The 108,522-nt window shown below is 48.7% G+C and overlaps 4 protein-coding genes and 1 long non-coding RNA gene across 11 annotated transcripts; 2 read left to right on the forward strand and 3 right to left on the reverse strand.

Annotated features, from left to right (window-relative positions):
• Window positions 1-4,036: 4,036 nt before the first annotated feature.
• Window positions 4,037-33,277, forward strand: NCOA5 (nuclear receptor coactivator 5). Of its 5 annotated transcripts, none has more exons than XM_030826018.1 (8): window positions 4,043-4,182; window positions 14,484-14,550; window positions 23,382-23,708; window positions 25,283-25,419; window positions 27,041-27,167; window positions 28,995-29,194; window positions 30,570-30,913; window positions 31,361-33,277. In XM_030826018.1, exons 2-8 carry the CDS (start codon window positions 14,513-14,515, stop codon window positions 31,406-31,408), a joined length of 1,221 nt encoding a protein of 406 aa, XP_030681878.1. In that variant the 5' UTR covers window positions 4,043-4,182; window positions 14,484-14,512; the 3' UTR covers window positions 31,409-33,277. The 5 variants fall into 5 exon arrangements, with proteins under 5 accessions (XP_030681879.1, XP_012367474.2, XP_030681878.1 ...); XM_030826017.1 differs by having other exon boundaries at window positions 30,570-30,890; XM_030826019.1 differs by lacking the exon at window positions 14,484-14,550 and having other exon boundaries at window positions 4,037-4,182.
• Window positions 33,278-34,127: 850 nt separating this feature from the next.
• Window positions 34,128-72,777, reverse strand: SLC12A5 (solute carrier family 12 member 5). Of its 3 annotated transcripts, none has more exons than XM_012511916.2 (26): window positions 72,657-72,777; window positions 59,620-59,714; window positions 59,125-59,256; window positions 58,737-58,883; window positions 57,886-57,940; window positions 57,296-57,426; window positions 53,606-53,847; window positions 52,674-52,885; window positions 50,894-51,064; window positions 50,488-50,586; window positions 50,286-50,343; window positions 49,077-49,251; window positions 48,222-48,340; window positions 47,785-47,883; window positions 46,646-46,765; window positions 46,134-46,238; window positions 44,432-44,600; window positions 42,379-42,574; window positions 41,134-41,303; window positions 40,551-40,682; window positions 39,250-39,357; window positions 38,001-38,123; window positions 37,709-37,908; window positions 37,362-37,376; window positions 36,970-37,103; window positions 34,128-36,759 (listed from the first exon to the last, which is right to left on the reverse strand). In XM_012511916.2, exons 1-26 carry the CDS (start codon window positions 72,775-72,777, stop codon window positions 36,668-36,670), a joined length of 3,420 nt encoding a protein of 1,139 aa, XP_012367370.1. In that variant the 3' UTR covers window positions 34,128-36,667. The 3 variants fall into 3 exon arrangements, with proteins under 3 accessions (XP_012367370.1, XP_003253719.1, XP_030682672.1); XM_003253671.3 differs by lacking the exon at window positions 72,657-72,777 and adding an exon at window positions 65,247-65,422; XM_030826812.1 differs by lacking the exon at window positions 72,657-72,777 and adding an exon at window positions 63,551-63,673 and having other exon boundaries at window positions 34,377-36,759.
• Window positions 70,645-72,129, reverse strand: LOC115838055. Its single transcript, XM_030826815.1, has 2 exons — window positions 71,549-72,129; window positions 70,645-71,250 (listed from the first exon to the last, which is right to left on the reverse strand). The coding sequence occupies exons 1-2, from the start codon at window positions 71,791-71,793 to the stop codon at window positions 70,719-70,721; spliced, it is 777 nt and encodes a 258-aa protein (XP_030682675.1). The 5' UTR covers window positions 71,794-72,129; the 3' UTR covers window positions 70,645-70,718.
• On the forward strand, window positions 72,453-80,976 carry LOC115838056. Its single transcript, XR_004033113.1, has 3 exons — window positions 72,453-73,018; window positions 74,667-74,784; window positions 79,689-80,976. It is a non-coding gene; the product is annotated as an uncharacterized LOC115838056 (long non-coding RNA).
• Window positions 77,921-85,567, reverse strand: MMP9 (matrix metallopeptidase 9). The gene is made up of 13 exons (XM_030826814.1): window positions 85,417-85,567; window positions 84,361-84,593; window positions 83,841-83,989; window positions 83,422-83,550; window positions 83,157-83,330; window positions 82,726-82,899; window positions 82,162-82,338; window positions 81,893-82,048; window positions 80,944-81,223; window positions 80,682-80,821; window positions 80,202-80,352; window positions 80,002-80,105; window positions 77,921-78,232 (listed from the first exon to the last, which is right to left on the reverse strand). The coding sequence occupies exons 1-13, from the start codon at window positions 85,552-85,554 to the stop codon at window positions 78,114-78,116; spliced, it is 2,124 nt and encodes a 707-aa protein (XP_030682674.1). The 5' UTR covers window positions 85,555-85,567; the 3' UTR covers window positions 77,921-78,113.
• Between the last annotated feature and the right edge of the window lie 22,955 nt (window positions 85,568-108,522).

Raw genomic sequence — 108,522 nt, forward strand, 5'->3', positions numbered from 1 at the left:
TTTTTTTCTTCATTCAACAGGTATTTGCTGAGCACCAAATGCTGCCCCCTCCAGTTTGCTGTATGAGTGGAATTGCTCATTGCCCTCTCTTGGCTGTCCTGTAAGCCACAACGCCTACTCATATGTTCTAGGAAACACACAATCGTTCTTTAGTACTGGCCACACATTAAACTATACCTTTCTTCCCTTACAGTAAGGGGTAACCCACTGTACACCAAATTTTAACAGCCAGTGAGCTTAAAGATCCATCTGACAGAAATCAGACGGCCTTCATTGTAGCAGATTTTCATTTTATCTCCTGGCCAAACTTTGGTGCCCACCTCTGAAGGGTTAGAGGCTTTTACACCAATCAGGTACCCCCTGACTTGGAGGAGAACTTCTTATCCCAGAAGACAGTATCACTTGTGGTTAAAATAGCATGTTTGGGCATCAGGCCACACAGGTTCATTGAGTCTGGCCATGCCACATACTCTCTGTGGGACAAGCAAATTAACTGGCCTTAATTGTCTAATTTGCAAAATACCAATATAGTACATATACTACAGTGTGTCCGGAATTGGTGGGTTCTTGGTCTCATTGACTTCAAGAATGAAGCCGCAGACCCTCACGGTGAGTGTCATAGTTCTTAAAGGCGACGTGTCCAGCGTTTGTTCCTTCTGATGTTCAGATGTGTTCGGAGTTTCTTCCTTCTGGTGGGTTCGTGGGCTCGCTGGCTCAGGAGTGAAGCCACAAGCCTTCGAGGTGAGTGTTACAGCTCTTAAGGTGGCGTGTCTGGAGTTGTTCATTCCTCTCGGTGGGTTTGTGGTTTCAATGACTTCAAGAGTGAAGCTGCAGACCTTCGCAGTGAGTGTTACAGCTCATAAAGGCAGTGTGGACCCAAAGAGTGAGCAGCAACAAGATTTATAGCAAAGAGCGGAAGAATAAAGCTTCTACAGTCCCAAAAGTGACCCGAGCAGGTTGCCACTGCTAGCTCAGGCAGCCTGCTTTTATTCTCTTATCTGGCCCCACCCACATCATGCTGGTTGGTCTATTTTACAGAGAGCCAATTGGTCTGTTTTACAGAGAGCCAATTCGTCTGTTTTACAGAGAGCTGATTGGTCCATTTTGACAGGGTGCTGATTGGTGCGTTTACAATCCCTGAGTTAGACCCAAAAGTTCTCCACCTCCCCATTAGATTAGCTAGATACAGAGTGTTCATTGGTGTATTTACAAACCCTGAGCTAGACACAGAGTGCTGATTGGTGCATTTACAAACCTTGAGCTAGATACAGAGTGCAACTGGTGCATTCACAATCCCTTAGCTAGACATAAAGATTCTCCAAGTCCCTACCAGATTAGCTAGATACAGAGTGCCGATTGGTGCATCCACAAACCCTGAGCTAGACACAGGGTGCTGATTGGTGTGTTTACAAACCTTGAGCTAGATACAGAGTGCCGATTGGTGTATTCACAATTCCTTAGCCAGACATAAAGATTCTCCAAGTCCCCGCCAGATTAGCTAGATACAGAGTGCCGATTGGTGCATCCACAAACCCTGAGCTAGACACAGGGTGCTGATTGGTGTGTTCACAAACCTTGAGCTAGACACGGAGTGCTGATTGGTGCACTTACAATCCCTTAGCTAGACACAACGGTTCTCCAAGTCCCCACTAGACTCAGGAGCCCAGCTGGCCTCACCCAGTGGATCTCCCACCTGGGCCGCAGGTGGAGCTGCCTGCCAGTCCCGCACCTTGCGCCTGCACTCCTCAGCCCTTGGGCGGCGGATGGGACCAGATGCCTTGGAGCAGGGGGCGGTGCTCGTCAGGGAGGCTCAGGCCGCACAGGAGCCCGCGGCGGGGGGTGGGGGGCGGGGAAGGGGGGCAGGGAGACTCAGGCATAGCTGGCTGCAGGTCTCAAGCCCTGCCCCACAGGGAGGCAGCTAAGGCCCAGCAAGAAATTGAGTGCAGCGCCGGTGGGCCAGCACTGCTGGGGGACCCGGTGCATCCTCCGCAGCTGCTGGCCTGGGTGCTAAGCCCCTCACTGCCTGGGGCCAGCAGGGCCAGCCGACCGGCCACTCCGAGTGCAGGGCCCGCCAAGCCCACGCCCACCCGGAACTCTAGCTGGCCCACAAGCGCCGCGCGCAGCCCAGGTTCCCACCCGTGCCTCTCCCTCCACACCTCCCTGCAAGCCAAGGGAGCCGGCTCCGGCCTCGGCCAGCACAGAGAAGGGCTCCCACGGTGCAGCGGCAGGCTGAAGGTCTCTTCAAGCGCGGCCAGAATGGGCACAGGGGCCGAGGAGGCACCGAGAGCGAGCAAAGGCTGCAAGGGCTGCCAGCACGCTGTCACCTCTCAATAGGGTTATTGTGAGGATTAAATGAGATGATATATGTAAAGGATTCAGCACGTGGTAGGCACACAATCGATGTTACCTATTATGTAAAGCAAACATCTAAATGAGAAGTCACCAAGTCCTGAGCACCTGCCTCCATACAAGAATCTTTCTTCATAAAATTAACTTGCTCCTCTATCAAAAATACTCATTAAACATTATATATTATCATTTGTTTATTGCTCATATTCCATAATAGGTCATGAGCTCCCTAAGCACAAGGATTTGTCTACCTTACTCTCTACTCTCCATAAAATCAAGTGCATAGAAAACACTCATTAAACGCTTACTACACAAGTCACTGAATACATCTTTTGGCTAAAGTCCACTACTCACTTGAGGTACTGCCACTCACCTCTAAACCAACATTTTTCTCTAAGCTTGGTTATCTTAATCATCTAGTTAATATGATTCTTCTTAAATTTTCATAGTATTAGGATCTATATTGAAGAGAAAGGAATAAGAATGAACATTTGTTGGGTATCCATTATTTGACAGACTTTATGCCTTTATTTCTAATTTCATAGTCTTATAAAGTGGGAATTGGAATAACCCACTTTGCCTGTGAGTAAAGTAAAGTTCTAGTTACACCCATTGAGAATCCCTATTTCTTTCCATCACAGCGTTTATCTCAGTTTGCAATTACACACTCAAGTGTGATTATTCGTCTAATGCTATCTTTCACCAGACTGTAATCTCAAAGATAGCAGAGAAGGGTCTGCATTTGCTCATAACAGTGCCTAACAAGCAGGCATATAATAAGTATAGGGCTACATAGTAGGTATGTAATAAACATTCAGTGAATAAATGAGTGGAGTGAGCATAGGGGTAGAAGTCAAAGAAATCTGGCTTCTTGTAGTGTTTAAATTCCACAGGCACCATTTTTTCTTAGCAGGCAATATTCACAAGAAGAACTAGATCCCATGGAGTCTGAGGCGTTTCCAACACTAATAAAATAGTACCTGACTTATATAGCTATAGCTGTGATTAATAGAGTGCATTTACTATTGTGTGAGCAAATCCATTCTCTGTGACAAATGTATTCTATACGTGAAATGAACAGTACAACATTTTACAGGCTTCACGGTCAACAGTTACATTCCGGGAAATTTCTGACGTTGAACGAATATTCCAAGAATAAATAACTCAAGAAGAACCTGTGACTATATCTCCAGAAGCCTTTTGCCGCTTGTCAGTGAAACTAATAGAGTACAGAGCCTATTTAAATGTAAATTTAAATACAACATTTTCTCCACTTTTCTGCTCTCTTTGTTCCTTGTGATCCGGAGGTTACAGGACTATATATATTCTCCAATACACGCGTGTATAGGGATTCAGGGTTTTTGCTTTCAGTTTTATGCAAGACTAAATCAAGGTATTTGGGGATTTGAATGTTCTGTTCCCACAGTTAGGGAGGAGGGAATGTGCTCTGAACACAGAAGGAAAGTACTCTGGGGCGGGGGCTGGGGGGACCACCTTGAGGCCCATCCTCAGCCTAGGACGCTGTTGCTAGGCAACTCCTTGCGATCTCAACTCCCGCCCGGGAGCCACTTCCCCGGCCCTCATTGCCAAGGAGATCGACGCCCCAACTCAGCCCTGCCGTAAACACACGCGGTCTTGCGACACTGCCGCGCCTACCGCTACGTGCGCGCCCTCTGCCCCCATCTCTACTCTCCGCCCGGCCGCCATTGCCTCGTGCCCGCGCCGGTCGGTTGGTGGCGCCTTTGTCCTACGGCGGGCAGGTGGGCCGACGCGGAGGCGGCAGCGGCGGGCCTAAGGCGAAGGAGCGGCCGGGAGCCCGCCGCGCTGGTAGCGGTGAGTGCCGGGAAGCGCTGGCCGTCAGCCGACGCGTGGGGCTGACGGGCAGGCCGTTGTGGGGAGGCCTGGCCGGACGGGGAGGCTGAGGCGGGAAGGCCCACTGGACGCGCGGCCACGGTCTCGGCTCCTCTCCGGGTGCGCGCGGTGCTGCGCATGCCCGGTGCGGGGCGCGGCCGCCTCCGGCTCCCGTCAGGCGCAGGCCCGGCCGGCTGAGGCGGCCTGTGGTCCTCTGTGGTGGACGCAGGTCGGCGGCGTCGCTTCGCAGCCGCCTGTCTGTGCACGAACGGTCGGTCACTAGGAGTCCTCAAGGCTTCCCTGGTTGAGCCGCACACCCCGCACCCGCCTGTCGAAACGGTGGAGTCGCTCGCTCGCGGGTCCTCAGCGAGTCAGTGGCGCAGTCGGGATTCGAACCGGGCCCAAGGCGGCCCGTGGCACCGGGCGTTCTCCAGGCGTGCAGCGCCGAGCGGTGTGCGGAGCGCTGTCCCCCGCCACCGCCTCGCGGCCCCTGACCGCATTCTCGGGGTGTCTCCTTGTCGTGTGACACCCCACGCGTTTTGTAGGCGCGGACCTCGGGCCCAGAGAACGGGGAGAGGAACTGTGCCCGGGTTTACCACGTAGCTCAGCGCCAGCGTCCGATCCGGCCGGCTTTCCAGGCTCCCGGCGCGGGGCACTGTCCGCTCCCCGCCAGCGGGCGAGGGGGGCTTTTCTTAGGACGGCGTTGCCCACGTTTCAGTTTCGCGTTGCACCTTTATGTCCGTGGACCATCTGTACTGCTATTTACCAAATGTTACATTTTTAAAAAAATTCAAACTGACTCTTTTTTTCTCCTTAAATATATTTAAGGCGGCAACTTCAATCACAAACCGGGTACTGGAAAGCCAGTTATTTTTCTAATGCTTATAAAAAATAAATATCTGTTTGTTGAAATAAACAGTGTGTCCTTGTTCCTCCTGAAATTATTCTGCGTTCCACACTTTGGGAAACGCTGCCCGAGGAGTAGCTGATTAATTGTGGTTCTTCTGGCTTGCACCCTGTGCACAGAATTTTTCCCTGAGGCAAAGCAGATTCTATGAAAGCCCTGGGATCTTCACGGATAATGTAACAGCTTTCTTGTTGTAAACTGTTCTCATTGTTGACTTAAAACTGTTAGTCCCAGGGAACTGCAAGAACTGTGTCCACTCAGGTGCACCCAGTGTGCCTCAATTTTCTTACAGCGTTGTGATGTCGTAGCCCCCTGATGGCTCATAAAAAGATGTTTCTACAAATGCTGGGGAAGCTTTTGTGAGTTTTGACAACTCTTAATTTAATGTTTTCTGTATGAGTCAGTCTGGGTGTGAAAACTAACTTTGTGTCGACTTTTTGCAACCAGTAAAGCCGATGCTTTGCATTGTGGATATGAGAAATCACTTGGCTATTTGTTAACATCCATTTCTTCCTTTATTGTGATTTCTTTGCCTTTCCTTGAGCTCATCAGTCACTCTTCAGATTGCCTTTGAAACCTCTGACACTTCTCTTAACCTAAAACTTAGAAACACTGATTTTCCTTGTAGAATGTCCTAGCGAATCCATTATGCAAGGCTCATCGGAAGGAGTTTTTCTAGATTCAATTTGCTCAATGTTGCATACCTGTGAACACCACAAGTTTAAAGGAGGCATTGACAGATTAATTTATTTGTAAGTTAATGGTGTGTTCATAAGATCTGTTTATGTGAATGTAAGAGCAGATTTAATTTAAATCATTGACAGGAAAGTCGGATAAGTCAGTTCAGGCTTATTCAAGTTTTCTTCCCCTCCCCTCAAAGGCTGTGTAAAAAAATGTGTGTGTGTGTGTGTGTGTGTGTGTGTATCTCCCCCTGTTAAAAACATGTTTCTTTGGGGTTACCTTGGTATGATCACAATGTAGAATTTACGTAAGGCTAAGGTCATTTTCTTCACATTTCTGAGAATTTGATTTAAGCCCGGCGTCCGTTTCAGAACTTCAGCAAATGGAAACTTATCTACCAGTGCTTGAGAGCTAAGAAAAAACAACTTGTTATGGTTTTGTTTTTGTTTTTTTCTGAGGCGGAGCTTCACTCTTGTTGCCCAGGCTGGAGTGCAGTGGTGCGATCTTGGCCCCCGGGTTCAAGCAATTCTCCTGCCTCAGTCTCCTAAGTAGCTGGGATTACAGGCGTGCGCCACCACGCCCGGCTAATTTTGTATATTTTTAGTAGAGACGGGGTTTCTCCATGTTGGTCAGGCTGGTCTCGAACTCCCGACCTCGGGTGATCTGCCCGCCTCTGCCTCCGAAAGTGCTGGGATTACAGGCATGAGCCACCGCGTCCAACCAGAATAAACAACTTTTGGAAAGACATTAGAAGTCTGATGAGAAAAGATTTAATGGTTTGAAACTTCATGTTAAATAATCATTGCAAGCAGTCCATGTTTATGACCTGCAGATGGCAGTGCCTTTGTGTAATGTTTTACTACTGTGAGGATTAATAAAATTTAGTTGTGCTTTTAAGAACGGAAAATCTGCACAGGAAATATATTAAACTTTTTCTTCCCTTCAGTTTACGTTGTTCTCTTCTTTTTGACTCCCCACGTGAAGAATGAAACGTCTATTCCTGAAGTCACTGTTACTCTTAATGTAGTAATGATAATAACATAACAGCCAGTAGTGCATATGGTAAATACTAAATCATTTGCTCCTGCCCGTCATCTTATGAGACTGATAAACTAGTATGATCTTTTTTACATATAGGGAAATGATGACTCAAAGAGGTTAGATTTCTTGCCCCAGATCACATAATTAGTAGAACATATTCAAGACATCATTGGAAATAATTGATTTCAGGGTCAAGCAAAATTGGGAAATGTTGAGATATAGTGGTGTCCTTACTCCAGAACTTCTCAGAGGCATTTATATGCTAAATATATGCAATGTCAATATCCGAGAGAGGAAGTTATCCTGATGCCTTTCTCCTGCTATCCTCTCATGAATATTTTGAAGTAATAGTGTTCCTCAGAACTGACTACTCTTTCTACTACGCTATATTTTCTCTCTATACCTTGTGGTTTATTAATGATTACTGCGTATCTTTGAGACAGGTGTTTTAAAGCTCAATATCAGCTTTTTTTGTGCCAAAATAGTTGTCCTGTGAACAGCACATATATTTGTTTAGACCATTCTGCTTAAGCAGAGTTAAACTGTCAAAAAGTTAAAAGAGCAATGACTAACAGAATTATCCTCTATGTTACTCTCATTAATGAGAGTCATTAATGACAGGATCAGGGTAAAGCCACTGTCTCAAGCAGCAGTACATTAGAGAAATATGAAGTATATTGACAGCTAAATGTGTAATACCAGCATGAGTGCTGCTTTTTAAATGGTGGTTTTGTTACCACCAGATACGAATATTTATGGGGATGGTCATCTTCATTCTTTATCCTTTCACTTAAAAAAAAAGAGATAGTAGGTCAACTGGACCAATTTTATGTTAAGGAAATAGTTCACCTCATAAGAATCAGAACTTTTCCAGACATCCTATGTAAAGACCAGACAACTTTAGGCAAGGATCAGGGCAGCTTAAATTGCATTAGAAAACAGAATGTCTTGTCGTATACTTTTAGCTCTGTAAAGTATCTTAAGGCTGGGTACAGTGGCTCACACCTGTAATCTCAACGTTTGGGGAGGCTGAAGTGGGAAGATCCCTTTTGACAGAAGTTTGAGACCAACCTGGGCAACATGGTGAGACCCTGTCTCTACAAAAAAATTAGCCAGGGTGGTGGTGCATGCACCTGTATTCCTAGCTACTTGGGAGCCCTTTATTGAAAGTAAAATCATGACTTTTTCAATTTTTTTCTCCTTCAGTGTCAAACCAATGGTCTTTGAAGAACATTACTAAAATGGGCAATATTTTGAATGTCTTACATTTAAATACTCCCTCACCGCATTTGGGGATAATATACGTAAAGTTTCGTTAATTTGGCTTCATTGAGACTCTGTGGTAGTTCAGTTTATAGCCCCCAATAGACCCTCTTGCCACTAGATTCTTCCTTGTCCATAGCAAAGTGTTTTGCAATCTGGATCTAGTGTAACACTTGCTTCATGTTATTCCTCTCTCTTTTATTCCTCCTATCCCCGTGTTCCCAACACCAAACTTCCTGTAGTTTTTCTAATTTATTATGTCCTTCACACCATTCCTTTACCTTTCTATGTTCTGGGATGACTTTTCTCTTTCTGTTAAACTCCCACTCATTCCTCAGGACCCAGTTTAAATGTTATTTTTAAGACTTCCCTGCCTCCTCCCCATCCCATTCACCCCCACCCCCTCCATACACACATTCTTCCTGGTCTCCTCTCTGCTCTGTTCCTCTTGCCTGCCGCACACATACACAAAATTAGGACTCCATTATCTCTGCCATAATCCCACTTTAGATTATATTGTAATTATCTGTGTACTTGTGCCTCTCCTTTATTAAATAAACAGTGAACTCCAGGCCAGGCATGGTGGCTCATGCCTATAATCCCAACACTTTGGGGGGCTGAGGTGGGAGGATCACTTGAGCCCAGAAGTTCAAGACTAGCCTGGGCAACATAGGGAGATGGTATCTCAAAAAAAAAAAAAAAAAATTAGCTGCATGTGGTGGTGCATGCGTCTTGTCCCAGCTACTCAGGAGGCTGAGGCAGGAAGATCGCTTGAGTTCAGGACTTTCAGACTGCAGTGAGTTATGATCAAGCCACTGCACTCCAGCCTGGACAACAGAGCTGAGACCCTGTCTTTTTTAAAAATGAACTTCTTTAAGGCAAGGACTTTAGCCGTGTCATTTCCACATGTGTAAGGCCTGGGACATGTGTGACACATAGTAGGCATTTGACATTATGAATCAATGAAGCATTCAATATATTAATTATAAGCTATCCTTTTCAATTTCATCACTTGTTCTCCACTTGTACAGTTTAGTTGAAAATTTGCCAGTTTTAAATAAACCTGTATTTTAAATTTTTTGCAGCTCAGACTCTTTTTTTGTAGTTTAGATTAGCTCAACCTTTGCAAATCCAAAATCGTTTTTTCTCAGCTGATTTTTCTCCTTGAGTCAACATAGCTAACACAGGCAGAATATCCATTTTGTCAGAAAGGAAATACAGATTCAGAGAAATCAAATGACTGGAGTAGGTTTCCCAAAGTAAGGACCACAGCTCAGATTTGCTATCCCCAGCCAAATGCCCTTTCCTTAAAAGAATAAGAAAGGTAGGAAATTAAATGTTGATAATTTTTGTCGGAAGAGTTGTGGTGAATGTTAATAGCAAACCCTAGAAACGTTGTAGTTTGAGGTAATAGAAACTGAAGTGGTCATTGAATAAGTAGGTTCTACCCTATTGGGTGTCTCTGGGGCATTTAAGCAATGGAGTGTCTAGCAAAAACTGGACCTTTTCCAGGTTCCATCAGTATTTGATCAGGGAGTCCTAGCAAGAATATTCTAAATGGAAAGCATGTCTTTCCACTCCCTGTTGGAGGCAGCATAGCATAATGTTTAAGTACTTTGGTGTAAGAAAGACCTGGGTCTGAGTCTCAGCTCTGCCTCCTGATAATTGTGTAGCCTGTCACTTAATTTCTCTAAACTTCAAATTTTCTTATTTGCAAAGTAGAAATTATAGTAGTAGTTAACTCCAAGAGTTGTAAAAGGATTGAATGAAATAATACACATAATGTTCTTAGTACACAGGCTCAGGAACAAAATAAGCATTCTGTAAGTATAAACTATTGTTTGCCCCATTTCTGTTCCCAGGAATAATATTCTAATACAGTTAAAGGTGTAATAATTATTTTAATTGGAGAATAAAGGAGATAATCAAATATGAGGGAAGGTGTAGTATTCAAAGTGAACTTAAAGGGTTGATTTAGAAAGAGCAAGCATAGCATTCTCTTATCCCTGACTTGTTACAATATAACTCAGTACAGTATCCCTGATGTTGCAATATATCATCAAAGTTGTCTTCATAAATATAGTTTAGTGAGAAGTCCTGTCATTTCCCCTCCCAGTTTGGGGAATTTAATGTGTGATATTCGCTGTCTTGTCAGCATGGTTTTCCAAGTGCCATTATCTTTATCAGCATGTAATTCTACTTTAGTAATTCTTGATTGTTAGTTGGTTTTCAACTAAGCCTTTTAGAGAGTTTTATATGTCATTTGTAGTCAGTTATTAAAACAGTATAGGCTTCTGGGTTCTTTGAACAGCTAAGTTCATGTGGCTGTCAAAAGACAAAATTACAGCACACTTAGTTTAGAGATCTTAATTGGCTTTTATTTGCAACTCTAGAATCGGGCAACACCTCATTGTATAAAATAGAACAAGTGTCCCAATGAGCTGAGCAGAGGAGTTTGGCTTTATAAACAGAGAAGGGAACTGAGGAGAGCAGAGACAAGGAACAAAAAGCGGATTGGTCATTTTAGAGTTACTTTTCTTGTGAATGGTAAAGCAGTGCAGACTTCCTTTTCATGCTGGCTGAAACTGGCCTATTTGTGGATTTGGCCATTATGTATCTCCTGATTTCGCAGAACGTCAGAAAAAGATCTTTGTCTTGGCTTGATAGCGTGGAACTTCATCATGAGTTTGGTTTGGTCTTTGGGCGTAGTTCAGGAGCTCAGTCCAAAGCAATGGCCTCCTGGAAATTTTCTTTAACACCGCTCTGATTATTCCTAGTCCTCATTGTTTTCTGTGGCTGTAGCTTGTGAACTATAAAATCTGGTTTTAAGGTGAAAAGAGTTGTTTTATGATTGTACAATTAAAAGGTAGAACAAAGTCGTTTTTGGTACTGTGAGTGAAAGAAACATGCATTTTTATTTATAGCATTATCCAAGGACCATTTTATGAACGCTGTCTGGCATATTAGTCTAAAATAAAATTGTGGATTAGATATTGTGTATTTGGGAGTTCTTCACCTTACCCTTTTGTGGTTTATAATGGTTCTGCCATTTCCAGCATGTTTTCTAGATTATTTTCCAGTTTTTTTCCTTGTATGTAAAGCTCTTTTTCTTGTCTAAAAATTCTTAACTGAGAAGTGCTTTTAACTGTTTTCAGACCACCACTTGGACACTATAGATATTCAGGCCAAGGTAAAGCACTTCATGGTGATTATGATTATTTTGAATGGCATTCACATTGCTAGTATAATTAACAAAGTATAGAAGTACCACCCAAACTGAAGTGGAGAAGACACTGAGAGATGACTTTTGGTCTTAAGAGCAGTTGGCCAGTATAGCAGAAGGGGAAAGAAGTACCATTTCTTCCCTTTTCTATTCAGAGGAGACATTAGACCTCTCCTTGGAAGAGATTCCCAAGTTGCCACTTCCCGCTTGTTGATTGATTTTTCTCCCATCATAGTTCCCCATCTAATGTCCAGAAAGATCTCCAAATTTTCTTTCTACCTTTTTTCCCTTCTTTACATTAACACTATTTCTATTTCCTTGGTGTTGATTATATCTCTCTATAAGGATTTAGGAGAAAATAATCTGATCATTTAATACAAAATAAAACTATAGATTAGATACTGTGTCTTTGGGAATTCTTCACCCCATTCTTTTGTGGTTTAAAATGGTTCTACCATTTCCTACATGTTTTGTGGATTATTTTCTGGTTTCTTCCTTTTATGTAAAGCCCTGAGTTGGTGCTTTAGCAGTCTCAATATTTGCATTTCCAAAGAAAAACTTTTTTAAATGAACCCCCTGCTTCCAATGGACAGGTTTTCAAATTCTGTGACAAAAAAATAGGATGATGCAAGTTTTTTCTTGACTTCTTAAATCTTTGCTCTCCGTGATTAGTTCCTTAAAGTTATTTATTCTGTATTTCTGAACGCGTGGATTTCCCAAAAGTTCTATGTGCACGTGTGTTAGGATTTTTTGGGTGTATGGGGATTGGCAGTAATGTTGGTGGTTGTGTTTTTACAACTCTCACTGAAAACTCCCCAGCCCTACCCTAATCTGAGCAATTCTATTAGATAGAAAAAAAAAAAAAAATCCGGGTCTCATTTTCTCCATACGTCAGCCAAGATGGAAATTTAAGGAACTCTTAAATAGAGATGAATAAACAGATACTTGACATACTACACTGAAAGTTTACTAAACCCTAAAATGAGACAATGATCTGAGAATTCTTGTTTTTGCAGAAGAAACATCCCATGCTGTCAAATATAAATACTTTGGACTACCCAATGGAAATAGATACTAGGAGGCAAATTACAATCAAAATGGTGTAAAGATATAATCTTGAATGTTCTTTAATCTTTCAGGTAATTACAAAAAGATTTCACCAGCTTCAAAGTAAAATATTTATGTCCTTCATTCTAACTAGAACTGGTTTGTTCCAAAGCTATAGTGTACATGACCATGTGATTTCCCCAGTTCTGTATGTAGGTGCTCACAAAACTGGCTATAATTATACAGTGTAATATTCCTTTTCATATGTAAAGGGAAAATTATTGGTAATAGAAACCTACCAATTAAAGTAATACTGTATGTGTTGTACTCTTACCTGAATGTTTGCCCGGTCTAGTCAGTGTTTAGATGTGAGTTTTCTTTATTCACAAGACCATTTAATAATATATGAACTCCTGCTGAAGTCATATTATATATATTTTTTAATCTTAATACACACCCAGTGTATTCCAGAGACACCTTGAAAACTACTTGAAATACTCAAAGATATTATATTTCTCTCTGAATCATAGCCAACCTGTATAATTAGAAAGTGGTACACAGTAAGCGAACAGACTCAGTAAGTCGTAAACCTGAACTAGTATTCTTCACAATTACGTATAATAGAACTAGATATTCCCTATAAGGCCTGTCATTATATAATTTGTAATTTAGACCATTATAAACTTTAAGACTTGTAAATTGTGAAAGTACTGCATGCAGTAGCAAAGCTATGGTCAGATATTACTGGCCAAGTATTACATAGAAAATATTTTCAGGTTTTTTTAAAACCTGCTTAATTGAAAAGGTAAGAATCAATTTAAGATATACTTCACTATTTAGCTTTATATTATCTTCAGTTTTGTCAGAAGCCATTTTTCTAGACAAATTAGAGACTTCTGATTTAAAATGGAATTGAAGATTACCCTCATTTGAACAGGAACTCAAAGGCAACATAGCAGCATAAAATCTCTACCAGACCTCCAAGTTTCTTGTTATTGCTGTGGTCTTTCATGTGATAGGAATCTGGTTGGGATTTTTAAAATATATAATTATTATTTTAAAGCACTCGAATTATGTGAGTACTTAATACCGTTTGATGTCATTAGATAACACTATTAATTGTTTAATACGGAAAAGGGAACAAACTATACTGCAGCAGAAAGCAGTTTTATTTCTTAATTCATCTGAAGTATGAAATTTGTAATGTATTTATTTAGCTTTAAGTCATGAAAATTGTCAGGTATTATTTTGGGGCATAGATTTCTTAATACATGGTGTTTATTATTCACTTCAATTTTTGTAAAGCGGGTATTCTTTGTTTTTAGCAAAGCAGGCTTTAGCTATACAAATTTGCTTTTCTTTAAGCTTGTGTGATTCTACTTTTCTCCCATATCTAGTTCTGTATGCCAGCCTTCTCTAATGAAAACAACTTATGAGGAGTGTTTTATTACCTAACCCTACTATACCAAATACCAGTCCTTATTCTTGGTTATCTGTCTGTGAAGGTTGTAGGTGTTAACAGGTCATATTCTTTGTTTATTAAAAATAATAATAATTTTCTTTCCTGCATGTTATTCTGGAAGATTCTATCCAGTGGAATTCAACACAAGACACACTAACAGGAGGCCCTGCTTCATGGGATATTGGAAGTTTTAAGACAATGAAATCCAGCTATTACTTCTTAGTAACATAAAATAGAATTATTTGCCTTTGCTCTTTTGTTTTTTAAGCTCTCCTTATCTTCCCCCCCACTTTCTTCCTCACAAAAAGAATCTTACAGCTGCTTTCTAAGAGTTTAGAAAACAACCTTTTCCTCCCCTTGGAGGGAATGTGTTAGGTCTAGGTCTTGGCAGGGTGTTAAAGCATTGACGAAATTAGTTTAAGACAAATTGCGTGTTAACTAGAAAACGAAGGGACATTTCTTATCAAGCCGTGACAATGTACTACCTTAACTCAATAATAAAAATTGCCCAAGTGACAGTGTGTCTCTGCTGAATGGCTTTTCTTACACCATCTGGTTGTCATTGTAGTTTTTTGTTGTTGTTGCTTTCATTTGAAATGTGCTGATGATCTTGTTTTTATTCCGTAGCATTGAACAGATGGGTTGATTATTCTTTTCAGATATTAATAAGGCAGCGGAAAGAAGAAATATGAATACGGCTCCATCAAGACCCAGCCCCACACGAAGGTAAAGTACCCTGAAGCCGTGAGTTACCTTGGGAGAGTTGGGCTCTGGGGAGTTAAGCCCAGCTTCGTTCACCAAAGGTCTTTTCTTCCCCCCAACAAGTGAAACGCTCAAGCAAACAATAAGAACATGAACCCTGTGTGAAGGGCCTTGCTGCTTTTTTTAAACATACATCAGGAGATACAGAGGAAGCTTTGTGTTTTCGGTGGCAAATCCAGCAAGTTCAGCTTGCAACATGAGTTGCAGGCAATTGGAAGAGGATAAACCTCTGTCTGTCCCCAGCTCACGTGTCATTGGGAGCCTCCAGAGCAGAAGGAGTGCCCCAGAGTCATTGGTGTATGCCATGCTGCACTGCAGTGGGCAGCAGAGATTCGACTCTTCATTCCAAATGGCTGCCGGTCCAGATGTTAACCCAGGTTTACGGGAAGTGCTGCTTGAGAGATTGCTGCTGTGCCTGTGCTGCAGATCCCCTGTTTGCTCACATACTTGGGTTACCTGTTTGAGGGGAAATAAAAAGGGCAAAACACTCCAGCTCTCGAAGGTCTCCCTTTTTCTTAGCTTTCACGGAAATCGAGGGTGTTTTCCCAATGTATTCTTCCTTCCAGTGTATACAAAAGAGATAATCCTGGTGTGTACCCTCAATATACACATTAAATTGGTCCCTTCTCTCAAAGAAGAGCTTTATTAATGATATCATTTACACCAAAAATAAAGATACTGTATTCAATTGTTCTGGCCCCATAACAGCACACAAGTGGATGCAGTTTTGTGTAGAGGGCAGACAGATATGATATATTTCATACGAATGATATATTTCATATCTGGTGTCTCTTCAAGGCCCAAATGGATTAATGGATTTTGCCTTGCCTCTAAGTAAAAAATCCAATTTTCCCCAGAAACATAACTAAACTACGTACCACAGTAAACTGCATTTCCTACAGTGAACTGGACAGTGCTGCATACAGTGAATCCTCGTCTGTACTGGTAGCTCCACTGGTCACCTTGTGAACCCAACTAACTGAGCATTACGCATAACATAGAGCTGTCCTGCTTTTGGACAAAAACACCTGTATTTTGTTACCTACTTATATGAAAGAATGTCCGCTGTGTGTTTCATGTATATACTCGTACTTGGATGTGACGTTCTAGCTACCAGGAATAGATTACGCATGCCCACTCTGCAGAGTTTAAGCAGACCCTAAGGGCAAGGTAATGCTGCTGGTTTCATTCAGTTGGAGTCTTTGTCCACTCTGCCTGTGCAGCAGAGTTGAATCCAATACCATGGCTACAGCTATATACCACAGCTGTCATATGGATTCCCTGGCCATTCGTTGGTTTCACTGCAGAAGTGGACATGTAAATTGGTATTCTGTCTGTTCTCTCTAAGGAATGCCTGCAGCTTGCAGGTAATACTCTGTTGGTTGATTTGTGTGTATGTGTGAGTATCCTGAAGAACATAAATCCTGCAGAACTTCAGCAGTTCCGTATAATGTCTACTTTCATTAGCCTTCATCTAACCGTGCCACAGATCTTGGGCAGTCCTATCTGTATTACTCCTTATTGTCCCAGTACAGAATGGAATACAGGTGGATAAGAGTTGCATCTAATGGTCAGAAGTACAGGGTTCCCATTGGAATCTTTAGTTGCCAGGTGGCTTGAAAGGACATGTGTGTATCCAATTTCCAAAGAGCGCTAACGTATGTGTTTCCTGGTGACTTACCAGGAGTGTGGAATTTGTAACTATAAAAGACACTGACTCCACTAGTAAAATCCTCCCCTTCTCTGTTGTCTCCATGATACTTGGTGATCTCTGGATAATGTCTGTGTATTTCTGCAGGCAAAAACAACAACAACAACAAACAAGCCACGTTGCAGAATAGAGAATAGATCCTGTTTCTGTTATGGATTGAGAAGGGTATTTTATATCATCCTGTTAATGATACTTAACCAAATGCTTTTAGCATTTCCAGTTGGTTGTAGATATTCAACAAACATTGCAGTGTTGGGGAATGACCAGCTTCCCTGGTTGGAACCCAGTAATAGCCCTTGCCAGAGCATTAAATTAAAAATATTAATTCACCCCAATCTAGAAATAGTTTTATGCTTTTTTTTTAATAATAGTCCCCGCACAAACAAACATACAGACAACACTGGAGAGGGCCTTATAAAATGAGCTTCTAGCCAGGCACAGTGGCTCACACCTGTGATCCCAACACTTTGGGAGGACGAGGTGGGCGGATCACTTGAGCTCAGGAGTTCGAGACCAGCCTGGGCAACGTTTTAAAACCCCATCTCTACAAAAAAATAGCCGGGCGTGGTGGCTCTTGCCTGTACTCCCAGCTACTGGGGAGGCTTTGAAGCGGGAGAATCACTTGAGTGCAGGAGGTTGAGGCTGCAGTGAGCCGTGATCACACCACTACACTTCAGCCTGGGCAACAGAGTGAGTCCCTGTCTCAAAAAATAAAATGAGCTCCTTACCAACTATATAAATATACAAGTCACCTTTGTATGCCTTTTAAAATATCACCTTCCTCAGAAATCAATTGTAAAATGAGGTCATTTGGTGGTGTGGATAGGGCAGTGACTTACTGCTTTATTTACGATCAACAGGAGGGACAGCTAGGCTAATTCAAATTCCATTAACAATCTGTCTTCCCCTTGGTGATATTTCCCTAGCTGGGTTCCTCAGCATGTTATTTAACATGATGAAGTTCATACGGTCATGTTTATTTGCTTCAGGGAGGAATGATGGTCACAGTTAGTAAACCCATCTAAAAACCGAGCTAAGAGTCCCAGTTTTTTACCAAAAAAAAAAAAAAAAAAAAAAAAAAAAAAAGACAAATTGTATTCAGAATCCCAGTTTTTTACCTTAAAAAAAAAAAGACAAGTTTAACATTGTATTCAGAATAGCACTAACATTTTAATTATTGTCCTGATCATACTTTATCTCTTAAGATATACCAATAGGGCAGATGTAAATTGCAAAGAGTAGGCAAGACGGGCAAGTAATTAACCTGGAAGGGGCAAATCATTTAACTGAGGGTGAACACTGGGTACCTCCTCCTTTGGGTGCATGCTTCCAGTCAAAGCCTTGAGATAACTCCAAATGTATCAGTAGTTGACAACAACAAACTGCCTTTATTTGGCAGCCCTAATCATTTTGTGTGCCCCCAGCCATAAGGGATGCATCATTCACAGGGGAAAAAAAACACTACCTATGGCAAATATTTCCTTAAGTTATACCTCTACATTTTTAGCGCTTTCTACCTTTAATAAGAATATTAGTATAAGCATACTGGCAAGACCTTTATGACACCTTGTTTTGCTGGACTTAACATAGGTATCTTTGGGAGTTCTCACAGGATTATCACCTCTTCAAATGTTTCAGTAAACCACAGTTCTGCTGGCTTTGCTCTCTATTCAGTAATATGCCTCCCTAATGACTCCAGCTGTCAGTATATAATTCTGACAGTATTGGCCCAGCCAAGCACAGGACTCTGCATGAGGAATCTCTACTCTGGATCACATTTCAGCCTAAATTCTTATCATCTTAACTTTTGAGGGCCACTTCATTGAACTTCTGTGAGTACCTTGCATAGTTACCATGCAAGTTGTCAAGCATCGATACTAAGCATTAGTCCTTCTTCAAAGACAGGATCATGATTCCGGTCATGCCTTAGATGTCTCAATTACCATCTTCAGCTCAACACCTTGACAGTCCAGATCTTGTAGCATATCTTTATGCAGACGTGGCCTCTAGGTACCAGAAGTAAGACTGTACTTCTGAATGACTTAAAGAAGAACAAATAGAATTAACTTGTCTGCATCCAAAGCTCTGCAGAGGATTTTTCCCCATATATTTGTGAAAGATGTTAAACCTGGTATCTCTTTGGTGAAAGTCATTGGGTATCGGCTCATCAGAAATAACCTGGCTGTAGACAAGTTTCTTATATGACCAGAGATGCTTTCTGCTTATCCACAGAGCCTTAATGCCTTTGATTATTGCTTGCTCCTTGGGTGTGAGACAGCCCTTGTTCTAGGTGGGCCACAAAGAAATTCCAGGTTGTGATTACCTCTGCAGTAACACTTGAAGAAGTCATCAGTTCTCAGCAACTGCCACCTCTACCAATAAGAAAGTTCTGTTTGTGCTGGAGAAGGTCATCAGTGCTTCCTAAGGAAAAGCATGGACATGTGTAAAATTTGGGTCTGTGAGGTGTGGTATCTCATTGCACCCTCATATCCTACCTCTACCTAATGGCAATATTCTGGACAAGTCTGTTGTCTCCATTTCTAACAGTAGCATGAAGCCCTCCTGGTGGAGGATCAACATCATACAGCAGCCAGCCATTTAGATGATGATATTTGTGGACAGTATATCTGTGACAGAAGTTTGAAGAGCTAATGAAGGATTTTTCAGGGTCAGAAAGAGGCTGGCCCTCCCAAGGAAGACATTCCGGTGAACAGAAAGGAAGAAAGGAGTTGCTGACCTTTGCAGAAAAGAAAGAAAAAGACAGGGGTCTTCCTCCCTGACCGTCTGTAGAACCAAAGCCGAAGAAAACCATCCTGGATGTGAAGTTTCAGTCTCTTGCCAAAGAGAAATTCAAAGTCCATCACAGTTTTCCAAGATGATCGTCTATCAGTTCTTACTCTGTAGGCTGTCAAATGCCTGGTGCTCTGCACACCCCATTAGTCCTCAGGAAGAGACACATTCTACCAGAAGCTCATCACTTGCCACCAGAGCCATTGTTTTCCCCTTCACCCTTTTCGCCCTTACCTCTCAAATGTTTCCCAGAAATGTGACTATATTCCTCTCAAGGCAAAGAGTATTTGCCTTTTTCCCCCTGCTGAATAGATAAGGAATTTACAGCAGAATTTTAGTTGTGTTTGCCACCTGCCTTCAGTTTGTGGACTCCAGTGCTGAAATTTAACCACTGTTCAGTTTCTTTTTATCCTCTAGTGATGTAGTACCTGAGGGTATGCTGCATTTGGTTCCTTTAGTAAAACACCTCTGGTGCTGTGGGATGATACTGTTAACCTTATTATGCTCCAGAAACCTGATTCTATCATCTGAGGTCCATCATCTCCCACAGAAAGCTTTGTCTTCTTGCACTTTGGTTCCTGCATACTACTGCCTTTTTGTTAGCTGTAGTCTTGTTTTGAAAAATATGTTGGGGCCAGCAGCAGGAGCCCTTTTGTTCTGAGGAGTTCTTTGTTTGGGTCCTAAAGCAACCCTAAAGGGTTTTTTGTTTTGTTTTGTCTCCAGAAGAACAGCAGTCTACCATAGTGTTTATGTTTTGGAGAAAGGAAAAAAGACTTTGCCTTTCCTTTTGAGAAAATTATTATCTTATTTGTCCCTACACGATGCCTTTGGTTCTTTTTCCTTTTGTGAATATCACCTCTTCTACGTTTTTACCCTGAAGGCACTTGAGAGGGAATTAGTAGTTTTGTTGCACATGGACTTCAGATTATTTGAGGGAAAGGGAGGGGCTTGCCCTCTCAAACTGGAAGATTGAACCCAGACTTTGCAAATCTAGAGTTTTAGTCAACTTGCAGGGATGGACTCCGATAGGTAAGTAAGGTTTTTCAATGGATTCAAAAGAATGAGGACCAAACATAGCACTTACAATACTCCTAGGGTGGTAAATAGCATGTTATGACGTGCCCCACTCCCATTTCCACCAGCCCAGGGCTTTGTGTGTGGTCTGTGGTCTGTCAGAATCATGATATCTCAGCCCTGATTGCCAAGAACACTTGAAATTGGATTCCACCTCTAATGACTACTTCTTGCTCCCCAAGGCAGGTTTATCTGCTGATCATTAATCCAAAAATACTTTGCAATTGTCCTTTCTCTTTGGATCTTGAGTGTTTGCCCACATTACACGCTACATCAGATGTTGCATGTTAGGAGGATTATATGATATAATAAGGAAAGTTGAAGTAAGAATCTGGGTTATTCTTCACTTTATTCTAATTAGAATAATAATGCTTAGCTATCCTCATTTAAAGTCCCTGATCTACGATATGTTTGCTCCCACAAGTCAGGAATGCTGGTGAACCTTAAAATATATAACAAATATTTTTTATGGAAGCAAAGTTGGCATTTAAATTGTTTTTGCTGTGCCTGTGTGGCTGAGGTGAGGTTTTCCACAAGCTGATGACATCATGATGAATACCTAATGTGTGTAACCATGGTACATGACAAAAATATGAGCAAAACATGTTGCCTGCTCTTGAGAGGCTTACAATTTAGTAGAATAATTCAATTCATTAAACATTTACTGAACTCCTATGCTGTATCCTAGAGCTACAAAGCCTTCAAGAGAACTTCTTATTTGGTAGGGAAGCCACGTAAACAAATAATTACAGAACAGTGTGGTAAGTGCAGTTACGGAAGTTTGTACTGGAGCAAGATTCATTCAACATATGTATACAGCATCTGTCATATAACATACATTGTTCTACATAGGTGGGTTTGTAATGCAGAATCAAAGTGACATAGTTCTTGTCCTTGTGGCGCTTGTAGTCTGGTAGGGCAGACACATTAAATAAATATGTAATGTCAATTTGTGATAAATGACAAAAGTAAAAACAAAATGCTATGAGAGAATTTTAGGAGCAGAAGGTAAACTGATTGAATCTAACAGAATCAGGGAGTAGGGGATATTTATATGCTGAGTCCTGGAAAATGAGTATAGATCTGTTCCTGCTACTCACGTAAAGGGACCAGGAAAGACGCTGGCTAGTCATAGCTGAAAGGCCAGTGTGGCAAAGAGTGGTGAACTAGGGAGAGGGTGTGACAGGGTTAGAGAAGACAGGAGCCAAGATTATACAGGACCTTCATGGCATTGGTAGAGGTTGTAGATTGAATTCTAAATACTGTGGGAGCCTGGCAGAGTGGCACACATCTGTAGTTCCAGCTACTTGGTAGACTGAGGCAGGAGGATCACTTGAGCCCAGGAGTTCAAGGCTGTAGTGTTCCATGATCCCACCTGTGAATAGTCACTGCACTCCAGCCTGGGCAACATAGGTGAGATCTCATCCCTATAAAAATAAATAAATACATACTGTGGGAAACCAGGGAAGGGTTTTACATATGTAAAAGATCACTGTAGAGTGATCTTTTTGGAGAAAGATTTGAAAAGAGGCAAAAACAGAAATGAGACTGCTTTAGAAGGCTCTTGCTGTGGTTTGAGGGTGAGATGATTATGCGCTGGCCTTCAGTAGTGCCAAAGAAGGTAAAGGAAAGTGGGCAGAACTTGGAAAGAATGGAGAAAATTTGGAAATGCGGTTGGAAGGGAGGATGAGGCTTTAAGGGAAAGATGACATCCAGTTTCGTGGCTTAACTAAGTAGCTGGATGTGCCATTTACTGAGATGGGAAGGACTGGAGGAGGAGCATGTTTGTCGGGGAAGGTCAAGAGTTCAGGGCAGGTTTTACGGAGAAGGTAATCCTTAAAGCGGGTCAGACATAAGACATTGTTGTAAAAAGGTAAATGTCAGATCAAGATGAGTAATACAGATAGAAAGTGCCCTGAGCGGAGCAGAAGAGATCAGCAGTTAGGAAGGGTAGGGAAGGTTTCTTGGAAGACATCGGACATGAACTTGCCTGTGTGGATTGGATGGTACTTGGATTAGTGCAGGAAAAATATTGCAAGTATAGAAATCATAAAAATATTGAAATAGATTATGTCTTGTGAGTTATCTCATAAGAATTAAGTAGAACTGAGGAGGTTGAATTAGAAATGAGAGGGAGATGATAGGTGTCAGATTTATTAGGCTTTCTAACATAGAAGTTGGCATTTTAGGATAGTTAATGTATTTATGTGTTGAATGAATTGAAAGCGAGTAGATTGATTTTTAATTTTGTGTTTTGGAAACTTACTGGTGTCAGAATAGAAATAAGGGCTTGGATTGGACTTACAAATCCAATGGGAATGGAAAGAAAAAGTGAACGGGACACAAGTGACTATTGGGATGGGGGAGGAAAAAGCATAGTTAATATTCAAGAACTTAAAACTTGATAAGTAGAAAGATGATTTTGTCAGAAGTGGAAAAGTGGGGAATGGGACTGATGAGGTTGGGGTAAGAAGTTTTTAATTTTAAATATGTCGAAGAGGAGTTTCCAGTGGGTTGAAACGTCTCATGAAGAACATTGAGTCCAAGCAGACCAAGCATATCTGTGACTTCACTGTTCAGGTTGTTTTTTTGTTGTTGTTGTTTTTGTTTTTTTGTTTTTTTAAACCATCTTGAGCAAAAAGGAATCAGGTTCTACGTAAACCCTCAGATTGAGAGATACCACTACTCAATAGCCCTGACAAAACAGAGAAACATTGTTCTTGATCCTTTACTGTATGTATCTTATAGTACTTTTTTCCCCTTAATTTTATTATCCTGCCAAGATGCTTCAAGTGAATTTTCCATACTTTAAAGATAGTTCCTTTGATCACTTTTATAAGATTGTGCCATTCGCTCTTTTTTTCTTCATGAGTCTTGCCTCCTTACTCTGTCCCTCCAACTTTTTACCCTTGTAAAGTCTTTCAAGCAAGTCTGGTGGAAAGACACTTTCACTTTGAAAGCCTGATGAATACTTATCCAGTCAAAACCTTCAGTTTTTGGTCATGCATTCGTTTGATGTCCTAATCTTTTGAGATTGTGGAACCTCTAGACTATTTGCTGACCAGATGGATGACTGGCCTTAAATGTTTAGTCATGTTCTGTTTGGCTGCCCTGTTTTAGAGAAAAATGCTTGGAGGGTGGGGGCTTTCTCATATGAAGAGCTGATGGGTTGGCTACTTTCAATTTCTTTGTCTTAGCATTTTTTTGCTGCCTCCCACAGGGATCCATATGGCTTTGGAGACAGTCGAGATTCAAGGCGTGATCGATCCCCAATTCGAGGAAGTCCAAGGAGAGAGCCCAGGGATGGCAGAAATGGCCGGGATGCCCGGGACAGCAGAGACATTCGAGACCCCCGAGACTTGCGGGACCACAGACATAGTAGAGACTTGCGGGATCACAGAGACAGCAGGAGTGTGCGCGACGTTCGGGACGTGAGGGATCTTAGAGACTTTCGTGATCTAAGAGACTCTAGGGATTTTCGAGATCAGCGAGACCCCATGTACGACAGATACAGAGACATGAGAGACTCCCGAGATCCTATGTACAGGTACATATGGAGTTACTCTGCTTGTTTTTTCCTGAGTTCTTTCTATGTATGTTCTGCTAAACTAAAGCTCTGTAAGAGCAGTAATTTTATCAGCCTTTTATTTCTAGTGACTATCAAGTGGTAGATGTGCTGCTGCTCAATAAATTTTGCTGAATGTATGAATGATTTTAAACATTTTTAACAGAAAATAACAGTGTCGGAAAGGTATGGAGAAATTGAAACCCTCAGAAATTGTAGGTAGGAATGCAAATTGGTATAGCCACTATGGAAAACAGTTTTGCAGTTCCTTAAAAAGTTAAACATAGAATTACCTTATGATCTATCAGTTCTGCTCCTGAGTATACACTCAAAACAATTGAAAAGAGGGACTCAGATAGTTGTACATGAATATGCATAGCAGTACTATTCACAATAACCAAAAGGTAAAAACAATCCAGATGTCTATCAGCAGATTAATGGATTTTTTTTTTTTCTTTGAGACAAGGTCTCATTCTGTTTCCCAGGCTGGAGTCCAGTGGCATGATCACAGCTCACTGCAGCCTTGACCTCCCAGGCTTAAGTAATCCTCCCACCTCAGCCTCTCAAGTAGCTGGGACTACAGGCATATGCCGCCACACCTGGCTAATTTTTTTGTATAGACATGGAGTCTCACTATGTTGCCCAGGCTGGTCTTGAACTCCTGAGCTCAAGGTATCCTCCCGCCTTGGCTTCCCAAAGTGCTGAGATTACAGGTGTAAGCCACTGTGTGGATTTGTTTTTAAGTGGTGTATTCATATAATGTGGTATCATTCAGCCATAACATGGAATGAAATTCTGATCTGTGTTACAGCATGAAGGACGTTGAAAACATGCTAAGTGAAATAAGTCAGACACAAGACAAATATTTTATGATTTCACTTATATGAAATATCAAGAATAGGCACATTTATAGAGAAAGAAAATAGATTAAAGATTACCAGTGGCTGGGGAGAGGGGAGTTATTATTTCACGAATACAGAATTTATGTTTGAGGTGATGAAAAATTTTAGATAGATAATGGTGATGGTTGCACAACATTGTGAATATAATGCCACTGAATTGTATACTTAAAAATTGTTAGGCTGGGCGCAGTGGCTCACGCCTGTAATCCCAGCACTTTGGGAGGCCGAGGTGGGCAGATTGCCTGAGCTCAGGAGTTCAAGACCAACCTAGGCAACATGGCAAAACTCCATCTCTACTAAAAAAATAAAAATAATAAATAAAAATTGTTAAAATGGCAAATTATTGTTATATACATGTAGGTATAATTTTAAAAAGCACAAGGGAGGGACATGTAATGTTTCCTCAAAACTAATATCAATAATTCCTGCCAGTTATTTTGCATTTAATGTACGCCAAAGACTATGCTAAGTGCTTTCTGTGCATCATCTCCGTTCATCATTTTGTGAGACAGGTTAACTATCACAGCCACAGAGCTGATAATGCAGTGAGTCCCAGATATAAACCTCGTTTGTCTAATCCCAAAGAATTCTCTAGGTGATTTTTTCAGGATAGGACACAGTTTTATCTTTATGAAAATTTCCTTAACTTTTCAGGAGAGAAGGCTCTTATGACCGATACCTACGAATGGATGACTATTGCAGGAGAAAGGATGACTCTTATTTTGACCGTTACAGAGATAGCTTTGATGGACGAGGCCCTCCAGGCCCAGAAAGTCAGTCTCGTGCAAAAGGTAAAGTAGCTGAAACAGTCTATTCCTATTATTGATAGAACACTTTACAAAAGAGAGAGGAAACTAATAACCAGTACCCCATCTGAAAAAGGGCTAGTGCCTTGGCCAAGCAGCGTATAAAAAGAAGAAATATAAGTAGCTTATTAGTGGGTAAAGAGCATTTGGCTTGAAAATGATTTTTAAGATGCAAATTAGTACCATCATCTGGATTAGTCATCCAACAAGAAGAAATAAATAGGAAATTCCAGCAATAAGAAATGAACAAAATGCTGGTCACTGTGGCCACCACCTGTAAGCCTAGCACTTTGGAAGGCCAAGGCCGGCAGATCACTTGAGCCCAGGAGTACAAGACCAGCTTAAGCAACATGATAAAAACCCATCTCTACAAAAAAATACAAAAATTGTCTGGGTGCAGTGGTGCACACCTGTAGTCCCAGCTACTCGGGGGGCTGAGGCAGGAGGATCGCTGGAGCCTAGGATGTTGAGGTCTCAGCAAGCTGTGATTGTGCCACTGCACTCCAGCCTGGGTGACAGAGTGAGACCCTGTCTCAAAAAAAAAAGAGAAAAATGAACAAAAGATTGGAGCTGAAGACATTAAGTGCTTGTTTTTTGCCTACTGACCAGATAACTATGACTATCTGCATTATCTGTGCAAAATAGGTTTTTGGTTTTTTTATAACTTTTACCTAATAGCATCTCTTTTTTAAATGAAGACAAACATGTCTTTTTAAAGCCTGGTTTTTCTCAATACATCTTTAAAGATTCTTAAATTATTTCATACCTGGCCAAGTTGAAATCTTTAAGAATCTCATTTTTGGCAGGGCGCGGTGGCTCACCCCTGTAATCCCAGCACTTTGGGAGGCCAAGACGGGCGGATCACAAGGTCAGGAGATCGAGACCATCTTGGCTAACTCGGTGAAACCCCGTTTCTACTAAAAGTACAAAAAAAAAATTAGCCGGGCGTGTTGGCGGGCGCCTGTAGTCCCAGCTACTCGGGAGGCTGAGGCAGGAGAATGGCGTGAACCTGGGAGGCGGAGCTTGCAGTGAGCTAAGATCGCGCCACTGCACTCCAACCTGGGGGACACAGCTAGACTCCGTCACAAAAAAAAAAAAAAAAAAAAAAAAAAAAAGAATCTCATTTTTAATTTTAAACTTTACTACTTGATTTTGCTTTTAAAAAAAGAACTTTTAAATTTTTAATTTTAAACTTCACTACTTTTTTTTCCAAAAAAAAGCAAAAATGCAGTTTAGAATAATAATGAATACTGTTCTTATCTGTCAAGTTGGCAAGACTTAAAAAGAATGACAATACTCACTGTTGACTAAGGTCTGGAGAAATAGGCACTAGATAATCTACCTCTGTGGAGGTATAAATTAGTACCAGCCTTCCCAGGGAGCAGCTTGGCAGTAAGTATCAGATGCAGCATTAAAATGGCCGTGCCCTTTAATCCAGCATTACATTTTAGTTAATTTATAATAGTAAAAAATATTAATACTGGCTGTTTTTAGGAGATAGACCAGAGGATTGATTCAGAGTATTATGACCTTTGCCTACAAGTAGCTCAGGATTTAAAATGAGGGTCCTGTCCTTATTTCAGTTTACTCTGGTGGTGTTTTGCAGAGCGTTTGAAACGTGAGGAACGGCGTAGAGAAGAGCTTTATCGTCAGTATTTTGAGGAAATCCAGAGACGCTTTGATGCCGAAAGGCCTGTTGATTGTTCTGTGATTGTGGTCAACAAACAGACAAAGTAAGAACCCTTAGATATTTCTCCCCAGTAAGGAGAAGAGTCAGAGAAATTCAGGCTCCTGTTTAGCACCTCTATCCACTGAATTTGAGCTGTGTATTCTTGCATTGCAGTGCTCTGTTAGCCAGGGTTCTTTCAGTTATAGGTGACAGAAAACTCAATTCAAATTGAGCCCAAAAGGGACATTTTTCATTTAAGCAGAAAGTAACTGGGAAGTTGAGGCACGGCCACATCCAGGGTCAAACCATGTCATCAAAATTGGTCTCTGTGTTAGTCTCTAAGCACTGCTTTCCTCAGATTTGCCTTTGTTCTCAGGCAGGTTTTGTGCTTGAAGAGGCAGAATGGCACTGGCCCTAAACGTGTGTCTTCTTAGCTTAGCAAGCCGAGTGGAAAGAGAGCTTCTCTTTCCCAGTGTTTCCACCTGAAGTTCTGCAATTCTTCTTAGATTGACCTGACTCACTTTCCCATCCCTGAGCCTGTCACTTTGGCAGGGGTGCTGGATGTTCTGATTGGCCAGGGCTAAGTCATGTTCCCATCCCAAGAGCTAGAGGTGGGATTAGCCCTGTGGAACCATGCAGACTGAGAGTGGAAGAGGGTATAGGCGCTGGTCAAGCAGAGTAGTGTATAATCCCTTCATGGGACAACCCAAATGCCCAGTACTTTGGGAGACACGCCTCTGCATTTGTCAGCCAAGAACCAAGTCTTTGTGAAGTGCCGTGGCCTTGCAGAACTGTTACATGACCATGTTACCAAGCTAGGGCTCATAGCGTTGTTTCACTGCATCCCTGTTATACATTTTCTCCTTGAAGAGGCAGAGCAGAGAAGCAGAAAGGAGTATAGCAGCTTGCAGGCTTGGCAGTAGCTATGTTCCCTTTCCCCAGGTAGTACTAAGTAAATAACTTCATGTATTTTCTAGCAGTTTGGGGTTAAAGAGCTAATTTCAAGGCAGTGACTAGGGAAATAGGTGTTGAGACACCAAGCAGTAGGCAGAGTTCACAGGCTCTTGGCTGTCTTGTTCAATGATAGATGCTGCTTTTAACTCTAGAGAGCTTTTTTGGACACATGATAATAGCTGTTATTTTCTGAGCACCTACTTTATGTACTACCCCATACTAGGCGCCTTACATAAATTATTTTTAATCTTCACAGTAATCATATAAAGGAGCATTCAGCAAATCTTTTATATGTATGGTGGATAGCAGGTATTGGGGCTGTATAGCCTCATTCCACTGGTGGAGCTTACACCCTAATGGGGCAGGTGACAAAAGCATACAGGTGATGAGTCCTATGAGAAGAGAATGTCAGAGATCTAATTTAGATTGGAGGGAAGGTCAAAGAAATGACATATGAACTGAGCCATGTTACTCCTGTTTTATTCGTAAAGAAACTGATGTTTGTAAGAGGTAAATGGACTTGCTTAAGCTTCACAACTTTGCAAATAAATTTTAAGGGCTGGGATCCAAACCCATGTTTCTAGCATTAAAGCCCATGATTTTCCCACTGTGTTACGCAGCCTACCCAAAAAGAGATAAGTGCCATAAGTCTTAGGTAGCAGGATGGTGTTAAGGAAGGACCACGGGGCTAGAGAATCAAGAGAAGGACCTGGGTATCATACTGTGCTACTGGCAACTTCTGATGTGATCTCAAGCAAGTCACAACCGTCCTGAGCCAGGGTAGAGAGAGAGTATTGGTCTAGATCCTTGGATCCTGAATACGGTACTGGGGTAGACTAGGGTTTGAGTTCTCGGTAGGAACACATACAACTGGCTTGAGACACAACGATGCAGATTTGGAGTTGGTCGCTCACATGGATCTTACTTGTTTTTACAGAGACTATGCTGAGTCTGTGGGGCGGAAGGTGCGAGACCTGGGCATGGTAGTGGACTTGATCTTCCTTAACACAGAAGTGTCACTGTCACAAGCCTTGGAGGATGTTAGCAGGGGAGGTTCTCCTTTTGCTATTGTCATCACCCAGCAACACCAGATTCACCGCTCCTGCACAGTCAACATCATGTTTGGAACCCCGCAAGGTACGGAGGCCTAAGTGGGACAAAATACCAGAGGCAGTCACTAGTCCATTATTAGTCCTTTATGCCTTACTCAGAAGAAGGTTTTGGGCAAATGACTCTTATATCTCGGTTCCTATGTGGTAGGGCCCTTCTCTTAAGTACCATGGAAGAGTCTTGCATAGTCATTTATTTATCTGATAGTTTCTTAGTGGATCTCTGTTACACTATATTTAGCCACTAGGTATATACAGTGGTGTGCTAGCACACGTTTAACAACAAGTTCCAGTGTGGGGGGAGGGCGTTTATAGCATTTGCTGATCTCCATGGTGTAAATACTCCCACCATGTTTCAGTTCAAGCCACCAACATGAAGTCACTGAAGGGAGAGTTGGAAAGATATATACACAGTTGGCTCTTGCCACTGAGATCTGGCTCCAGCACACCTCTGCCATGTACTCCACTGAATGCGACAAAATCCTTGCTTCGCCCAGATTTCTAATGGAGGACAGAGAATATAACAGGCATTTAGGGTCCTTTTTGTAAGTGTGCTGGAGAAGTAACCAGAAGGGCTATGAGAAGTAACCAGAGGGGCTAAAAGGCCCTGACCCTGTAGAGGCCCAGGCCCAGTTCTCGAAGTCCTCCTCAGAAGTAGCTTTTCATGCATTGAGCCCAGAAGATTAAGACTCCACCAGCTGATACCATGCTCCTCACTCTTACAGCACAGACTTAACCCTTTTCCCACCATACTCAGAATCTCTCTACCTCACCCATTACCCCCATAACCATAAATTACATAAGGATCTCCAGTGGGTCATTTGTCTGAGGAATAGTCCTCAAGATGTGTGAGGACAAAAGTTCTGAGGAGTCCTCTCACTACCCAGTAAAGCATGTTGCCCATGGGTGAGGAGAGGAGGTTATTTCGGGTCACAGTTTGATCTTAATCTATGACTTCTGAACTGATGAATTAAAAAATGGTAGGCCAGCTCTGTCCTGAGGAGCACAGTGGAGAGCCCTGCTTTCCAGAGGGGCCTGTTGGCCTCCTGCTGCTGGTCTAGAGGCTGTTGGGCCTGCCTCCTGTGGCTGTTCCCCACATGGTCTGTTTGAATCTGCGGGAGGGTGTCATGTTTCTTTGGTTTTTACTACAAGTCTGTGATCTAGGAATTCCCCCCAAGAACCAGCCGTATACAAAGGTGCATGTCCCCACCAAAAGTGTTCATTCACTTCCCTTCCTGACCTTCATCTCTTCCCCCACACCACCCCACTCTCAATCTCAAGGCTTTTTGTCACCAAAATGATTTTCTTGCTGGTATGAGGTTAGGAAAGACTTGACAGAGTGTAGCAGGTGGGCACTTAAATATGTCATGGAAGAAAATAACTCATGTCATTTCCTCCTACAGAGCATCGCAACATGCCCCAAGCAGATGCCATGGTGCTGGTGGCCAGAAATTATGAGCGCTACAAGAATGAGTGCCGGGAGAAGGAACGTGAGGAGATTGCCAGACAGGCAGCCAAGATGGCCGATGAAGCCATCCTGCAGGAAAGAGAGAGAGGAGGCCCTGAGGAGGGAGTGCGCGGGGGCCACCCTCCAGCCATCCAGAGCCTCATCAACCTGCTGGCAGACAACAGGTACCTCACTGCTGAAGAAACTGACAAGATCATCAACTACCTGCGAGAGCGGAAGGAGCGGCTGATGAGGAGCAGCACCGACTCTCTGCCTGGTGAGCTACGTGGCAGGGCCGAGGTGAAGTTCTGACTCTGCATTTCTCTAATCCCCAGGCTCTGTTGGGAGGGTGTCAGGCCCAGGGCTTTTTGGAGTGGGTAAGGGAAATAAGTCCATCCCTTGGGTTCTCCCGTGGGTCATCCATGCTGATATGATGTTAATAATAACTTTATATTTGGGTACTGAATGCTGATCCCTGTAGTTAATGTGGTGGATTAACTAGTATTGCTGGCTCCGTGGTAGCCAGGATGGATGCCCTTTTGTTTTTTAGTAGTTCTCTAGGGGAACTAGCCTATTGTTTTCTGTAAACAGCACATTTCATGAAGCGGCCTCTTTGGGAAATTGATGTTATCGTCTGTGTACTGTATGATTGATGTGACTCAGTGATTGTTGTTCTTCCTTTGGCTGCTAGGCCTCCTGCCCTTGGGGGGTACTTTGAACCAGATACCTCCCTCTTCTGTCTTCCAGGCCCGATTTCCCGCCAACCACTCGGGGCGACCTCGGGTGCCTCGCTGAAGACACAGCCAAGCTCCCAACCGCTCCAGAGCGGCCAAGTGCTCCCCTCTGCTACACCCACTCCATCTGCACCCCCCACCTCCCAGCAAGAGCTTCAGGCCAAAATCCTCAGCCTCTTCAATAGTGGCACAGTGACGGCCAATAGCAGCTCTGCATCCCCCTCGGTTGCTGCCGGAAACACCCCAAACCAGAATTTTTCCACAGCAGCAAACAGCCAGCCTCAACAAAGATCACAGGCCTCTGGCAATCAGCCTCCAAGCATTTTGGGACAAGGAGGATCTGCTCAGAACATGGGCCCCAGACCTGGGGCTCCTTCCCAGGGGCTTTTTGGCCAGCCTTCCAGTCGCCTGGCACCTGCTAGCAACATGACTAGCCAGAGGCCCGTGTCTTCCACAGGTATCAACTTTGACAATCCAAGTGTACAGAAGGCTCTGGATACCCTGATCCAGAGTGGCCCTGCTCTCTCCCACCTGGTTAGCCAGACCACAGCACAGATGGGGCAGCCACAGGCCCCCATGGGATCTTACCAGAGGCATTACTGAAGCTAAATCTTTCAACTCTCCCCAGTCCCCTCATCCCCTGGCCTCCTCCCACTTACTTGTTCTAAATAGAGCTGTTTGGAGGATGTTCTCTGTGCTCCCAGGCCGGCATCGAGTGTCATCAGTTTCTACCACCTGCTCTGTCTTCTGCCCAAGGCTGTGTTGCTTATTCCTTACAAAGTTTATACTGCATTTGGGACTGTATCTTTTTTGTTTTGTTTTGTTTTTTGTTTTTTTGTAGAAAATAAATATCTCTGGGGTCACTTGGGCAGTACAGGTGTCTGGGCTTATATTTGATGGGGTTTCTCTGGTCTCTGTTTCTACTGGATTTGGAGCCAGGCCCAGCTAGCCAAGTTTGGAATGGCATTTGTCATGTCAGTAGCCACCACCTTTGTTAATTGTGAACCTACCAAGGCTTTCCAGCTTCATACACGTTGACCAGAGCTCAAGCTCCTGCCTGCAACTCCTGCCTAGAGTTGAAGAAAAGCAAACTGGCCTTGGTAGGCACAGTGTCATCATACCCTCACCCCATATGTTTGGGGTCTGCTCGAGGATTCATAAATCAGCCACTCTGGATTGTTGAGGAATGGCCATGGCAGCCACAGAAAAAAGAATTTTTCTCTCTGAGCCAAGGTTGTTTTTTGTTTTTTCTCTTTTCTTTTTTGTTTTCATTTCATTGGAAGATCTCCAATGGACTGAACAGCTCCAGTCAGCAGCAGTTACCACAAACTGTGAATCTGGGCCCCACCACTCTTCCCTGTTACTAGTTCTGTCAGCATCCCCCTCTCCAGCGGCACTTCCATGGAGTCGGTTCTGAGACTCTGGCCGTGAACGCCCGTTTCTTCAGTGATTTGTTTTGGGCTTTTGGCTCAAAACCCCAGGCTCTTGTTTTTTGTCTAGACTCTTATTCTATTTCCTGAGCAGCAGGAGGTAGGGACCACTTTGATGTCAGACTTCTGGTAGCTGGACATGTTCTCGAGATAGGTGGCTGTTCGCGACTTTTGTACCAGAGTGAAATTGTTAGAGGGAGGGCTTCTGGCTGTGGTTCTACATGGAGCTCCGGGAAGCTGCCCTCTCCCCAGGGTTTGTGCTCAGTAAAGCCCTGTGGATCACAGTCTAGAGGTCCTCTAGCAGGGGTGAGGGAGAGCAGTGACTTCAGCTGAGTCCCTGCCAGTGGTTAAGCAAACAGTGGTTTCAAAATTCAAGGTCCCCAAATGGCAGCATTTTATGTTCTGACCTGTTTGTGTTATATAGTGGTTTTTTTTTTTTCCTCTTTGGAACTCTTGTGTTGTTAATAAAATGAAATGATTACTTTTTAATTAAAATGAAAGAAGTAAAAGCTTCGTTCATCTTTCTTGGGTGTGAATATGCTCTTTGCAGGATGCTTTCCCCAAGTCAGAGGTGAGGGCTCCTGTCTTGAGGACTCTGGTTTGCCCTCTTTTGTCCTCAGCATATGATCCAGCCTCAAACCTCTTTGAACCCTGCCTTCTCTTCATAGGTAGCTCACCTAGTTAGAGGCTTTAATAACAGTTCAGAGCAAAAGCATGTTGGCTAATTATAGTGCTGTGTTCAACATCCTGCTTCTGGTAGACATTCATTGTGTCAGCAGCCTTGTCCTCTTATTCTAGGAAAGGAAAACAGGATGTGAGGAGGCCATTTGTGGTTAGTGGCCATTGGTAGGGGGGCACTTCCTGTCTTCATTTTGTCTCGGTTGCCACCCTCTGTTCTACCCATTGTGCAGGGAGTTGGCAGAATTCATAGAACCTGAAAGAGCCTTGAAGAGCATTTAATAACTTGGGGTGGGTGTGGTGAAGTGGGTGGCACAGGCCTCCAGTGAGTTAGGGACCAACGTGCCAAGAGCACTGAGCCTCACCAGTAAGTGCTCACTGCCTCCTGGGAGATCTCAGTGCAGCCTGACACCTACACTTAGAAAGTGCTCACTACCTCCTAGAAGATGCCAGTGCAGCCTGACACCTAGTAAGTGCCTGCCAGTCTCTTAGGAGATGATAGTGCTGCTCTCCAGGCCAGGGCCCCAGAGCTATCGGTAGATAAATTAGATCACCAGACCTGGGCCATTAGCCCATCTCTTCTGTCAGTGGTGGTCAGTGTTTCTGATTTAAGAGTGTGGGGTCCTCCTGGAGGGCCCCCTGGAGTGTCCAAACAGCACATCTCAGGCCATGAAGGGTATAATAAAATTATTTTTATTGCATTTTGTGCAGACGGGAGTCTAAAAAAGTAATACAGTAAAAGCCATAAAGCATTAAATGGGAGCATTCAACAATAAAGGAAAGAACCAACCCTCTCCTTTTCGTATTGGCACAAAGAACACAAGATCAATACTGAGGCAGGATGCGGAATACTGAACACTTACACTGAAAATTAAAGGCAGGCCTAATAATAATAGTAATAATAGTAATAAATACTCTTGATTTGGTTTGCAACCTCTCCTATTTACAAGGGTTTTCAACTTCATTGCATTGCCCTGCACATAGATCGTCTAAAACAAAAGCAACACTAGTTATTACTACAAGGCTATTGAAATATTGCACTCAGAATAAAAGTCACTTGAATGGACATGAAACATCTAACTACAGTGATTATAAAGATAATTTGATGAATGACTTGTGATAACATTCATAACAAATATTGCACATGTAGCACAGAAAACTTGGGTTTTTGTTGTGGGATGTCTGTTTCATCAACGGAAACTGCTCTTGCCAACCAGACAATCTGGGCCCAGATAGTGCAACTTTGGTTCCCTAATTGATGTTGATACAGCCCCCTTCTGCACAGCCCACCACATCAGCTCTGGAATATTCAGGCCCCCAGAAGGCAGGACCTGGCTGTGGTTCTCAGAGGGAGGTCTACTGAAGGATACAGGGGGCTGGTGTCTAACACCTCCAGCTTCCTGATTTGAGTACCTGAAACAATCTATCCAGTCCCGATTGAATCTCAGAGGGGACTTGGCGTAACTGGCAGACCTCCAAACCTACCCCCAGCCACACCTGACCCTGTCTGGGTGGCGCCAGCTCCAGCTCTGCCTTGGGCTCAAAGGAAAAGAGGTGGTGAGGTCAGGAGTACTCAGTGGCCCCAGCTCTGGGAGGTGGGTGAGATGTCTAGGTGCGCAGGTCAGGGCCCTGGGGCTGGAGGTACTGTACCCAGTCCCAGATGGTGCTGGAACGAGCATGCAGTGCCTGACCCCCTTAGTAATGTGCCCTAGGGGAAGGGAACCCGGCCACCGCCCCTTCTCTAAGGACAGAGCACGCCTCAGACCAGGCTGGTGGAGCGGAAGCGCCAAGGACGAGTTGGGGAAGCCAAATGCCCTGGGTCCTAGTTAGAGGAGAGCAGACAGGCGCTAAGGACAAAGCGCGTGCGACTCCAGCCCTCCCTCAGGCCCAGGTCCCCGGGAGACGGAGCTAGAGGCCGCTGCTAAGCAGCGAGGCCCGGCCCCAGAGCACGGAGAAGGCGGCTGGGTCCCCCAGGCGAGGCAGGAGCTGCCAGATGGGGACGGGGGAGGGAACATCACGGGCGGCTCTGGGGCCTCTCAATGGGTCCGGCCCCTAAACCAGAATCGGCCCCCTCCTCCCTCACTTGTCCCAGGGAGAAAACTCCGGGGAGGGGGCGCCCTCCAGCTCCACAATTTCAGTCTTTGGCGAGGAGCCATGGGATACGGGGAGCAGGCGACAAGCCGACTGAGGAGAGACGCCTGCTCCCCAGTGAAGGCACCGGGGCGGGGCTTCCTCGGTGGGGCGCGGGCCTCTCGGTTTCTTCCCCTTGAGGAGCGCCCCTCCCCTATCCTGGCCCCAACTTGCATAAGAGCCGATGAGAAGAGGTTGCGCGCGTCTCTGCAGCCGCAGTGGAAGCTCACGTCCGCTGGGAGGCGAATCCAGGAAAAGTTGGACCCTTGTCTCACCTCATCTCGGAAAAGGACTGGAAGGGAGGGTGGGAAGCCAAGGAAGCGCGGAAAGGGCGAAGAGGCGAGAGCGGGACGGAGGTGTCGAGGGAACGAGACCACGACTCCCGCCTGGGCCTAAAGCACTTTCGCTCTCAAATTCTTGGACGTCAAGGAAAATTCAGCTTCCCGAGGCCTCGCCTCTCCGCAGTGCCCCCAGCGGGAGAGCTCGACTGTGGCAAGAAGTCTGTTGCGCTTCTAGTCACATAAATATGGGGACGTTAAAAATACACGCGATGTCTCCTGTACACTATGTATAGGCTTGGCCGCCCGCGCCCCACGGCTCAGCGAGAAGGGGCGGCGGAGACGGCAAGCGCGGCCTTCCCACCCCGCGGGCCTCCGGGCCTCCGGGAGCCAGGGATCAGCGCCGGAGGAGCGCAGAGCGAGGACCGCAGCGGGCGTGGGAAGGGGAGGAATGGGCCGCATGGACTACCTGGGGGTCCCCAAGGCCCCAGCTCCTCTCCTTTCCGCGCCTTCTCCCAACCTTTATTGCAGCGTCTCCTCCGGCGAGATGAGGCCGGGCTTAGAAAAAGGGCAGCGCAGACCCACGGGCCAACCCGGCAATGAGGAGCTCTGGTCTCCGCGCGGCGGGGCGCCCTCTCCGAATCAGCCCCAACAGGCGTGGCCTCCGGGCTTCAGGCAGCGGGGTAAGGGGCCAGGACACGGGCACAGGATCTGTATGTAAACGGTGACAGCGGCGGGGGGCGCGGCGAGGGCTCCGGAGCCGCGGGCCGGGCACGCTCGGGCCCGGGTGGCAGGTCCTGGTTCTCAGGAGTAGATGGTGATGACCTCGCGGCCGCCGCCGCGGACCAGCATCACCCGGTCCAGGTGCTCTGTGAGGACCTCGAGGAACTCCATGTCTGAGAGCCGGTCAAGGAGAAAGACCCGGTCTCCTTCCCTCCCGACGAAATTGGGGTCGTGCTCGGCTGCCAGGGAACCTCTCGCGCCCGTGTCCCTGTCCGAGGTGCTGATCCGGAGGCAGGAACAGCTCAGCTCTTCCATCCCAGGGACAGGACCCAGGTTCCCTGACGTCCACCTCCCTCTTTCCCCCAATTTTAATTCCAGGATACAGTTTTCGTCACCATTGCGGTTGCGGGGAGGCCCAGGCATGTTGAGCAAAACAAGCTTGGCGTCCCGGGATTTCTTCACGATGACCTCGTTCAGCCGCACGGCCGTGTGCATGCGCCGCACGTTGGACTGGTTCCTGCGGCAGGAAGGAGGAGTGGAGACCCGCGTGAGCCGGGGCGGCAGAGAAGATTGGAGCCAGTCGCCCTTCCAGCCCGAACTGGGCTGCTGGGGACTGGTTCTGCAAGCCCAGGACCACCAATCCTAAACCTCTCCAGGCTGGGCTATTCAGAGATCCCAGAGGTCGTGGCACAAATTAGGGGTTCACAATAGAGTGAGGAGGGTAGGGACCGTGGCCATCCTAGGAGAGAGAATGAAAAAATGCTGAAGCACTTACAAGTTCTCCCACTCCCTTCAGGAAACACAAGAGATGCAAAGAGAGAAAGAAAAAGAGCAGAGTCAGAAAAAGAGGAAGACACTGGGGGCTTGGGCCATGGTCATCTGCCCTGAGTCCTGCTCTGCCAGCCCCCACACCCTTCACCTTTCCGCTGCCTGCAACTGGGAATTCTGAGCCTTAGCAATGGGGCCCAACCCCCTAAGTCCTCAGATGGGGAAACCAAGACAATGTCTGAGCTGAGTCTGCAGGCTGACAGACCAGGATGCCTTCTGCTCTCTTGCTCTGCCATGGGGAGCAAGACCCTTTAGCTCACCCCAGCCCCCAGCCCTTAGCCCCCAGGCCCGTACGGCTTCATGCTGAAGAAGTCCTTGATGCCCTCAGAGGAGACAGGACTGGGGCCCTTATTCTTCTCTGCCACCGACTTGTCCTTGGTCCAGGTGAGATGCACTTTCTCAGGATCTGTCTCTCCTTCCCCCTCAGGCTCCTCCCCTGGGGACGGGGAGCTGCTGGGGCAGCTGGGAGCACTCTGATCGTGGATCAGCTGCACCTGAGGGATGAATGAAGAGATGGTAGTTGAGTCCTTTGGAGGCCAAGGGCTCTGCTCCCACTGGTTGGGGCCAAACCACCCCAGCTGCACACCTCCTCCTCTGGCTTCTCTTCACTGTCACCAGCGGTCTCTTCTGGGACGTTCAGGCGGAGCCGCGTGTTGGCTGGATTCTTTCTCCGGATTGAGCCTCGTGACTCATCTGTGATACTCTGGATCTAGGGAGTGACATAGGTTGATGCCAGCTCTGCTGGGAGTCACCACCCATGCCCTGCAAAGAGCTATCACCAGAGATGATGTTCAGCCAGGATGCACTTTCTGGAACTGTACCAGTTGTTAAAATATTGCTACGATTTGAGACCAAATAGCTACTGCACCACTGATCTGCCTGCCCCACCTCCTCTCCAGAACCCCAGACCTCCATCTGGCAACAAAAGGGTTAACCTTGGCACAACAAGGCTCTGCCTAGCATTATGGTCCAAAGTCAGTCCTCACAGTCCACTGGTGAGTGGCCATGCCATGTTTTATCATTTTTACTACCTCCCTTGGATAACACTCCCAGCCTTGGAGGATCCATCCTTCCCATCTCAGAGTGGTACCCATCACTCATTCCCCTGAGAATCCATCAACCACATTCTGATAAATATATTACCCACCCTTGGGAGACTCAAAACCCAAGGTTCTATTACCCTCATGTGTAGGATTGCCACCCATTCCCTGGGCAACTTATCACCCACCTCCAGGAGCCCTTCTGTCCCCAGCTGGGATAACACTACTCATTTTCCCAAGGACTCCACTCCCTTGGGTGGGTCTTTCATCCATACTCTGGTGGTTCTACATCACCTACACCTAGAAGATCTTACTCCCACACCCTATGGGGGGCTCATCACCATTACCCCTGAGATCCCATCAATCACACCCTAGGGGATTTGCCCCTAACTCCCACACATCAGTTATATCCCTAAACACCCATCTGTTACCCACTCTCTAAGGGTTTCTACATGATCCCTTATCCCTCACACTGGCAGCCCACGCCCCTAAGGACTCATCATCCATACGTATTTAGCATCCACTCTTCTCTCAGGCCCCAGAAGTCACATACAGAGGAGAAGATCTGTCACCCATACCAAAGTCCCTCTGCCTCCTGGCTGGGAGGTTGGCGGTGAAGCTGAAGTGTGTACTACTGCTGTCTGGGAGATCAGTGTCAGGAGGTGTGGTTGGGGGAATCAGGGAGATGAGGGTGAAGTTGAAATGCCAGGAGTGTCAGCCCTGAGCCATCCTAAACCTGACACCCAGAACTGGCAGCAGTTTGAGGCTCTCAGGGGCCAGCCAGGGCAACCTCACCTCCCGCTCCCGCTCATTCTTGGTTAAATGCATCTGTTTGAGGATCTGGGAGCGCTGCTCCATCACCAACGTCTTCTCATAGGTGTAAGCTGAGATGTCGCTCTCATGCTGTGGGCAGACAGAGGTTGGGGTTGGGGGGTGAGGAGAGGAACACAGAGGAAAGCATGAGGTCTGAGCCTAGGTGAAAGGCCAAGGGAAGGAAGGAACGCCCCCGTCCTTCTGGCAGCCTAGGGCTTCCCTACCCAATCATTAATTTTATCAAGGGTTGTAGGAGGCAAGGACGTAGCAGAGAGGGCAATACTCTTGCAAGGCAGGCAGCTCATTCCCTCCTCAGCCCAGCACAGGACCAGGCATGTGAATGGATGAACTAATGAATGAGTGGATTAATTAATCACCTGGGTGAATGGAGAAGGGAAAGAAGAAAAGGAACAAAGCAATGAATGAATACATGCAAGAATGAATGGGAGAGTGAGTGAATGAATACTTCAATGAATACATAGGTAGATTAATGAATACACAGAGGGATGGGTGGATGGACACATGAATTGAGTGGATGGTTGGACAAGAGGCTCTACAGGATAATCACCAGGGGCACAGGCTCTAGAGCCAGCCTACCTGGGTTTGAATCCTGCCTCCACCATGTACTCTGTGTTATTGGGCAAATTACAGTCATATGCCAAATAACACCATTGTATGTACATCAATGGCAGGCTGCACATAAAATGGTGTTCCCTTAAAATTACTGTATTTTTTCTATGTTTAGATATGTTTAGACACAAAAATACTTCCCACTGTGTTGCCATTGCCTGCAGTACTCAGTAGAGTAACATGCTATATAAGTCTGTAGCGTAAGAGGAATAAGCCTTTGTGTGTACTAGGCTGTACCAGCTAGGTGTGTATAGATACACTCTATGATGTTCACACGACAAAATCGCCTCACAACACATTTCTCAGAACATATCCCTGTTGTTAAGCAATGAATGCATGACTACTTCTCTGCACTTCATGTTCCTAGTCTGTAACATGGAAATGCTGATAATTGTATCTATCTCATTGGTCGTTGTTGGAATTGATATACACATAAAGTGCATAGAACAGTGCCCGGCATATAATAAGCACTAGACATGGCTACTTTTATAGAGAAGAGAGGGATGGCTGAATATGTGAGAGGCTAAGAGGTGGATCAGGGGGAAAGGATCCAGCATTATAAGCTGATAGGTGTTAGGGTTGCCCTACTTGGTGCTGGGGCCAAGAGGAAAGAGGGCCAGGTGGAACCCCAGCGGTGTCTCCTGGGGACTCACCATCTCCACCACCTCGACCTCCGCGGTGATGCGTAAATGGTACAGAAATGTGGTCAGATCCTTCTTCATCTGGATGCTATTGTCGTCCATCTGGGCCACAGTGAAGATACGCATCTTGCACTTCCGCCAGACCTGCAGACGGTGAAGGGGATTCAGAAAAGTCCAGCCCAGATGGGATGAGGAAATCCAGGGCCAGACCCTGTCCCCTCACCCTTCCCCTCTTCCCACCTACTCCTCACACATACATGCAGACCCCAAATTCTCTGTCTTGGGGGCCACTTTCTACAAAACCTTCCCTGCTTAGGTTTCAGGGTCCCCCATTAAAGAAAGCATCACTGGCTTGGGCTAAGCATTGCTCTCTTTACAGCAGTGCACCTGCAAGAGGAGAAACCATCAGTTCCTAACATCTCAGAATGAAGTAGGTCAGCAGAACCCTTTCCCAGGAGTTTACAGGGGAGGAAGGACATGGAAGCTGACCCTGACCAGAGCCCATGAGTCTGACCTGCGGTTGTGCACATATGCACACAAATGCATACATGCATACACACACTCACACGTGCATACACTCACGCACACAACTCACCTTGTGGTGCCGCAGCAGGAAAGGCAGCAGCATGAGCATGCCTCCATCGTGCACAATCCACCAAACGTCGATGCTGCCCTCAGAGAAGCGCTCAGGGTTCCCAGGAAACATGGAAAGGTTCTTGGTGACCAGCAGGGCTAAGTGGCCAGCTGTGGTTTCCCGGACCAGCTCTGAGGGAGGCCAAGGAGAGGGCCAGAGGGGGCAACAGTGACTCTAGTTCTCCCAACACCCAGCAGCAGCCACAAGGGCTCCTGGCACCCAGCACTCCACCTGGCCTTGACCATGGGCTGAGTGGTCAGAAAACCAGCATCTACTTGGGCCCCATCATATATTTATTGTTTAGATCTGGGAAAGTCTCTCAACCTCTCCAGGCCTCAGTTTCCCCACCTGTCCAATGTCAATAACACCACCTGCCCTTTCTGATTACTAAGAACCTATCATGTATGACCTCACTGAATCCTTCCAACACCTTGTAACCATGATCTACCTATAAAGGAGACAGAATAGCTTGGAGCTAACAGTGTAGCCTCTGGGCTTGTTCAAAACCTGGCTCCCCACTTTGTGACTTGGAGAAAATTTCTTTTTCCTTTATTCTGTAGTTTGCCATGTTGCCTAGCTCAAACTCCTGAGCTCAAGCAATCCACCTGCCTTGGCTTCCCAAAGTGCTGGGATTACAGGCGTGAGCCACTGAACCCAGCTGGAGCAAACTTCTTAATCTCTCTGTGCCTCAGTTTCACACCAAAAAAGATGGAGATAACAATGCCTAGCCTTCCTAGGACTGATGAGAGAATCAGAGAAAGCCTCAACTTGCTGGCACACAGAACTCATTCTAGAAACGTTAGTTATTATATATACTATTACCTACGATTACCAAGAAATCTGATCTCAGAGGGAGTAAGTCACGTGTGCACAATCACACAGCTAGGAAGGACCAGAGCTGAGATGTGGGCCCGGCCTCTGTGACTTCAGAGCTGTAGCTCTTCCCACTGCCCTGCACTGTGTTCCTCCCAGGGCCTGTGAGCACTGCAGGAGCCAAGACTGTCTCGTTCACGGCGGAGTCCCCAGCGCCCAGCACAGTGGCTGGCATGTGGCCAGCCTTGACTGCTGTCACCTGCATATGCTGAATCCAGACTTGGCATGCAGTGCTTGGGAAACCCCTCAGGCCCAAAGGAGCAGAAATCCATTTCCACCCCTCTACAGCCCCCAGCCCCACCCCTCTTCGTCCCCAGCCCCTGACAGCATTACCAATGAAGTTCCTCCACGTCTGATGATCTTCCTTCTGGCGCCAGTTGCGGGGCCAGCCAACAAGCACAGTGTTGTGCTGCAGCCCCCCGAGGCCCCCGGACTGGATCAGATGGGACACGCCATCACGCAGGTTGGAGGAGATCACTACCTGGCAGAAGCCCTTCACCTTCTCTGCCTCCATCAGGCGCCTGATAGACTAGGGGAGGGGGAGCAGACAAAGACCAGCCTCAGGCCTCCCTGGCCCTGGCTGGGCCCATTGTAGCCTCCTTCCCTCCCATATCTCCCCTCCTTTCATCCCAATCTTCCTGAAGCTCAGCTCTGATCATGTCAGTCTCTGGCTCCAGAATGGCACATGGCTCCCCATCATCTCTGTGCCCCATTCCTTCTTGATCAATCAAGGCTCTTCATGATCTGACCACACTTTCTGCCATCCTGCCACTGCTCATACAGCCCCCCTGCCCGACATGCTCTCCACCATCACCCTGACACACACCCCTGCCAAGTTGTACGTGACACCCTGTCTGGCCCAGCTCAAATGTCGCCGTCTTCAGATACCAACCCCACCCAGACCAGAATTAAACTGGGCTTCTCTGCACAGCCAGACAATTTGTTTCAACAATCTTTCTAAGTAGCATAATAAGTATTTTAAGGGCATCCCATTTAAACTGTACTATGAGGGAAATAGTCTTATTACTCCCATTTTATAGATGAGGAAACTGAGGCTTGGAGAAACGAAGACTTTTTTAAGGACACACAGCTAATGTTACTGTGAGGATTCCAGTCAGGGAAGTCTGACTCCAACCCCCACACTCTTAACCACCACCCCTAAGTCAAACAGATAGAAGTTCAATTCCTATCTCTGCCACCTCCTGGCTGTGTGACCTTGGGTGAGTCACCTAACCACCCAAGGGGTCAGGACAGCTACCTTGTTTAGGAATAGGGAGAACCACATGTCATCATGCACATAGGGCTTAGTATCCTGCCTGAGGAATCGTAAACACTCAACACATTGTACGACTCTGATGTTATTAACTCTAACAGCATTTATCGACATCCGGTGGGTCTGAGAGCCTTCTGTGTATGCTCTGCCTTCCCCACCAGCCTGTGAGCACCTCGAGGGCAGCGACTTGGTCTTGAACATCTCCATCTCCCCTGTGCCTCACCCAATGCCTGGTGCACTGCACATTCTCAGCCACCGCATGTTGAATGGAACTGACCAGTCAAGGCCTCCAGCTCTGGGCCCTGACAGATCAGTGTGAACAGCCCAGTGAGGCAGAAGCAGCGACTGTTGCAAGCCATCGGGGTGCCCCTCCCCATCTCACCTCTGCTCCCTTGGGCCTCTTTTTCTCTCTCCACTGCTAGCCACAGCCCTGATGGGAGAAAGGCCTGACCCTCAGACAGAACCTACTTCCTCTACTACCCCTGGGATCCAATCACCTCTTTGTGTGCTTAAGGCAGACACTGGCCACCACAGCCCACATTGGTTCTGTAGGCTGCTCTGTAAGCATGGACTAGTGGGTGGAGCCAAAAGCAGGTGACACAGAGCAGGGGCCTGGGTTCAAATCCTGATGTTGCTTCCCACCAGCTTTCTGACTTTCAGCAAGCAGCTTTCCCTCTCTGGGTCTCAGTTTCTTCCTGTATCACATGTGGATACTCACCTTGTCAACCCCAGACTGTAGGGATCAAGAGTCCACAGCTGGGAAATCACCTTGAAAGATTTATACTTTGGCAGGAAGGAGTCTAGAGTAGGAGTTCAAGGACTCCTAATTTGAATCTTCATTTTCTGTCCTTAGACACATGACCTGACTTGTCTAAGCCTCAGTTTCCTTATCCATAAAATGGGCCCTTCTGCCTCTGATGGTCTTTCATTCTGTGAGTTGAATTCTAAAGAACTCACTCTCTAGGCCCTTAGGCTCTTCCTCTAAGGAAGAGAAAAGAAATGCCTGCACCTCCTTTGATCCTGAAGGTGATGAGGAAGGAAAGTACAAAAGGATAGAGACTGTCTTCCTAAGTGTCCTGACCATTTCCCAAGCCCACCAGGGCCTCTGCTCACCTCTTCTGCCCGCTGGGCCTGGGGATGATTTTCCAGAAAGGTGCCCTCAAGGACAGAGCCCACGATGGTCAGGCCCTTCCCTGCCTTCAGCTGGGAGGTCAATGAGAGCAGCTGGGGGTGCACCACATTCTGATCTTGGTCCACACGCACCAGCACCAGCAGCTGTGGCCTGAAGAGTGTGCAGAGTCACATGATCCATATACTATGTAACCAACCATCCACACACCATACACCCATCACCAGGTCATCTAACCATCTCTCCTCTATAACCATCTATCCCATCCACCTATACCCCTCACCACCCATCCATCCATCTACCCGTCAACCCATTTCTCCATTCATCTCACTCACCTATCTACCCATTCAACCACCCACCCATCTATTTTATCCTTCAGTCATCCACTCATATGCATATTTCTTTACTGATACATGCATTATTCACTCAATTATCCACACATCTACCTACCTATCATCCATTCCTACATCCATCAATTCACCCTTTTGCCCTCCCACATGTACATACACTTATCCATCCACCCATCTATCTATGCATCCCTTTCCTTAGTCATCTAGCCATCTTAGTCCTCCAACCACCTATCAACTTCATAGCATTCTCTAAGCACCTGCTCTGGGCTAGACCATGGGCTGAGCATTTGGGAATTCACAGATAAATAATACAGAGCCCCAGGCTCTGGGAGCCCAGTTTAGTAGACATCAGCAAAAACAAGTCAACAATGCCCTAACCTAAGTCAGGGTTCCAGGCTCTACTCTTGGCAAGGTGAGACACAGGGAAATGAATGAGGGGTTGGGCATGCAGCACACAGGGCTAAGAGGTGGGGTGTGAAGATTCCATCTCCAGGTCTGCCTTCTGTGACCTGTGAGATCCTCTCTGACCTCCGATTTCCCTTTTTTTTTTTTTTTGAGACAGGGTCTCACTCTGTCACCCAGGCTGGAGTGCAGTGGTACAATCTCAGCTCACTATAACCTCCGCCTCCTGGGTTCAAGCTATTCTGCCTCAGTATCCTGAGTAGCTGGGACTGCAGGTGCACGCCACCATGCCTGGCTAATTTTTGTATTTTTAGCACAGATAGGGTCTTGCCATGTTGTCCGGGCTTGTCTCAAACTCCTGGCCTCAAGTGATCCACCTGCCTCAGCCTCCCAAACTGTTGGTTACAGGCGTGAGCCACCGCGCCTGGCATCCCTGATTTTCACGTGAATAAAATGGAGGAATTGTCATTAATCTAGAGATGCCTAAAAGCCCCTATAACTCTTAAAGGGAACGATTCCACCTGTCTCAGAGCAAATGCTACATGATCTGATGTTTGTCTGTCCCCGCGTATGTCTTCTCCACAAAACTGTGAGCTTTCTACAACCCCAGAGACTAGAAGGGGACTTGCCATACATCAGGCATTCATGTTTTATGAAAAAATGATGGAAATGATGAAATGAATGAATGGATGACTCCTCAGGAGGCTAGCATGGTGGGGTATGTGGACATTTACATACCCACATAAATGTCTGGAACTCAGCTCAGCTTCAGTGTTTCAGGTGGGAAGGAATCAGACAAGGCTGGGCTTTTAGGGCACGACTCAGCAAAACAAAGCAAGCAGGATAAGTCAGGCCCTGCTCCCTTCCCCCCATCTCCTGAGCCTTGCACTCATGCACACACACTCTTATGTACACCCGTGCCCTCACCACTTACCTCCAGTTCTTGGTGTGTGGGGGCCCTTCCTCCAGGCGTAAGAGGGCATAGCGAGCCGCACTGAGAGACAGACCTCGGATCCCGTCGCCCCACTCCTTCTCTGCCCTGGGAGCCGGAAAGGGGGATCACGTGAGAGCAGAAAGCCAGAAGGGGGCAGGGAGAACCATCTACACTGCACCAGCTACCCCAGGGCAGAGCCATCTCCCAGGCTCACAAAGGACATGCGTATCACTCCTGCCAACAGACTCAACCAAGCCTTGGCTAAGTTTCCTTGGCAAATCACTTCTAAATCCATTCTCTCACCATTCCTGTCCATTTCTCAAAGCCTCTGCCGCCACCCCCCGTCTTCCAATGTCACTGCATATCACCGTCTCCCTCTACTCCAGCCCCATCCTCTCCCACTCCCTGCTTCATCTCACCCCCACCACTCCAATCCCTCATGACCCCTTCCCCCTCCTCCCACCACCCTTCAGCCTTCCCCAGCCACCCCAACCTCCACTCCCCAAACTCACCCACGGTACTCAATGTACTTGTAGATGAGTCCAGCAATGAGCATGGCTACCAGTGCATAATACCAGGAGCAGATGAACATGAGGGCCAGGCAGAGGCTCATGCCCAGGAAGGAGAGGGTCCTAGACAAGGTGGGGAGACCCAGCCTCTGAGCCCCAGCAGGGCTGTTGCTGAAGCTGGGACTTAGACAGCAAGAGGGAGATGAGGCAGGGCATGGGCAAGACCTGGGAGGTGACAGCCTGGTCTAGGGGAACTCACACCATGATCCCCATGAGGACTAGGGGGATATGGGACCTTCTGGGTGAAGGAGAAGCCACAGACAGGGCACCACCCAATGCCCTGCCCAACTCCTGACACCCCACACCACCCTGTCCCTGTTCCTCAGACCCTGCCAGACAGGCTTGGCCAGGTGCATTCTGAAGCCAGGGTCTCAGGGGAGTGGAAACAGGTCCTCCCAGGAGAAGGCCACCAGCAAAGCTGGAGCATCCAGACAAGAGTGGGCAGCCCTGGTTCTAGCCCAGTTACGCCACAGTCTTGCTGGGGGACCTTGGGCCAGTTCCTTTCCCTCTTTGGGCCTCAGTTTCCTTTTGTGGGACAAGCATGATCATTTCTGCTCTGTCTGCCCCCGAGGGCCTATTGTGAGGATGAAGAGCCATAGAGGAAAATGATGAGAGAAACTGCAGCCTCTGTGCAATGAGCATCTGCCATGTACTGTAGTCCTCACAAGAACCCACAGGCAGGTGCAGCTATCATGCCCATTTCACAGCTGAGGAAACTGAGGTTCTGAGAAGCTACATCATCAGCCCAAGGTCTCACAGCTAGGAAGTGCAGAGTCATGATTTGAACTCTGGCCAGCTGACTTCCAGCCTCCCTGCTACATTGTGAGCTATTAGGCATCACAGACAGGAGAGAGATTCCAGCTGAGACCGCTTATGATGCTGCTATGTTATTATTTATGATCGTTAGGAGACCCTCTCTGGGACCTTCCTCATGTGTGTTGGTCAACAAAAGCTGGAGAAAAAAAGGATGTCTTCTTCAGGTTTGGGGTCCTTAGACTCAGACATGATGGACTGGAGTAAGGTGAGGATTGGGGTGGAGGTGAGCAAGTGGCTCAGTGGAAGTCTGGGGACAGAGCACCCACCAGTGGTAATATCGAAAGCGTGGCCTCCAGTTGGGTGTCCTCAGCAGCGTCTGCACTGCACAGGCCAGATTCACAAACATGTAGCACATCAGGAAGAACCTGGAACACAGGAAGGCCCCAGGGGAGACAGAGATGCAAAGGGAGGCAGAAACAGAAACAGCAGCGTGGGCAGAGAAAGGGGGAAAGGGGACAAGAAGTCAGGAGGTGGCCAGATCATGCTCTGGCACTTAGGAAGGGGTTTGAAGCCAAATACCCTTACAACACACTCTAATAACACGTGTGGATGAATCTCTCTATAAAAAACGATGGGCTTCTATGACAGTGGGGAACTTCCTGGGGTTGTTAAAGTGTCTGGGTGGGTTGTCATGGGTAACGGCTGCAGGATTCAGATACAGAAACCCTGAACCAGTGGGGAGGGCAAGAAGTCAGGCACGCACATAGAGAGGATGGGGGCCACCTCGTCGAGGGATGCAATGAGGATGCCAATCTCGCAGATGCAGGCAGTCAGGAGCAGGGCCCAGGTCGGCTCTCCATTGGCCTTGCCATGGCCAAAGACCTGGGGGCAGAGTAATCATCATGGGACTGAGACCTCAAGGACTTCTCAGCCCTCTCCCCTAGGCTTGGGAACCAGTGGAGTAGAGGCAGGAATCCTATCACCAAAGAGGAGGTAGGGAGAGGATGCATTTCTCTTCTTCTAGGAGAATGCAAATGGATAACAGGCTTTTGCTGCATCTTGCCCACCCTGATATCGGCACCCTGGTGCCATGAAGTTCAAATGATCCCTAGAGGGGGAAGCAGCTGCAGAGGACCAGATGGGAGAGGAGCTGTCAGGAAGCCAGCAAGCCACCACGACCCTGTGCTCCATCCGTCTTTTTTTTTTAGCACCATGGTGAAAGCTACCCTTTTCTTGCCCTTTGACTGCCTCCCCAAGTCTCCAACAAACCACTGTGCCAAAACAGGGCCATTTATTTTTTCCCCAAGAGCAGACAATACTCCAAGGGATGCACTGACCATGGGCCAAATCCCAAGTAAGACACACTTATCCTTCCATCTGGGTGAAGGAGAAGCCACAGACAGGGCACCACCCAATGCCCTGCCCAACTCCTGAGACCCCACACCACCCTGTCCCTGTGCCTCAGACCCTGCCAGACAGGCCTGGCCAGTGCAGTACAGAGCAGAAGTGGCCCAGGAGGTAGTCTAAGGCTGGTTATGGCCCTGGGTCACTGTGTGGTCTCTCTGGGCAGGGGCCTGGCTGGTCCACTGAGGGTGGGCTGTTCTTCTCCCACACTGACCTGCAGGAAAGGCACGATGCCATCCCTCGAGATGGCCTGCAGCAGGCGTGGGGCCCCCGTGAGGCTCTGCAGCCCAGCTCCACAGGTGGAGAAGAAGGATCCGATGACAATTACCCATGGAGATGGCCATGCCAGTGTGCCCACCACCAGGTTGCCATTCACAGCTTCGCCAAACCTGGAATGATGTGGACAGGAGATGCCAGGTGAGCAGTGCCAACTGGATTTCCAGGGCAGGTCTGCATACCAACTACAGAACCAACTGTGTGCCTGCCACAGGACTAAGTTCTGTAAGGGTGACAGGGGAGGCAGAGCCCCAGATGTTCTATTGTTTTTTCCTTGATAAAATAATTCCCTAATTTCCTGATACTGAAAACCAGGCCTCTAGGCCTGGCTCCAGCATAGGTCCCAGCCCCACGTCCCCCACTGCATTCCCTTACAGGAGCCTGGCGGTACCAGTGGAAAGTGATTCTGAGAGGACCTCCTACACCACCCGGCCAGTTGTGTGTGCCCATGCCCTTCAGACATGAGTGCTCTGGGACACTGAGCACTTACAGCTGCAGGCATGCGCACACATTTCTCCCCTCCACCCTGGCTCCCCATTGCCTGGTATGCCCTTCCTCCAAGCTGCCTAATCTCTGTTCAACCTTGAAAGCAGGAAGGATAAGTGAGATAAAATGTATAAGACACTTCTAGCCTCCCCTCCTCTGAGAAGACTTCCCTGGGAAGACCCCTAAGGACTGGACTGAAGCCCCCGGGCTTTCCTGTATGGCCACCCCTACCGACTACACTTAAAGTCTGTTGGCCAGTATAGTCCCACCCAAAAGAGCTCCTTCAGTACAAAAACCATGTGTTATTTATCTGTGCTGCCTCCAGAAAAATTCGGAGGGAGCACAGATAAATACCACTCCTGTCTGTGTGACCAACACATGGACATTCAGTAAATGTTAGACACACTATTGAATTAATCCATTTTAAAGAAAAGGAAAGTATCATTATCCTAAAGGAAATGAGACACCATTCAAGCTTCTCGAACTGGAGTGACAGAAGGAAGATGAAATATAAGAAGATGACTTTGCAAGCAATCCCCATGGCCTCCCTCCCCCAGGCCCCTCACACAGGTCCCAGCACCTCCTGATGGGTCTGTTTCCCAGAACTCAGCCTTCTATACCCACCCCTCCCCCAGAATAGGATCAACCCCAATTATCTTACTTGTCCCGCAGGACGACCCCCTCAATGCAGGCCCCAAACAGAACAACGGAGCTGATGTCTGCAGCAGAGGATAAAGGAGAATCCCCACGGTTCAGTCCTCCCCCTCCCCACCCCTCCTGCACCAGCAGGTAAGGCAGCAAGTTCAGCTGCCCTCCCTCTTGCCCTCCCCCAAGGGTGGTCCCAGCACAGCCGTGCAGGATACAGACAGCAGAGGTGGTGGCGATGGCCAGGATGGTGCCAGTGGGGATTGACTTCTGGGCATCCCTCAGGTCCCCAGAGCGGTTAGAACCAGCCATGATCCCTGCAAAACAGAAGTGCAGCTAGGACTCAAGCCAGGGCCACAGGAGACCAGACAGATGAGAAAAAAGGGCACCACCCTCAGGGTCAGTGAGCCTGGGATCTAGTCCTAACATATTGGCTTGTGTGAGACCTTGGACATGTTGCTTAGCTTCTCCTGGCCTTAATTCTCTCATCTCTCCAATGGGAAGTGAAATGTTGGGGTTGCTTTCATGATGGGGTTGTTGGACTAAGAAATTCCCAACATCATCATCGACTCTCTCCTCCCCATCCACTCACAGGCAGTCTTCCCTCTCTGAGCTCCCCTTCACCTGTGACTGAGGGGAAGTAGATGCCAACCAGCAGGGTGAAGTAGGAGGTCATATCACTGAAGACATAGGGGTGGTCCATGTCAATAGGAGTGCCATCGGCCAGGCCCACCGAGGTCATCCCACTCCTCTCCACAATCACACCCTTGGTCAGGTAGGAGCTCCAGAGGTTCTCTGTAGGGAGACAGAATGCTCAGGGGGAGGCCAGCCATCAGGGGACCAGAGCTCTGGGACCAGGAGGTGGGAGGGGGCAAAAAGTCAGGGTCAAGATCAACCCCATCTCACTCTCCCCGGCCTCATCTCTATTTCATTTCCACTGACATTTCCTAAGCTCCTGATTTGGGCCAGGCTATGTACAGAGCTTTCACAGACTAATTAGACCCAGTCTTTACCGCCAAACAGTCCAATCTAGTAGAGTAAATGGGCAAATAAAGACCCATCTCAGATTGAGTCGATGTGTCCCAAATTGATCTCACCATCCACCCACCCCAAACCAGCTCCTTTCCTGCATCCCATATCTCAGTAAATGGCACCATCATCAATTCTGACACCCTGCCCTACACTGCTCCCTCTTCCCTTCCCCAACTTCAATACTCCCCCAACTTCTGTCCTTTAACCCCTCCTTAATATTTCTTAAATATGCCCCTTCTCTCCATTCCAAGGTCTCTCCACTGTGGCACTAGTGACCTATCTGGCCAGATAATTCTTTGCTGTGGAGGACTGCCCTATAGCATTGTAGGATGCTGAGCAGCATCCTGGCCTCTACCTACTAGATGCCAGGTACACCCCTCCAGTTTTGACAACCAAAAATGTCTGCAGACACAGCCAAATGTTTCCTGGGTGGCAAAACAGCCCTGGTTGAGAAGCACTGCAGTAATGCCCACAGATATCACTCCATCACTCTCACTCAGAAAACCACCATCTCTCTCTCCTGGACTCACAGCATCAGGCCTTCCTGGACCCCCTGCCTCTCTCCTCTCACCCCTTTAACCCATCCATATTAGTAGCCAGAATGAACCTTCAAAAAATGGAGATCTGACCACGTCCCTCCCTTTCCCAAAACCCCTTGGTGGCTCCTCATTTCCTTTAGAATATGGCCCCAACTCTCCAACATAGCTTCCAAGGCCTGCCATGATCTGGCTCATGCCAGCCTCTTCTACATCGCTTCTTTCTCCACCTTATTTTGCTCTTTATGCCCCAGTCATACCAAATTACTTGCGATTGGAAAGACACAATAAACTGTTCTGCCTCTGCGTGCTTTTAGGCAAGCTGTTCTTCTGGTTGCAATTTCCTTACTCCTCTCATAGAACTGGATCTTTCATTTGTCCTTCAAAACCCTCCTCAGGTAAGTCCAGGAAGCCTACTGCCATCTTATACACATGAACTCTCCCTCCCCTGGGCATTCTCTGTGCATTGAATGCACATCTACATATGGCATAATGTATTTGCTAATATATCTATTTCTGCCATTAGTCTCCTTGAGGCCAGGAACTGTGGCTTATTTATTTTGTGTTCCTAGCATTCAGCACAATGCTAGGCACTCTGTAGGTGCTCAGTGACCACTTATTACGTTGATGACTTCTTTTCCTACTAGCGGTGAGATACTTGTCTACTTTTCACCTTACTCCTCCCTGATGCCAAGGACGGAACGTAACCCAGAGTAGGTGCTCAGTTAAAGCTGATTGAATTTAGCTGAATCCCAAGGAGGGCCCCTTAATCCTGACTGCCTAACCTACAATCCCTGCAGCGTTCCCTGGATGCCAGCCCTTGTCCCCCCGCAGACCTTTGATGAGGCCACTGGCAGCACCAGGGATGCCCTGGATCTCTGTGACATTGTTTCGGGTGAAGTATTCATCACAGGTGGCGTTGAGGAAGCGAGAAGAGCAGAAAAGGCCCCACAACCGTGTGGTCACCGTCTCATTTCCTTCCCAAGCCAGCTTGGCACAGACATCAAAGCCATGGCGAGACAGCGTGCGGTTACCCAGGAGGCAGATCCTAGGGAAAGAAACAAGGGAGGAAGGTGGGGAGCCACATAACCTTGCCCTGGCTGCACAATACAGCCACCGGGAGACCTTTTAAACACACGGGCACCAGGTCCCCATATCCAGAGTTCCTCGTTTAATTTAAATGAAGCCTGACCATTGGCTTTTTTTTTTTTTTTTTTTCTTAAGCTCCCCAAGTGATTCTAATAAGCAGCCAGGGTGGAGAAGCACCGCGTTAGTGCAAGGCTGTGTTTCAGCACCGTGGACAGCGGTCTCGGGGGGCCGCCCTCCACCTCTGAGCAGTGGATGGAGTGGACTTGGATCTGAGTCCCTGGACCCTCTAGACTGCTGTGTCTTTTCCCATCCTGGAGGAGTTGTCCAACACTAGGAGACTGTCCCATTCCAGGAGGTTGTCCCCACCCAGGAAAGGTTTCCCTACCACAGACAGTATCCATTGCTTTGGAACTCATTCCCACTTAATTCTTCCTAAGTCCACCGTACCAGCAAGAAGTTGACTCTTACAAGGTAAATTGTTCTCTCCTCCAGAAAAGTTACCTCACCCTGAAGAGACTGCCCCCAAACCAAGAGAGATTTTCCCTCCCAAGGGAAGCTGTTCCCAACCCACACCACTCTGAGATTCTGAGGGGCAGGGAAGGGAAGTTGGACAGAGAATCTGAAACAGGGCCAGGGAGGTAGGAGGACGATTCCTTGGGCTCAGAGCAGCAGCACTCACGGGAAGTTGGGTGGGTCGAAGGCAGACTTGATGACCCCAGCATAGATGGCCAGGATGGAGAGGATGACACAACCCAGGAAGACAAGGGCAAACTTGTTGACATACTTGACACCCACAAACACCACAGTGGCCATGCAGGTGAGCACACAGGTGCCGTAAACACGCATGTTGTTCAGCATGGCTGCTGCCTCCCCACTGGCATCTTCTGCCTTAAAGATGGCCATGGCTGGGAAGAGGTAAGCCTGTGGTAAAGGGGCAGGAAGAACAGAGACCTAAATCAGCAGCCCTTTGCACTAGAGACAGGGCTTTAGGAAAAAAGATGCTCATCACAGCACAATCACAGTGGTACCAGACTGGGAAAGACATCCAGTAAGAGGAGAATCGCTAAAGAAGGCATGGCCTGTCCTGCAAGGACTATGATGCAGCCATTTAAAAATGACATTGCAAGGCCAGGCATGGTGGCTTACACCTGTGATACCAGTGTTTTGAGAGTTCAAGGTGGGAGGATCACTTGAAGCCAGGATTTCAATACCAGCCTGGGCAACATAACGAGACCCCGTCTCAAAAACAAATAAAAATACATTTTTTTATTATTATTATTATTATTTGAGACAGAGTCTCGCTCTGTCGCCCAGGCTGGAGTGCAGTGGTGCGATCTCAGCTCACTGCAAGCTCCGCCTCCCGGGTTCACGCCATTCTCCTGCCTCAGCCTCTCCGAGTAGCTGGGACTACAGGCGCCCGCCACTACGCCCGGCTAATTTTTTTGTATTTTTAGTAGAGACGGGGTTTCACCGTGGTCTCGATCTCCTGACCTCGTGATCCACCCACCTCGGCCTCCGAAAGTGCTGGGATTACAAGCGTGAGCCACCGCGCCCGGCCAAAAATACATTTTTAAAAAATGACATTGCAAGGATGCTGGAAGCAATTACTTCTGTTATTTTTGTTAATTATAATTCTTAATAATTTTATTTATCATTTTAATAATTTCTAATAGAAAGATGGAAATAAATGTTCATCACTAGAGGTTGGGTGAATAAATCATGATATCCCCACACAGACTATGGAGCTATTAAAAAAGATGATGTAGTTGGTTTCTGATTGGTGGTGGTGGTGGTGGTGGTGGTTTTTTTTTTTTCTTTTTGAAATAAAGTTTTGTTCTTGTTGCCCATGCTGGAGTGCAATGGCGTGATCTTGGCTCATTGCAACCTCCACCTCCTGAGTTCCAGTGATTCTCCTGCCTCAGCCTCCCGAGTAGTTGGGATTAGAGGTGCCCACCACCACCCCTGGCTAATTTTTGTATTTTTAGTAGAGATGGGGTTTCACTGTATCAGTCAGGCTGGTCTCGAACTCCTGACCTCAGGTGATCCAACTGCCTCGGCCTCCCAAAGTTCTGGGATTACGGGCATGAGCCACTGTGCCCGGACAGATGACATAGATTTATATGCACTGACTTTAAAAGCTAACCATGGTACATTAGGTGAACACAATCAGGTTTTTGAAAAAGAATATGTCTTATTATCTCATTTTTATAAACTTATACGTGAAGATATATACATATATTAGTATATGTCTGTATGTGTTTTCATAAGTACATCAAAATGTTATCAGTAGTTTTCCCTGAATCATAAAAAATGTGGATAATCTATTCTTTGTGCACATCTGTATTTTCTAAAATTCCCATGCTAAATATTAATGTTTACATTCTTCCAAGAGTTATTTTCAGTGTAAATAATATATACAAAGAGAATATGAGTTGCTTAGGTATAGGGTTATATTTTACATAGACAGAATACAATACCACATAGAAAAACAAAAACTAGAAGGTAATACACCAAAATGTTAATGGTTATTTTCTTTGGGTGACTTATTTCCTTCTTTACATTTTTTCATGACTTGGATATTCCCCCAATTTTCTGCAATGGGCAGAATTGCATTTACAACAATTTTCAAATATTTTAATTTTTAAAAGTCATGGAGATCTATTGTTCTCCCTCATCATTTGCCTCCTCAGGCCTTTCATGCCCCGTCCATCCTCCCTGTCCTGCCCTCTTCCATCCTGCCGCGACACTAATTTCTATGGCACCTTCTAGTTCTAGGTTTCCAAGGCAGTGTGGTATAGTGGACACATAAATGTATCAAGAAGTAGGTGTTTGGTGAATATCTGATTTTTTAAAGAGAATGGGAAGAATTCAGTTACAATGCTGTTTGTGACATGTAATCTCATTTTTCATGAGTCTGGACCTACCAAATGTTAACTATTGTAAGATTATAGGTGAATTTTATTTTCTTCTCTACCCTTATCATTTCCATCAATGAAGCTGCATCACTTGTGTAATGCTCTGGAAGTCAGAAAGACCAAGGTTCATATTCCTTCCATTCGTTCCTTAAACTCTGAGCCTTGCTTTCCTCATCTGTAAAATGGCCACCTTTTAGCCAGGTACAGTGGCTCACGCCTGTCATCCCAACACTTTGGGAGGCTGAGGTGGGAGGATCATTTTAAACTCAGGAGTTTGAGACCAGCCTGAGCAATATAGTGAGACACCTATCTACAAAAAAATACAAAAATTAGCTGGGCATGGTCGTGCATACCAGTTACTTGGGAGGCTGAACTGGGGGGCGGGGATCACTTGAACCTGGGAAGTCGAGGCTGCCAGTGATTGCACCACTGCCCTCCAGCCTGGGCAACAGAGTGAGACTCTGTCTCAAAAGAAATAAAAAATAAAATAAAATAAAATAAAATGGCCACCTTTAACTCATGAGAGAGTCATGACGATAAAATGAAATGATATACTTCAAGCCTTGGGGCCTGCACAGAGTAGGGGCTTGGGACATGTCAGCTCTACTTCCTATCCACCAGGGACACCTCATCAACACCCATGCCCTACAGGAAGGGGATGAAGGATGGAGACCTAAGTCACCAGTCCTGACTTCAAGCACTGCCCAGCAACCTGGTTTCTCTCCATCAGTCGCTATTCCCAACAGACTTCTTTTTTTTTTTTTTTTTTTGTTTTTGTTTTTGTTTTTTTGTTTTTTTTTGAGACGGAGTCTTGCTCTGTCCCCCAGGCTGGAGTGCAGTGGCGCAATCTCGGCTCACTGCAAGCTCTGCCTCCCGGGTTCACGCCATTCTCCTGCCTCAGCCTCCTGAGTTCCCTACTCTGGTTCTTCTCTTTTGCAATCCAATAGCCACCAGCCATCTACCATTAACATCGTAGAGTACCTAGCACAGTCTGTGGCCCGTGGGAGGCAATCACACAATGGTAGCTGCTGCATAACATTACTGTTATTATTTCTACCATATTTTAACTCATCAACCCACCTCTGCCATCTACCTGAGAGCTGAGTGACCTTGAGGAAGTTATCTCACCTCTCTGAGCTTCTCATTTGTAAAATGGGCATCATAACACTCAAACCTCATAAGGCTACAAGAGAATGGCTGGAAAGCACTTGGAAGGATGCTGAGAGCTCAGTGGGGGCCTGATAAACGACAGCTGTGTATGTTACATAATTATTGTATCTTGTCTCCCCAACTAAACTGTGAACTCTTTAGAAACAGAACCACATCTGACTTTGCCCTTACTGAACCACATCTTTGGCCTCACTGAATGGCCTGGCCTATAGGAAGTGTCCAGGGAGCACTGATTAACTGACTGACAGCCTGGGGTTCCACATCTCCTCCTCAGCCCCTCTTACCAGCAGGATTTCGATGGTTCCCAGGATGTACATGGCTCCAGCAAAGGTAGTGCCCAGGTAGAAGCAGAGGCCCACGGCGCCCCCAAACTCTGGGCCCAGAGACCTGGAAATCATGTAGTAGGAGCCACCAGCTGCAGGGAGAATCTGGTATCAGCGAGAGGGTCGGGGGCACTGGGCTGCTGTAAGGGGTGAGGGGTGTTCAGTGACAGAGGCAGAAGGGGGTTGCTCTGGGCCTTACAGGCTTATGGGCTGCAGCCCTAGAAAGGGGACTGGTGAGAGACCCAAGCAACCACTCTACATGGATTTTGCAGCACTAATTGCCATGTTGCTAATTACCCCTTTAAGGAGGTCATGGCTCAGAAAATTGGATGGTGGAGAGGAGGGTCTCAGGATGAGTGGGGGGAGGGCTGCCCTATTCAACACCGACAGCTGCCTCCTCCTCTGCCCCCAATAGGGCTGAAAACAGATACAGCCCAGCCCCCTAGTCTATAATATTACCTCTCTTGGGTCTTGATGTCCCCCAAAGCCCAGGGCACTATCCCTCCTTCCACCCAGCCATCCCCTCTCCCCACGAAGCCCCAGTCACCTACCAGGCACAACACCATTCGTTGCAATTGCACTCATGGAGATGGCCGTGAGCATCGTCTGTGAGGAAAGAGATCATCAGAGCAGTGGCTGGGGTGGGGGCCAAGCCTTATACCCCATAAACACCAGCCAAACCCACAGGTTCTCTTCCACTGAGCTGCTCCCTGGGCCTGTTCCAACTTCTACTCCTGCCAAGTCCTTCTTCTCAAGAAAACCTCTTATTCACCATGCGAACAGAAGGAGCCCAAGCAAGCCACAGCATCAGAGAGCTCTGGAAATCCCAGCCTGGTCTCGGACCAGCTGCCTGACCTGAGACAACTCACTCACTTCTCCAAGCCTCAGTTTCTCCATCTATAGAATAGGAGTAACAGCTCTGACACTGCGTACCTCACATGCAGAGCTGTCTCAACGTTATGTAGGAGGACACGTAAATGTATCAAGAAGTAGGTGTTTGGCGAATATTCGATTTTTTAGAGAGAATGGGAAGAATTTGGTTACAATGCTGTTTGTGACATGTAATCTCATTTTTGTGAGTCTGGACCTATCAAAATGTTAACTATTGTAAGATTATAGGTGAATTTTATTTTCTTCTCTACCCTTATCATTTCCATCAATGAGCTGCATCACTTGTGTAATTACACACAGAGAGATCCAGGTGAAACCTGGTTAACAGCCATCAAGGACAAACCTGTGAGATGCAGGAAGGACCAGTCAGGCCTAATTTACTCTCAAAGATCATAAGCAGTGGTTCCTATAAAAAGCTCAGGTCTCATGCTTCCATCCTCCCACCTCCCACCCCCAGGCCTCTGCCAAGCCCCAGCTGTCAGGGGGTGGTGAGGGGAGGGGTGTCACTCACACAGGAGCAGCAGATGAACACCATGCAGAAGGACTCCATGATGCCTGCAATGCCCACCACCCAGGTGAGCCGCAGGAAGAGGATGACGCCAAAGATGTTCTGCAGGCATGGCAGGTACACGCCCATGAATGTGCCCATGCGTGGGGCCTGCCAGGGAGGCCAGCATCAGTCTCTGCAGTCCTCATCATTACCAACACCCCAGGCGTGCTCCTCCTCCATGTTTCTCCAACCCCACCTTCCTCTTCTCTCTATCCCCAACCCCTCATCCCTCTTCTTTCTGATTTGTATCCCCTTTCCCTCCCTCCATTCAAATCCATTTTCCTCCCCCATCCTTCCCCACCCCCCACCCATCCCTTTTCTTCCATTTCTCATCCCCCGAGGCCCTCACCTGCACCGGCTTCTTTTTTCCACCCTCATTGTTTTCTGCCTCTTCATGCTCCCTACTTCCCTGGGGCAGGTTGGTGTAGTTGGCCAGGCCACTGAGCAAGGAGGACACCATAGGGCTGGTGTCCATCTCCTCCTATGGAGGGAGGGTGTCAGTGCTAGGAGGCTGGGGGGGAGGTGGAGTGAGCTAGGTGGTGAGGGGCAGAGGAAGAGATGGGGACAAGGAGCATGAAACCATTGAGGTTGGGATGAGATGGGAAGGGAGGAGGAACAGGCGAGGAGAACAGGGGTAAGAATGGTAGGATGAGGAGAGGAGGGCAGGGAGCAGAGGGAGTAAATCCCAGGAGGGAGAAGGAGGGATGGGGAGGCTCAAGGAAGAAGGTGGACTCAAGGGAGGGGTGGAGAGGAGGGTACTGCTCCCTAGGGAGGGAAGGAGAGAGCAGCTGATGAATCAAGATAATGAATTGTAGGTGGGGGCCCAGCAGCCCTAGCAGCCCACCTCAAACAAGGCCATGTTTTTGCCGTCATACTCCTTTCCCTTCTCTGTGTCGGTGCTGTTGATGAAGGGACTGCTTTCCTTGGGGTTGCCATCACCTGAGAAGGGAGAGGGGTCAGGGATCTGGCACCAATCAGTTGTTGTCCAACCACCTGGGCATACAGTGGTGTAGCCACGGTAGCCCTCTGAATCTCAGTTTGCGCATTGGGAAAATGGGGCTAATACCACCTTCCTTGTAGAGTTGTAGTCGACAGCGTGTATACAGAGCCTAATGCACTAGCTGGCATGCAATGCGTATTAACAGATGTGTGAGTGCTTTCTTGCTCTTGGGGGTCCTATTCCATTTACCAGGACACCCCAAGACTCTCCAGAGTTCCCTTCTTAACTATAACTGGGCTCATACCAGTGTTTGGGGTGGAGGCCTGTTCTTTCCCAGTGGAGAAGGTCTGCCTTCCAGGAGCACTACAGATCAAGGCCCCAAGGATGTGCCACTTCTTGAAGAAGTGACCCCCTCTGACATCTCCTATGCCCTTTATTCATCTTCATTCACAATGTGTTTACCAAGTGTCTACCATGTGCCAATACAGGCATGGGGGAAGCAGGGTGAGACACAGAAGACATCATCCTTGCTCTCAGGAGAGCAACCCAAGTTCAGGGAGACAAACCAGTCGCCAGGAATTTCCAATCTGGCATGGTCAATTCTAGGATAGAAGATCAAGGGACTGTGGGACATAGGAGAGGCATCCAGCCCAGCCTGGGAAGTCATGGGAGGCTTCCCAGAGGAAGTGACGTGTCCACTGAGAGCTGAAGAATGAGTAAGAGCTAGCCTAGAAGGGAGGAAGGTAGGGTGTTCCAGGCAGACAGAATAGCAGAACAGCATGTTCGATGGCCCAGAGGTGACAGCAAATAGAGTGGGTTAGAGGAATGAAGTATGATCTGGCTGGAGTCTGTGGAAGGGGCAGTGAAAAGTGAAAAGGTGAGCCTGGGAAGGGAAGCGTGGGCTGGTCCCTTAAATAATTAGCAGGCCATGTTCAAGAATGTGGACCTCATCCAGAGGGCAATGGGGAGTCATTGAAGAGTTTCAGGCAAAACAAAAATACCATGAATAAACCCATGTTTTAGAGCCATCACTCGGGCTTTTAGGTGAAGAAAACAGAGTACAGTAGTTAGAGACTTTCAGTAACCCAGGTAAGGGCTGATAATGTCCCTGACCAGAGCAATGTAGAGCAACAGACAGAATTATTGGCATATTTCCATGCCAGATGTTTGGGGAGGGGGAGAGGAAGAATCTAGGATAATGTCTGGGGTTTCTAGCATGGGTGAATGGTTGGATGATGGTGCTATTTGATAAATGGGAAGACTAGAAGAGGAGGAGTTTGGAGGTGGGGAAGATGCTGAATTTAGCTGAGGGTGAGGCACTGTAGGGCACTCAAGTGGATACATGCAGAAGCCACCTGGATATATGAATCAGGATACATGCAGCAAAGAGGCTGGGCAGGAGAAAGAGATGGGGGTAAGCTATGTAAACATGTATAGGATGCGTGTGAAGCCATGTGCCTAGATGAGATCACTCGAGGAGAAAGTATCTTGGGCACCAGGGGGGAAGGTCCCTTCAGAGAGATATAAGAGGCCACATAGGTACATTTCCTTGGCTTCAGCCATGACCCTTCCTCAATTCCAGGGCTGAATTCCAGCAGTTGACATCTCTCTGGACACTGGAGAAACTCCCCGCTGATCAAATTCCAAGTGAAATTGAGGCCCTAGGCACCTTGATTCTCCTGTCCCCTAGACGGCTGACATCCCTTTCTCCCCATCTCCATCCATCTGCCTCTTCCCCATCCTCCCCTCTACCTCCGGGAAACCTTCCTCAGTCACCCAGCCAGAGCATGGCCTGTCTCTGTTATAAAATCAATCTCTTCCTGACTAAAAATTGGGCCAGGAGGAGTGATGCCTCGCCTGCTCCAAAGAAACCCACCACCCAGTCTTCTGCCACCACCTCTACCTCATCCATCAAGGCAGAAACTCCCGGTTGTCAAGTAGGGTGCAATAGTCAGCTCTTTCTTCTCACATACGTGAGTTCCTGGGAATAACAGACCCACCTCCCAGCGCATAATAGGTGCTCAGGAAAAGTCTTTGGAGCTAAGTTCTCCGGGGCTCCCTTCTGGACCCCAGGGTCTCAGAAGAGCTCTCTGGGGCCAGAGAACAGGAGAAACAAGGAAGAGGTCCTTTTAAAATGCTGACAGTATGCCTCCTGTTCTCAGCACATCATCATGTGGACTAGAGAGACTGAGGGGACCTGAGGTGAGAGGACGTTTCCTAACGGTTAAGAAAGAGGGCTGGAGTTATGGAAACTGACATTCCAGTCCCAGCTACACTGGCTGTGTCGTCACTTTCAGCAAGTCACAAATTCTCTAAGCCTCGGTTTCCTCCTTTGCAAAGGCATACTAACCAAGCTTAACTCATAGGGCTGTTGCTAGGATTAAACTAAATCACGCATATTAGGTGTGCCCGCCACGAGTGTGGCTATTGCTATTATTACAATTGCGATTATTATTAACATACTTGGTGCCCACCCAGCTGGGGCTCCCCATCCCACACCGCATCTCCAGCCGCAAGATTTTGGGGTCCTGTCTCCTATGGAGCTGTGTCCCTTTCCCCGCAGCATCCCCTCTTAGGGCCAGGACAACCAGACAGGAGAACCCCTCCCCTCTGCCTTTCACACCCCCTCCCAAGCGCTTCCTCCTTCGCGGGGGCGGTGGCGCTCAGGGGACAGGAATGGGGGCGTCCTGGCCCGAGACCCTGCAACTAGGTGGCCCCGCGCCGGTCTCCATGGCGACCGCGCAGGCCGAGAGCGCAGCGCCGAGCCTAGCCGGCCGCGCGCCCGCAGCCGCTTATGTAACGCGGCGCGCAGCGCGGAGCCAGACTCCAGGCCGGATCCGGGCCAGGAGATGAGGGCAGGGGAGAGGGCGGCTAGGTAGGCTCGTTCTGGGTCCTGCCTTTCCACTAGCTGCCTGGGCGGGACGCCAGGCTCCCGGGACTTGTCAGCCAGGGCTGATTTCGTCCCCTCCCTGAACGCCAGGCGCACTGGTTGGGGGGGATGGGGAATGAGCTTCCGAGTTCTCAAAGGACCAGAACAGCTAAGGGGAAACTCGCCCTGATTCCCCAGAGCCAAGAGTAAGGGTGATGCGGGAGCGCCGAGCGGCGCGCGCGCGAGAGGCAGGGCCAGACTGAGGCTGAGCCCTCCCCGCCCCCGCCCCCTGGGAGCTCTCAACCCGAATCGGCTTTCAATTAAGCTGCGGCGGCCAGAGCTCCCGGGGAGGAAACAGGCGAGCGGCGCAGGCTAAGAAGCCTCCCCGGGGCCTGGGGCTGGGCCTGGGGGAATCCCTAGGCCAGCTCCGAGAGGGAGAGAGGGCGTCAGACCCCAAGGGGAAAGAAGACCGAGACACATCCCTGGGCTCTTCTTTAGGCCAGAAGTGCCCTCTTGCTCGAGCCATCCCCACCTGCCCGAGGTCAGCAACCAGTTCCTTCCCGTACATCCCCAAGAATCTAGAATCAGAAATGTCAGGGGCTCTTGGCCTGATGGTCCTCTCTCAAGCCCAGAAGGTCCTTAGCACCTCCTACCACCATCTCCAAGCACCGCTTGGGGGAGGGGGGACTTCTCTCTCTGGGACCCAGAGCACATGACCCAGGTTCTGGCCACTTGAGTTCCAGGTCCTGGACCCTATGTATAGAAAGAAGGTCTCCAGATGGGTCCGCTGCACTCAGTGTCTAGAAACTAGTGTCTAGAGGGGATAGAACTGAAGCGAGTTCCTAGTTCAACTCTTGCCTCACACACACTGATGCCTCTTTTCTAGGCCTCCTGAGCCCCCATGGAAACCCCAAGGCCTGGTGAAACCTTGGCAGAGAAAGCGGGTGCTGGGAAATGGGACCATACCTGGTGTCTGAGGGAACAGAGAGATGCTCTCCATCTGAGTCCCCCTCTCAGAGTGGAGGCATCTGAAGGGGATCCCGGATGGAAAGATCCGCGTCGGGATGCCTGGCGCTACCGCAGACTCAACTTTGCCAAACCCCCTCCCCCTCCGGCCAGAAGCCCGCGGGGGAGGGGGCGGATGCTGGATGAGGTGATCTCAGGGTCACTGGGGAGGTGGATGAGCTGGCCAGCTAGGAGTTCTGGCACCTGTATACCACTCAGCCCCCAGGAGGAATGAGGAGTTGCGGGAAGTGGCGGGGGGTGGGCGGAAGTCAGACAAAGGATCAGGGACCCTGGTGTCCCCAGCCTTTCCAAGTGGCCACTTGGCTCTGAGATCCAGGATCCGGAGGACCTCAGAGTCAAGGTTGCCAATCCCTAGAAGACCCTGCTCTTTCAGCCCTAGGCGCCAGCCCCCAGAGGGATCTGCGGGAGTCTAGGCTCATAGGGTCAAGCAGTGCCCAGGGGAACGTTTGAAGGCGCTGAGCGCAGACAGCAGGCGCGGGAGGCGCGCTAGTGCGCAGGGGACGCAGCGCCGCTGGAGAGTGGGGGGTGGGGGTGGCTGACAGCCGTGATGGATAGCTGAGACCGCTGGGGGGCGGCGGGGGGCCTGGGAGCCTGAGGGGGTGGCTGGCCCCAAGACCTCCGAGCAAGGAAGCCGCGGATGAGGGCCGGGGAGAGCGGGAGCAGCGAAAGGACTTGTCCCAAGCCCCTCGGCTCCTTGCGAGTCTCCGCACCCACCGCAGCGCGTCCGCAGTGTCCGCGCCGCGGCGCTGAGGAATCAGCCGCTGGGACCCCATTTCTGAGGCCTCACTGGGGACGCTAGCAGAGCTAACTAAAAAGACTCCCCCCCGCCCCGCCCTGGACAGCCCCAGGGAACTGAGAGGAGGGAGAAAGAGGGAAGTAAGGAGGGTGATCTTGCTTCCCGTCCTGAATAGGAACCCACGGGAAAGCGAGAGAGAGAGAGATTCTGCAAAGTAGAGCTGAAAATCTACGGAGGAGGTACGCTTCAGTCTGAGGTCGGACCTTGGGAAGCCTTGGGGGAGGGGTCCCAGATTGCACCAAGGGTTCCCTTAAGGAGACACCACAGCCCGGACGGGGGCTGTCATATGGCTCCAACCACCCCCCCCACAGACACAGACACACACACACACACACACACACACACACACACACACACACACACACACACACACACAGAGCCACCTCTTCCCCCATCTTCCAGATGGAAGTCTTAGAACAAGGGACTGCAGCAGACTGCGCCCCCCGGCACCACGGGTGCCTGCTCTGCGCCAGGACGCCGGGGTCCCCTGTCGGGGAAAGGAGCCCTCCTCCCGCCGTCGAGCTCCACATCAGCCCATTCTAGGTCTTCTATCCCCGTCCCACCGCTTCCTCGGTTTAGCTAACCCAAGTCGGCCCGAAGCCGTGGGCAGCGACAATCCCCCGGCCCGCAGCTCTGCCCCCGGGCGCGGCGCATTCCAGCACCTTGGACAGCGCCCGGAGCATTCCAATGGAGCTGAGCTCCAGGCTGCAACTGGCGCCCACCGCCCCGGTCAGTCCCAGCCTCCTCTCTGAAGGAGGTGGCCCCCGCTCCGCCTCTAACCCCAGAGCTGCCTCCTCTCCTCGCTGCCCCCTCCCCCGCCGCCCCCGGACCACAGCTTACCCGGGTTGGCTCCCCCATCGCCGTCCTCGCAGTCCGTCAGGTTGTTTAGCATGGTGGCGGCGCGGCCCCTGGTCCGGGGATGGCTGCGCCGCCTCGCCCGCGCCCCTCTACCCGCCTTCGCCGCTCTCTCGTTCGCTCTAGCTCTCTCTCGCTCTCCGCTCCACGGAGGAAGAAGCTGCAGTGCCCGCCCGCCCGGCGCACACACACTCGCACACGGACACACGCTCACACCCGCGCGCGCCCCCTCTCAGCAGCGGCGCTGCTCACCTCATCCCGTATGCAGGAGGCGTGAGCCACTGGCGGGGTTTTGGGGGGAGAGCGGGAGGGAGGGAGAAGAGAAGATGAGGGGCGGGCAGAGCGCGACTAGTGGCCCCCTTGCACGAAAACTGGGGGATTGCGTGGGTGGGATGAAGGGGGTGCTTCGGGGGACAGGGCCTCGCCTCCCTTAAGCAGACGCAGCTCCCCCCACCCACTCTCCGGGCGGGGCCCGGCACGTGGGCAGGTGCCATCCCGCGCCCTAAAAATAACGGCAGGGAACTAGGTCGCGGCCGCGGGGAGGCGGCCCCGCAGCGGCTGCCTGACTGGGGGTCTGGGGTAACCCCCAGGGGGAAGGTAAAGGGCACCGAAGTGGCCGTGGAGGTGCGCCATGGAACATGGGGCCCTTGGGAAGCCTCTCTGCAAGACTGGAGAGGCCAGCCCTGAAGTGGGGGAGGAGAACCAGACCCTCTTTTGTACCATTGCTCAAGAGATTGGAGCTGGAGGCATGTAGAGCCCAGGGCCCATAACTAAAGCAATGTGCTACCCCCCAGGGGCGTTCAGGTCACTGGGCTGATTGACCCAACCTGTCTTAAAATGGGTGGGGTAGCGCCTGAGGAGTTCCAAGGAACTCTCTCATTGTGCTTAGACTGACAAGAGTCCCAGCATCCCACCCCCAAGACAAGTCCCTGGAGCCCACAGCCAGGGACCTTCTGACTGCGGACTGATCTAGAGATGAGACCAGGTGAGGAAGAGGAGAAGAGGCAGCAGTGAGGTTCCAGGGAGCACTGACTTTCCACCAGGGATGGTGCAGCCTCTAGGGAGGACAGACCGGTCCTGAGGCTGGCCAGGGACAGAGTGGGGGAGGGCGGAATGAGGCCGCCTGTCGGTTTGAGACCAGATTTTCTCCTGGGGCAGAAGTGTCTAATCCCCTAATCCAGGATTGCTTTCTGAGGCTTCCAGAGCCGACATGCTCTCTGTCCTCCTCCCCCCTCCCCTTAGGCCAATCCCCCAGAAGCTTGATCATCCTGGGACCCCTCAGCGCCCCTAGAGTCCAGGTTTGAGCCAGTGGTGCAGACATTTCAGGAAGTGGCATCAGAGGTTTGAAAGCTTTGAGTCTCTAGAAGATCTAAACATCTGAGGGTAGGAGCAGATCGGGGTAAACAATCTTCACACTCGTACTAGCTCTCTCCCTGGCTCTCTAAGTTCCAGAAAAGTTCTACGGTTGGGAAAAGATCAGTCATTGTATCTTACACACAGCTTTCATTTCACAGATGAAAAAACTAAGGCCCATAGAGGGAAAATGACTGCCTGTGGACATAATGCCAGTGGATGGCAGAATTTGGTCTAGCATCCAGTTTTCTTTACTCCAGTTTCGGACTCTCTTCATTGATAGAACTTATAAAAGTGGTCTTGCCTCCATGGAAGAGACAAGAATGCAGTCATATCTATGCCCCTCAACAGCCTCTGATTATTAGCTCCTGAAAAACAAACAAACAGGCACTAGGTCTGAGATGTGCTTTCTTCCTTTTCTTGTGCTCAGGCTTCAGAGGTGCAGGGCTAGAATGGACTCTTGGCTTGCAACTGAAGGGGAAGCCTCCAGAAAACCTGCAAAAATCCTAAAGAGCCATTCATATCCCTGGAGACCGGGGTATAGGGCAGCACTTTTTTCAGGACCATGGACAGGATCCAAGGCTCAGCTTTACTTTTATTACTACAATTCGTCAGTGGCTTCAGATTGGGTCAACCGTGGAGTTTTCAGCAGCTGACTCAAAAGTGCCTCTGAGGGACCTACCAACCAAGTATCGCTGCCACTTGGTTTTTCGGATACCCAAAGGACCCTTCAGGGTGGAGAGTTAGCTATTCAGACATGTTGTGGGCACTGGTATTCTTGGCTCTCCCAGAGAAAAAACCACCAAAAGGGTGAGATGAGTTTGAATTGGTGACAGAGGTTAAAAGAAGCCAGTATTCAAAAATTTTTAAGCATGCCACTCCATTCTACACACACACACACACACACACACACAGCACTAGCAGCAGCAGCAGCAGCAGCACTGCGGTCTACTACTCTGCAGAGATGCATAACAGTAAAACACGTGTAGCATGTTTGTCAGAGAAGTGCTGTAGAATGAAGGAGATGCTAAGGTTTTTCAGTAATCCCAGGTCTGGCATATTCCCCTTGGGTTATTTTTCTTCATTTGTGGTCCAGCTTTGGCCACTCAGAGACTAAGCCCATGCATGGGGAAACCTAGATTCTAGGGAGTATGGGTGAAGGCAGGAGTGATTCCTCTTGCCCTGGGGAACTCATCTGCCCACCTTCACTAGAGTTCCCACCTCAAGAGCCATCTGAGATTCAGGAGATAGTGGTTTTATCATGTCCTCTGCCCCCAAATTCTCTGTGTATCTCTGGGCAAAATCAGGTTCCTCTCTGTGGGCCTCAGTATCCCATCTATAAAAATGAGTTAGGTTGCATAATCCATGGCACTTTTTCCTGCTCTGAAAACTCTTAGTGCTCTATTAATCTCAGACCAAAGCCACATATCCCTTCCTGAGGAGCCCAGACCAAGTGAGCAGACAGTCCCAAGAGGGGACCCCAGCCCCTCCATTGACACCCCTCACCTCTCAGGAAGACTGTGCCCTATTCTGGCCTCCAGCCAACTCTCTGGGGTGAGGTTTAGAGAAAACACATGGCAGGCACCCACTACACTGCCAGCCTGGCACTGGCCAGTAAAAGGTGACCCGCAGCTCGGAGCCCCAGGAACCTGGCTGCCAGCACAGCATCCCCTCCCCACCAAGAACTCTGGGGAGATCTGGGGCCAGGGAAACCCTTTCATTAAAGCAGCACAAGATGCAGAGCTAGGGAGGGTCCTATTTCTAAACTCTGAGTCTCTCAAACTCATACCCCCTCCCACCATATGTCTCAGAGAGAAAAAAGCTCAGAGAAGCTGCCTCCTGAGTGTCAGGATTTGGGAACTGGAAGAGATATTATAAATTATTTTTCCACTTTCCACTTATTGTGAAATTGGAGTCTGAAAATGGAAAGGTTCACATTTTCTTCATGGGGTGAATTTGTAACAGACTAGGGACTAGAACCCAGCCCCCTGACCTCCTGTCCAGGACTCCATCCACTGAACCAGGACAAGGGGCTGTTTGGAGGAAGCTAGAGCCACCAGACTGGGTCCTCTTTTCACAGGAGGCAGGCATAGCATTCCTCCTTATGGCTCAATCCCTCTCCCTCTGCATCCCCACTGCATTACCCCCACAACCTAACCCACCCACCACTAGCTGTGGCCTCATGGGCCCAGGGCCCTGAATGCCCTCCTTCACTCTTCTTCTCCCCCAACCGCATGCCCCATCCTCGGACCCAAAACCGTAGCAGTGAATTGATGAGTCCAGCGCAAAGCACACCCCACACACCCAGGGCTCACTGCGGAGCACGTCAACCACCACCGTCTCCGTGGCAACCGGGGGTTTAATTAACAGGCTGCAGCCCCATCACCATAGCAACAGCACCCCAACAGCCCCTCATTCCTCTGCAGACTCAGCCCATCTTCCCTCTTTCCCAATCTGAACCCCTTTCTCGCTGCACTCACCCCCCCATCCCCACCCCACCTGGAGAACTGAGGCCTAAAGATCGCTCTGGTTCATTGAGAAAAGGGGAGGGGAGAGGAGGGGGATGACAGAGAAAGAGAGAGCAGCCTGTCACCATGGCAACTGCAGCCCCGTTCATAACCAGTTTGTTGCCATGGAGATTCCTAGGGCTCACCTTGGGCTGAGGTACCGGGTAGTGAGGTTCTGAGTTCTGGCTTGGGGATGAGATGACTGGAGATCTCCTTAGACAGACTGGAAATCTCCAAATCCAACATATATACCAATAACAGCATTATTCTTCCCAATTTACAGATGGAGAGACTGAAACATGAGGTTTGGGTCTAGAGGAGGCAGACAGCTTCATCCTTCCAAATCATCACAAAATCTTAGCATTTTTATGGTTAGAAGGACCCTTAGATAGCTTCCTGTTCAACTCTTTTATACTACAGATGGGTATATTAAGGCCCAGAGCGGGGAAGCAGTGTGCCCCAGGTCACACCACAGAGCGTGAGCTAGAACACAGATGGGCTATATTGTGGTCTTGCTCCATCCTCCCAGCATAAGTTAGCTCCCTCTCCCTCCATGGGGACACATCCCAACTCCTGTTAGTTTTACCAGGCCCAGGGCTCCTTTCAGGGCCCTGACTCCTCCCTGAGAAACTAAGGCACAGTAGAGGATCAGGTAAAGGAATAGGGGAGCATCTCAAGAGTTGTAACAATTGTCACCAGGTCTACTTCTGTTCATCCAAGTCACCATCAATCTCCCATGACATAGGTGAAGCAAGTGAGGTGTGTGGCCTGCAATCCAGGGTTAGTGGTGGATTTGAGGCTCGGCCTTGCCTTGCTTCTTTAACTCCCTGTAAGTCATGTTCTCGCCTATAGCTCATCCTCTGGCAGCAGAAATCACCCCAAGTGGCAAACCCCGCTCATTTGGCCCAGAATAAAAGATAATACACACCCATGCCATCTCCCCCAACCTTTCCCAATCTTAGACATGCTGCTATCCCTCCCTTTGGGTGAGGACAAGAGGTGGAAAGAGAATCTATCAGGGGCTAGAGGGCTGACACAAGAACAGCTGTGGGAAAGATACCATCAGATGCTGGGTTTCCCTAAGTAGTCCTTGTCTACTTCCCCATGCAGTGATCTACCAGAGAGGAGGTGCTTGAGGCTGTTTCAGGCTTAAAAGTTTAAAAGTCACCCAAATCATTGTCCAGATGGAACTTCCAATACACTCCTGCACACAGGTACCCACCCCTCAGACAGACACAGAAATGTACACATCAGCACACCCTTCAACCTGCTGGCAATATAGTGACACACAGAAGCACTGAGTGAGTCACTGACCACCCCACAGGTCATCAAAACTAATGGGGGATGCTCCTCCCACAAGACACATACACACAGCCTCTGCCACAGCACACAGCATTCCAGGCTCACACACACCTGCACACCCAAAGCTTGGGGGCTGTGTTTCACTTCGACCGTACCAGAGTCTCAGAGTGTGAACGAGAAAACAGCAATCACCTTGGGACATGAGAGAGGGCCGTCTTATTCCTAATCCAGGGGATGAGAAGTGAGAGAAGAGAAGGCAAAGGTAGAGAAGCAGGATCCCACAGCCACCCTCCTCTCATCTTATGAGCATTACACACCTACTAAGTGCCAGGCTCTGGGTCTGGAACTCAGAACACAAAGATAAAGGAGATGGTCCCTGTCCTTGAGATGTTCCAATGGAGGATACCCATAAGTAAAGAAAATGACTGCCATCCACCGGGACGTGTGCACTAAGGGTGCAGTGGGGGGGCCGAAGAGGAAACTGAAAAGATTTTTGGAAAAGGTTAAATGAGCTATAACTTACAGAATGAGTAGGAGTTTTCCTGGCTGATGGAGGTGGGAGAATGAATGTGGACAAGAACACCAGAAGCAAATGAGGAAAGAGAATGACAGACTTAAGGCTTTGGCCTTTATTTTGCAAGTGATGGGGGACTTCTGTGGAGGAGGGCTGGGGCAGGACTGGAGGCAGGGAGGCCAGGGGAGAGGATGTGGTCGTGGCCATGTGAGGCTTGGAGCAGGGCGATGATGACAGAGGGGGGACCGATGCTGCCAGATTCAGGATAAGTTTCAGAGGTGAATGGCCAAGACGTGAGGACCAGTTGGATTTGCTGGAAAGAAAAAAAGGAAGGGTTGAGAATGGCTCCAGAATTTCTGACTTTCAAATCTGGGAGGCTGGTAAGGTCATTCACGAAAATGAGAAAAGAGATTATGAGAAAGATGAAGAGTGGAAGGAGCCCAAGAAATCCAAGTGGCCACAACCAGGGGGCGTTCGGTTCACGGGACTGGAGCCATTCCGAATTCGGGGCCTCAATTTGGTCATCTGTACAATGAGGAGGTCCGCCAGATAACCCCCTAAGGGTTACTCTAGGGGTTTCGGCGCTTGGGTTTGCTTCGGGGCGAGCTCACCTGCGGCTCGGCAGCGACCCCTGGAGGTCTGGGGAGGCTCCTCCTCCTCCTCTCCTCGCTGGGGCCACTACAAGCCAATTCGCCTTGTTCCTTCCAGATCCGAGGGCCTCAGAGCCAGGGAGAGGACCCCTGATGAGTGCCCCCTGCGGGGAGACTGTGCACGCACCCAGGATGCTACTTCTCCACCGAAGGCCAGAAGGATCTTTCCCCTCCCCTATACTCTGTGCCCTGCGTGTAACTTCCATTACAAGACCCCTGCACAGGGCCCGCGAGGAAGACGCCCCCAACCCCGCCTGAGCTGGCTCCTCCCAATCCTTCCGGAGCTCGAGCAGACAAGGAGCTAAGTGGGTCCCCAAGAGTCGGGGTCAGCGACCCTACGGCATCCTCCCTGAATCTAGCTGCCCAGGATCCACACTAGCTTCCCTGCCTCCCGTCTCCTTCCCGGGATCCCCAGTCGCTGTCCGCTAAGCCTCCAGGGAGCTAGAGGATTGGAGGATCCGCCAGGCACCGAGGACCCGCTGACCTGGCACCTGCCTCCGCAACCCTGACTGTTTTCCTCCCGCCCTCGACCCCACCCCGCTCCCAGGCCCCACTCCCATCCTCCTGGCCCAACTCATTCCCCACTGGTCCCGCCCTTTCCTGACCCCAAACCAACCTAGTCCCGTCGCCTCCCATTTAGGGGCTCCTGACCACCCCCCTTCAACACACAGTCCCCTGTTTCCCTAGTTCCACCTCCCCACTCTGGTCCCGCTCCCTACTCGAGATGTCCCCGCCCCTTTAGTGCCCTCCGGCCTACTCTCCACCTTGACCCTGGCCCTTCCATCACCAGACCCGCCCCCTTCGCCTCCGTCCCAACCCCTTCCCTGGCCCCACCCCTTTCCCTTGTGGCCACGCCCACCTCGCGTCTGGCCCCTCCCCCTTCACACTTTCCGTTCCGCGACTCCGGCCCCTCGGTTTCCTAGTCCCGGCTCCGTTCCCCTCTCAGGCCTAGGACTGGGACCCCTCCCCGCCCCCGGTCTTGGCCCTGCCCCCTTCAACAGACGGTCAGCCCCGGCCCCTCCCCCTCGTCCCGCCCGGCCCGGCAGGCCCCGCCCCCTGCGGCCTCTACCTTTGACGTCTTCCCCCGGGAGGTGGCGGGGGTCTGCGACCGAATGCCGGCGGGACTCTGGGTCAGGGCTTCTGGCGGGCCCTGCGGGGGGCAGCGATGTGACCGTGAACCTGCGGCTCATGGCGCGGAAAGGGGCCAGGCGGCCGCGGCGAGGGCCGGGATCGCACAAGTGGCTGCAGCCAGGCTCTAGAAGAGAGAAAGAGCGGATCCCCCAACCCCCCCGCCCGCCCGCCCCCCGCCAGACGCGGCGCCGCGCAGGGTCCTAGTGCCCGCTGTGCGGAGGGTTCCTGAATCAGGCCACTTCGCTGGGAGGCCCTGGGCTCCCCAGTGCCACCCGAACGGCCTGAGGAGGCCATCTGCAGGTGAGAGTCGTCCCTACAACGGGGCCACCTCTGCTAGTGTCTCCTAAACACCTGGGGCTCATTCATTCATTCATTCATTCGGCACAGGTCGATAGCGTTCCTGTGTTTCGGTCAATGGTGCGAGGGATACGTCGGTGAATGAGATCCACTGGCTTCTTGCCCTCAAGTGGCTTAAATTCTAATAAGGAGAAAAAGATTATACGTGAGCAAACGCATAGATGAGATCATTTGAGATTGGGTGTATGTTTAAAACTATGGCCATGGGATAATGGGTAAGAGGGAGGACTACTTTAGGGGTGGTCTGAGAAGGCCTCCTAGAAGATATGGTATTTGAGCTGAGACCTCACTGATGAGAAGAGCCAGCTATGCAAAGATCTAGGGGTAAGAGTTCTCTAGAAGAAGAAACAGCAAATGCAGAGCCTTGGAGTGAGAAGGAGCCCCGACTGTCCAAGAAACAGCAAGGCCATTGTGTCTAGAAGAGAGTGAGTGGAGAAGAGAGTGACTGGAGATGAAGGAGGAGAGAAGGGCAGATCATGTGGTCTTCTGAAGGCTTTGGGGAGGAGCCTGGATTTTTTGAGCAGGGGAATGATGCGATCTGATTTATAATTTAACAGGATCGTTCTGGCTGCTGGGTGAAGGTTCAACTAAAGAATGGCAAGAGTAGAAGCTGGAAATCGAATTAGGAGGCTCCTGCAGACCCCAAGCTAGGGGGTGATGACAGCCAGACTAGAGTGGTGGCAGTTGTCTGATTCCAGTTAGGTTTTGAAAGTGAAACCATCAGGACCCACTGGTGGATCGGATGTGACATGTGACCATAAGAGTGAAGTCAAGGAGAAATCCTGGCAATTCACACACTGCTGGTGGGAGTGTAGTTAGGCAAAAACTGCTTTGGGAAACTATTTGATAACATCTACTGAAGCTGAACATACACATATCCTTCAACCCAGCAGTTTTTCTCCTAGGTATATACCCGAAAGAAATGACTGCCCGTGTTCACCAAAAGACATTTACCATGAATGTTCATAGGGGCATTGTCCATAATAGCCCCAAATTGGGATCAACCAAATGCTTGTCAACAGTGAAATAGAGAAATAAGTTGTAGTACCTTCACACAATGGAATACCATCTCAGAACAATATGGATGAATCTCACAAATAGAACCTTGAGAAAAAAGAGTCCAGACACAAAAGAATACATACCCTATAACACTATTTAAATACAGTAAAAAATAGTCAAAGTCTATCTAAGCTGTTAGAAGTAATGATAGTGGCACTGGGCACGGTGGCTCACCTGTAATCCCAGCACTTTGGGAGGCCGAGGCTGGTGGATCATGAGGTCAGGAGTTCAAGACCAGCCTGGCCAAGATGGTGAAACCCTGTCTTTACTAAAAATACAAAAATTAGCCATGTGTAGTGGTGGACACATGTAATCCCAGGTATTTTGGAGACTGAGGCAGAGAATTGCTTGAACCCAGGAGGCGGAGGTTGCAGTGAGCCGAGATCATGCCACTGCACTCCAGCCTGGGCGTCAGAAAAAAAAAAAAGTAATGATAGTGGTACCCCTTGGGGAGAAGAGGTAGTGATGGCAAGCAGGCTTCTAGGATGCTGATAATGTTTTGTTTCTTTTTTTTTTTTTTCTCTTGAGACAGAGTCTCACTTTGTCGCCCAGGCTGGAGTACAGTGTCATGATCTTGGCTCACTGCAATCTCCACCTCCCAGTTCGAGCAATTCTCCTACCTCAGCCTCCCAAGTAGCTGGGATTACAAGGTGCCCACCACTGTGCCCAGCTAATTTTTGTATTTTTAGTGGAGAGAGGTCTTCACCATGTTGGCCAGGCTGGTTTCGAACTCCTGATCTCGGATGATCCACCCGCCTTGGCCTCCCAAAGTGCTGGGATTATAGGCAAAAGCCACCATGCCCAGCCTCTTGTTTCTTGACCTGGTGCTGGTTACACACTTGTGTTCCATTTGTGAAAATGTCTTCAAATGTACACTTATTATAGATACATTTGTATATTTATTATATTATAGCAATGGTTCTCAACTGGGGGCAATGTTGACCACCAGGGAATGTTTGGCAATATTCAGAGCCATTTTTGGTTATCACAACTGGAGCAGGGGCTAGTACCAGCATCTAGGGGCTAAAGGCCTCTTGGGCTCTCTAGGTTTGTACCAGGGCTGCCTGGCCATGAGTCACAGTTCAACATTACCCTGCTGCACCCCATCCTCACACTGGCGCCTTTGTTAGCAGAGGGGGCTGACCCTGAATGGGCCTGGCATCTGGCCATGGATCCTGTCACCTCCTGGAGGAAGATGCCAAACATGCTGGAAGGTACAGTGTAGATGTACAGTGTAAGACAATCCCCCACAACAAAGTATCCAGCCCAAAATGTCAATAGTGTAGAGGCTGAGAAACCCAGTACTAGAAAATAAGTTTAAATAACTGATTCCTAGATTTTAGGACTGATTAGATGTTCAGCTTGATTGAGGGTGGATGATGCTGTCTCTTATTAAAGTGGTAACAACAGAGGAGCACGTTTGGAAGTTGAAACCCAGGAGTCAGTTTGGACCCGTTAGGTTGAGAGGTCTGTTTGCCAGCTAAGGAGCCGTGTAGAGTAGGCAGTTGAACATATGAGTCTGGAGCTCAGGGCAGGGGAGAGGAGGTTACAGTAGGAAACACAAATTTCACGGTCTTTAGCAGAGAGGTGCTATTTAAGGCTGTGGGCTACCAGACATCACAGGGAATGAGTATACACAGAGCAGAGGATTCCCATGATTGAGCACAAGGGTGCCTCTGTCACCAGAAGAGGAAAATCCACCCAGTGAAGTAGGAGGAGACCCAGAAGTAAGGTTCCAGAGGCCGAGAGTTTCAGGAAGAAGGGCAGGATCCACTATGTCAATGTGGGGAGAGTTGGTGTGGGATGAGCAGAGAGGAGCTCCTGTCACATCTGGCTACAAGAAGGTCATAAATGGCTTTGAAGAGGGTGACTTTGGTGGTGTAGTGGGGTGGGATCCAGGCTGGAAATGGCTGAGGAGAGAATGGGAATTGAGGAAGTGGAGACAGTGGGTAGAGACCATGCTTTGGAGAAGTTTTATTGTGAATGGGGATGGGAAGGTAGAGAAATAGACTAGTATCTAGTGGGAGGCAGGGGTTAAGAGAGATTGTAAACAACTCATGGCGGGGAATGTTTGTACGCCAGTGGGAGTGGGTCATTTGAGCAAGAAACAGATGAAAGAGGAAGCTCAGGAGGGCAGTTCTCTAGACTCCTGCTTAAATTCCCACGTAGGCCCTGATCAAACCCATCACCTCCGCTCATGGGCCCCAATCTTTCAGTCAAGTCCCTTTGCTAACCTGTAAGGTCAAATTCATATTCAGCCTGGCATTCAGGACTTCTCTATTCTATCCCAAACTAGCACTGCTATCTTAACCATTCCAGAATCCTCTCCATTCCCTCTTAGCCACCCGCTACTACCCCATGCTGGAGTTCTGAGCCATTTGAAGTTCCCAGACACCCACTGCTTTTTCTCTTCTTTTTCTCTTGGTGCATTTGCACCAAGAACCCACATTCAAATCCCACTGTTATCACTCACTAGCTATGAGACTTTGGGTGAGTTGTATAATTCTCTGTGCCTTAGTTTCCTCATCTGTAAAACAAGGGATTGGTGATGGCAGTAATAATGGTACCTACCAAGTAGTAGGAGTACCTATCTCATCTGGTTGTTTTATCATACAAAATGCACATAGAACAGTGCCTGGCACACAGTGCTGTACCAGGGGTAGCTACTAACATCAGGTATATGATCCATATTTTATTTATCCACTGCCTTACTCCTGGGCACCTAGGTTATTGCCAGTTTTTCACTAACAAACAATGCTGCAATCAACATCCTTCTATGTGTTGTCTTGTGCACATATGTGAGGGTCAGAAAGTAGTTACATTTTTAGGTTTAGTGGTTCTTGGTAAATTACCCTCTAAGAAGATTGTCCCTTGCACAGGAAGAATCTTGTTCATCCTTCCTGATTCGGTTCCAGTTCAGATGTCATCTTGACTGAGAAACATTCCTGGACCTCAATCACAACACAGACACACACACGTGCACACACACACACCATTATTGTAGAATAAAAGATCATGCACTGCACACTCCCCAAGTGTGATCACACTCCCCAAGTGTGATCCCACCACCACCAGCCATAGAATTACCCTTGTAAATAGGTCAGACTCTCTGGAGGTGGAGCCTGGAGTTGCATTTTAAGCAAGTTCCAAGGGCAATCTTATGCATTCTAAAGTCTAACTCATTTCTGTATCCCCATTGCCCAGTACAGGTCCTGGCTCCATGTAGGGGCTCAATAAATGTTTGATCAATGAATAAACAGGTTGATCATTTCCTTGACTGTAAAATAGAAATAATCACATCATACTTTCCTAACAGGAATGATTGAATATGTTAACATTTACAAAGTGCCTAGAACACTTTTTTTTTTTTTTTTTTTTTGAGACGGAGTCTCACCCTGTTGCCCAGGCTGGAGTGCAGTGGCGTGATCTCGGCTCACTGCAAGCTCCGCCTCCCAGGTTCACGCCATTCTCCTGCCTCAGCCTTCCAAGTAGCTGGGACTACAGGCGCCCGCCACCACGCCTGGCTAATTTTTTCTATTTTTTTTTAGTAGAGACAGGGTTTCACCGTGTTAACCAGGGTGGTCTTAATCTCCTGACCTCGTGATCCGCCCGCCTCAGCCTCCCAAAGTGCTAGGAGTGAGCCACCATGCCCAGCCTAGAACACTTTCTGGCACGTAGAAAGCACTGTATCAGTTATTTGTTTTTCCTTTTTTTTTTTTTCCACTCTATCAGTTAAATACATACATGCATACATAGGTGCATACATATATAAATAAAGTCTGCTTCTAAAGGTTAGCGAATCCAAGTTTATTAGAAACACTCCAACAAAAAACGAAGGTGAGAAGAGAGGGCCCAGCCCACCTCCACTCCTCCCTGTCCTCCAGAACAGAATACCAGTTTGTATCCGGCAAACTGGCTCCTTCCCCAGGGTTGGTCCCAGTGGGGATTTACATGGCACTGCCAAAGCAGGATGGGAGCCCTAGTCCTCAGGGCACTGCAGGATGTCATAGGTCACGTAGCCCACTTGGTCCACCTGGTTCAACTCCCTTCGGGAACTCACGCGCCAGTAGAAGCGGTCCTGGCAGAAATAGGCTTTCTCTGCAGGAGACAGGCAGGCATGAGAGGAGTGATTCTAATTCTCCCACATATACAGAAATAGGAACAAGATCTTGACAACCATCTCTTCTGCCATTTCTAGAACTTTCTAAGGTTTTCACATATCACCTTTATCCCCCCCACCTGTGAGATGCTGTGAGGTGCTGTGAGATGCTGGAGGGCACAGACCTCAGTGCCCAAAGCACTGCCGCAGAGCCTAGCACACAGTAGGTACACCATACACATTTTGTGAATGAACTAACAAATGAATAGACCAACTATCTTAATGCTCAGAACAATTCATTCAACACTGATTCATTGAACAAATCTGTTCATTCATCAACAATTATTTATTGAGCACCTACTATGTGCTCTGTTCAAGATACTGGGGGTAAGCAGAAAAAAATGTAGGCATGATCTCAATTATCTTGGTGCTTACACTCTAGTGAGGCAAGAGACAATTAAGCAAACACGTAAATAAATGAGATTGGTTTTGAAAATATAGAAAGTGGCTGGGTGCGGTGGCTCATGCCTGTAATCCCAGCACTTTGGGAGGCTGAGGCGGGTGGATCACGAGGTCAGGAGTTCAAGACCAGCCTGGCCAAGATGGTGAAACCCCGTCTCTACTAAAAAATACAAAAAATTAGCCGAGCATGGTGGTGGGCACCTGTAATCCCAGCTACTTGGGAGGCTGAGGCAGGAGAATCGCTTGAACCCAGGAGTCGAAGGTTGCAGTGAGCTGAGATCGTGCCACTGCACTCCAGCCTGGGTGACAGAGGAAGACTCCATCCCAAAAAAAAAGAAAAGAAAAGAAAATATAGAAAGCTATGGAGAAAATAAAAACAAGTAAATAGATAATAAATATCAAAGAAGGCCTCATTGAAGCAATGGCCTTAGCACTGAAACCTGAAGGAAGACAGTGGGATGGCCCAGTGACAATCTGGAGGGAAAGTCTTCCAGACAGAGGGAACAACTGGCACAAAGGCTCTAAGCTAGGAATGACCTTGATCTGTTCAAAGAGCAGCCAGTGTGGGTGGAGCAGGGTAAATAACAGGAGGAGTGGGAAGAGATGAGAACACAGGGGTGGAGTGTCAGATCCTCTTAATTTCTTTGACCTTGGAATTCATCTGGGGTCACTCCCAAGACCATTGCCCTCCACTCCTACCCCCTCCCTAATCTCATGGAATATGTTAAAGGTCCTGGACAGCCAGTATGGTTTGGGCTGGGGTGTTTATAAAGAAGATGGCAAAAAAAATGACAGACTAGAAAAAGATTTTGGTGGCAGAAAATCTTGTTCACCTTGTCAACTGTTTGGATGTGACTGGTGAGAAAGAGAAGTCAAGTGTAATTCCAGCTATCGTCCCCATATTACAGATGGGGAAACTGAGGCTAGAAGCGTAGAGAAGCAGTGACTTGCCCAAAGCCACAGAGCTGTGAATTGTCTTATCTCTCACTGTAGCACAGCGCCTGGCACATTATCGGCACTTGATGACTGTTGTCTAATAAATGAGCTTCCATACAAGCCACCTGTGTCCTGTACTGAAGGAGAAAGAGCTTCCAGCCGGGGAGGCAGGAAATCTGGGTCCTGGTCTTGGTTGCATCCCTGACTTCCTAAATGACCTGGAGAAGGCCTCTGCCTCTGCTGGGATCTTGTCTGTGCTGGGGCATTTGCTTCCATTTCCAAGGGCTTTTTCTTCCTCGCTCAGAATTTGACCACTCACTAAGAGGAGCCTAGTGTGGTGTCTCACGAAGGGACCCTCCTCAGCCCTCACCTCGGTACTGAAAGACGTCGTGCGTGTCCAGAGGCACCCCGGGGAACATCCGGTCCACCTCGCTGGCGCTCCGGGGATCCACCATCTGCGCCTTCACGTCGAACCTGCGGGCAGGCGCGGAGGAGACAGGTGCTGAGCCGGCTACCTGGCGGACGGACGGCGCCCGGGCTCCCCCTGCCGGCGGCCGCGGCGGCGCTCACCTCCAGAGGCGCCGCCCGCTGAACAGCAGCATCTTCCCCCTGCCACTCCGGAGGGCCCCGGTCACCTGGGCCACGTCGGCGCCCAGGCCCAGCTTGTCCAGACGCCTCGGGCCCAGCACCGACGAGCCTGTGTACACCCACACCTGGCGCCCTGCAGGGGAGGAGGGTCACGTCGGTTTGGAGGCGCAGAGGGAGCACGTACTCTTCTAGAACGCGAGGAGGGAGATTCCGGGGAGGCCTTTCCTAGCCCGCGTGCCCGCAGTCCCTGCACCCCAGGGACAGAGGCGCTGGGTAGAGCGACTCGAGGGCGTGGAGAGGAGGGGGCAGAAACTCAGCCGCCCCTACGTTTGCTAAACTGCGTCCGCCAGGGGGCGTATTTTTATAAAACGCACAAGACGTTTCGTGGGTTATCGATGGTCTCTTCAGCCTCCTTGACTGATGGGGATTGACGGGGCGGCGGAGGGAAAGAAGGTAACTAACCAGAGAAGAAGAAAAGCTTCTTGGAGAGCGGCTCCTCAAAGACCGAGTCCAGCTTGCGGGGCAGCGCGGGCCACTTGTCGGCGATAAGGAAGGGGCCCTGCGGCCGGCTCCCCCTGCCCTCAGAGAATCGCCAGTACTTCCTGAGAACGCGAGGAGGGAAAGGACGGGCTCTAAGCCTTGGACACAGGGCCAGTGGGCGGGAAGGGAAGGGCAGCCCCTCCGCCAAGCCCCCTCCCGCATCCACACAACCCTGCCTCCTCACCCATCCTTGAACAAATACAGCTGGTCCCCAATCTCCGCGATGGCGTCGAAGATGTTCACGTTGCAGGCATCGTCCACCGGATTCAAAGGCACAGTAGCGGCCGTAGAAGGGCCAGCAGTGGGGGGACCTGTGGGGCCAGCTGAGGGGGGACCTGTGGGGCCAGCTGTGGGGCGCTCTGAGGGGCGGACAGTGGGGGGTCCGGTGGGGCAGACCGTCGTGGGAGCTGTGGGCTGCCGTGTGGTGGTGGTTGGAGGCCGTGGCTCAGGTTCAGGGCGAGGACCTAAAGAGAGACACGGGATGAGACTCTTCCTATTCCTGCATACGTCTGTACCCCTAGAACATCTGCTCCCCTAAGCCTCTCAGTGAGGCCTCCTCTGGCACACAGGCCCCTCCTCACTCAGCCTTCCTTCCCAAACCACAGGACTTTCTTCTTCTTTTTCGTTTTAAGCGACATCCTGTATGGCCCAGGATGGAGTGCAGTGGTGCAATCATAGCTCACTACAGCCTCGAATTCCTGGGCTCAAGGGATCCTCCCGCCTCAGCCTCCAGAGTAGCTAGGACTACAGACATGTGCCTTCACGCCTGGCTCATTTATTTTTTGTAGAGATGGGAGTCTGGCTATGTTGCCGAGGCTGGTCTGGAACTCCTGGACTCAAGCAGTCCTCCCGCCTTGGGTCTCCCAAAGCGCTGGGATTAGAGGCGTGAGCCACCATGCCCAGCGTAGACTGGCTTTTGAAGTCACGCCTATCTCTCTCTAGAGTCTCTTTATCACCATCTCTAAGCACTGACATGGCAGCGACTGGGCCCAGGCTCTGCTTCCAGATAGACTTTGAGGTCCCACCTCTGCTGCACGCCCCGTTCCTCCCCCGACCCCCAACCCCCAATTCTTTGGTACTGTGGCACAGCCACGCCCTTTCCCCTCCTCCTCCCATCCCTGCCCCTGCCTCACCATAGAGATGCTGGATGCCATTCACGTCGTCCTTATGCAAGGGGGGCTCCTCAGTGAAGCGGTACATAGGGTACATGAGCGCCTCCGGCACTGACGAATGATCTAAGCCCAGCGCGTGGCCGAACTCGTGCGCCGCCACGAGGAACAAACTGTATCCTGGAGGGAGAGGGAGCCTGAGACATGAGCGCCGGGCCGAGCCCCCAGCCCTGGCCACCCCACCACCACCACTGCCGGGAACCGCAGCCCCGGAGCCTCGGGACCACGCCTACCTTGGTCCGGGCAGAAGCCCCACTTCTTGTCGCTGTCAAAGTTCGAGGTGGTAGCGCACCAGAGGCGCCCATCTCCGCGGCCCTCGCTGGTACAGGTCGAGTACTCCTTACCCAGGAAGGTGAAGGGGAAGACGCACGGCTTCCCCGCCGAGTTGCCCCCCATCACGGTCGAGTCGGCTGGAGAGACCCAAGGCCTTGGATGAGCCAGGTGGATGAGTCCAATAAGGAGCCAGGGGCCTACCCGACAGGGAGCTAGACAATCTTGGTGGCCTAGGGGGCCCTGTAGAGCACTCCTGAGAAGAGGCTAGACCCGTGGGCGGTGCCTGGGACAGTAGACCAAGGAAGAGGCGGCCAGCTGAGCAGAAAAGGCCGAACCTCAGTGGCTGGGGCGGGGCCATTGGAAGTCAGGGATGGGGTGGAAATGTGGTGTAGGTGGGCGGAGTCACGGTCGTCCTGAGGACCAATGAGAGTGGAAAGACAAACTGATGAAGGGAAGGGCCGCGTTTTGGGGGCAAATGCATGATGAGAGGGCGGGGCTGAACCTGGTAGACAGGGCGGAGGTACCTCGGGTCGGGCAGAAGCCGAAGAGCTTGTCCTGGTCGTAGTTGGCGGTGGTGGCGCACCAGCGGTAGCCGTCGGAGCGACCGTTCGTGGTGCAGGCGGAGTAGGATTGGCCTTGGAAGATGAATGGAAACTGGCAGGGATTCCCATTAGCATTGCCGTCCTGGGTGTAGAGTCCTGGGGCGAGGAGGAGGTGGGAAAGGGGGAGAAGGCGGAGAGAGCACATTATAACCCCCAAGTGTGTCCTGTTCTTTGACCCATGGATGGTCTACAGTTCATCCCTCCTCTCATCATTTCTCAGATGAGAAAATTGGGCCCAGAGTGCGGGAGGGTAAATTGCAGGCCACACAGCACTAGTGGCAGAGCTGGGATTAGAACCCAGGACCATCAAGGGTGGTGGGCGCCCCCAGCCCTCGGCGCGCCCCCACACTCACTCTCGCTGGGGCAGAAGCCAAACCGGCCGTCGGTGTCGTAGTTGGCCGTGGTACTGCACCAGGGCAAGCCGTCGGAGCGACCATCTGTGGTGCAGGCAGAGTAGGAGCGGCCCTCGAAGATGAAGGGGAAGTGGCAGGCCGCGCCATCTGCGTTTCCAAACCGAGTTGGAACCACTGCGGGAGGAGGGGGGACCGGAGTCAGGGCGGCGGGTGATGGGTGGGAGAGAAGAAGGGAATCAGGGGCCAGGAGGACTCAGAATCTCACCGACGCCCTTGCCCAGGGACCACAACTCGTCATCGTCGAAATGGGCGTCTCCCTGAATGCCGGGGCCAGGAGGAAAGGCGTGTGCCAGGAGCCCGTCCTTCCCGTCGAAGGGATACCCGTCTCCGTGCTCTGAAGAAACAGGTCGAGAGGAAGAGGGTTAGCCAAGTACTGTTGCGCAGATTGTGCGCTGCCCAAGGCAAGGGCTCCGAAATAAGTGCAGGCTAAAATCCCGCCTGCGCGAAGCTCTCCCAGCCTGGCGCCCTGGCCCTGTGCACTGTCTGGCAGGAGGGGCCGTATAAGCCAGGGCAGCGCGGGCAGGCAAGAGGAAGCCGGGGCCACTGCTACCTCCACGCTCTCCGTGGTCCTCCCTTCCCTGACCCCGCCCAGGTCTCCTGGATTTTCCCTCCTCACGTTCTCACCCGCGACACCAAACTGGATGACGATGTCTGCGTCCCGGCTGTACACGCGAGTGAAGGTGAGCGGCGTCACCGCGCTCCACAGCGCGAAGGCGCGGGCAAAGGCGTCGTCAATCACCGCCCGCGGCAAGTCTTCCGAGTAGTTTTGGATCCTGTAGGGTAAGAGCCAGAGGAAGGACGTCAGAAGTGAAAGGCTGGAGCGGGGCAGCAGGGACTCCCCATATGGCAGAGACTTCAACATACACAGTGCTCCCTGCCGTCCACGCTGTCATCTATAAATCGCTTCCAGACTGTTTTTTTGTCTACTTAGACCCTCACAATGGCCCTGACAGGAGGACTTGGATTGCAAGAGCCATTTCCCTGAAGGAAAAACAGAGGCTCAGAGGTAGAGACACTCCCCCGGGGCCACACATTAAATAGTGAAACCCAGGAACCCGTCCAAGACAGGACATGTTCACCGCTGGCCCAAGAGCCAGACCCGGCCTCCCCGCCCCACCCCGCTGCCCCCACGGCCCCAGCTCACCAATAGGTGATATTGTGGTGGTGCCACTTGAGGTCGCCCTCAAAGGTTTGGAATCTGCCCAGGTCTGGGACCCCGCACCGTGGGGTTCGCATGGCCTTCAGCGTGGCGCTGTCCAGCTCACCGGTCTCGGGCAGGGACAGTTGCTTCTGGAGAAGCAGCAGCGCAGGCCCCAGAGATTTCGACTCTCCGCGCATCTCTGCCACGCGAGTGTAACCATAGCGGTACAGGTATTCCTGTGGATGAAGGGACACACACATGCCATATCTCTGACCCCTTTCTCTGCCCAGCTGGGGCCAGGACTCCCTCCAGACACTTGTGGAGGGAGTCTTTTTTTTCTTTTTCTTTTTCTTTTTTTTTTTTTTTTTTTTTTGGAGAGACGGCATCAGCCCACTGCAGCCTGGACCTCCTGGACTCAAGTGATCCTCTCATCTCAGCCTTCTGCATAGCTGGAACTACAGGTGCACATCGCTGTGCCTGGCTATTTCTTTAATTTTTTTGTAGAGACAGGATCTTACTATGTTGCCTAGGCTGGGCTCAAACTCCTGAGCTCGAGGGATCCTACCGCCTTGGCCTCCCAAAGTGCTGCGATTACAGGTGTGAGCCATCATGCCCAGCAGGGACTAGCATTTAATAAAGCATTAAGTGCTTTCCAGACACCAGTGCTTTCTGACCACCCAGGGATCTCCCCTCCTTAGACATCCTCAGCTCCTTCTCACCCCTGGATTCCTCTAGCCCATTTCTGCTGCACAGCTGCATAAGGTTTGCCCCTGTTCACTCCCAGCCTATGCTTACCCCAGAACCCTCCAATGCCTCCCCCACCCCAAACCATTTCCCATTTCCCACCTAGGAAAGCCCCATTGCCCATTTCTGGCCATCACTGCTCAAAGCCTCCACAAGACCCCCCATTGCCTAACCCTGGACACCTCTGTTCTTCAGATATGCCAATCACCACCAACACACCCCTAAAGCATCTCTTCTGAGGCCCTGTGTCCTCTCTGGGACACTCAACACCCTCCCGGACAGCCCTCCCCAACTCTAGACTAGGTGTTTGCCCACCTCTGCCAGCTGCCTGTCGGTGAGATTGGTTCTCAGGTCTCCAGGGAAGAGCACAAGGGTGGACTGGCGCCGTCTGGGGGCAGCAAAGCAGCAGCCCAGCACCAGGAGCGCCAGGACCAGAGGCTGCCAGAGGCTCATGGTGAGGGCAGAGGTGTCTGACTGCAGCTGCTGTTGTGGGGGCTTTAAGGAGGCGCTCCTGTGACCCCACCCCTCCTTGACAGGCAAGTGCTGACTCAGGGGACAGGGTGTGTGTGTGTGTGTGTGTGTGTGTGTGTGTGTGTGGCAGCCCCAGCATGAGAAAGGGCTTACACCACCTCCGTCTCTCTCCACTGCCCGCAGTCTCCACTGCCAAGTCAGGCAAGACCCCAGACCCGCAGGAAACCGCAGGCCCTCAGGGGAGGGTTAGGGTTTTGCAAACTGCAGAGCTTGTGGGAACTGTATGAAAGGGAGGGAGGGGGATGAAGCTGGAAGGATCCCTCATCCCTTGGTCTGAAAGCCTTCAGTGGTCGGCCAAGGGAAGGTGATGGAAGACTCCCTGAGACTTCTTTCTGAATCTAATGATCCCCCTGGCCCATCCTTGGCCTTTTGCAACACCCCCTCCCAGGTCAAATCTCCTCCCCAAACCCCTCCCCACACTCCAGGCTCTGTCCTCTTTTTCCCTCCCTGACAGCCTTCTTTGACTCAGCTTCCTCTCCCTGCTTCATCTGGGAGCAGAAGGAATGGGCTCTGCTAGGCAGGGCTGGGGAATTCCACTGGGGCAACCCCCTGCCTTCGGCAGGCTGAATCTTTAGGGTAGTAAAGGGGAGAGTAGCAGCCTCTAGAAAACAGCAGACATGGCTTTACTCTCTTCCTTCAGGACCTCGGGCAAATGTCCTATCACTTTGAATGTGTTTCCTCAGCTGTAAAAAAAAAAAAAAAAACGGGGTGGGGAGGGTCGGGGTTCTTTGTCCCTAAATTGATGTGAGGATAAAATGAGATCAAACATATAAAATGTTTAGTACACTGTACGTTGTAAGTCCGCAACGGATGGTGGTGATTGGTTTTAATTACCAAGGCCAAGACCCAAGATTCAGGGTCAGGTATGGTGGCTCATTCCTGTAATCTTAGCACTTTGGGAGGCCAAGGTGGGAGGATTGCTTGAGCCCAGAAAGAAGGTCAAGGATACAGTGAGCCATGATTATGTCACTGCACTCCAGCCTGGGCGACAGAGCAAGACCCTGCCAAAAGACCATGATTCTAACTTGGAATCAGCAGACCAGGTTATTGGGCTCTAAGCTGCAGTGTAACCTGGAGTAAATGCCTTCCCCTTTGTCAGCTTAGGATTCTTCAACTGCAAATTGGGGCAGGATATGGGGGAAAATAATCTATAGGAGCCCTTTCAGTTCTCCAGCCCTGCTGCATGCAGCCAAATCTCCAGCCCAATTATCACACTTATGCCAAGCCTCCCTCCCAAGCCTCCCACACCAGCAGGGAGGCGCTCCTGTGACCCCTCCCTCCCTCCTTTCTTCCTAGCCAGCCGGTGTCAGGTGGGGTCTATATTCACCTTCTTCAAAGCCCTATTTGGGAAAAACATGCTAACAACTCAACAAGCTGTATTTATTTATTTTCTTTTATTTTGGGGGGGTGTAGTATCACTCTGTTACCCAGGCTAGAGTGCAGTGGCGTCATCTCAGCTCACTGCAACCTCTGCCTCCTGGGTTCAAGCAATTCTCCTGCCTCAGCTTCCCGAGTAGCTGGTATTATAGGCGTGCACCACCACGCCTAGCTAAATTTTTTGTATTTTTAGTAGAGATGGGGTTTCACTACGTTGACCAGGCTTGTTTCGAACTTCTGACTCAGGTGATCTGCCCACCTGGCCTCCCAAAGTGCTAGGATTACAGGCATGAGCCGTGGCACCCGGCCCAACAAGCTGTATTTAAAGGGCCTACTATGTGCCAGGCATTTTATATGTTTATCTAATAAATGAGACTGTGAGATGGAGATAATTAACTTCCTTTACAGAAAAGTTGAAGTTCTAAAGTTCACTAACAAATGAACATCTGCTTTGCAGTCACGAAGTCCTGGGTTTCCGTCCCAGCTCTGCCATTTTCCAGCTATGTGACCTTGGGCAAGTCACTTTACCTCTGAACCATAATAATGATAATGCATTTTTTGAGATTTACTGTGTCAAGCACCGTAATAAGTTCTCTATAAGCCTCTCATTTCATCCTCACCACTTGTAAGGTAAGTTTAATGAGTATCCCTCCTGTTTTCAGAGGGGAAAACTAAGGCTCAGAGAGTTAAGGAATTTGCCTGTGATCACAGAGCGAGTTAATCCACAGAACTAGGGTTCAAGCTCAGAACTGCCTGGTTCTGAAGCTTTTCATCTTTATTACCATTTACAGGGAACTGTGATGACCCAGGTATAGAAGTGGGTAGGTGGATGCGGTGACAGGGGCAGCACATAAAACCTGGATCCTTCTCCTCTGGTCCCCTGCTACCCACTGAAGGTAAGAGAGGAGGCCCACGTATTTAGGAATCAGAGGCTAGGACAGGGGACCCAGGAGGAACTAGATTCTAGGCTTGGGAATGTGAGGTCATAGAGTAATATGATTTTAAAGGAAGAGATCCTCCAATCTGGAGGATCTTCATCTGGGTGGCAGACACAGGCTTTTAGGAAAATCCATTAACTACCCCCAACTTGCCATCAATGGTACCAAATATGACATACAAATACATATCTATGTATGTATGTCACATATCTCAAACTTAGAACCATTGACACTTGGGGCTGTCGTGTGCATTGTAGAATGTTTAGCAGCATCCCTGACCTCTATCCACTGGATGCCAGTAGCACCTCCCCCTGCCAGTTGTGACAACCAGAAATGTTACCAAACATTGCCAAATGTACCCTGGGTGAGTGGGAGGGGCAGACTCACCCCCAGCTACTGGTATATTTTGATTTTTCTATGTAAAGGGTCTAAAACTTTTATCAGATACTCAAACCATTGTCGATGATCTTCAAACCTTTTAAAGACCATTTACTCAACACATTCTTGTTGAGTTTTTCTGGGCCAATCATTATGCTAAGAATTGGGAATACAAGTAGTGACCAAGATAGCCTTTGTCTCATTGTTCATGGATCTGAGAGTTCAGCATGGGGAGAAATTGAATGAATAATTAATTACCAGAGAGTCAGGCATCACGAAAGGAAAATGTATTTATGTATTCCAATTACTCTCATCATGCAATGAGGAAACTGAGGCTCAGAGTGGTCACAGAGCAAGAGCCTGCACTCTGGAGCCAGGCTGCCTAAGTTCAAATCTCAGCTCTGCCACTGACTTGCTGTGTGACAGGGGCAATTGACACAACCATTTCAGTGCCTCAGTTTCCCCATCTGTAAAATTGGAGTAATAATAGTGCTTCCCTTCGTGGGGTGGTTGTAAGGCTCAAAGGGTTAGCAAATATAAAGTGCCTGGCACATGGTAATAAGTGTTTGCTGCTATGCTAATTAGGATCACCTTCAGGACAGCCGCTGTTTTTTACCAAACAGGAGCAGAGAGAGAGCAGCCAGGAAATCCAGATCTTGATTCCTGGAGTCAATCCAAATAAGAATCCTCCTTTTCTTAACCTCCCCCACCACTCCCATCAACTTCCTCCTTTACCTCCTGGCTCCCCAACCCCCATCAAGGGGAACTTGGACAGAGCTTGGCTTTCAACACTGCAGTGGCAGGAAGTGGTTCTGGTTACCACATCCCCTTCCCCACTTCCCCCAGCCTCTCTTTTTAATACCACAACAGAGTTTAGCCAAGACCCTGGGAGTGAAGGCAGAGAACAGGATATACCCTCAAGTAGAGTCATAGTTTGGACTCTAAGCCCCTCACTGAGGTAGCTCCATCAGGATGGGGAGGGTGCTAACCCTGGAGCCCTGAGTCACTAGCTGGATGACACAGCCCTGCGGGCCACTATTAATAAAAGGCCCCCAGACCAGGGTCAGCCTCACGAGATGAGGAATCTGTCCTGCTATCTAGGGTGGGGGAACTCCAAGCCTCTTTCTCCCAAACCTGCCAGAGAGGGGAGGGGTAGCCAGGCCAGAGAGGCTCTGGCAGGATGTGGAGGAGACACTGAAGTCTGAGATGAAGTAGAAAGGTGTGTATCCTGCAAGACATTCCTCAGGGGAGAGCATCACTCAAGTACCCCACCCCCAACCCACAAACACACCTGCCATCCCTAGCTTCAGGGGAATGGCAATTCCCACACTGACTCTTAGAGTCCCTATTCACTCCAAGTCACACCTCTCACTTATCTGTACTGGGCAGCGTCAGTAAGGAAGCCATAGGGCATAAATTTTGGAATAAGACCTCCTGGGTTCGTATTCTAGTACCTATCATTTATGGGCTGTTGGACTTTAGGCAAATCACTTTACCTCTCTATGCCTCCATTTTCTCATTTGTAAAGTGGGGAAAGAAGCAGACCTCATTTGGAGGTGTTGTAGCGGGGATTAAATGTGATTATACTTTGCAAATTCTCAGCACAGTGCCTGGCTCTTAGCAGGTACACACACACACACACACACACACACACACACACACACAGTTTAGCTACTATGATTCTATTACTCTAATGCTCTCATCTCAACTTTACAAATTAACATTCATACCCATGGCTCAGAGAAGTGCTTTAAGTTGCTCATGGTCACACAGCTGGTGAGTGACCAGCTGCGTAGGCCTTCTGACTCCCAATCCCGTGCTAAGATCAGGTCACTGGCTCTAGCAAAAAGGAAGTCCGTGGGGGCAGCAGTCTAGGGGCAGGGAGGAGTGGTTGCCCAGAAGCCAGGCTGGAGGAGTTATGTTTAGGAACCAACAGAGGAAATAGATGTGAGGTATTTGGCTGAAATCTGTAGGATAAAGAAAGTGGGAGATAAAAAAGGAAAATAAGAGTGAGGTAGCTGGCGGGGCAGTCATATAAAATCATTTCAGGGTTTAGTATTGTTTTACTTTGGACAACAGATGGGAGGGGCACCGTATTGTCAGTAATCACAGGCACTAAAGGTATAAATCTGGTCCTGCTCACAATGGGGAAGAGGTGGCAAGAGGACTTAATCTTTGAGAAATCCAAGGTTAAGCATTCAGCGGGGGCTCAGTCCCGCTGGGCAAATGGATGGAGAGAGCCCTGGGGAATGGCTCAGGAGGAAGTCCATGTGGCACACAGGGAAACCAGCACATATTTTGACCCTTTTCCAAGCCTAGGTTGAGCCTCTGCTCTTGGGCCAACCCACTTTCTCATACATCTTCCAGTTCAATTGTTCTCAAACTGTGGTCCCAGGACCAGAAGCCTCTGCAGCACCTTAGAACTTAGAAACACAAATCCTCCCCGTCCCAGAACGATTGAATCAGCAACTCCGGGGTGGGGCCCGGAAATCTTTGACCTAACAAGCTAAAGATTTTGTTTGTTTGTTTTCGACACAGAGTCTCGCTCTGTTGCCCAGGCTGGAGTGCAGTGGCACGATCTCAGCTCACTGTAACCTCCACCTCCCAGGTTCAAGCGATTCTTCTGCCTCAGCCTCTTGAGTAGCTGGGACTACAGGGGCCCGCCACCATGCCCGGCTAATTTTTGTATTTTTTAGTAGAGACGGGGTTTCATCATATTGGCCAGGCTGGTCTTGAACTCCTGACCCCGTCATCTGCCCGCATCGGCCTCCCAAAGTGCTGGGATTACAGGCGTGAGCCACCACACCTGGCCGTTTTTTTTTTTTTTTTTTTTTTTTTGAGACAGAGTCTTGTTCTGTCACCCAGGCTGGAGGGCAGTGGCATGATCTCAGCTCACTGCAACCTCCACCTCCCAGGTTCAAGCAATTCTCCTGCTTCACCCTTTTGAGCAACTGGGACTACAGGTGCATGTGGCCATGTCCGGCTAATTTTTGTATTTTTAGTAGAGACGGGGTCTCACTATGTTGGCCAGGCTGGTCTCGAACTCCTGACCTCAGGTGATCCACTGGCCTTGGCCTCCCAAAGTGCTGGAATTACTAGCGTGAGCTACTGCGCCCAGCCCAGCCAGTGATTCTGATGCATCCTCAGTTTGCGACCTCTGCTGTAGCGTAGCTTCATCCCTACGCTGATAGGGAGGGCATTTGACCCCATTTCCAGATGAGGAAACTAAGGTTCAGAGAGATGAAGCCACTTGTCCAAAAACCACGCAACTCATACCAAAATCAAGTGGGAATCTAGGCCTTTCTGACTATATAAAGCGGGTGCTTCTCACTACAATATTATAGCGGGGGGTGATGTTCAAATATTTAACAACCAGGTCCTCAGGAGCCCTAACTAATCAGAACTGATTAGGTCCAGGGTCTGGGGAGATGGGGAGGATGATGCTTTGAACTTAGAAAGTTCAAAGCAGCCCCAGTTACAAGTGGATGGGGAAATATGTCAGTATTTTATTTTTGAGACAGGGTCTCGCTCTGTTGCCCAAGGTAGAGTGCAGTGGCACAATCACGGCTCACTGCAACCTGTGCCTCCCAGGCTCAGGCGATCCTCCCACCTCTGCCTCCCAAGTAGCTGGGACAACAGGCACGCTCCACAACACCTGGCTAGTTTTTGCTATTTTTATAGAGATGGGTTTGCCATGTTGCCCAGGCTGGTCTCAAAATCTTGGGCTCAAGGGATCCACCTGCCTCGGCTTCCCAAAGTACTGGGATTACAGTCATGAGCCCCTGCACCCAGCCATGTTTCAGTATTTTTACAACCAGTGCTGCTATACCAGTGCATACCGGCTGCACACCAATCCTGACTATGATCCCCTTGCTAGGAGGAGGATCTCCTGAAGCTGGCACTGGATGGTGGGCCTGCAGCTAACGATAGCCCCAAAGCAAACACAGGTATAACAAGTGTCTCGTGGGAATCCTGTTCAGCAATGCTTCTCAAATTTGATTGCACATTGGAATCACTCAGGATTTTCTTTTGAATACTGATGCCTGACTTTCACCTCCCCTCCTATAGATTCTGACTTAATTGGTCTAGGGTGCAGCCTGAGCACTGGGAATTTTTTTTAAGCCTCAGTAATTCTAATATGCAGGAAGGGTTAATAACATTGCTATACAGAGCCCCGGAACCTGTAAGTCTCCAGATTAAGAACGCCTGGTTTGTGTCAGTATTTCCTAAGGCCGGGGACTTTTAAAAGACAAAGGTTCTCAAGAGATTCTGATTTAGTAATCAGTATGATCTGGAAGTAGATGTTAGCAAGCTCCTTCGGTTTAGAAATCACCGATAGGGACAGCCGCTGCTGGCTGTGTTCACTGAGAGGTTCAGCGATTCTACCCCCTCTCTCCCACCCACCACCAACATAGTTGAAGCAATTGAGAACACTTTGCCAGGAAGTATCCAGAACCAATTTCCGCCGCTCTTCCTTCCCCTGTGCCACGGAGATGTTGCTTCAAAGAACACGCTCTGAAAAAGAGCCCAAGACACCCTCCCAGGAGAGTCATTTCCGACTGTGCTGCTGCAGAGCCCCAGGGCTGCAGGCTGGGCTGGGCCTGCTCTGATTGCCTGTTTTTCCCATTAATCCTGGGACACCCTCATTTAGATGCGATCTGCATATATTTGCATATTAAATTCAGTGCCCCCTCCCATTCCCCCCACCCCTGTGGCATGTTAGGGGAAAACAAAAACTAATGTATTCACAAAGCCTGCTGAGATGTGTTCGAACCTGAACTTCACGCAGCGCTGGGACTTTGATACACCTGAAGCCAGGGGCGCTGGGATGCAGGGAAGATGGCACAGTCTCTGCGTGGATGCAAGGAAGGCCAGTGGAAGGGAAGCACTCGAAGCTTCCCAGGGTCTGGAAGTAGCAGTTCCAGCCCAGCTCCTGATGAGAGGCAATGCGGGATTTCTCCAATGGGAAAACACGGGGAGCACGTGGAGAGGGGGCAGGTGAGATTCATGGGGGGCCTGGTTTGGAGACCATCCATAAGGCTCTCTCAGCTCCAACCATGGGCTCCATAAAGAGGCCAACTAGGTGACAGCTGGTGCAGTGGAAGGGGATGGATGCTGGAATCTGGCAGACCTGGATTTGGACTTGCACTGTGTGACCTTGGGTAAATGACTTTCCCTCCCTGAACCTCAAGTTTCTTCATCTTTGTAATGGGAGTTAAAATTAAGCTCATTATATGGTCATGGGAGTCATGTCTTTAACCAATCATGGAATTATCTTTCCCAAGTCCCTTCTGAGATTGGGAAGGAATCTGCTAATGAGTGAATCTTGGGGGGTGGAGGGGCTCCAGAAATCTACACCTGCATGACAAACGGCCTCGAAATTTAAAGGCTCTGAAACAACAATTTATTGTGACTGTATCTCACTATTCTGTGGGTCAGAAATTTGGACAGAACACAGCAGGGCTGCTCCTTCTGCTCTATGATGCCTGAGGCCTCAGCTGGGGGAGTCAGCTGGTGGCTCAGTGTGGACTGGAAAGTCCAAGGTGTTTTACTCCCATTCCTGGATGGATTCATCATGTTTTTATTTTTTATTTTTTGAGTCAGAGTCTCACTTTGTCTCCCAGGCTGGAGTGCAGTGGCACACACATAGCTCATGGCAGCCCCTAACTCCTGGGCTTAAGTGATCCTCTCGCCCCAGCCTCCTGAGAAGCTGCTACTACAGGCATGCGCCACCACACCCAGCAAATTTTTTGTTTGTTTTTGGCAGAGATGGGGTCTCACTATGTTGCTCAGGTTTGTGTCAAATTCCTGGGCTCAAGTGATCCTCCTGCCTCAGCCTCCAAAAGTGCTGGGATTGCAGGTGTGAGCCACCACGCCTGGCCTATTAATCATGTTTTTTCTTTTCTGTATTTTATGATGCTTTGACATCCAGGGGCCTTATGGACCCGAAGAGGGACTGCCCCTCCTAGGGATAGCTAATTCCTAGAGATGGCAATCTTGCCTGGGAGCACCTCTTAATGTTCAAACCAACCAATCTTGTGTCCATAACCCCCATCCACCTCCTACCTCCTTTTATCAGCTCCTGCAGTTCAGGATGATGCTATCCCCCATCCTAAATCATCTTGCTTAGGTACTAGACAACTAGGGACCACCCCTATAGCCCAGTACCCAAGGGAACTGTTCAAACTAGCCAGTCCTAAACCCATCCAGCTCGTCTACCCTGCCTTGCCTATTCCTTCCCACCAAAATCACAATGAAGACTCTGACCCACACTTCCCCCTTCCTCCTCCTGCCTCCTGACTGACCCTGGTACTTCCCCATGTGGCCTTGTGTGCCAGGGCGTGCCCCCTCCTCTTGAGAACTGTGGTTAACCAACTGTCTTTCAATGACAATCATCTCCTGATCTGTTGGCCTCGCCATACCTGAATAAAAACAAAATCCCAGGTACAATTTAAAACATGGGGGTCAGCTGGTGTGGTGACTCATGCCGGTGATCCCAGCAATTTGGGAGGGCGAGGTGGGAGGATCGTTTGAGCCCAGGAGTTTCAGACCAGCCTGGGCAACATAGCAAGACCCCCATCTCTAAAATAAAAAAGAAAAATATGTATATAAAACACTGCGGTCTTGGCAGAGCTAGCTGGAAGGCTGGGCTGTAGTGTGCCCTTCTCCCTTCCCCATGTAATCTCCATGTGGTCTCTCCAGTCAGTCTTCTTACGGAGTGACTCAGGGCTCCCAGAGACCAAGGCAGAAGCTGCCAGTTCCCTTAAAGTCTGGGCCTAAAGCTGGCATAGTGTCACTTCCACTGTATTCTATTGGCCAAAGCAGTCACAGGCCAGGAGAGGAAGATAGAGCCCAATTCTCTATCTCCTGTGATACGAAAGGAGTATCGCAGAGCGTGCAGCCATCTTTAATCTTCCAGGCATGGAGAGGCATCCTCCCACTAGAAACCTCCCCCCGGCATCAAGGATACAGACATGTGACTGGCTTTGGCCCATAGGATACTTCCCCCAAATCTCTGAATCTTAGGAGACTACTGGATTGATGTATGAGCAGAGCCCAGCAGTCCTGAGGGTCCTCCCAGGCTGCCCTGCTACACGTTCTTGATCATGCCCACTGCGGACCAGTCTCCCTCTACTCCAGCTCACCTTCCAAGCTTGGCGTTGAGCCTTCACATCGCTGCTGTGAGCCTCCAGAAATCTTTTCAGTACATTCCTTTTTGCTTGAGTTAGCCTGAGCCAGTTTTGCTTATTTAAAACCCAGGGCCCCCACTAATACAGGACCATTCTCTTCCTTCTCCTCACCCACTGAGTGCCTGGCTTTAACGGAAAGCACCACTGGCCTCATTTCCTAAAGCCTCCTGGATAGCACTTGTCGAGGTCCCAGTGGCACCTCCAATGTCACCTGGTCCAAATCCAGTCCTCCCCAGCCCTGCTCCTCCCTCTGGGCCCCTCCTCCGGCTTCCTATTCATGGCTTCTCTTCCCAGGCCTTCCCAATTTCCAAATCACCTGTGTAGAATCTGATAGCCCCCCCACAATGACATTCAAGTAACTGACAACCAGGACAATCCTCTTTAATCCAGCCCCTCTGTATTTATTTGCTTGCTTGGGCTGCCATAACAAAGTCCCACAGGCGGGTGGCTTAAACAACAGAAATGTATTTTCTCATAGTTCTGGAGGCAGAAGTCCTAGATCAAGGTGCTGGCAGGGCTGGTTCCTTCTGAGCCCCCCTTCCTGGGTCTGTAGATGGCCGTCTACTTTCCTTGTCTTCGCATGGTCTCCCCTCTGTGCATGTCTGTGTCCTAATTTCCTCTTCTTAAGGACACCAGTCATATTGGATTAAGGCCCATTCCCATGACCTCATTTTAACTTAATTACCTCTTTAAATACCCTATCTCCAAATACAGTCACCTTCTGAAGTGCTAGGGGTTAAGGTTTCAACACTGAATTTTTTGGGGGGAACACAGTTCAGCCCAGGACACCATCCTCTGCATTTCCACTGCCTCTGCCTGAGCTTCAGCCTTGCCACCTCTCTCCTGTTTTTGCAATAGCTCAGCCCCTCTAGCACCCAGCACCCAGCTCCCTAGTGCCTCCAAAATAAACGCTGAACTCCTTAGCCTGGTATCCAAGGCCCTGCTGAGCCTGACTCCAACCTGCTTTTAAAGTCATCATTGTAGGGAGGGCCAAGAAAGATGGGAATGTTGTCTAATGGCTTGCTACTCAAAGTGTAATTCACGGACTGGCAGCATTGGCATCACCTGGGAGCCAGTCAGAAATGCAGAATCTCAGGCCAGACCACAGACGTACTGAATCAGAATCTGCCTCACCTGCATAAGATCCCCAGGTGACCTGATACAAGGCGAAGTTTGAAAGTTTACAGAAGACTGGGCATCATGGCTCATGCCTGTAATCCCAGCACTTTGGGAGGCCAAGGTGGGAGGCCTGCTTGAGTCCAGGAGCTTGAGACTAGCCTGGGCAAGATAATGAGACTCCCCTCTCCCTCGTCCTTTCTCCACAACAATAAAAAAAATTAGCCAGGTGTGGTGGCATGCACCTGTGGTCCTAGCTACTCAGGAGGCTGAGGTGGGAGGATAACTTGAGCCTAGGAGGTCGAGGCTGCAGCGAACCGTGATCACACCACTGCACTCCAGCCTGGGTGACAGAGCACATGCCTGTAATCCTAGCACTTTGGGAGGCCGAGGCAGGCTGACCACCTGAGGTTGAGACCAGTCTGGCCAACATGGTGAAATCCCATCTCTACTAAAAATACACACACGAAAAAAAATTAGCTGGGCATGGTGGCGGATGCCTGTAATACCAGCTACTGGGGAGGCTGAGGCAGGAGAATCACTTGAACCCGGGAGGCGGAGGTTGCAGTGAGCCAAGATCGCGCCATTGCACTCCAGCCTGGGTGACAGAGTAAGACTGTCTCAAAATAAAGAAAAAAAAAAGAAAGAAAGAAAGTTTACAGATACCAATGGTATCCAGAGAGGGACTCAAAGGATCAGGTTTCACCTTGTTGGGCCAGAAACTTGACTTTGCCCGGACAGAACCACCTCATTCACGGGAGTCTGGGATGCACAGCAGATGACAATTCTGAACAAACAAATAAACTGGGCTATTAAAAATAGCCCAAGGCTAACAAGAATTCCAAATTCACAGGTTAAGCAAATGAAAAGTTTGCCCAAGATGGCTCCCTGATGGGTTCTCAAATTTCTCATTTCCATTCAGCAAACATTTATTGAATCCCTGCTGAGTGCTGAGCTGGGTGCTGGGCGCAGGGAATTAAAGGAGATGTGAGCTTTGTCCTGCAGGAGCTCACACACTAGGAAGGAAGACAGATCACAAAGAGACGCAGTGAATAACTGGTGTACATGCCAAGGGCACCCACCCACCCACACTCCAGGATCCACGCTCCATCCTGAGCTTCGGTTCTTGAAACACATCAAGAGCTCTGGCTTCTGAGCCTTTGCACTATCTATCCCTCCTGCCTCAAACCCTTCCCACGCTTCCCCTCTCTGCCCTCCCTCTTTGCCTGGCTAAATCTTATTCATCTTTTATATTTCAGCTGAGATGTCATCTATTCCAGGAAAATGCTGCTGACCACCCCAACCTGGGAAGGGGGCTTTTTCTGTGTTCCCATGACTCCCCTCAACACACCACTTCCCTTATTGAGACATTTTTCATCATTCAGAGTGAATTTCCTGTTTACTTGTCTATCTGTCACACAGGCTGAGAACATATCATGAGTGCAGGAAACTTATCTGCTGTGTTCACTATATTCTCAGGTATTTCTTTTCTTTTTTTGACAGACAGGATCCTGCTCTATTGCCCAGGCTGGAGTGCAATGGCACGATCATGTCTCATTGTAACCTTAAACTCCTAGGCTGAAGCAATCCTCCTGCCTCAGCCTCTGGAGTAGCTGAGACTTCAGGCATGAGCCACCACGCTCAGCCTTAGGTATTTCTTAAATACAAACATAAGAGTGGCCGGGCGCAGTGGCTCACGCCTGTAATCCCAATACTTTGGGAGTCCAAGGTGAGAGGATCACTTGAGGCCAGGAATTCGAGACTAGCCTGGCCAACATGGTGAAATCCCCATCTCTACTAAAAATACACACAAAAAAATTAGTGGGGTGTGGTGGCACTCACCTGTAATCCCAGCTACTCAGGAGGCTGAGGAGCGAGAACTGCTTGAACCTGGGAGGCAGAGGTTACAGTGAGCCAAGATCAAGCCACTGTACTCCAGCCTGGGCAATACAGCAAGACTCTGTCTAAATAATAATAAGAAGAAGAGTAATACTAGTCAGCTCTTTTTGAGCTCATATTGTGTGCCAAGCACTGTCCTAAGTATTTATGTATAATAACTCATTTAACCCCCACAACTACCCAGTGAAATGGGTGCTATAATTTTTCCCATTCCACAGATGTAGAAGTACAGAGAAGTTAAGTAACTTGACCAAGTTTACACAGCTAGTAAGTGGCAGAGAAGGGATTCACACCCAGGCAGTCTGGCTCCAGAGTGCATATTGGAAGACAACATTATTCACTCCATGGGGGGGGGGGGGTCAGAGGTCAGGAAACGGTTCAGCAGGAGCACCACCTGGGCCGGGTTTTGAAGTGTGAATAGGAGTCTGCTGTGTGGAAATGGAGGAGTAGGGCTTTGCAGATTTAACAACCTCCAATCTGGGCCCTGTCTGTCAGTGCAAAAGCATTTTCCTGAAGGGCAAATGTAAAGCAATTGACAGCACTCCAGGCACTAACCAACTCGGCTTAGACAGGGTGAATGCTGGGTCTGGTTTCAGCCTGAGTCACCCACTGGTAGGGCAGGTTATACACACCCTGCAATGGCTGAGAAGTACGTTGTCCTTCCCTCTTGCCCCAAGGTTCAGGCTCACTCCAGAACCACCACACCTTCCTTGCAGGGATTGCATCACTCGCTCAGCAAGGAACACCCCAGCAGGCATGCCTTCAGGCAGGTGTGGGCTCAGAGCAGAACTGAAGCCTGCGAAGAGAGCAGGGGAGGTTCCTCTCTTCCCTGCAAAGCACCCCAAAACCCCACTCAGGCTGACTTTAGAGACTAGAGTAGCTTCCCCTGACTCAGGGGTCCTCCAATTTCCTCCTCTCCCCTCCCATCCCCTCCCCTCCCCTCCCCTCCCTTCCCCTCTCCTCTCCTTTCTCTTTCCTTCTTTCCTTCCTTCTTTCTTTTTTTTTTAAATAGAAAGACAGGAGGTCTCACTTTGTTGCCCAGGCTGTACTCGAACGTCTCCATTCAAGTGATCCTCCCACCTCAGCCTCCCAATTATCTGGGATTACAGGCACGAGCCACCGTGCCCAGCTAGTCCTCCAACTTCTAAAGCCCCAGAACCTATTTAAGAAACTGGATCTCAGCCAGGAGCGGTGGCTCACACCTGTAATCCCAACACTTTGGGAGGCCGAGGCAGGCAGATCACCTGAGGTCAGGAGTTCAAGACCAGCTGGCCAACACGGCAAAACTCTGTCTCTACTAGAAATACAAAAATGAGCCAGGCGTGGTGGCGCGTGCCTGTAGTCTCAGCTACTCGAGAGGCTGAAGGAGGAGAATCATTTGAAACTGGGAGGTGGAGGTTGCAGTGAGCCGAGATGACACCACTGCACTCCAGCCTGGGCAACAGGGTGAGACTGTCAAATAAATAAATAAATAAATAAGTCAAATATGACCAAAAGAAAGAGAATATGAACACTAAAAGTAATGTGAAGTTCTTGATTGGACCTTGGGTTTTTAATGTTTTAAATTGCCCACATTAAGGGATGTCTATGGGACAACTGGAGACATTTGCGGGGTTTTTTTGTTTTTTGGTTTGTTTGTTTGTTTGTTTTTTGAGACGTAGTCTCACTCTGTTGCCCAGGCTGGAATGCAGTGGCGCGATCTTGGCTCACTGCAACCTCCACCTCCCAGATTCAAGCAAGTCTCCTGCCTCAGCCTCCTAAGTAGCTGGGACTACAAGCATGCACCACCACACTCCGCTAATTTTTGTATTTTTAGTAGAGATGGGGTTTCACCACGTTGAACAGGCTGATCTCAACCTCCTGACCTCAGGTGATCCACCTACCTCAGCCTCCCAAAATGCTGGGGTCACAGACGTCAGCCACCATGCCTGGCTGAGAAATTTGAATGTAGATTATATATTGGATAATTGTACTGTGGTTATGTAAGAAACTGCCCTTATTCTTTGGAGGTTTAAAGGTGAAATGTGAAGATGTGTGCAACTAACTCCCTTGTGGTTCAGAAAAAAAAAGTATTACATGTATAAATATAAATAAATACAGAGAGAGAGAGAAGAGCAAGTATTATAAACATGGAAATATGTTAACAACTGGTGAGTCTAGATGAAGGTTATGAGTGAAGGTCATTGTACTACTCCTGCAACTTCCGTGAAGGTTTGAGAATTTTTCAAAATAAAAAGTTGGGCCAGGTGCAGTGGCCCATACCTGTAATCCCAGCACTTTGGGAAGCCACAGCAGGAAGATTGTTTGAGCCCAGGGGTTCAAGACCAGCCTGGGTAACATAATGAGACCTCGTCTCCACAGTCAAGAAATTCACTGGGCTTGGTGGTGTGTGTCTGTATAGTCTCAGCTACTCAGGAGGCTGAGATGGGAGGATCACTTGAGCCCAGCTTGAGGTTACAGTGAACTGTGATTGCACCACTGCACTCCAGACTGGGCTAGGCTGAGTCCCCGCCTAAAAATACAATAAAATAAAAAAGAAGAAGAAAATTAAGATAAGATAGTGGTCACTCCACTGCCAGGCAGAGTATGGAGGAGTCTTCTGGCATTGTATGATATCCTATTTCTTTTCTTTTCTTTTCTTTTCTTTTTGAGACAGTGTCTCACTGTCTCCCAGGTTGGAGTATAATGGCTTGATCAGAGCTCCCGGCAACCTCATACTCCTGGGTTCAAGTGATCCTCCTGCCTCAGCCTCCCAAGTAACTGGGACTACTTTTTGTATATTTTGCATGCCTAATTTTTGTATATTTTGTAGGGATGGTGGTATCGCTAGGTTACTCAGGCTGGTCTTAAACTCCATGTCTCAGCCGGGAGCAGTGGTTCACGCCTGTAATCCCAGCACTTTGGGAGGCCGAGGCGGGCGGATGACCTGAGGTCGGGAGTTTGAGACCAGCCTGACATGGAGAAAACCTGTCTCTACAAAAAATACAAAATTAGCCGGGCATGGTGGCACGTGCATGTAATCCCAGCTATTTGGGAGGCTGAGGCAGGAGAATCACTTGAACCTGGGAGGCGGAGGTTGCGGTGAGCCGAGATCATGCCATTGCACTCCAGCCTGGGCAACAAGAGCAAAACTCTGTCTCAAAAAAAAAAAAAAAAAGTACTGAGAAATAAAGCCAGAATGACCATCTACTAATCTACTATCAATGTTAATTTATTTAAAAATCTTAAAATCAAAAGTATAGTAAGTACATAATCACAAAATAAAAGAAGGACCCTCAGAAAGAAATTTAAGTTTGTGATACTCTTTTTTCCTTCATTGCTAGGAATCCACAAAAATATCTCATCATAGATAAGCACCATCTGCAGACTGGCTGCATCAGAATCACCTGGGGAGCTTTAAAAAAATATAGAATCCCAGACAGAGCCATCACCAGGTCAGGATAGGGAGTCCAGAAATAGACCCAAATACATGTGGGAATTGAGTATATGCTAAAGGTGGCATTTCAAATCAGTAGGGGGAAGATAGATTATTCAATATGGTGTTGGTTCAACTGGCTAGCCACTTGGAAAAAAATAAAGCTGTATCTCTACCTCATTCTCATCACTAAAATAAACCCCAGATGGATAAAAAACATAATTTAAAAAAATACACTCTAAAAGGACTAGAAGAGAATATGAGATGTTTTCCTTTTATAATCTGGAGGTAGAAACTGCCTTTAACCACCATTTACTGCATACTTACTCACTATCCAACTTTGTTCTGGGGGCTACAGATGGGGACAAATGGGAGGTCCCTACACTTCCAGGAACTCCTGTTGCAGAGAGGGTGATCTACAACAATGGTTCCCAGGTTTTAAGATTTCACTGACCATTAACAATAATTTGAAAATCCATTGCTTTTTTTTGAGACAGAGTCTCACTCTGTTGCCCAGGCTAGAGTGCAGTGGCATGATCTCGGCTCACTGCAACCTCCGTCTCCTGGGATCAAACGATTCTCCTGCTTCAGCCTCTCGAGTAACTGGGATAACAGGCGTATGCCACCATGCCTGGCTATTTTGTATTTTTAGTAGAGATGAGGTTTCACCATGTGGTCAGGCTGGTCTTGAACTCCTGACCTCAAGTGATCCACCCACTTCAGCCTCCCAAAGTGCTGAGATTACAGGCATGAGCCACCACGCCTGGCTTCCTTTGCCTTTTAATAATCAAGTGAGAAAAGCATTCCCATGCACGGCACAAAATCTTCAGGCTATTATGAAAAAGATCAATAAACTGGTTGTGGTGGTGCGCACCTGTAGTCCTAGCTACTCAGGAGGCTGAGGCAGGAGGATCGCATGAGCCCAGGAGTTGGAGGCTGCCGTGAGCTATGATCACAACACTGCACTCCAGCCTGAGTGACAGAGCAAGATCTCTGTCTCAAAAAAAAAAAAAAAAAAAAAAAATCAATAAATTTGGCTCCGTAAAAACAAATGGTTGGCTGGGTGCAGTGGCTCACGTCTGTAATCCCAGAACTTTGGGAGGCTGAGGCAGGCAGATCACCTGAGGTCAGGAGTTCAAGACCAGCCTGGCAAACATCGTGAAACCCTGTCTGTACTCAAAATACAAAAATTTGCCAGGCGTGATGGCGGGTGCCTATAATCCCAGCTACTCGGGAGGCTGAGGTGGGAGAAGCACTTAAATCTGGGAGGTGTAGGTTGCAGTGAGCTGAGATGGCGTCATGGCACTCCAGCCTGGGTGACAGAGTGAGACTCCGTCTCAAAAAAAAAAAAAAGGCCAACAAAACAAAACTAAATAAATGACCGTGGTGTGAGGGGAAATAAAGATAGATTGCTTAATTGATACAAGGTTTTCTTTTGTGGTGATCAAAATGTTTTCGAAGTAGTGGTAATCAAAATTAGTGGTGTTTTTTTAAATTAGTAGTGGTACTTAAGTAGCATTATGCATGTTCATAATGTTTAAATACCACTGAATTATAAACTTAAAAATGGTTAATTTTATGTTATGTGAATTTCAATTAAATATATATATATATACATGAATACAATTTTTAAAGTCAACTAAATAATGCCCCACTGGGAAAATATTTGCAACACAAAAGATAGACAAAGATCAGCCTGGACAACATAGGGAGACCCTGTCTCTACAAAAAATTAAAAATTAGCCAGGTGTGGTGGCATAAGTCTGTAATCTCAGCTACTTGGGAGCCTGAGGTGGGAGAATCGCTTTCACCCAGGAGGTCAAGGCTGAAATGAGCCATAATATCACACCACTGTGCTCCAGCCTGGGTAACAGAGGAAGAGCCTGTCTCAACAATAACAAAAAAGAAAAAAAATAGAGAGAAAGAGAGACAGAGAGATAAAGAATTCATTTCCCTAATATGCAAAGAGTTCTTACAAATCAATAAGACAATGAAATATAATCTTATATTGGTAAGGATATGAAACAACAGATAACCTTATACATCATTGGTAAGAATGTAAATTGGTGTGAACTTTTGGGAATATAATTTGGAAATAATTTAAATGAACATACCTTTCAACCCAGCAATTTCACTGCTAAACTTTTTTTTTCTTACAAATATACCCACAAGTGTCCATTGTACTATTCTTGCAACTCAAGCAAACATACAAGCTCAAAGAGGTTTATTGCAGCACTGTTTATAATAGCAAAGAAATAACCTAAGTGCCCATTAGGAGGGTCGAATATGGCATATCCATAAGGCGGAATCCTATCTAGTCATAAAAATAATGAGCTATATCTATATGTACTTATGAAAAGCTATCCAAGACAGGAACAATTAAATCGGGGGAGGGCAAAGCAATGTCCATAACAGTTATATGATCCAGTGTGTGTGTATTCCTAAAACATTTCTAGGCCAGGTGTGATGGCTCACCCCTGTAATCCCAGCATTTTGGGAGGCCGAGAAGGGTGGTTCGCTTGAGGCTAGGATTTTGAGACCAGCTTGGGCAACACAGTGAAACCCCATCTCTTCTAAAAAATACAAAAATTAACCGGGTGTGGTGGCACATGCCTGTAATCCCAGCTACTAGGGAGGCTGAGGCACGAGAATCTCTTGAACCCAGGAGGCAGAGGCTGCAGTGAGCCGAGATTGCACCACTGCACTCCAGCCTGGGTGACAGAATAAGACTCTGTCTCAAAAAACAAACAAAAAACATTTCTGGAGGGTACACAAGGAACAGATAATCATGTTGGCCAGGCTGGTCTTGAACTCCTGACCTCAAGTGATCTGCCTTCCTCAGCCTCCCAAAGTGCTGGGATTACAGTCGTGAGCCACGTGCGCCTGGCCTACATATATATATATATATATATATATATATATATATATATATATATTTTTTTTTTTTTTTTTTTTTTTTTTTTTTTTTGAGACAGAGTCTCATTTTGTCACCCGGCTGGATCGTGCAATGGCACGGTCACCTAGGCTCGACCTCCTAGGCTCAAGCAATCCTCCCACCTCAGCCTCCGGAGTAGTTGAGACTACAGGCACACGTCATCATACTCGGCAATTTTTTTAAACTTTTTTTTAGAGACGGGGTCTCCCTGTGTTGCCCAGGCTGGTCTCAAACTACTGGTCTCCCAAAGTGTTGGGATTAGAGGCCTGAGCCATGGCACCTGGCCACCCAGAAGTTTCTGCTGGGAGGAGGGGCTAGCTGAGGCTGAAGCATCTGCATCTTTTGGAAGGTCTGTTTGAGGCAGCTCCGCAGCCCGCTTGGGGAGATAAACCTCTCTTGGCATGCCCCTGGCTTTGCACGGGCTAACACCGCCACTCTCTGCAGCCCCTGCACGTTGTCCCCAAGGTCCGCCTGGATGGGCCACCGGACAGGTCTCCAGCCCGGCCTCCGCGTTCAGGTCTGGGAGACCTGGTAGAGGCAGCGGGCACCCCCTTCTGGCAGCAAACGGGAGCTGAACAGAGCGGTCCCTCCATCCTTTCACCCCGCCCTCCTCGCCCAGCGTTTAGGGCTGGTTGAAGGCATTCTCCACTTACATCTCTTTTGGTTCCAAAACACGTTCATACATAACGTAGACGTCCTAATTGCTCCATTTGTGAAGACTTCATTAGGGATGAATAAATAACTGAGAGTCTGCCGGAGCTCAAATCCTGGTCTGGGGCCTGACTGCTGTATGACCTCTGGCAAGTCATTGGACATCAGAATAACTCAGCTCCTCATGAATAAAATGTGGACAGTCATATCACCTAGCTCATAGGACTGCCTTGAGGATTACAGTCAAAGCGTAAAGTGCCCAAAGTGGTGCCCATCAAGCAGCAAGTATTAGTTACTATTAGGTGCCAGACCAGGGCTCATGATTTCAGTGACAGAGAGCTCACCTGTGTTAGACGCCATTCTGCGTTCTTCCTGGTGAGGAGATCATTTAATATCACATCTCCATGAAGTAAGTGTGCTTATCTTCACCCTCCACTTTCCAGGGGAGGAAACCAAGGTACAGAAAAACCTAGCAATTCCTAGACAGGAAGGGGCTTAAAGAAAAAGAACTGCCGGGCTTGATGGCTCACATCTGTAATCCCAGCACTTTGAGATGCCGAGGTGGGAGGATCAATTGAGGTCAGGAGTTCGAGATCAGCCTGGCCAACATGGCGAAAACCCATCTCTACTAAAAAAAATACAAAAAATTAGCTGAGCGCTGTGGCGAGAGCCTGTAATCCCAGCTACTCGGGAGGCTGAGGCAGGAGAATCACCTTTGAACCCAGGAGGTGGAGGTTGCAGTGAGCCGAGATCGCGCCACTGCACTCCTGCCTGGGAGACAGAGGGAGACTGTCTGAAAGAAAGAAAGAAAGAAAGAGAGAGAGAGAGAGACAGAGACAAGAAAGAAAGAAAGAAAGAAAGAAAGAAAGAAAGAAAGAAAGAAAGAAAGAAAGAAAGAAAGAGAGAGAGAGAGAGAAAGAAAGAAAAGAAAGAAAGAAGAAAGAAAGAAAGAAAGAAAGAAAGAAAGAAAGAAAGAAAGAAAGAAAGAAAGAAAGAGAGAGGGAGGGAGGAAGGAAGGAGGAAAGAAAGGAGGAAAGAAAGAAGGAAAGAAAGAAAGAGAAAAAAAGAAAAGAACCAAGCAACTTAAGGTGGTGGAACATGATTTGAACCCAGGGAAACCTACTCCAGAGCCCATACTTTAATCACTACATCTTCACAGTGAACTGGTGTGACAGGAGCTGTGTCTATTTGCTAGGTAGGGAGACTGAGGCTTACAGAGGTGAAGTGACTTGCCTCAGATCATAGATTAATTGGTAATTGAGTCCTCCCCTGGACTTGACCCATTTCTGTCTCCTTGCATTGTCTCATGTCATCCCTTGGCAACTCAGCATGTGTGGTGACTGTGTGACAAGTGAGGATGCCCAACTGAGATGATTGAGTGACTTGCTAAGGTCACAGAGCAAGTAAGTAGGGAGCTTGTTCTGCTGGGGTCGGGGCTCAAGGACATTCTGTTCGGGGCCCAGCACCTCCTCAGCGCCCTGCTGAAGCCCCTGGCTATCCCTTGTCTTGATAATCACAGCTCGTCTTCCCCAGCCACTTGCTTTCAGGCCAGCCTCGGCACAGCTGTCAAAGTCATGGTCTCGAGCTGTCACTCTGCCTGAGCCTGGCCTCAGCATTGGCTCTCGTGGCTTCCCGTATGGCTTGAGGCTTAGCTTCCATTCCCCTGCCTCCTCCTGCCTTCCATTCCCCTGCCTCCTCCTGCCTTCCATTCCCCTGCCTCCTCCTTCCTCTGGGAGGCAGCTTGGGTACAGTGAAAAGAACAGGGAGGACCAGGCATAGTGGTTCATACCTGCAATCCTAGCACTTTGGGAGGCCTAGGCAGGTGGATCACTTGAGGTCAGGAGTTCAAGACCAGCCTGGCTAAAGTGGTATCTCTACTAAAAATACAAAAGTAAGCTGGATGTGCTTGCTTGAACCCAGGAGGTGGAGGTTACAGTGAGCCAAGATCTTGTCACTGTACTCCAGCCTGGGAGACAGAGCGAGACTCTGTCTCAAAAAAAAAAGAAAGAAAAAAGAACGGGGTTGAGTCAGACAGTCCGGAGTTCAAATCCAGCTGTGCTCCTTCATTTCTGCACAACCTTGGGTGAGTGTCTTCACCCCTGGAACTCATGTTTCATCACCTCTGAAATGGGAGTAACGATCTGTGCTTTGCAGGCTGCTGTAAGGATGAAATGCAATAAAGTGTGTACAGCACTTGGCACACAGTAGGTGCTCAATAAGTGTTAGATTCCTTTGCTAGTCCTTTGCTCCAGACCCTTGTCTCCTTCCATGCATGCCCCCTCCTCCCAGCCTCCAAAGTTCCCACCTTTAATCCCAGGGTGGTCCCTTGACCTGTTGGAGAGGCCTCAGTGCCAGGGTTGGGCTGGTGGTGTAGGCCGAACATCCTCTGTGGTGCCTGGGACAGAGGGGAAGGTCACAGAACCAGACACTGGACTCACAGGCAGACCGATGTTATCAAATGAAACTCAGCCATTGTTCTATGGCCCAGAAAAGATTGATTGAAGCCAGGGGTGGTGGCACACATATGTAATCCCAGCACTTGGGAGGATTGAGGCGGGCAGACCAGACTAGGCAACATGATGAGACCTCGTCTCTACAAAATAAAAATTAAAAAAAATATTCGGGTGGTGCAGGCCTGTGGTCTCAGCTACTTGGGAGAGGGGGCAGCTGAGGTGGGAGGATCGCTTGAACTCAGGATGTCAAGGCTACACTGAGCCATGTTTGTACCACTGTACCCTAGCCGGGGTGACAGACCAAGACCCTGTCCTAAAAAAACAACCCCAAAGATTGACTAAGCACCTACTACGTTTCAGTGACTATGCTTGGTAATGGGGCTACAGTGGTCAACAAGAAAGACAAGATCCTGGTCAGGTGCAGTGGCTCACACCTGTAATCCCAACACTTGAGAGGCCAAGGCTGGAGGACTGCTTGAGGCCAGAAGTTCAAGACCAGCCTGGGTAACACAGTGAAACCCCCATCTCTATTTTTTTT

This window comes from Nomascus leucogenys, chromosome 13 (genome assembly GCF_006542625.1).
Source record: "Nomascus leucogenys isolate Asia chromosome 13, Asia_NLE_v1, whole genome shotgun sequence".
Classification (NCBI taxonomy): Eukaryota; Metazoa; Chordata; class Mammalia; order Primates; family Hylobatidae; genus Nomascus; species Nomascus leucogenys.

What these genes read in the sequence shown, in the direction of transcription:
- NCOA5 (XM_030826017.1), top strand. Translation starts at nt 14,513, where the DNA reads ATGAATACGGCTCCATCAAGACCCAGCCCCACACGAAG. An exon ending in AAGTCAGTCTCGTGCAAAAG is followed by an intron (nt 25,420 to 27,040) that starts GTAAAGTAGCTG and finishes GGTGTTTTGCAG; the next exon opens with AGCGTTTGAAACGTGAGGAA. An exon ending in CATGTTTGGAACCCCGCAAG is followed by an intron (nt 29,195 to 30,569) that starts GTACGGAGGCCT and finishes TTCCTCCTACAG; the next exon opens with AGCATCGCAACATGCCCCAA.
- MMP9 (XM_030826814.1), bottom strand. Translation starts at nt 85,554, where the DNA reads ATGAGCCTCTGGCAGCCTCTGGTCCTGGCGCTCCTGGTGCTGGGCTGC. An exon ending in CCGACAGGCAGCTGGCAGAG is followed by an intron (nt 84,594 to 85,416) that starts GTGGGCAAACAC and finishes CTTCATCCACAG; the next exon opens with GAATACCTGTACCGCTATGG. An exon ending in CATCCAGTTTGGTGTCGCGG is followed by an intron (nt 83,551 to 83,840) that starts GTGAGAACGTGA and finishes CTGTTTCTTCAG; the next exon opens with AGCACGGAGACGGGTATCCC.
- SLC12A5 (XM_012511916.2), bottom strand. Translation starts at nt 72,777, where the DNA reads ATGAGCCGCAGGTTCACGGTCACATCGCTGCCCCCCGCAGGGCCCGCC. An exon ending in CTACTTCCCCTCAGTCACAG is followed by an intron (nt 50,587 to 50,893) that starts GTGAAGGGGAGC and finishes TCTGTTTTGCAG; the next exon opens with GGATCATGGCTGGTTCTAAC. An exon ending in CCGCAATGGTGACGAAAACT is followed by an intron (nt 36,760 to 36,969) that starts GTATCCTGGAAT and finishes ACCGGCTCTCAG; the next exon opens with ACATGGAGTTCCTCGAGGTC.
- LOC115838055 (XM_030826815.1), bottom strand. Translation starts at nt 71,793, where the DNA reads ATGGAAGTTACACGCAGGGCACAGAGTATAGGGGAGGGGAAAGATCCT. An exon ending in GGGTCGCTGCCGAGCCGCAG is followed by an intron (nt 71,251 to 71,548) that starts GTGAGCTCGCCC and finishes TTTTCTTTCCAG; the next exon opens with CAAATCCAACTGGTCCTCAC.